The sequence below is a fragment of the Brassica napus genome, chromosome A9 (assembly GCF_020379485.1).
Source record: "Brassica napus cultivar Da-Ae chromosome A9, Da-Ae, whole genome shotgun sequence".
Lineage (NCBI taxonomy): Eukaryota > Viridiplantae > Streptophyta > Magnoliopsida > Brassicales > Brassicaceae > Brassica > Brassica napus.
In genome coordinates this window covers 11,261,642-11,382,132 of record NC_063442.1, presented here as the reverse complement: position 1 = coordinate 11,382,132, position 120,491 = coordinate 11,261,642, and the positions used below count along the sequence as shown (strand labels likewise).

The following is a 120,491-nucleotide window of genomic DNA, read 5'->3' as shown; positions in this document are numbered from 1 at the left end:
AATATCTTTTTAGCGTATCTCTCTTGCTTCAAAGTGATTCCTTCATCGTGTTGTTCGACCTCAATACCTAGGTAATATGTGAGCTTTCCTAAGTCACTCATCTCAAACCGTGCTGACATTCCCCTTTTAAACTCGATGACCAATTCCATGCTTGTTCCTGTTACAAGAAGATCATCAACATACACGGCTACGAGAAGTAAATGTTCTTTGTCTTGTCGTCGATACAGAGCTGGCTCCTTAGCAAACTTAACAAACTTCAGTTCTCCAAGCACTTTATTTAACTTTTCATTCCAAGCTCTTGGAGCCTGACGCAATCCATAGAGAGCTTTGTTTAGCTTATATACTCTGTTCTCTTGTCCTTTGACTTCAAAGCCTTCCGGTTGAGCAACATAAACCTCTTCCTTTAGATCGCCGTGAAGAAATGCAGTCTTAACGTCTAGATGATGCACTTCCCAACCCTTAGAAGCAGCGAGTGATAGTATAAAGCGGACGGTCTCAATGCGTGCGACAGGGGCAAATACTTCATCAAAATCGATGCCGTGACGCTGAATGTAACCTTTTGCTACCAATCTTGCTTTATACTTGTTGATGCTTCCATCAGAGTTACGTTTCACTTTGATGATCCACTTCAGACCAATTGCTTTAGCTCCAGCAGGAAGATCAGTTAGATCCCACGTCTTGTTTTTCTCTATTGATGATATCTCATCGTCACACGCATCACGCCAAACTTTCTCGAGTTTTGCTTCTTCAAAACTCCATGGTTCACCGTTAACACTTAGTAGCAAGCGTTCTCCTTCGACTTCTGCCAATAGAACGTAATCATCTAGGTAGCTTGGCTTCCTAGTTTCTCTTTGGGATCGTCTCAACCCCGTTTCAGCACTCTCTTCATCGTCATCTTCGATCTCAACTTGATCTTCGGTCTCATGATCCTCTGTTTCCTCTGTTTTTATTACTTCACCTCCGTCCACCTTATCAATCTTGCTCTCACGATTCATCTCATCACCTTCATTGATTCCATGGTTTCCATATTCTCCGAACTCAACGTTGAGTGGCTCTACACTTTCTTCTCTCTCACAATTCTTCCAATCCCAACTTTTGTTTTCATCGAAACATACATATCTGCTTACCACCACCTTTCTGTTTATTGGATCAAGTAATCGATACGCTTTCGATCCTGGTTCCGTACCGAGATGTATCAGCAGTCGAGATCGATCATCTAACTTCTTTAGGTGACCCTTTTCAACCTTAGCATAAGAGACGCATCCAAAAACCCGAACATGATCAAGTCTTGGCTTGCTTCCTTTGTACGCTTCGTATGGTGTTGTGTTCACGAGCACCCGTGTTGCTACTCTATTAATGATGTATGTAGCGTGCCTTACTGCTTCACCCCAGAGATAATTAGGCAGGCTCATATGTTTCAAGATGCTTCTAGTCATGCCTAAAAGGGTTCGGTTCCGGCGTTCTACAACCCCGTATTGCTGCGGGGTGTATGGGGCTGTGAGCTGTCTCGCAATTCCATTGTTTTCACAGTAAGATTGAAACTCGCTTGAAACAAATTCTCCTCCTCTATCGGTTCTAAAAGTAGCAATGGTAGTTCCTGTCTCTTTCTCAACGATCGCTTTGAACTTTCTGAACTTATCAAACGTCTCTCCTTTCTCCCCAAGAAGTATAGACCACATGTATCGAGAATAATCATCAATGAGAACGAATATATACTTTTTCTTTGATGGTGTAATGGGTGTTATTGGGCCACAGAGGTCTCCATGTATATGCTCAAGTGTTCTCTCAGCTCTGAAAGATGTTGCTTGCGGAAAGGGTTGTCTTGCTTGTTTTCCAAGTAAGCAGCTTGAACAAGTCCCTTTTTCGATTACAATCTTAGGTATACCCAAGACGAGTTCCTTGCTGATCATTGACCTCATTGACTCTCTGCCTATGTGTCCCAATCTTTCATGCCATCGTTCAGATTCGCTTGATACTGAAAGCTGTAAACATCTCTCAGTAACGATGTCGATGATGACTTTATATAAGCGGTTTTGTGATCTCTTTGCTTTTGTTATTAGCTTGCCATCTTTATCTCTTAGCGTAAGATACTCGTCTCTCATTCTCACGTCACAACCGGCTTCCGTAGCTTGTCCAAGACTAATTATATTACTCCTAAGGTCTGGTATGTAGTAGACATCAGACAAGAGTTTCTTTCCTCCATCTTTACTGTAGAATAGGATCGAGCCCTTGCCTTTAATGTCAATGCGCGAATCGTCTCCAAACCTTACTTTTCCTGTGATAGTTTCATCAATCCGTTTAAAATACTTGCGGTTGCCGGTCATGTGGTTGCTTGCTCCATTATCTAAGTACCATACGTTGTCTTTGCTTGCCTCAAACTCTTTAGGATTAACATTCTTCTCATTAAGGTACACAACCTCTTGCATCATTAACTCTTCTGCCTCAAGTGTGCTTTCATCTTTAGTCTCGGTGACTTCTTGTAGTTTCAGAAGTCGATCAGGACAAGTTGATGCGTAATGTCCATGCTTGTCACAGCGGAAACATTGGATCTTTGACATGTCAAAATTCTCTTGGTAGCGATCGTTGTAGCGATCGTTATACCTACCTCGTCCTCTTCCGCGGTTATAGTAACGTCCACCACGTCCACGACCTCTATAGTTGTTATAACCCTGATTATATGAGTTCGAGGTAGGTTGAGATTCGTTGTTTGCGTACATGAGTTTGTTTTGTGTTTCCTCTGTTTCTTCTTCTTCTTTCACTCTATCTTCATAAGCCTTTAATCTCACGATGATATCTTCGAAGGTTGTGGTCTTGAGGTCAAGAACTTGCTCTAATGACGCAACAATGTGTATGAACTTCTTTCTAGGAAGACTAGATAGAAATTTTTTCACGAGTTTGTGTTCTTCGATGGTACTCCCAGAGCGATTGACTTTGATGAGGTTTCTGCTAGCTTTCCAACAAAATCATCAATGGTGTCATTATCTTTCATCTTCAGTTTCTCGAATTCTGCCATTAACGTCTGTAGTCTTGCTTCACGAACTCGTTCTGCGCCCATGTACCTTGATTTTATTGCGTCCCAAACTTTCTTTGCTGTATCGAGATCACCTACTTGTAGCACAAGTACTTCAGGTATGGATTGAAAAATTAGGGCTGTGGCCATGTCATTCTTCTCTCCGACATTTGACTCGCTTTCCACCGCATCCCAAACTTTGTGTACCTTTAATAACAGCTTGATCCTTATTGCTCAGACCGTGTAGTTAGTTGTCGTGAGCATAGGACACTTTATTGTGGAGGAGGAGCCTCCTCCTTCCTTCGGTTTCGAAACAACGATGTCTCCCATGATGATTTCTTCACAGTTCCTGGAAGCTCTGATACCAAATATAGTTTAAGTTTCTTGATTGTAGTTGCAAGATCTCAAATAATAAGAATTTGCTCTCTTATTAATCTTAAGGAAAATCCTCTCAAAACCTTAAGCTCACACTCACAATCCTAAAACTCTCACGGTTGCAACAACTCTGCAACTCTCTTTATATAAGAAAAGATATCTCCTAATCTTATTAGTAAAACTTATTATAGATAACTCCAAATCCTCTTAGTAAACAATATCTCGGTGGGATTAGGATAACTTGATTCCCAAGCTAATTCAAGCTTACTCCAACAACAATTTCAAACTGTTTCATCTATAATTTATTTATTCACTATCTTCTATCCCTCTCTCTTATTCTATGTCGTTTGTTTCTTCGTAATTTATTTGGGTTTTGAGTGTTGCAACAATAACTATATAGCTTATGACTTCCTTATGTCCAAGATCGGTGTTTCTTCTTAAAGCAATACTCTCATATTCTTTTTGTTCAGCTTCAAGTTGTTTTAATAGATTATTCATAGGAAGACTAAGGGACAACGAGGCTGGGCATATAGATTTTAAAAATCTGAAATGGAAATACAAAGTTAATATTTTATCACTTTTCTTTTAGTTAACTATGCAAAGTTTCAGCGTTATTGAGTTTTTTTGGGTAAATTGTTTCGTATATTATGGATATAGTACAAAAACGTGAAGATGGAGAGAAAAAAACGTGAAGATGGCATATCGGTGGTGCTGTGTAGACTGAGATTAAGGTAATATTTTATAGAGTAGCTTATTTTGTAAATTGTTATAATTTTCTAGATATGTTATATATCCACAATTTATGACTTTATGTATATATATGAACACTCTTCAACATCTCTTGACACGCGGTAATATGAGGAGATAATCTGTGTGGGGTTGGTATTTTTGACTCTAAGATGTAATAGCAATACATGTTAAATTTATATGATAATTTGATATAAAAATAAGTATTTTTCCCCGTACGCAGTACGGGACTGACACTAGCTAAATATAGAAACTGTAACCATAATTATACTAATTATAAGAATAGATTTGATTCCAACCAATTGATCTATTACTTTGGTAATTAATTTGCTTGCAGAAGAAAAAATAATAAATTTAAAATTTGTAAGAATATAAAGATATAGAGATTCCAACCAATTGCCTATATTTGCGTATGATTTCCGCATAATAAGCTTCAAATTGAACATTGAAAAAGATAGAGATTTTTTTAATCTCTTACCGACACAGAACTTAAACAAAACGAAGAGTTAAAGGTAATTTTTTTTTTGTTACACTTCCCAAAAAAAACGGTTACAACATGGGCTTTCATAATACGGCTTTTTAATATATTAATGTTATGGACATTTAATAATTATCTTGACGAAAAACAAAGACTATAAATAATTTATTATTAATAAAATTATGAAATTATTTACAATTTGATGACTAATTCATCGCCCTTTTTATATGTTAAATTTTTCATACAAGTTTAAAAATCATTGTATTTCTTTTAAATATGTATAACTGATTTATAATCTTTTATGCCATACTAAGTCATAATATAATATTTCTTCATATTTTACATTAATAACCATTGTTTTTATATATCGTCTACAATTCTCTAATTACGTCTATTTGTTCAATTTTTTATATGATATTGAATATTCGCCGTAAATAAATGGTTTAAGATGCCAAAAAAATATTTAGTTGGTGAATATAATATATCAAATATTACAAATACATCATTTAGTTAAATAAATAACCAAAAACCAAAAATTCATATCCGCGCTGGTCTAATTTAGCTTTATATTACACACGTTTATATACTACTATGATTACTCAAACTAGGCTAGATATAAATATACGAGAATCTAATAATAAAAACATAATATATTTACATCATAATTATGATATAGTCCAATATCTTCAACATCTTTCTATACGCCCCTCAAGCTCAAGGCGGATAAAGTGTAAACGGAAGCAACGGCTTGAGATTGACTTGCAGATTCGAAGTTGTGATAGGAACATGTGAGTTATGGTGGCTAGATTGCTCGACACTGAGAGAGATGGACCTGTAGATGGAGGATGGTGTGAAGCAAGGTGGTGTAGATGAATATGCAGATTGTAGACTCGTCCGGAGTGTAAGGCTTGAGACCCACGCTTGCGCAAAGAGATCTCGGAAAGCTCATGCGAAGATCGGCTGATCTTGTGACGGTGATTGAGATCCAAGGTTAGTATTAGGGATAAATGTTCCACATCGGATATTGGAAGGGATCCTTAGCAATATATAAGATGGATGGACCACTCCACTTAGCACCAATTGGTTTTAGGTTGAAAGCCCATCTAGCTTAACATGGTATCAGAACCCGATCCACGCAGTCCAACCCGATCCACATCGATCTGGCCCAAAGTTGGCCCATCGATCCTTGCCCAAACATTCCGAGATTGACGCTCAAAAGCCATCATCTCGAGGGAGCGTATTAGAGATAAATGTCCCACATCGGATATTGGAAGGGATCCTTAGCAATATATAAGATGTTTGGACCATTCCACTTAGCACCAATTGGTTTTAGGTTGGAAGCCCATCTAGCTTAACAGTTAGTAGATCCAGTGTACCAACGGCAGTGGTGATGGTGGGAGGTGATCATTTGTGGTGATGGTGGTGATTATTGATTTAAAATGAAGCGATATGATGCTTGTTGAGTAAGGAGAAGAGATCAAAGATCTCGTTGTTAGGCATCCTTAAGTGACTTGAGTTGCCGCAAACGTTAAAAAGCCTAGAGTTGCCATGGAAATTGTTGTCTGGACGAAGAAGATTTTTTTTTAAAAGAAAATTTAAATAACAAAAATCTAAATAAATAGCTAATAAGTTTTCAGAAAATATAAAAATTTATTTTTATTTTCTTTTATAGGAGAAAACTGTTTTTTTTTTTTTTGCAAAAGAAACAAAAATTTAAATGACCAAAATGGTTTTAGAATCCAGAGGCATGTGATATGCTTGAATTGTAGAAGCACTAGGCCTGGATTCAGAAGTCTATAATAGACTTGGACAATAAGAAGCTCATTGGCTTAGATTCAAAGGTTCATGATGAACTTGAATAGTGAAAACATTTAGTTTGATAAAAATAACATAAAAAGAGGCTCAATGGCTTGAAAACGAAAAATAAAGAAAATCTGTGGCTTGAAGAGCAAAAAAAAAACAGGAACGGAACCAATCGTTAGATCATTGTGGCTCTGATAGAATGTTAAGTTAGATGGATTTCCAACCTAAAACCAATTGGTGATAAGTGAATTGTCTCATCTATCATATATATTGATTAGGATCCCTTCCAACTAGCGATGTCGGACTTTGTGTCTAATAATTATCACCCATGTTTATAGTTTTGTCTTTGGGTCAGAATCTCTGTTTATAGTTTAAGCATGACATTTTGTGGTTTAACTTTTTCCTCCATCATTTTCCTGCATATATGTGATGCAGTCTTTTTTGTTCGAACGATGATTCTCTTTATAGAGAATCCTCTATTACAAATGATCTTGGTATATGTTGTTCTAGCTGCGACACTAGCTAATTAACGCGCTTCATACGTAAATGTCTTTAAAGATGAAATTCACATTTATTTGCAAATAATAGCACCAATCAAACTACCAGAAATTTCTAAGGACAATGTTTTACTGTGAAGACTTGAGAGAAATAAATAAACAAAAGAAAATAGAGATCTTATTCACAGCAAACAAAGAAATTTGCTAAGGAAAAAAAAAAGGAAAGAAACCAGATCGATAACATTAAAAGAAAAATGACTAACCTCTTGATGCCGCCTGGGAAGAATAGAGAGATTCTAGCTCTTTCGTTCCTCCAAACAAAAAGATTTAGGTTTATGTTTTCAAAGTTAAAATATCCCGTTCTTCTGGTATTTTTCTTAGATTTCTAGCAACTTGTGGTGTATCTTCTTATCCATTAACCTCACATTCTATGGCTCAGACTTTACAACTCTCCACAGACAACAAGGAAACTACGTAACTGTGTGGTACTCGTCTTCCATATTTGTACTCGCAGCAACTTGTTGTGTGTCTTCTTGCCCATCAATATCATAATCGATGGTTCAGACTTTTCAACTCACCACAGACAACGCTGTACTCGTCTTCCTCTTAACTCTCCACAGAAAAACTCCATATGTTGTGGACCTTCTTGACGCGGACTACGTAGTTTTTTTCTACCTTTCTTTTCTTATCTTCATTGCAGAAATTATTTTCACTCCCTCTTATCAGCCTCTTAGAAACAGTTTTAGGTTTAGGCTGTTATATCTTCTTTTTTTTTGTTAGACTGTTATATCTATATACATATTATTATTATTTCCTAAGATGATACAATATATAATTGATCAATAATTAAAAAAAAATCCCTTTCGATTTGAAGTTATATATATGTTTGTAAGACTCCTCTGCTAAAAGTTCAATACATTTATTTTGACATTGACAAAATGTATTACAAAATAAAAACAAATGCAGAGTATTCCGTATGAATTATGGTAAGAAACATCATCATCCCATATAGCTGAAAAAATTGATGGAGATATTATTTCATACCATATCGAGTTCAGAAGGATCTTGATCATTGACATCAAAGATAATAGCAGCTGTTTCTACCTCATGTGATCTTGCAATGTTTATATTAGCATCAGCAGTGGCAACCGTGTTTGTGTACATATCGTTTGTATCTGCAACCTTCTTTTTAGCATCATCCATTGTATCAGCTTGTTGGCTACAACCTGCTGAATCCTTTCTCAAAGTTTTTTTGGTCTTTTCTCTATGATCACATTTGGCATCTAGCATAACATGCCTTTTCCTGCTGACAAACAACAAATCAAACATTCTTTAGAACGAATGTGCTTAAAGATAGTGCGGTGCGAGCATCCAAAGGTGCCCTTAAATGTAGAAGGTGGATTACATCACTCCACAAGGCCCACCAGATAGCAGGTCCAGTCCATCATAATTAGATATCAGCTCGGCTCCACGAACTGAGCGACGAAACACCAATTCAAACTTTTAGCCGGCTCAAGCAGGCAACTAAAAGCAGATCGTCTCAGCGGCTTAACTCAAACGGCCTAACTGTTCGTCCCGATGGGCTGAAACCAATCAAACAAGGCGACCTAGGGTAGGGTAAGGAGAAGTAACGACCGGCTATATAAGGAGACAAAGAGACATCAAAAAAGGGATCTGAAATCAACTACACACACCTTGCGGCTAGAATTAAAGTTTTACTTCTTATTCTTGCCGACTTGTACTTTTATGGTGTCACCAGCTTGTTTCACCGCTTGTTTCCTTATTTGTAAACCGACAAAACTTCTTCTGATCTAATAAAACATCTTTGTTACTAACCCACCGACGAGTTTCGTCTCTCTCACTTGTTTCTGACCAAACTCGGTACAAACATTAGCGACTAAAAATTATATACCGCCACGTAATTATAATTCATTAACTAGTTCATATAGTAAAAACAAATGAAAAGTTCAACTACTAAAAAATAAAAATAATAAATAATAAATATTTTAAATGATGAGCTTAAAAATAATAAAATAGCCAACCAAATATATTTTTTTTTACATGACACAACCAGATTTTATTTATTGTATTGCTTTTTACCAATTAAAAATGAGTATATACCAGTTTGGTTGCTTATAATATACTTTTTTTCCAAGTATCATAAAGCCTTAATTTTTTTTTAACATTTTTCTATATTTTTATTAATTGAGTTTAACTAGATGAATATTAAAAATTTGCGATTTATTATTTTTAGAAAACTGGATGCTCTAAGCCAATGCTTCAATTTTGAACTTTGAGGCACGGCTCTGCTTAAAGAGAAACTATAACCTCGATGAAACATTAAAGACAACTAATACCAACACTTGCATACTACTTAAGCTTTGGGTCTGCCGTTTGAATAGAGCTCTGTATTTTTAAAGCAATACACTTTGTATTACCTTTCCATCAATAATCGTTTCTATAGTGGAACCTAAAGGCACTTTTCATTAACCCTGGCTTGAAACCCGTTTTTCCTTGATCAATCTAGCCAATGTTCAAAAGGATATTCTCTCTTACCTGCAATAAAAACCATAAACAACAACTGAGTGATTTTTTTTTTTTTTTGAATGAATGAATGATCGCAAAAAACATCTGTTACAATCAATGCATCGTTTGTGTGGAAATAAATAGAGAGCTATATAAACTTTTACAAAATAATCTACTCGCAAACCAGAGGCTCATGGCAGCCTCGGGTCTCTTGGCGAGTTGGCTCATCTTCCTTTAATCGAGGTGATTAGATCCCTGACCAATTTATCAAGCAGTGCCGCAAGAACTGGTGGAGCCTTTGAAAGCTCTCCCACTCGTCTCCTATTTCTTTCATGCCACAGAGTATAAACTGTCGCCTGGAAGCAGTACCGAAGAATAAAGGTAAGAGTTTTATCTTGTAATCTAGCTACCAGGACTAGTAGTAGCTGATTCCACTCGTTTGAGTATCCACTCCCAAGGATGTTTCGAATAACTTTGCGCCACACTTCTTCTGAATACGAGCATGTGAAGAACAGGTGATCCCTGGTCTCCATTGGATCATTACACAACCAGCATTTTGTTACCGCATGTGAATTCCATTTAAGCATGCGATCACCCGTACAGAGGCTGTTATTATGGACAGCTATCCATACAAGCGTCGCGTTCTTTGGAGTGCTTCTTGAAACCATACACCTACCCACCATGGAACCTTGGGAACTACCATTCTCGTTAGGTTCCAGGTTTCTGTTGTGCTGAATCCCGCTTGTACTTCCAGCACCATTTATATTAAGGGATATGTATATCCCACATTGGAAAATCAATGGGACATTAAGTAATATATAAAGGGTTAGGGCCAATCCACTAATTGCCAATTGGTTTTGAGTTGGAAGCCCATAATAAACCCGAATCTAACAATTTATCTTCTGATTGCGTTAGACCTCTTGTTCTCATATCAAAAATTATCTCATCTATTTGAACCAGAGAACTTACTCTGTGCCTTTGACCTCTACGACTGAATTGCCATCTCCACAGTTGAATTAATCGGAATACCAAGATCAATACATCCTCTCTCAGCTAGTTTCCGCTCTTGACATTTTAGCTTCATTTGTTTTGTTAAAGACAAGTTCCCTGGAGTTTGATCAAACTGTGCATCATATCCACCATCTGTTAGCTACAACTAAAGAAGATTATTAGCAACGTTGCACAAAAGCAAATCTTCTAAAATCAACCGAAAGGTTGACACAAACTTGTGTGTAGTAGTAATTAATGTCATCCAACGGGTCAAGATTCTTATTGCAGTCACCAACAAAGAAAGAAGAACCAGCCTTTGAGGATCTAGCAGACAGCCTTCTGCCATGGCAACTACCTTGGACCATACACCCTCTACTATAGAAATAAAACGACAATCATATATATATATATATATATATATATATATATAATTTTTTTTTGGATAAAGCAATTGAAGCTTTGAGGTTGCCTTACATATATACTAACATCAAACACAAATAGATCATTTTAAAGATTCTGAGAAATCAGTAAGCCCTCCAAATACAAAGTAGTTCCTCTCAAGTGCAACAATGACGTGACCGGCTCGAGGTGCTTCCCTGAAGTTTCTAGCTGCTTCCATACAAACATATCTGAATTTCGTACTTGACTAGAACTATCTGGAGACATACACACGTACACATTAAAAAAGGTGTGACTCAAGAATGCTTTTCGAACATGTATCAAGGATGTGAACACCGGAGAGCTAAAATTAATCCAATATGAACATTGGAGAGATAATATCCAAATCTTTACTGCCGACTTCAATGATTTTGTTCTTTCTCGTTGAGTAAGCTTGGCTATCTCGTGGAGAGAGAGGCTTCTCATGAGATTAGGGTTTGACAAGACTATGACAGTATGACTCATTTTTTATGCTAAATAGGAGAAGAAACCGAACCATTTTGTGTGTGTGATAAATGTGTACGTTCGGAGGATGAAATTGAAGGAAATAAGAACGTGAATTGATGTGATAGTGTGATTTGTTGTTATGGAGAGTTGACATGGTACAAATCCATATTTTTGATTGGATGATTATTTTTTCTAACATGCATATCATTGCCCTTAAAATTTTCCTTTTCTAGTGTAAATTTTCCTTTTCTAACTATTCAATTTTTAGTGTTACAAAAAAAAAAACTATTCAATTTTTATATTGCAAAGTTTATGACTTTAAATATAACAAATTATTGTTTAACAGTCCAATTTAAAAATTTAATTTGGACGTTTTTATTTTTCCCCTACCCCGGATCAGATATATCACAAGTTACGTATATAAAATGGCAGAGAAATAACAATTACGCGCTCTTGGCAGCGTGACTAATAACTAACTAGACTTTGACCCGCGCGCCTGCGCGGGTGTATATTTTGAAAAATATGTTGATATTTGTTTTTCATGTAATTATTAGGATTTGAAAAAATGAATCCGAGGAACATAACCGATACCGATCCAAAAATATAGTACCAAACCCAAACATAAATTGATTAAATATTCTAATTATTCAAAATTTTGTTATTTAGAGAACCGAATCTGATCCGATCCGAACCGAAGTATTCGGGTACCCGAATTTATCTAAAATAGATTTATAAACTTATATATATTAATTATTTTTTGATTTAACGTATATAAAACATCAAGAATAATACTTTTAAATTGGTTTAAATACTTGAATATATATATATATATATATAGTCAAAAGTAAATATCTGAAATAGTTAAAGTATACTCAAATCACCAATAATACTTAAAATAATTATTGATTTTGTATCCAAAATTTTAAATCAAGCCAATTGATATGTTAAGCTTAGGTATTCTGACATATGTTATTCAAATTTATACGTAATATATTATTTTATTTATACATTTTGAGAAATTTAAAATATATAATGATTTAAAACTTTAAAAATAATTTAAATTAGTTATCCAAATCCGAACCAAGTCCGCAAAGATCCGAATCGAACTCAAACCAAAATGTAGAAACATTCTAATAAGGCTGAAATCTTTGACCCCGAAAATCCGAAATGAAAACCGATCAGAACCAAACCCGTATGGGTACCCAAAAGCCCATTCCTAGTCATTATTATATATCGTATTTTGTCATCATATAATTTATCGTATTTTATATGTACCATCATATAAGTAATCATATAATTAATAGTATTTTATACATACCATCATATAAATAATTACATATATTATATTTTTAAAACTTAATATGAAATATAAAAACTATAATTTGAGTTGGTATTTCAAATTGGGCTTTGTATTGTATTTTTCTTATATATATTGATAATATTTTTTATAATGGTTATTGAAAAATAGTTTAGTAAAAATCCATTTTTGAATATATGTATATTTTTGAATTAATTTTTGATATAAATCAACTTTGAATTATTATTTTGATTTGAAATATGTATATAAAGTTTAAATTTTGTTTATGGTTAGTTTAGAAAAAAAAATTTTAGGCAATTAGATTAACTCATTTTGGTATATTTTAAAACTGACCTAGATAGATAGTTTCTTATCAATTTTTTTTTAGAAACATAAGCCCATTACTTTTATTCTAAATATTACTATTTTTATTTTCAGATAAAATTTCTTTTTTTTTAAAAGACTACAATCCATGTTTCCAAACACACCAAATTTTTTAATAATCCTATTCAAGTCTCCAAACACTCCAACTTTGTACTTGAGTTTTAATAAGATAGATAAGGTATCCTTTTTCGTTAAAGAAAAGAATACTAACGTAGACTTTGTCCTAAATTTCACAACATAACTCCGTACCACCAAGTCAACAAAACCATGGTCCATTTATTTCTTCAACACGCTATTTTTCCTTTCTCAAAATTGACTTTAAACAATCTACCTACCTATACATAAAACCATTTCATGCTCCAAAACCCAAAACACAGAGAATATGAGAAAGAGAGGAGAAAACAAGAACAGATTCTTTAGAATCATCACCATGCCTCTAAAAGTTTTAGGCAAGGCTCGTGACCTCTACATGCGAAGCATCACAGGCTGCGCAGCTCGCACTCACTACTCCTCAGCTGGTGCCGTCTCCGTTCCCTTTCCGAGAAGCCGGAGCACCTCCTCAGCCTTCTCCTCCACCACCTCTTCGCGGAGGATGTCTTCCGATTTCACCTTCGACGATGACTACAGCGAGCTGGTCAGAGCTGCTTCCGTTAGGAGTTTAGGTCATAAGAACGAGATTGACATGATCAGACATCAGCAACTACAGCAGCGGCAAGAAAATCTCATGAAGAGATTCACGGTCTGCTAGCTGCTTACCCTTTACACAGAAAGGTTGAATCTTTGTGTATTTTCCTCAAGATTTTCACTTACCCATTTGATAACTTGATCTGGGTCTGATTCTGTTATGTTAGAAGCTAAGAAACAGTATGGAGAATTCAAGAAACAACAATGGAGAGGTTAGGGTTTCAATGGTTTGATTGTCTTTTCGATATGTTTCTTTCTTAATAGACAAGTCTTGTTCACTTCTTGATATCTAAGCTAAACGTTTGATTCGACCTTTCTCGGTTCTGATCGTACCAATGTTATTGTGAATCATGACTTCTCTTTGGGGATCATGGCATCCAAATTGGCTTGAGGCCTTTGTTGTCACTGCAGATTCTGGTATCTGTCAAAGTACGTAGTTGTCAAGAACAGGAAAGAAACTTGACAAGGTCTAGAGCACGACATAGCAAACAGAGTGAAACCTAGTTGCCTTTATAAAGTTTCTGAAACTGTTGCCGTCTCTGGTCCTGTAACTCCTGCTCAAGGTTTGGAAGAGGTTATGGGCACTCTGAAGGTCGAAAACCAACAATCGCCAACAAACTATCAGTTTCATCGCAAAGTAAATGACTTTTTTAGGATTAAAATTTTGTGTAATGTTCACAAAAGAACAACATTGTTTTATTTTTGAATATTAACTTGTGTCTTCAAGGAGAAGTGGGTGAGACTAGAAGGAATGTTCTCGTTACCAAGCTTACCGGAGAGAGTTGTTTTCTATGTGGAAGGTCCTTCACCAGGGATCAATCTCCTCATACAGTCTGTTACCATTCACCTTGAAAGCGAGCCTGAGGTATATAACTAATCATATCAATGATTATTTGTTTGCCTTAACTCTTACCTATTTGATTTTATTTGAAGCTGGTACGACGAGAGGGTGTTACAGTGGAAGATGAGTGATAGGATACAAGATGGAGGAGTACAAGTCGATGCTGAGGTGGCACCAAGAAGGACTTCAAGGCCACATAAGCTCAACCGAAAATATCTGCACAATTAGATTTTTTAGTAAGTATTTGAATTTCAATAAGAGAACAAGTCAAAGCACTATGTTCTCCACCTTTCCCATTTTCCTGCAATGTAGGAGTCAATGACTCCACTTTCCTTTCACGTTGTTTGCTTCTGTTATTTGCTTCTTGTAATCTCTATTTAAAGAAATGAAAAAGACAAAAAGAGGTAGACTTATCTACCCAAAACAACTTGTGTTCTTATTATTATTGATCAACATTGAGATCTCTTGGCAAGGGACCTATCAGTGGTATCAGAGCTCGTTATTTTTTTCTCGTTGACGGGTATTCTTTAGAATCAACGCTCAACAGAAACCTCAACTTCCTTTCTTTTGTCTATCACCCTTACTCCACAATTCCGCCCCGCACCACCAAAAACTCTACAAAAAACAGGGCCGTGGCTCAAAATCTTCGGAACGAGACCATGGCCAACAACCGAGAACGCCTTGAGGATCTCGAATCCAGCATGGGAATGGTCCAAGACGAACTCATGAAACTGACGACTGGTATCAACGACAAGTTTCGGGGATTCGAAGACTCCATTCACCGAACCATTGCTGATTCACTCAAGGAAATGAGGGAGCTTGTCCTTGGCAACCGTGAAACAGGCTCCAGCACACCTCAAGGAAACCCACGTCGCGACGAGGACTCACACCCACGACGAGACGATGTTAACCCTTTCGCTCTAACGCCCAATCCTCGCCGCAACTTGAAACTTGAACTTCAGCGGTTCAGTGATGGTGACCCAACGGAGTGGATCACAAAAGCCATACAGTACTTCGCGTATCATGATATCACCGGTAATCAACGTGTGAACTTTGCCGCTTACCACCTCACGGAGGAAGCCAATGAATGGTGGCAGGCCACAGTCAAAGCTCTAGGAGTCGACCTGCATCTCATCACGTGGGAGACATTCGAGAGCGAAATATTGACTCGCTTTGGTCCTACCCGAAGTGCAAACTTCCATGAGGAGTTATCTAAGATCCGTCAAACAGGTACATTCCGCGAGTACCAGCGAGCTTTCGAGAGGTTACGCAACAAAGTCTCGAATTGGTCAGAAGAGGCACTCGTTGGGACTTTCCTCGGGGGTTTACACTCCAGTATTGCCGATGATGTCCGAATGTTCCAGCCAAAGACATTACAGGAGGTCATCAATCTGGCCAGAATGAAAGATGACCAACTACAAAAACAAAAACGGAGCTTCATACCTCGCAACTACTCGAGCAACTCCAATTCCCAGTCTAAGACCATGACCCCCATGCCACAACAACAGCGCCCTCCGCAGACTCCAAAAAAGCTCACTTGGGAGGAGATGAAGAGAAAGCGCAGTCTTGGTCTTTGCTTCAGTTGCGACGACAAATACACTCCCGGACACAAATGCGTCAACCCACAAATCTTCATCATGGAGAGCATCAACGATGATGACAAGGACGACGAGATTGATGAGGAGGATGATACACCAGAAATCACCCTCAATGCCCTTACCGGTTGGGATTCGCCCACAACGATGCGTCTTCACGCCGTCATCAACCGCCAGAGCCTCCACGCCCTCGTCGATAGTGGCTCAACCCACAACTTCATCAGCGAGAAGGTGGCTCGTGCACTCCGGTTAGTCGAAACACCAACAAAAGCTTTTTCTGTTCGTGTGGCCAACGGAGAACCATTACAGTGCCGTCGACAGTTCAATGACGTCAATATTCAGATCGGCGAAGCTCAGTTTCAAATCACCCTGTACGCCCTTCCTCTTGTGGGCCTTGATTTGGTATTGGGCATTCAATGGTTACAAAACCTCGGCCCAATACTAACCGATTGGAAGGCCCAAACTCTGCAGTTCTATTGGGGAGGCCGAACACATGTTCTTACTGGGCTTACCAAATCAAAGATTCAGCCCACCACGAAAGAGGATGTCGCAAAGGAGTTACGACAAGGAAATTTCCTTCTTGCGATTTGCTCACCGGAGACGACGCCGGACTTGAAGGAGCTGAACGACGACATCCGTCTCCTCCTCACTGAATTCGATGGGATCTTTTCAACACCAGACGGTCTTCCTCCGCACCGCGAAATTGAACACCAAATCACGCTTAAGGAAGGTACAAACCCGATCAATGTCCGTCCCTACCGTTATGCTTACTTTCAGAAGGATGAGATCGAGAAACAGGTCACAGAAATGCTCAACGCCGGAATCATACAGACAAGCTCTAGCCCTTTCTCTTCTCCGGTACTCCTCGTGAAAAAGAAAGATGGTTCGTGGCGATTTTGCACTGACTACAGGGCACTCAACTCAGCCACAATCAAAGACCGTTTCCCGATACCCACCGTCGAGGATATGCTCGACGAACTACACGGCTCCGCCTTCTTCACCAAACTCGACCTTACCGCGGGGTTTCATCAGGTCAGGATGCACCCTTCCGATATTCACAAAACCGCTTTCAGGACACATCACGGACACTTCGAGTATCTCGTCATGCCATTTGGTCTTTGCAACGCACCCTCAACGTTCCAGGCCCTCATGAATGATATCTTCAGACCGTTTATGCGAAAGTTTGTGCTCGTGTTCTTTGACGACATACTCATCTACAGCCCAACTTGGGAGCTCCATCTACAACATGTCCGCGAAGTCTTCACCATCATACAGCAGCATCGGCTGTCCGTGAAGTTCAAAAAATGTGAATTTGGAAAACGAGAGCTTGAGTACTTGGGCCACATCATCTCCAACACCGGGGTTACTGTCGATCAATCCAAAGTCAGTGCAATGACAGCATGGCCAGTCCCCACTACAGTCACCGAGCTACGAGGTTTCCTCGGCCTCACGGGCTACTATCGCAAGTTCGTCCGCAACTATGGTTTGATCGCTAGACCTTTGACTAACCTATTACGCAAAGGGAAATTTGTTTGGGATTGTGCTGCAGATCAGGCCTTCAACAACCTCAAAACCGCCATGACATCAACACCAACGCTCGCACTGCCTGACTTCTCCAAACCCTTTGTCATTGAAACCGACGCTTCCGGTGATGGCATTGGAGCAGTCCTATCACAGCAGGGCCAACCTATTGCTTTCATGAGCCGATCTCTCGGAGTACAGAAAAAGGCTTGGTCGACATATGCACGTGAGATGCTTGCAATAATAGTGGCTATTCGCACATGGCGTCCTTATATACTGGGGCGCAAGTTCACCATTCAAACCGACCAACGCAGCTTACGATATATGTTGGAGCAAAGAATTCTCACCCCCGAGCAACAAAAATGGATGGCAAAACTTGTTGGATATGATTACGATATCGTTTACAAACCAGGTAAAACCAACTCCGCAGCTGATGCTCTTTCACGGGTCCCTGAGAGTCCTCTTCTCGCAACAATCTCAGTTCCCCATTCCTCCTTGTGGACTGACCTCCGCGACTTGGCTTCAAAGGACCCCTACCTCCAACGCATAGGAGTCGCAGCAACAGAGAACCCTGGCCGACCCTACTCCTGGCGTGATGGGCTCGTATGTTACAACAACCGCGTTGTGATTCCACCAACATCACCCCTTGTCCAGCAACTGCTTCACGAGCATCACGACACCACGTTGGGAGGCCACTCAGGCGTTCTTCGAACCTTCAAACGCCTATCTCACCACTTCTATTGGCCCTCGATGCACAGATCAGTCGCCGACTATATCTCGCGTTGTGACACTTGCCAACGCGCCAAGTCCCAGACCATGTCCCCGGCCGGTCTACTTCAACCCTTGCCTATTCCCGAGCAGGTTTGGGAAGATATCTCCATGGACTTTGTCGATGGGTTACCTCGGTCCGGTGCTTTCACGTCAATCTTAGTCATTGTTGATCGTCTCAGTAAATTTTCTCACCTTGTCGCCTTGTCTCATCCATACACAGCCTCCACCGTTGCAGCAAAGTTCATCGAGACAGTGGTCAAACTCCACGGTCTGCCTCGTTCCATCCTTAGTGATCGCGACCCGATCTTCCTCAGCCACTTCTGGAAGGAATTGTGGCGTCTTTCAGGAACCACCTTGCGTATGTCCACCGCCTACCATCCACAAACAGACGGCCAGACAGAGGTCGTCAACAGATGCATTGAACAGTTCCTCCGTTGCTTTGTACAGCAACGACCGAAGCAATGGAGTTCCTTCCTTCCATGGGCTCAATATTGGTACAACACCACATTCCATTCCAGCACAAACACAACCCCATTTCAGGTTCTATACGGCCGCACTCCGCCTGCCATTCCAAGGTATGAAATTGGCTCTACACTAGTTGGTGAGCTTGATGAGCAGTTACACAACAGGGACGAGCTACTCAACGAACTCAAACAGCACCTGGAGACATCAAACAATCGCATGAAGCAACAGGCAGATACGAGTCGCCGGGATGTGGAATACAATGTTGGTGATTGGGTCTACCTACGACTCCAACCCTACCGCCAGATGACAGTTCTCAGACGCTCTTCCCAGAAACTGGCCAATCGTTACTACGGCCCCTTTCAGATCGAGTCACGGGTGGGTAAGGTAGCCTACAAGCTTACGTTACCATCAACTGCAAGAATTCACCCAGTCTTCCACGTTTCCTTGTTGAAGAAGAGAGTTGGAAACGATGATCCTGTCTCTGTTCAGCTACCACCTTTGAAGGAGTCTGGTACACTACGCCTTGTTCCATTCAAGATACTAAAAACGCGTGAGGTACGCAAAGACGCAACCACTATAATCGAGCTACTTGTTCATTGGACCGACTTGCCTGTTGAGGAAGCAACTTGGGAGGAGCAAGAACAGTTCATCACAAGCTTTCCAATGTTTCAGCTGAACCTTGAGGACAAGGTTCTTTCCGAGGAAGAGAGTGATGATAGGATACAAGATGGAGGAGTACAAGTCGATGCTGAGGTGGCACCAAGAAGGACTTCAAGGCCACATAAGCTCAACCGAAAATATCTGCACAATTAGATTTTTTAGTAAGTATTTGAATTTCAATAAGAGAACAAGTCAAAGCACTATGTTCTCCACCTTTCCCATTTTCCTGCAATGTAGGAGTCAATGACTCCACTTTCCTTTCACGTTGTTTGCTTCTGTTATTTGCTTCTTGTAATCTCTATTTAAAGAAATGAAAAAGACAAAAAGAGGTAGACTTATCTACCCAAAACAACTTGTGTTCTTATTATTATTGATCAACATTGAGATCTCTTGGCAAGGGACCTATCAATGAGAATCTTAGTGAACCCAAACTTTGAAGATGGACTAAATAACTGGTCTGGGAGAAGCTGCAAAATTGTGTGTAGATAGTTCCACAATCTGGAAAAGCTTTCGCTGCAGCTACAGAACGCACACAGAACTGGAACGGTATTCAACAAGAGATTACTGGAAAAATTGAGAGGAAACGTGTGCATTGCAAAGTTAGTCTTCTTCTAATAGTTCAGATCAAGAATCACTGTAAAATGCTAAAGTAGATATTTATTTTTTTGTTGTACAAAAGTGTGCAAGCAACAGACAAGGAGTGGATACAGTGTAAAAAGGAAGTTCCTCCTCAATAGTTCTGCATCACGAGTTGTCATTTACATCCAAGGTCCACCTCGAGGAACCGATATTCTCCTCAACAGCTTAACTGTAAAGCACGCTGAGAAAATCCCTCTTTCACCGCGCCCACCCCTTGAGGTTAGTCCAGAGATCCACATCACATTTTAACCACAGTTTATATGTGAAGATGATGTAGGTGAAGCTACAATAATGCAAAATCCAGTTTAGTTTATTAGTCAATCAAAACTGAAATACAATTTTAGACATTAACAGTTATTTATAAGAAACCCTAAAACCCTAAAAACAGTAAAATAATAATTAATATAATATGTTTAATAAAATAATTAATAAAGTAAACAATAAAATATTTTGTATATCTGTCAGACACAAGTTCTACATTCCTAAAGAACAAACAATTCTGTATTTGAGACTACGGTTTTATTTGTTGTATTTTGTTATAGAATCCTGCATTTGGGGTGAACATACTCACCAACAGCCAGTTAACCGACGGTACAACCAACGGCTGGTTCCCATTAGGGAACTGCACTCTAAGCGTAGCAGAAGGCTCCCCTCGCATCCTTCCTCCAATGGCAAGGGACTCGCTTGGACCACACGAGCCTCTAAGTGGTCGCTACATGCTCGTGACTAACCGAACACAAACATGGATGGGTCCAGCTCAAATGATCACTGATAAACTTAAACTATTCTTGACATACCAAATATCAGAATGTTAATGTAGCACTTGGTATTGATAGCCAATGGGTAAACGGTGGACAAGTTGAGATCAAGGACGATAAATGGCATGAGATTGGTGGTTCTTTCCGAGTTGAGAAGCAGCCATCTAAGGCTTTGGTTTATATTCAAGGCCCTTCTTCTGGCGTTGATCTCATGGTCGCTGGCTTGCAGATTTTCCCTGTTGACCGGCTTGCGAGAATCAAACACTTGAGAAGACAAACTGACAAGGTATATACAAAAACACTATGCTTCAATAATCTTTTATATCAAATGAGACTTTATAGTAATTTTCTTGATATACAGATCCGTAGAAGTGATGTTATCCTCAAATTCTCCGGTGCTGATGCTAGCAAACTCTCTGGAGCTACGGTTAAAGTTCGACAGACGAGGAACAGCTTCCCTGTGGGAACTTGCATCAGCAGATCAAGTATAGATAACGAAGATTTCGTCGATTTTTTCTTGAAAAACTTTAACTGGGCGGTGTTCGGTAACGAGCTGAAATGGTACTGGACGGAGCCGGAACAAGGGAAGCTTAATTACCAAGACGCGGACGATATGCTCAACTTGTGTAGTAGCAACAACATAGAAACCAGAGGACACTGTATCTTTTGGGAAGTCCAAGCAACTGTTCAGCAGTGGATACAAAAGATGAACCAAAACGACTTAAACACCGCAGTCCAAAACCGCTTAACCGGTCTTTTAAACCGGTACAAGGGAAAATTCAAACATTATGATGTGAACAACGAGATGTTACACGGATCATTCTACCAAGACAAGCTAGGCAAAGACATAAGAGTCAACATGTTCAAGACCGCACACCAACTAGACCCATCCGCGACATTATTTGTGAATGATTACCACATAGAAGACGGGTGTGATCCAAAATCATGCCCCGAGAAGTACATTGAGCATATTCTTGACTTGCAAGAAAAGGGTGCGCCTGTAGGAGGAATCGGGATTCAAGGCCATATCGATAGTCCGATAGGTCCAATTGTTTGTTCTGCTCTAGACAGACTAGGAATCCTCGGTTTACCGATATGGTTCACGGAGTTAGATGTCTCGTCCATTAATGACCACATCAGGGGAGATGATTTGGAGGTAATGATGTGGGAAGCTTTTGGACATCCTGCGGTTGAAGGTATCATGTTATGGGGATTTTGGGAGCTGTTCATGAGCAGAGACAATTCTCATTTGGTTAATGCAGAAGGTGATGTTAATGAAGCTGGTAAAAGGCTTTTGGCTGTGAAGAAAGATTGGCTCTCTCATGCTAATGGACATATTGATCAAAACGGTGCGTTTGCGTTTAGAGGATACCATGGAAATTATGCTGTTGAAGTGATTACTAGTTCATCTCAAAAGGTTCTTAAAACGTTTGTTGTTGAAAAAGGAGATTCGGCTCAGGTTATTACTGTGGATCTTCAAGGTTTGTAATTATTTTGTGTGATGCATGTGTGTTTATTAGTGTGACTATCTAATTTCAAGTATTCTCAAGCTTTTGTGTTTGTATATCGTGTGAATAAAAACTTTATATCAAAAGTATTTTTTTATATGGTGGTTTGCTTCTTTTTTGGAATTTGAAAACATACAAGTGAAATGACACTGGAAAAATAGAAAAATACTTGTTTTTAAGCTAAACATAATTAAACCTTAATTTTTAAAGTTAAAATTAGTTTATAATATTTATATTTTAATAAAATAATCACTAATATATATATATATATATACACACATATATACACATATAGACATGATTCATGGATCTCTTTATCTCAAGATATAAAGCCTTTCTGCCTCATCAGAGAGGATGCTTTAGACCTCAGAGTCTCCGATCTTCTCACCTCAGACTTCCTATGGAATATAAGGCGAATAGAAGAATTACTTCCTGAGATGGCCTTGCAAATAAAATGTATCCGTCCAAGACAATACAGCATGGAAGACATGTACATCTGGCAGCCACTCCAATCAGGTGTCTATTATTAGGTAAAGTCCAACAAGTGTGGCTGATAGACACATAGACTTTAGCCACTCAAATTTTTAACGTGAGAGCTCCGTTGCGAAAATTTTAAAATATGATATTGCAAAAAATCAATTCTCTTAATTTTTGTACTTTTATAATAGTAAAATATTATTTTAAGATAACAACACAATATATAAGAATCATCATATTATTTTTTTTTAAATATATAAGATTTTTAATATAAAATGTGTTTTATTATATAATATAATATATATAAAAATTCATTAAGGATAACATAAACTTTAGCCACTCTAGTTTTTAACGTGAGAGCTCCGTTGCGAAAAATTACTTTGCATATAATAGTATAGATTGAGATTAGCGTTGACTTCTAAAGACTAGACATACATTTCAAATTTTTGATTAGTTAAGGTATGTTTTGACATGCAATAAGAGTTGGAGTATATATTTTTTTATCGATTCCTAGTTCAGACATGAATTTCAAATTTTTGATTAGTGAAGGTATGATTTGACATGCAGTAAAAGTTGATGTATGTATTTTCTCAGCGACCTCTAGTTCGGGCATGAATAAACCGTTTTCCCGTTTCTTTGACTTTATATCTTTTGCTTTCTTTTCTAGGTCTGAAAACTCTGAAGCCCATTTTCTAGTAAAAGACACTCTCTGCTTTTGGGCCCTCTAATAGGCTAAGCCTATTCTTAAGTTATAAATTTGGATTGCACAAAAAAAGATAAGTTATTATTGTTAACATCATACATCATCAATTGTTTCTACTAAGTTGACACCTAAACATACAAACTATAGTTATAATGAGATGATAAAGTTAATCAAAATAAAATACATACTATTTTTTTAAATGTAGATGATACAAAGAAATTAAAAATATGAAATGTCATTTTAATATTAAATATATAATTATTACCAACATAAATATTAAAAAAAATAGAATGGTCATACTCGTACTTATATATGTGTATGCTTTAATATTTTAAGATTAAATTCTTATTCTTACAAAGATATAAATCCTGTGAATAGAAAATTCATTTTTACAGATTAAAAAAATTTCAGCCTGAAATTTGAAGTGATTTGGAGTTGATTTGATTTTTATTTGGCGTTAGATGATTTTAGGTAAATTTTCAGAATTTAGTCTTATTTTTGTTAAGCAACTCTTGAATCTTATCTAGAACTATGAGATTTAGATTTTATTTTTATAATTAAGAAAGTCCACTCAAACACTTGAAAAACACTTGAAACATTATAAAATTTAACAGTAAATTTCATAGTACTTTATGAAATGAACAATTCAATAGTACTGAATTTTAGACCAGGTTTAAAATTTATGTTTGACTAAAGATGAATTTATCATTTTAATACAAATCATTTTAAACTTGTAGTTGAAAACATCTCCCTTAACTGTAGAGAAATCATTATCATCTATAAGTACATCGTATATCAGATAAAAGTAAACATGTTTTTGATAATAAAAATTAATAGTAAACTTCACTCAGTATATAATAAATTATTTATATGTAAGAAAGTCAATGTAAAAAATTCTATTTGAAAATTAATAGTAACATTTATTTTAAAGATTCTACGCAGTTATTTGGATTACATGAGTTATTTGATTTTCAAATATAATATATAAAACTAGATTTTGACCCGCGCTTAAAAAGCGCGGGTTTTTCTTTGGATTGTAAACAAAATTTGTGAATTAGTATTTTAAAATTGTTTTCTAATCTACTCTATTAAAACAGAGTCCTATTTTTATCTACTATAAAAAAAAGTTGTTAGACCAATTCACTAGAAACTTAATATATATTACTTAATATTTAAAGAAAAATGGAAAGGATATTATTCTCCTACACCGTAGATATTGTGAACGTGATCTTAACAATAGTTTGTTAAATATTATATATTTAAATAATAAATACAGTTATTTGAAAGAAAATATATTTGGTTTACATAATCTTAGGTGTGTGTATATATATATATATATATTATATTTATTGTATACATATCTACAGAAGTTTTTGCATCTAAATATATACATAATATTTTGGGATCCCAAATTTTATTTGAAACAGAAAATGTTATAAGAATATAAGAATAATAGAGCATATGAAAATTTTAAATAGGCTATGAAAACTATATAGTGATGAAAGTTTAAATTATTGTTACAAAAAGTAAAAATTCACCTATATTTTAGTTATATTATATATAATATTTTTTAATAAATTCAGTTACATTACTATTTGTTTAAATGTTTTAATAAAAATGAAAACAATATATGCGCATCCGCGCGGGTTAGAATCTAGTATCATGTTAAAAAGTCATATTATATTGAAGAGAAATTTGCTTAAAATTATATAATTTACCAATTAGTTTATTTAAGATTTTGTATACATGATCTTATATAACTCTCTCTTAGGCCTAGACATTTACCAGACCCGGAAAACAAAACCGAAATATAGGTGCTACTTGGGTTTCGATCCATGGTAAAGTACATATTTTCTGGACCCGCGGATCTCTGTTCGAATCCGGATCCTACCCGAGGGTTGATTAGTACCCGAAGTACTTGAAATGTTTTGCGTAAATTAGGTATATTTGGATATTTTGAGGTATTACATATTACTTTTTAGTTTTGGGTTCTTATTTCCGATTACAGGTTTCGGGAAAAATTCCTTATTTAAAAAAAATATTTTGGATATTGAAAAAATTTCGGTATTTTTAGGTTCCTCTGGTCAGATTTTAGGTAAATTTATGGGTCTTTTAGGTAGTTAAATATTTTTTTGTACTTATTTGAGTTTTCAGGTTTTTTCGTGTTTTGGTATTTTTTAGGTTTTCGGGTACTTCGAATTTTTCGGGTCTTAAATACCCAAACCAATCCATTCCCATTTTTTAAACATATCCAGTCCCATTACATATCCAAAAATTATAGGTGTTTTATAGGTATTTGAGTTATGAACCTGAACATATCTGAACCCGAAAGAACCAACCTGGACACATACAAGAAATCTTCAAATATCTAGTTATGTCCAGATTTTTAGGATCAGGAGAACTCAGACCCGAAAGAAACCAATCCATATACCCGACACGAATGTCCTAACCTACTCTCTGATTATTTTTGTGTGCATTTTATAAGACCTTAAGATTTATTTAGCAGATTTTTTGGCTAATTTAATAGTATAGATTTGTAAGGTTTTTAATAATTTTTAAATTTATCTTAAATAACATTTTTATTATAAATTTTTTATAGAGAATAATTTAGTGTAAAATATATAATTTTGTTTTTAACAGGTGGTTACTTAAGTTTTTTTTATTAAATTTGATTTTGTAATATATTTGGAACTATATAATGTAAGATGACACAGTATAATATAACGTATGATATATGTTAACTTTTAAATAAGTTTCAAAATATATTAATTGGTTTAGAAGTCGATAGTATAGGAATGATAATGTTCATGGGTTAGTCAACCAAAATAGTTGTATTGTCAACAAATTGGCCAAGTAAGATTACCGTAATATTTGATAAATAATATGGCTAACTCACTAAAGGAAAGGAGTAAAAGTCGGTATATACGGTGTAATGTTATAGACTAACATTTTGTTACAAAAATATAAGGTAAGACCAAAAAAATAGGTAAGTCTAGTGAAAGAGTCCAAACAACTTTTCATAGGTAGATTTTTTAGGCCTTCTTTCCTTTTAATAGTATCGACTAGATCTCGACCCGCACAACCGTGCGAGTTTCTTATTTCTATACTAAAATATCTTAGTTTATATAACAACATTTACCAATAACTTAATGTAATTTAGTGTTATATATTATGTAATTCTATAATAGCTATGTTTACGTGGCTTATATATTATTACTATAAATTTTGTTTTTTTGTAACAAAAATTATTTTGGAAACTTTATTATGTAACAATATTACTTTACATACTTTTTATTTAAAATTTAAAATTTATATGAAAGCAAATTAATTTGGATCAATATAGTAGAGAAGAAATTTTTGAGATACTGTAAAGAATTTCTTTTAAAGAAATACTATAATACATTGTACTTCAAAATAAGTTTGTCGTAAACATCATATTTGAGAAATACACTAAGTTGGATAAAATATCTTCTTTTAATTTGATATAAAAATGAATCTTTCTAACAAAATCTTTGTAATTTTTATTTTTGAAAATTAATCAGCTGGAATTGTTATTATCATTGAATATAAAATTATAATACTCTGTATAATTTTAAATTTTCATATATAAATCAAAACTAAAATAAACTTTAATTTCTAATTATAGTTTATGATAAATAATTTAAAATTTATTACTTTTGTATATACAATTTAAAATAATTCTGAAAATGTTTTTAAAAGATTTTGTTTAGAACTTTCTTTAAAAAAATCATTTGTATTCAATTACAAAGATAAATACTATAATATTATAATTACTTCATGTAAAATTTAATAAAATTTTAAGGAATGGTCCAAACTAAAACCAGTATATGGTTGAATCCATAGAAATGTATTTTAAAATATTATATATTTATCAGTACATTTTTGTTAACACAATATCTTAATAAATATTGATACGTGTATAATGTATAACATAAATAATAATAATAACATGATTTTTGATTCGATTTTATTATTTGCATGGTGTAATTCTAACATGATTTTATTTGCATAATAAATATTAATTATTATTATTATTACTAATTAGATCATATGTAGGTATTAACTCTAGAATAATTAAATGTTATTATTATTTAGTATATTATAAATGGTTATATGCAACTATAATTATATATTGATGGAATAAATATATTTTCGAAATTATCCATATCTAATAACATTTTGATGAAATAAAAAGAGAATTAAATATCTTGTTAGGATATTGTTATGAAAATACAAAAAATAAATAATGTAAGCAATTTTCTAGGAATGGTCCATTTAAAATATCACACATTAAAGAAGTCATGACTTCTCTTTTAATAGTATATAGATATAAACAGCATATTTCATTTTTTTTGTAATTGCCAACTTGCCAAGCTAATTTTTAGTCCTTACTTTTAACACAAAACTAGATCTGGATCCGCACAACCGTGCGGGTTTTTTATTTTTATACTTAAATATTTTAGTTTATACTCACTCTTGATACAAATATATGATGTTTAAGGTTGTTCACACATATTAAGAGAAATTAAAGATTTATTTTTATGTATTACTTTTTGGTATCTTTTTAGTTAGAAAATATTAAAAAAAATACTTATTTGTATTCAATAAAAAGATAAAGTATTATAATTAATTTATGTAAAAGTTGATAAAATTTTAAAGAATGGTCCAAATTAAAAAATCATGCATGAAAATTTCATCACTACAGTATATATATTAACTTAAGCGATTTATTATAAGAACAGTATATGGTTGAATCTATAGTATTGTATTTTAAAATATTATATAATTATCAATACATGTTTGTTAGCACAATACCTATATAAAAATCGATACATGTATAATATAATTAATAATAATAACATTTATTACGCAAATAAAATAGTGTTAGGATTTTTAATATTTGATTCAATTTTATTATTTGCAAGGTAAAATTCTAACATTATTGTATTTGCATAATAAATGTTATTATTATTATTATTAATTAGATCATATACAAGTATAAACTCTAGAATAATTAAATGTTATTATTATTAATTAGATTATAAATGGTTATATGCAAATATAATTATATATTGATGGAATATTAAATTTTCGAAATTATGCATCTCCAATAATATTTTGATGGAACAAAAAAAGAATTAAATAGGTTGTTAGGATTTTATCATGAAAATACAAAAAAATAATATAAGCAATTTTCTAGGGATGATCCATTTAAAATATCATACATGAAAGAAGTCATGACTTCTATTTTAATAGTATAGATTTTCCGGATCAGTCAAACAAAAAATACACAATATCGCATACGCTTCACATGTGCGGTTGAAGTTATTTTCAGTAGAAAAACAGTTTAAAAAAAAAAAGAAGTTATTTTCAGTAGCTTCCTTTATCTGAAGAGAAGTAATGATGGGTATCATCAATAAACAATGGGTTAATTTGATGAATATATTGGAAAAAATATCAGATTTATAGTAAAAGGGTAGAGAAAGATAGGAAAAAAAAAGAGGAGAGAAAAAATAATATTGTTAATTGGTGAAATATATATATATATATATATATATATATATATATATTATTTTTTTTTGGTACAGGATCAAATTTCCCATCAATAACTACAAATACTGATTCGAGCATAGGGTACACAAACTAGATCAGACTGGCATTTATCAAAGTGGTACACTTAAACTATTCTGCAACAAATAAATCTTAGTAGCTGGAATAGCTGCTGAATTTGGGATTAAAAAAACCCTCACGCACAAGAGTTGTGAGCTGAAAAATTGGATAAATTTATACCAATCTCAAAAATTTTTTATCCCTTCGTTGTTAATGATTCCCAGATTGAGTCATTGTGATATGAGGTCAAAAGTTAGTTTTCTGAAGGCAGACATGATGGTGAGAGAGCTTCCATCTGCACTTTCCATTTGCCCTTGTTAGGATTCCTTAGCTTGAATTTACTTGGATTTGAGATCGATTTAAGAACAAGAAGGAACAAGCATAAACTAAAGACACAAAGATTGTTTACCCGGTGCTCACCGCACTTCTCCAATGTGGAGAAGCCGCTATACATCACCGAGGCTGGGCACAGCCAGCAATCCACTAGAGTAACTCAAACTTGAGCTCTCATCGGTCTACAATGGTGGTCTCCTCTCTCTCTCAGTCGTCTACATGATCTGTTACAATCTCAGATCAGTTTCTCTCTACTCTAAAGAAAACGACGAAGAAGATAAGGCTTTATATCACAGCCTTTTACATATAGTTCTCACGTGCCTCACGTGACTCGGGTTACACTTAACATAAGTCTAAACCCTCTCCTTCAATCAGTATATTCTCCTCACCAAAGAGACCGTAATATGATATAGGGACACTTCCTACAATCTCCACCTTGTCCCTTTATCCCACACCTTGTTCTAGTGGATATCCTCAGATTCAACCTCTGACTGTATGAGCAAACCCGCTCAACTTTCTGCAACTCCTTGCATACTTCTGCATTCTTGCAGTTCCATGAGATACTACCATGAAGGCTTTATATCTCCTTGAATAAAGCTCATCCAGCTTCATATCTTTGAGCTCCACCACTCAACTCCAACGCTTCTTGAAACTTGTCCAAGCAACTTGTTCTGTCCAACTTGAGACAACCTGTAGACTTCTTTTCTGCTCCCTTTAGACTCCTCTAAACCGCAGCTCTGACCTCAACAACCTCAGTCTTCTAACACTTAATCAATCGTCAATGAACCAGACTTGAAAGAACCAACTGAACTCCAGCTGTGATATGTAAACACCACCATTCCCGAGCTATTAACCTTCTCAAGTCATATTTAGTTGACTTCCTTGCACTTCACAGCCTCTTGTAGTGCTCAACTTCTCCATTGATCATTCTTTTTGGCACTTTTGTAACCTGTTATTGCAAATTAAGGTTACCAAACCTCACGCCAGAACTTGATTTCAATGCTATACACCTGTTGCTTTGACTTGAAGATCACCAACTATTCTGCCCAGAAAACTGATTGTGAAATTAACTTGAAACACCCGAGGAAACTGAAACACCATTGCCTCAAACCAGAAGCTCTTAGAATCAGAATCAATCCTCAATAACCAGTAGACACCCACTGCTTAACCTGAGACGTTCATTTACAATGAACACTCTCAACATGAACATCACTCTGCACCGCCGTTGTGACCAACAGAACACGCCGCCTAACTCACCCAGTTAAGAAGACTTTCGATACATAGAATCTCTGCTCAATCTCTGCTCAAACTAATCCCCACTACCAGAACTTCATCCAACAGATATAGCCTCCTGCTGACCTCTTTTATCCCTGTCTCAGACTTACAAATTCTGCAATTTCCCTGAGACGCTTTGCTGCTGCAGTGTCCTGCAATCTATTTTACATGTCTGCAAACTTGGTCCCTTTGTCGAATCATTTGATCCACCTTATCTGCCCTGAACCTGGAATCAATTAACACTGAATCCCTGCAGAATACAAGAACCATACATGTTTCCATACTGAACAAAACCCTCTTCTAGCCAACTCTGCCTTGAAACTAACTTGTACCACACCTCACAACTCCACCTTGCTGTGAATACCTTTAATACAAGTTCCTTGTTCAATTCTCTGAGTAAAGAGATATGTACCAGTAGCTTCCACTAAAACTGAACCAAAACCTCTTCTAGGCTTGACATCTCTTCCTCAGAATGATATATGCTGAGCTTCCACACTTGATTAGAACCTACAAGCGTTTTATCTTTGTCTCATACTCACACCTCCTGTGAAAATCCTTGAGACAATTCTCTTATAGCAAAAGCTTATACTTCGCTGACCTGCGAACCCCACCAATCTTTGGTGCATGTACCTTTCACTTTCTCAGACAAAACCAGAAAACTCTCTGCCCATCAGCTCCAAAAAAAATACCATGCCTCTGATATTTTTAACCTTCGCTTGACTGTCCCTGCATTAAGCACCTCAGTCGCTGACATTACTTGAAGCATTACCCTTGAGACAGTTTCACAATTCTTTGCTCTTTGTCTCCTTCAGTTTCTGCCTTTGAGAATTCCACATAACACTTCTTTAGTTCCTTGTCTTCTTAGCTGTAGCTTTTTCTTGATCATCTGAACCTTGTACAACTCGATCATCTGCAGACAGCTCCACCTTGAACTAAGTATTCTCTTTTCTCTGTAAAACCTGCCTTAACGTCTCCCTGTAGTGACGCCTCTGAAATGTAATCCCTTTTTGATGATAACTGCCTTGACGTCTCTGTAGTGACGTCTCTGTAGTGACGTATAATTGGCTGATTACACACTCCTCATCATGTAATAACCACTGAACCCTTATAATCCATCTGTATATACCCTTGGTCAAGCTTTAATCTGATGATGACAATAATCTTCACTTGACTTTCTGTTCATCTACCACACTGAACCAACCAGAATCCTGATAACTCTTGCAAGCTGATTATCATGACCTCAATACCAATATAAAACTGAATCTACTTACGAGACCTTCTGAAATAAGCCTAGCTCCCATTGAAGCCAAAAAACACCTGTTGATGTGCCCTACAAACCATGTAGAAACAAGACTCCACCTGTAGCAAAACCCATTCAGACCTCACTTTGATTCTTCACACTTAGCTTCAAATCTCAGAACTTAAACCATCCTGCTTTGAAACTCATGAATATGCTTGTATATCAGATTGTTATGCCGCTGATTATGCCTCAGATCTTGTAATACACACGTCCTACTAACTGCAGCCACTTCAAAATATATGTTTATAACAGTAGACCTTACAGAAACCTCGTCTTGCTTCACTGCTCCACTCAATCGTACCAGTTTTGAATGTTCTGAGCATTCTCCCTTTGATAGTCATTTACACCTTGACTCTCCTAGCTGTACCTTCTGATGAAACCACTCAGAACCTGTAGCCTCTGAAGCTACTTTCAGAATTCCTCATCTCCTTTTCCAGAAACAATTAATCTCCATTGTAGATAAAACTGCACATTATCCGAGATGAATACCTTGTGGCTTCTCCGAACTGTTTTGAGATCCTGTCACCCTGAGAGCAGTCAAGCTTCCTTTTATCTTATTTTGTGCCAGTACACCCTCTACGCTTGACACATCAAAAGTAATGTCTTATGCAGTGATCCCAATGCTCCACCATCCTCATTAGTGAAACCTCAAATCACTAGAAACACTGATGATCCTTTTTCCTTCTATATCACTGATCTTCCATCAGTTTAATCCAGAAAACATCACCTCTTGTTCTCTGCCTAAATTCCTTGAGTGAGCCACGAGCCTGCGTCTTCCACTTAGAGAACTTCTCTAATGTACCGTATGCCACTACCACAAACAACATCTGTTCACACAGCCACGAAGTGAATGATCACACTGAATTTGTCTCTGCTCCAGATGCTTTCAACTTGCGGAATAACTCTCTCAGCATCTGCTACTGACTTGATGACTTATTGTGCTCCCGTAAAACCTTTCTTGACTCAATTCTTTAGCACCCTCCTGTTGTTCTTTAAGTGACCATCTGATTTAATCCATCATATGTCACTTATACAACCAACAACAATTCATCAAACTTAGTCCATATCAAATGAACTTAACTGTCTGCCACAGTTAACGAAATAGCTTCTTTGAACCTTGATCCCTGTAATCTGATCTTTACCTTCGTGACTGAACCAACACAGAGCCACTTCTCAAAAAAAAACGTATACCTTGAATCCTCCAAAGCCATTAACCTGCGCTTTATTAACCTGTTCCGCTGATCTTGTTTCATACTCTTCCTGCAGTTCTCGTTGCAGAATCCTTCAGCTTAAATGATTTTTCCAAAAACAGCCATTAACACACATAAGATTCTGAAACCTAAGGCGTCCCCTAGACCGAAGAATCCCATTCCAACAGCTAGCTCTGTGAGTACGTGTGAACACTGATTGTGTATGATTCACACAGCTCAATCCACCACAAATACTTTGCAGCCAGACAAACAACACATCAACCTCTGATATTACCTTGTAGAATCATTATACGCAACCATGTGTTCCATTAAGCTTGATCCCTGAGTACACTTATCCATTTATACCTTGAAGCATTTGATATGAAACCCTCACAATACCACCTTGTGACTTTGCAGCAGGAACTGAGAATCTCTGTACAACTTTGAGCCCCTTGAATGATGCTTCGAATCCATAACTGATCCCTCATATGTTGAGCCTTGCCTTCCTTTAATCAACATACGACCTTGCCGGTGCAATACCTCCACCAAACACCATTCTTCTATCCTTTTGTTCTGAAAAACTCTATCCTCTATTCTTTGAACCTCATCTTTTGATTCTTGCTTCATCTCAAAGAACCTGCGAGATCCTTTCTTTCTCGCAATAACATAGATTTTCATCACCGAGAGAGTAGAGTGATTAACTTAGCAATCCATGATTTCACAATCCTGAAATCATCTTCATCGATGAAGTTCTTCATCACGAGTTTGACGTCTTTCAACATCTGTAACTTCGACGAGAGCAGACAAGATCATCTCCATCTTTCCGTTCTCTTGGACCGTCGCATTTCTCGGAACGAACATCTTCGATATTACTCTTCAAGTCGCGACGATTGCAGAATCCAAGATCCTTCGACTCTTCTTCTCTCCTAGTCCGACGTCGTCGTCTACCACCAACACACAAACGCCATCTTCAGAAATAACACATCCGATACTTCTTTTGGACTTGTGATGATTAGAGAAGCCAATATCCTTCGATTGATGTTCTCATTCCTCCGTGTCGATCTTGCTCTTTACACCGACGAGATTCTTTTCCCGTGAATCATCTTCCCTTATACGCCGATTCAGCTCCGCCCGAGCTCGCGTCGTCACCAAATCCAAGAATAGCCGAAAACCACGGCTCTGATACCACTTGTTAGGATTCCTTAGCTTGAATTTACTTGGATTTGAGATCGATTTAAGAACAAGAAGGAACAAGCATAAACTAAAGACACAAAGATTGTTTACCCGGTGCTCACCGCACTTCTCCAATGTGGAGAAGCCGCTATACATCACCGGGGCTGGGCACAGCCAGCAATCCACTAGAGTAACTCAAACTTGAGCTCTCATCGGTCTACAATGGTGGTCTCCTCTCTCTCTCAGTCGTCTACATGATCTGTTACAATCTCAGATCAGTTTCTCTCTACTCTAAAGAAAACGACGAAGAAGATAAGGCTTTATATCACAGCCTTTTACATATAGTTCTCACGTGCCTCACGTGACTCGGGTTACACTTAACATAAGTCTAAACCCTCTCCTTCAATCAGTATATTCTCCTCACCAAAGAGACCGTAATATGATATAGGGACACTTCCTACAGCCCTTTGAAGCTGAAATCCAGCTGAAGTGTTAACGGCCGGGGATTAAGAGGTGGGTAAGTTGGTAGGCTCTTTCCGAGGGAGGGAAAGGCAAGTAGTCAGTTTCAGGAGCTGCATAAAGGGATGCTTTAGCTGTTGAGGTGAAGAACGGAATTGAGGTAAGGCTGGGGACTGAAGTTATATAATATAGTTATTTTCTTATGTATTTTTCTGATATTTTTCTTAAACCCTTAACCACCAGAGCATTGTAAATATTAAGTATCTTGCACGTCTCTTGGAGGGCTAAGAGTTTTAGTCGACGTCGATTGATCAGTTTTATATTTGTAACGTCTCTAATTCAAAACCGAACATGAAACTTTGGTTTCATTCGGCAACAAAAGAACATAATATGATTGTTTTGTTGTGAGCAAAGTAAATCGAAAAATTAAAGAAAAGATTTTGATAAAACAAACAAAAAGTTGTTTCAAGAAACAAAGATGTCCCATATGGAAAAGGAAAGCAAAAGCATCTACCGTTCTGATACAGTATTGAAGAGTCAAATAAAACTAGTATCTTCACTCAAACAATTGAACATATAAGAAACCAGTTTTGCTACAAACCACAAAGTATTTTTATTCTTCGTCATAATACCGTAAAAGAAAAACATAAGTCTGATTAATTATACAATAAAACACACAAGATTGCATAGAGATTATTATTCAGTTGATTCGCCAATACCCAAGTTGGTAAGAGATTTGCTTCAGATCAGATCATCTACAAAACATAAGAACCAAACGCCAATCAAATTCAGCAGAATTTTACTTCTTAAAAAAAAAAAAATGTCACATTAAACACTGTAAATTCGGTTTCTATCCTTTCTAAAGGTAGGCAGAGAACTTGAGAGAAAGGTGTTTGATTTATCTGAATTTTACTGAAGTTTATTCATCTGAAAACTTGATTACAACTCTAGCCTTAGCTTAGGTTTTATACAAATGAAAAGAACAATCTGGATACGTCACAGCTGTCTTGACAGCTCACTCACTTTCACCTTGAAGAGCATCAAATCGGTTGCGCAAAGAAAGGTGAGTAGCTGGCTGTACCGTACGTTTGTTTTGACTGATAGCTTTGTCTTGTCTTGTAGTTTTGGTGACCGTTGATGAAGCCAGATGTGTAATGGGCTTGTTGTGAGGAGAGCCCAATGTATTCTTTCTATCTGGCCCGTTGGGTCTAATACCCCCGCTCAAACTCGAGGTGGGTGGAAACTCAACACCGAGTTTGTATCGCAAGTTGTAGAAGCTCTGTTGAGGAAGAGACTTGGTGAACACGTCTGCAAGTTGTTGAACTGCTGGAATGTGTTTAACAATTAGAGAACCGTCTGCAACCTTTTCACGAGCAAAGTGGTAGTGAGTAGCGAAGTGTTTGGACTTGCGATGAAGTACGGGGTTCGCTGTTAACTGAACTGCTGACAGATTGTCACAGTAGACCTCTGCGGCTGTGTATTGCTTCACGCCTATGCTGTTCAACATACCCACTATCCATTCAAGCTCAGCTGCTGTGTCTGAGAGAGTTCTGTATTCAGCTTCCGTCGACGACCTAGCCACGGAGTCTTGTTTCTTCGCTGACCATGATATTAAGTTGGAACCGAGGAAGGTGCAGAAGCCTCCCGTAGAGCGTCTTGTGTCCTGACAACCGGCCCAATCACTGTCACAGTAAGCCCTCAGCTGTGAGTTCGTGTCAGACTCGAAGGAAACTCCCATGTTGATCGTCCCTTTGAGATACCTGAGGATTCGTTTCAGTAGATTGAAGTCCGAGACTGTTGGTTCATGCATCTTCTGACATACCAGGTTTACTGAGAACTGAATGTCTGGTCTAGTCAACGTGAGATACTGTAACTTTCCTGCTAGACTTCTGAAGTAAGTGGGGTTATCGAACACTTTATCTTGATTTGGGATTCTGTCAAGTTGGAGAGGAAGAGGTGTGGGCATTGGGGCACAATCCAACATCCCTGCAGCTTGTAACAGATCTGAAGCATATTTCTCTTGATTTAGAAACAGTCCCGTAGGTGTGAAGTGAGCTTGAATGCCAAGGAAGTAACTTAGCGGACCCATGTCTTTCATACGGAACTGCTTCTTAAGAGCCTGAAGAAGTTGTTGAATCAGGTCATTGTTGTTTCCTGTCAAGACCATGTCGTCAACGTAGAGGAGAAGGAAGATGACGTCTTTTTCCTTCTGATAGACGAACAGTGATGGGTCTTTGACATTGCATTTGAAGCCAAACTCAAGAAGAAAGGAGCTGAACTTGTCAAACCAAGCTCTCGGTGCTTGTTTGAGTCCATAAATAGCTTTGTGAAGAAGACAAACATAATCAGGATGAGCTTTGTCTTCAAAACCTGGAGGCTGTTTCATGTAAACTGTTTCAGTCAAGTCTCCATGTAAGAATGCGTTCTTGACGTCTAGCTGTCTCATATCCCATCTGTTGACAACAGCAAAGTGAAGAACAATTCTTACTGTTGCTGTGCGCACTACTGGACTGTAAGTCTCCAGAAAGTCCACACCTTCTTGCTGTTCATTTCCTCTTGCTACTAACCGAGAGCGAAGCTTTAGTAGTGTACCATCCGCGTTGAGTTTTACTTTGTGAACCCATCCTGATCCTATCGGCTTTGCGCCTGAAGGTAGTGGAACAAGACTCCATGTTCCAGTTTCATGACAAGTGTCGATTTCTTCTCCCATAGAGCCATTCCACCCTTGATGATTCAATGCTTCAGAGGTCGTTCTTGGAGGTTGAGGAAGACCTTTGACCGTGAACATAGCATAGCGTGGGTTTGGTTTCATTACACCAGCTTTGCCTCTAGTCGTCATCCTGTGAGAGTTTTCTGGTTGCGGAGCAGGGACTATAGCTTCCGCAGCATCATGTTGATCATCTTCTGAGTCTGAGTTACTTTCAGAAGATGACGAAGTTTGTTGACCAGTAGCACCCACTGTCTGTGTAACTGTAGGTTGTGGTACTGACACTGGAACTGTGATCGTCTGTCCAACCTCTTCGTGCTGTGTTGTTTCATCATCACCTGACTGTGCCGGGTTAAGAGATGATGGAAACTGCAGGCGCCAAGCACAGCTAAGACGTGAGGTTGTAGGAGGTAAGAGATGCTTGTAGACATCAGTATAAGGAAGTCTTGTTTCATCAAATAGAACGTGTCTATTGATGTAAACACGACCAGTGGGTGGATGGTAGCAGCGGTATCCTTTATACTTTTCATTGTAGCCAACAAAGACGCATAGGAGAGACTTTGGATCAAACTTGTTCTCGGCATAAGGTCGAAGGTACGGAAAGCAAGCAGAGCCAAAAACTCGAAGTGCAGTGTATACAGGAGGTTTTCCATTCAGCAGCTCAAACGGACTCACCATCTTGCCATTGACTGAAGATGGTAACAGGTTACTGAGAAAGGAAGCTGTATAGAAGGCTTCTACCCACAACTCATAAGGCAAGTGTGCTTGATACAACATCGATAGTCCCAGCTCTGTGATGTGTCTGTGCCGCCGTTCAGCTATTCCGTTTTGTTCAGGTGTGTGTGGACATGACACAATGTGTTTTATCCCCGTTGTAGCAAAATGGTTAGTGAGAGAGTTGTTTATGAATTCCCCACCACCATCAGACTGAAAAATCGCAATCTTCTTGTTGTATTGGTTTTCGACTTGTAGTTGAAACGCTTTGAAGATTGAAAACACTTCAGACTTGTATTTAAGGGGATAAAACCAACAAAACCTTGAGTAATTGTCAATGAACACAACGTAATATCGAAATCCCTGAACTGAAACAACAGGTGCAGGACCCCAAACATCACAATGTATTCTCTCAAGGACTCTACTTGACCGGAAAACTGAACTAGAAAACGGAAGTTTGCACGTCTTGCCGACTTGACATGCTTCACACAGATGCTGAGACAGCTTATTGAAGGAGATAGCTTTTGTTGTAGATAGATGCTTCAGAACTTGATCGTTGGGATGTCCTAGTCTCATATGCCACACTCTGTCACTTGCTGCTTGCTGTCGAGACGAGTAGAAGACTTGAAACTGAGAGTCATCCAACCGATACAAGCCCTTAGTTTTGCTTCCCTGACTGAGCACTTTGTTGGTTCGCTTGTCCTTAACACACACAGTTGTAGCATCAAAAGTGAACTCACAGGGGTAATCATCAGTAAGTTTGGACACAGACAACAGTGATTTGGTTATATCAGGACAGACCAGAACATCAAGGAGAGGGAGAGTACCTGATCCTGAAGAGATCGAAGCAGAACCAACGTGCGTAATAGGCAAGAAATCACCATTACCCACCATAACTTGATCACCACCATTGTAGTTATGAGCCTCTTCAAGATGTTGAGCTGAGCTTGTCACATGGTGAGACGATCCGCTGTCAGGGTACCACTCTGCGCCGCTACTTCTCTGATTTGATGCAGTGGTGAGAACATTGGCTTGTGGAGGAGGGTCGTTGATCGCAAAGTTATCATCAAACCTCCAGTGACATTTGTATGCCGCATGACCATACTTGCCACAGATTTGGCATGTGGGGCGTTGATTGTTGTAGCCGCTGGAGTTTCTGTTAGCAGTTTGACCGAACTGCTGTGGGAACCCTCTTCCTTGCGTAGAGTATGAACCGCGTCCTCTGTAACCTCCACGGTTCTGTCCTCGACCACGTCCAGAGTAGCCTCCTCGATTCATATAGTAGGCTTGATGTGGTGTTACTTCAGGAGGTTGTTCATAAGACTGCAGCTTGTCGTCAAAACCAGTGAGCTTGTGAACTACATCTTCAAAACAAGGCCCTGGTGGCGTGTCCATGGAGTGTTCTATCACCGTACAAACAGCTTCATATTCTTTGCCTAAGCCGTTAAGAACTCCATAGATTTTCTCATTCTCGGTGAGAGGGGATCCTATAGAATCTAACTGATCACAGAGAGATTTGATCTCAGATAGATAGGTAGCCATTGTTTTATTACCTTTCTTCATAGTCTGAACACGTCGGTGAAGGTCCATCTTTCGTGACGCCGAGACACGATTGTACTTCTTTGCCAACGCCATCCAGACATCATGAGAGGTGTGAAGGCCATAGACTGTCTTCAAAGCATCTTCTGACAGAGTACCATACAGCCACGCAAGTATGAGCTGATCTTTCTGGATCCACTTGTTGAAGTCCGGGTTCACCGCTTTGGTTTCTTCTTCTCCATTACGAACGGTGATTGTCGGGGCAGGACGTGGGTGAGATCCATTGACGTAGCCCAAAAGCGCTTGACTTGAAAGAAACTGCTCGAACTGAAGCTTCCAAAGTAGGTAGTTTCCTTCTTTGAGCTTCAAAGTAACAACGTGAGTGAGAGTGAGAGCTGTAACAGCGACGGTGTCTTGATTCCCATCCATCGTCTGTGCTCTGATACCATAAAGGTAGGCAGAGAACTTGAGAGAAAGGTGTTTGATTTATCTGAATTTTACTGAAGTTTATTCATCTGAAAACTTGATTACAACTCTAGCCTTAGCTTAGGTTTTATACAAATGAAAAGAACAATCTGGATACGTCACAGCTGTCTTGACAGCTCACTCACTTTCACCTTGAAGAGCATCAAATCGGTTGCGCAAAGAAAGGTGAGTAGCTGGCTGTACCGTACGTTTGTTTGGACTGATAGCTTTGTCTTGTCTTGTAGTTTTGGTGACCGTTGATGAAGCCAGATGTGTAATGGGCTTGTTGTGAGGAGAGCCCAATGTATTCTTTCTATCTGGCCCGTTGGGTCTAATACTTTCTGAAAACATACAGAGAATTGATATTAGAAGAAAAGATGTTTTACCTGGTGCGTAGTTTGTCTGTTAAAATATTATATGCATGATTTCAACAGAAGGGATGTGTTGGACTTTGTAGTAATCTTCTCCTCCTTCGGACAATCTTTTCTTCCATTCCTCTCCCATGTTTTCAACTCTCAAATACTTTAAGGAAGTGATGAATGGCAGCCCAACAGGAAACTCCTTTAGTTTTTTGCAATTATCTATAGAGAGAGTATAAAGAAGGGGCATGGAGCCTTCTTCTACTATCCACTCTTTCAACTTCTCTAGCTCCCCTAAATATAGCTTCTGCAACTGAGGAAACCCACCCCTCGAGCAAACCATTCTCCTCCCACTGAAAGATCCACTCCCTAATTTAACCTCTTTCAGATGCACCAGCTTCTCTAGAATCCACATTGGGTCCTCCTTCAAACCACTCCCGAATAGATACAGGCTTGTTAGGCGAGAAGGGAACTGTAGTTCATCAGAGAGCAAAGGAATATTTGTACTCAACTTCAGCTTGTTGAGTTTATCAAATTCCAATAGAGTGCTCCATTTGTTAGTCCCCATAGGCACTCGTCCTTCTTTCGTCCCCTTAGCCCCTTCGTATACTATATCAAGATTTTCCAGGTGTCTCAATCCATGTATCGATGCAGAAAGAGTTTCTAAGCTGGTCTCATCAGTTATCTTGATTCCAAGAGTCCTCAATCTGGCCATACCACGAAGATCCTCTAAATCGCAGTACTCCGTTGAGAAATTAACCAAGGTCTCCAAGTTTACTAGATGATTTAATTCCAACTTTCTCTTCTTTCGCCTACACCTTGGTAATGCAAGGTATCTCAATTCTTCCATTCCCAACAAGTAGGTGTGCGTGAGTAAATGAGAACGCCCAGTTACATTTAAATTTAGATAGATCAGCAGCTTTAGATTTTGTAGAGAAGAGGGAAGATGAGATACCCACGCACCTTCTAAGTTCAGATATCTTAAGTGTATGAGCTCTCCAATGCTATCAGATAACTTCCTTTCTTCAAATTTGGCTCCAGGAAGATGTAGTACTCTCAAAAGTTCCAACCTTGTTAAGCCTAAATCCGAAAGGCTCCAAAGTGCTCCATCCTTTTTATCAAATGTATCAATGGACGTATCTTCTGGAACAACCCGAAATAAATTATCTTCAGCCAATAATGAATACAAATCCGACTTCCAGAAAACCACTAGAGATCGAACCTTTGGATTACTAATATCTTTCTCAACATTCAATGTAGTCGGATCATGTGAGACAAACCTCCGTGACTGATAGTGTGAAGTCGGAGAGCTGACACCAACAGTATGTAGGAAATTCTCTTCTTTGGCTTTATACAAACAAATTTCTCTCATCAAGTCATGCAAACGGCATGTCTCAAATCTCCCAGTGGTTTTGTCTATTTCGGATATAACCATATTTCTTCTCACCAACTCCCATATGTAATTATCTCCAACAACTCCAATGCTGTTATCTCGATTGCTGTCTCCAGTTCCATACTTAAGTATTCCTTCTGCAGCCCAGTAATAAGACAGATCTTCAACATTTATTTCATAATCTTCTGGAAAATGGGCTAGGTAGAGGAAGCATAACTTCAGATAAACAGGCAACTCTTCAAAGCTTAGAGACAATATATGGTTAAGCGAATTATTGTTGTCGTCACTGGTTCCACCAACGAGATGAGATCTAATATTCTCAGATAACCGTTCCCAGTTGTGAATTGTGTATTTCTCAGCCAGCAATCCCCCTAACACTCTGATAGCCAAAGGCAATCCCCGACAATGTTCCATCATTTTCTTTCCCATCTTTTCCATCTCCTTATCATCTGGAGTCATTTCTGCACAAATTATAAAACAAATAAATAATATTTCATTAAAATGTGATAATAAGTTATCTGATGTCTTGCGATCATTCCAAAACATATCTCATTTGAATTCTTACCAGATGCATCTTTTCTGGGCATCGCTATACTTTTGAAAAGTGTCCAACTGTCTTGATCAGATAGGCATTCTGGTTTAAAGTCTTTATATGTTTCTCCAGGTCCTGCGACTCGTTCATTTCGAGAAGTAAGTAGCACCTTCGAACCTGTATAACATTTAACGTTTGACTATTATATATTTATATAACACGAAAAAACATAATGAGTTATATTTGTACCATAACATATGAGGTTATCACCTGCTTTGTGTGGAAATATTCGCTTGATCAAGTCCCAATCTTTTTTATTCCATATGTCATCTAATACGATTAACGAGTTTGATGTTTCTAATAGTTCAAAGAGTTCGCCTTGGAGGGCAGCTCTTGTCATCTTCTGGATTTCCTTTTGCTGTTCTTTGGATCTGAAATTCTGCAAGATTGCTTGCCACACTTTGATATGATCACAAACATGGGAAACACAGACCCATGCGAGTCTATCAAACTTCTTTTTAACAAGGTTGTCATGAAAAACTTGTCTAGCAAGGGTGGTTTTCCCAACACCACCCATCCCGGTTATGGAAACAACTTGAATATCATCTTGCTCCACCAAATATCCTAGTAATGTCTTAACATTTGCTTCCATCCCCACAAGATTGCCTTCGTGAATTTTTGGATATTCTTGTCTTTGTGGAGAAGGTTGTGGATCCTTTACATCGTCAATTCTCTGGTGTACCTTAAAATCTTTCATATCACGAACTGCTTTCTTGATCTCCTCACTTAAGCTTCTAATTTCTAATGCAATATTCCTGCGTTCCGGAACAAAGCGCGCAATACCACGTTTTCCGAGTACATCTTTTAGACGAGTGCGTTCAATTGTATCTTCAGCGTCAAGAACAATCTCATTGATCCTTTCCACACAGCTTCTCACCACTTCATCTGTATGCTTTTTTGCGTTTGCATCTTTCAAAAATGACTTTAACGTGTTTAGATCAGTTTTTAGCTCATTAACTTGATCTTCAACTCCCTTAAATTGTTCGTATTCATGGCTCAGTAGGTCCCATAGCTTTTCTATTGCAAATGACACAAGTTCCCCAGACATAATGGATCCTGCTTTAAGTAGTAAGAAAATAAGAATCAAGTTACGTAGTGTTGAACGAATACTTATAATCACATCCCTAAGAGGTCAACCAAAGCAATATTGGATTTACATATTGCTTCTTTTTTTTTTAAATAGTTGATGTTGGAGACGGGCTTGCAGACTCTCTTAAAACCCTGCCTGAATTTATATCGGCCAATCTAAAGTGAGGGATGAGCGTTTTTTAGTGAGGAAGAATGCAGCAGAAGCTACTGTCAGATCTTTAATTATCGAGTCTCTAAAATGTGCCACTCTAATTCGTGCCTTAAGGCCAATTCCATTGATTACTTTAAGGACCTTTTGACAGCTTTTCTAAATCATTAGGGCATCTCCAACCCATACCTATTTTTTCCTCTATAATTCTCACAAAAATAGAGTAACTCTATTATAGAGTAAGTTTTACTCCAATGGTTTACTCTATTATTGGAGATGGTCTTAGTAATGCTGCATTACTCAATATTCATTGTGGACGGAGCATTGATGAGCTGTACAAATTGTGATCGAGATTGATTGGTTTTTGATGCAGAGAAATATTTGGATATATTTCAAATATCTTAATTATCTAAATTATTATTTATTCTGGTATTTATCTTAATTAGTTATAATTATTTTAAGGATTTTTAATAGTTTTAAGTTTATTTGGTTTTTATATAAATAGTCGTTTATGCCTAGAGTTGTATTCAGTTGATTGATTATTAATAAAAGTTAAGAGATTTCTCTTTGTTGTTCCTTGCTTTCGGTAGATCATTAGTGATCTCAACGAATTTAAGAAGACATTGATCTTAGGTATTTTTAGACTAAATAAGATTTTTTTGTTATTATTCTAGTTTTCCGGATATTCTCAGAATCAACGGATTTCTAGTTCTATCCTATAAAGCTTCCGCTACATCAGTTTTACTATGTGAATCAGTCTTTTTTGTGGTCTTTTGGTGTGTTTTAGTGATTTTACAGATTACGGGTTTGTTTGTTAGGAAATGACGCGAATAGATGAGAACTTGGATCTTAAAGAGAGCATTGAAATTAAATGAAGTTGAAATGTGGGAAGGATCATATGATCTAGGATTTTCAAGGTTAACTTAAAACCCATCAACTAAGTTTGTTCTTGGTAAAAAACCTCAAACTAAGTATTTAACGAAAAAATTCTCAAACTAATTTTATTTTGATGAATTAAACCCTAACATGTCGAATTACCATTACTACCGGTAAATCTTAGTTTAAGGGTTTCTACATTAAGTTAACATAGTTGAGGGGTTTTACTATTAAAAATAAAAAAAACTCAAAATCTTATAATATTCTCTAAGAATTAATAACTTAAATTTTCAAAATTAACATTTTTAAATTTTTTTTTGAATACATGAGTTTGATGTGTTTTTAACATCAAAATTATATTTGTATAAATTAAAAATTTAAAACCCCAGAAAATATAATAAACATTATCTAAAGATTTATTATTACATTTTTATTAGAAAATATATAATTTTATTATATTTTCTTGTTTTTACATTTTTAATCTTTTAGTAATTTTATTACATGTAAATCTTTAGATAATTTTTTCTTATATTATCTGGATTTTTACATTTTTAACTTATACATATATGCTGTTGATGTTAAAAAGACATCAAACTCATATATTTACAAAAAAAATGCTAATTTTGAAAATTTAAGTTACTAATTTTAAGATAATACTATAAAATTTTGATTTTTTATTCTTTTTATTGGTAAACCCTTCAACTATGTTTACTTAATGTAGAGACCCCCTTAAACTAAAGATATACCGGTAGTAATGGTAATTATGACCTGGTAGGGTTTAATCCATTAAATAAAGTTAGTTTGGGGTTTTTTTGGTTAAGTATTAAGACCATCTCCAATGGTTCACTCTATTTTTTACTCTAAAATAGAGTGACTCTATAATAGAATTGTGATATATTCCAATGGTACTCTATTTTAGAGTGAAAAATAGAGTGATGAACAAACAAAAAACAACTTACTCTATATATAGAGTAAACCCATTTTTTACTCTATTATAGAGTGGAAAATAGAGTACCATTGGAGCATTTTTACTCTAAACTCTATTTTAGAGTGAAAAATAGAGTGGGGTTGGAGATGCCCTAAGTTTGAGGTTTTTTACCTAACTAAACTTAGTTGAGGAGTTTTAACGTTAAAAATACTATGATTTATTACATATGGATCGATGAAAGAGCAAGATGGTGGTTTTAGTTGTTCCTGCGCCAAAGAAGAATGAGAAGAAGCCCAAAAAAAAGCAAAAAAAAAAAAAAGAAAGAACATAACCTCCGATCCAATGCTCAATATCAAAAATCTGCCAGAAGCATTAGATCAGTCTATTTAGAATTTTGATTATCGTCAGTTTAACACACGATCACCACATCTCTGATCTATGTATCGGTCAATCTCGTGCAAGAAACATAATAGCACCATGGTAAAGATCAATCTAGTGCTTAATATCAAGAATTTGTTGAAGGCACTAGATCGGTCGATCCAAAAATTTATAGCAGTCATTTTGACACTAGATCAACTATCCCAGGACTACAGATCGATCTATCCGACGCAAGGAATCAAAGGAAAATGATCCATGGAAGATATATAGACTGTGAGGTTTCATCAAAGCCCATTAGATTTGTTCAACGTTAGGCCGGCTTACACAAGTTGCACGTAGACAATTTATGGGCTTAGTCGATGAAGGCCATTAGATTAAATGCAACATAACAGGTGTGTTAGGTCAAGTACAATAAACGGTTCTTCTTTTTCAGCCACAAGAGATCAAGCTTCAGAGAGAAACAAGTTGCACAAGAGAGACAGAGACATTAGTATAACTATACGCATATAAAGAACATTGTTGAGCTCATATTGTTCTAGCTTAAAGGCCTTGAGACTAATCGTGTCTTCTTGGTGTTTCTAAACCATCACGATTCTATACGTGATTGGTTCTTGTAAACTCTTATTGAGAGAAAAGTTGCACAAGAGAGACACAGACATTAGTATAAGCATAGAGAACATTGTTGAGCTCATATTGTTCTAGCTTAAAGGCCTTGAGACTAATAGTGTCTTCTTGGTGTTTCGAAACCATCACGGTTCTATAAGTGATTGGTTCTTGTAAACTCTTATTGATCTAGTAAAGTTTGGAGCAAGAGTTCTCCCACAAGACGTACCGGTTAGAGGTCGGGAACTCGTTAAAGTTGCTTGTGTTCATTAAGCTTAACTTACAAGTAACAAGTTGATTGCTTAGGTTTGAGATTCACACAAGGCTGAAATCCTAACATAGACTGGTCCATGTTTTGTAGATTTACTGATCTCGTGTGTTGCAAATCCACTTAACATAAACCAACCCGAATCCGACAAAAGAGTACCATTTATACCTGAATACATAATAAATCAAGAGACTCGTATTTTTATGTATTATATTCACTTTTCTTTTCTTTTCTGAGTTCTGGAGAAGCCACTGAGATTTTGTAAACATATGGAGAAGATCTCCTCTTCTTCTCAATATGGAGAAGTTTTCAGAACCCTCTGGCTTATTATGTTCAATCTCTTGATGTTTATATGAATTGACCGTATAAATCAATGTTATTAACAAAATCGCACTTATATAAATTGACTGTCAGAGTGTTAGTCATCTATTAATTTATCAATACGATATTGTTTTGGATAAATTTTGTAAAATTAAAAATTAATTTTCTTGGAGGTTTGAACTATTTCACAAGTGGACAAGTAAGAGCATATTAACTGCTAGACAAAGTAACATTCTTGTATAAATTATGTAAACATTAACTTATATATAAGTTTTAGTTTAATCAAATAAATGTTATCAAATTTTTATTTTTTTAGTTTTATCAAATAAATAAATAGTTATTTATATTTTTAAATTTAACTTTAAAAATCATTGTTTTACATATTTAAATTATTTATTATTAATTTAAATATTTATTTTATAGGATTGCTAAAAAAATTGAAATATATTGTAAAATTTTAAATTTTGTGTTCTTTATTTATCTAAAGTTACATTTTAAAATACCATTAAAGAAATAGTTTAAATTAATAACATTTTAAAAAAAAACTTTATTTTAAAATTTGACAATCAATATATATATAAGCACGATTTTGAAAGTTTATGTAGTAGTTATCAAGAATGGTGTCTTTTTGATAAATTAACTGATGACTAGCACCTTGACGGTCAGTGTATATATAAGCACAATTTTGAAAGTTCATGAAATATTTTTAAATTATTGTTTAGTTAAATATGTAATATGCACTACTATAAAGTTTGGAAAGAAAAGAGCACGACGCATAAAGTTCAAGTAGTATTTTTGAATTTTTGTTAGTTCACTATGGAATATACACTGCTATAAAGTTTGAGAAAGAAAATGCAGAACGAGTAAAATTCACGTTGAAACAAAAAATATTGATATCTTCGTAGGAATCACCCAGGTACTCGTAATACCTAAAAGAAGAAGAAAAAAAGTTAAGGAATGGTTTCGCAATGTTGAACAAATTATTTTTAACTGGTAAAAAACTCTCGAAGAATCAAAAGTAGGAATTGCTTCCATCCAATTTTATGGGATACCAGAAACATGGCATCAATCATTATTACAAGAAGAAGATTACAAAAAAAGTTGTTGTTAGGAATTGGATAACGTATAAGAATCCGCTCATAGAAGGATTTGAGGAGGTGTATTAGATGATCCTATAGCAAAGTTGAAAGAACTGAATGAAACAGATTGCTGATAGATATCACAGTGATAGAAGTTTTGGAATAGGTGAAGCAGTCTATGTGAAGCTTCAGCCATATATGCAGGGCCGGCCTATGGCTGAAGCAGGAGAAGAATGTGCTTAGGGCCCACTTAAATTTTTATTTTGTTTCTTATGAAATTTGTGAAGCTTCAGCCATATATGCAGGGCCGGCCTATAGCGGAAGCAAGAGAAGCATGTGCTTAGGACCCACTTAAATTTTTGTTTTGTTTCTTATGAAATTATCATATATTTTCATAATTATTATTGAGAATAATGAGAGTAGAAGATGGGAAGAATATTGTATCTCTATTATTAAAAGAGAAGTACACATTAGAAAATACCCCTTAGTTTTTAAAGTTAATTACTCTTCCATGCCACTAAGAATTAAATTGAATTTCTTATTTTAATGTTTATCTTTTTCAGTTGGATTAATGTGTTTTCCTTATTCAAATATAAACTTAATGTCATTAAATGAACCTACCTATTTTAATGCTTGTTTTTTCCAGTTAAATTAATGAGTTTTCCTTAATCAAATTTAAACTTAATGTCATTAAATGAACCTAAAAATACATCATATTTAACGTAGCTTATTACGGACGAGTACAGCCTAATAATGAACTTGAATTTTATTTTTACGAAAACGTGAATCACTTGACATATGTAATATTTAAAATATATTAACTACAATATAACAAATGCATATAACCTAACTATATTTTAGTTTGAAATGATCATGCTCAAGTTTTATATAGTCAAGTTACATCATGCATCTATCGATGTACAATATTCAAACCACCTATAGTTTTCGTTTTCTTTATAGGATGTATCAACCAACCAATCATCCTATTGATTTTCTAAGCTTTATAAAAAACAAATCAATAAATACAAACTCAAAATTCAATATCTTTTATTAATCAAAACAGAATATCTTCAATGTGGTATCTTTAATGTACCTATCCTTTATATACTAAAACACAAGTCACTTGAGCAATAAAATTTTGCCACATGTCATTATTTTACGAATAAAAAACTAATTGATTATCAACATAAGGATTAAAAAAACATCGCAAATAAACCAACTGAAAAAAGAAATGTCTCCAATCAAAAAAGAGCTCCACGAACCACGATCTCTAATTTCTTAAAACTGTAAAATCTTAAATCCCTAAATTTTCTCTAATAAACACCTTATTTCATGGCACAATTATAGTTTAAGTTTCTTGATTGTAGTTGCAAGATCTCAAATAATAAGAATTTGCTCTCTTATTATTAATCTTAAGGAAAATCCTCTCAAAACCTTAAGCTCACACTCACAATCCTAAAACTCTCACGGTTGCAACAACTCTGCAACTCTCTTTATATAAGAAAAGATATCTCCTAATCTTATTAGTAAAACCTATTATAGATAACTCCAAATCCTCTTAGTAAACCATATCTCGGTGGGATTAGGATAACTTGATTCCCAAGCTAATTCAAGCTTACTCCAACATTCTCCCCCTTAAGCTTGAAACCATTTCTTGCCAAGTCTTCAACGCCAACTAACCTTCTCATCTCTTTGTATCGAATCCTTGCGAGTGCTTTCGTTAAGATATCTGCTCGTTGCTCGCTTCCTGCAATGTGATGAACCTCTATCAAGTTGTTGTCCACGCATTCTCTTATGAAGTGGTATCGTCTATGGATGTGTTTGCTTCGACCGTAAAACACCGGATTCTTAGTGAGAGCTATAGCTGATTTATTGTCAATGTAGATCACCACTTTCTCACACGGCTTTCCAATTATCTCACTAAGAAGATCTTGAAGCCAAATAGATTTTTTTGCTGCCTCAGTTGCTGCCATGAACTCTGCTTCACAAGACGATAGAGCCACCGTTTCCTGCTTCTGAGAACACCAGGTGATAGGCGAGTCAAGGAAGTAGAAAACGTGGCCAGTAGTGCTCCTTCCATCGTCATCATCAACATTGTGGCTTGCGTCGCTGTATCCACTAAGCTTCGGGTTGTCTCCTTTCTTGAAAGTAAGTCCATGAGACCGGGTTCCCTGTAAGTAACGAAGAATCTGTTTGATAGCTGCTGCGTGTGAGGTCCTTGGCTCTGCCATGTACCTACTCATTACCCCCACAGAGTAGGAGAGATCGGGTCTGGTGTGCAAAAGATATCTGAGACAACCGATATTTCTTCTGTACTCCTTCTCATCTACTCGTCCTTCATCACATGCCTTAGAAAGCTTCAGACTTGGGTCCATAGGAACATGAACCATGTTACAGTCTTGCATTCTCGTTTCCTCCAATATCTTTTTAGCGTATCTCTCTTGCTTCAAAGTGATTCCTTCATCGTGTTGTTCGACCTCAATACCTAGGTAATATGTGAGCTTTCCTAAGTCACTCATCTCAAACCGTGCTGACATTCCCCTTTTAAACTCGATGACCAATTCCATGCTTGTTCCTGTTACAAGAAGATCATCAACATACACGGCTACGAGAAGTAAATGTTCTTTGTCTTGTCGTCGATACAGAGCTGGCTCCTTAGCAAACTTAACAAACTTCAGTTCTCCAAGCACTTTATTTAACTTTTCATTCCAAGCTCTTGGAGCCTGACGCAATCCATAGAGAGCTTTGTTTAGCTTATATACTCTGTTCTCTTGTCCTTTGACTTCAAAGCCTTCCGGTTGAGCAACATAAACCTCGTCCTTTAGATCGCCGTGAAGAAATGCAGTCTTAACGTCTAGATGACACTAGTAAAAAAAACGTAAATAGCAACGGTCAAAAATCGTAGCTATGAGTGATTTTTCGTAGCTATATGGAGAGCTTGCTACGAAATGCTACGATTTCAAAATCGTAGCTATACGATCGTAGCAAATTCGGTTCGTAGCAAAAATCGTTTCAACATGCTACGAAGATGCTACGGACGTGTACGTGGCAAGTTGCTACGATTTAGACACGAAGATTTTCGTCTCTTTTAATTTTTTGCTACGTTTTAGAGATGAATGATTTCGTCTCTTTTATCTTTTTTGCTACGTTTTAGAGATGAATGTTTTCGTCTCTTTGTTTTTGTTTTGCTACGACAGTTTTCGTGAGTAGGTATTTCAACAATTTCAAAAAAAAAACTAATTTTTGTTTTGAAACAGAAACAGAAACAGAAAATTATATTACATATTGAGCCAAAAGCTCAAAAGGTTCAAAAGACAAACATCCAAAAGATTCAACATTCAGAAGGTTCAAAAGATTAAAACATAATACATAAACTTGATTTAGGGCACGCCACATCTAAGACCTACAAACCGAGTGTGTTGCACCACCTATCTAACTCAGAATTGTTACCGGTGAAGTGTTGAGGTTGTGATTCACCTTGAGCTGGAGACATATCACGAGCTGGAGATGGTGCTTGACCTTGAGGAGGAGCTTGAGACTGAGTTGGTTGTGGAGTAGATGCAGCATGATTGGAAGCTTGAGGCTGAAGAAACTGCAGAATCATGTCGAGACTTGATTGAGTTTTAGCCATCCCTTGGTTGAAGTCAGTCTTGATAGCCTGAACATCAGACTTCAAAGTCTGGAAATCAGACCTGATTTCCTGAGTGACGGTCTCCAAACCACAAACCCTCGTCTCCAAGCCGATGTTTCGGTTGAGTGAAGCAGGAACTGACTCCGAAGGATGTTTGTTGTTGAATTGAACACTGCCAAGCCCATAAATGGTGCCCTTGCGTGTCTTTCCACGCTGAAAAGGACACAAAAACAAGATAACATTATCACAGAGAAAATTCAGTCACAGAAAATGCAGTCTGATCTTGTTACAATTTCAATACAAGAGTAAGAAACAAATATAATGATCAAGAGAGATTATTACCTTGATGTATTCTTGGTTTAGGAGAAGGCGCTTAGAATTTTCTGTGGCAGCAGTTGAGCAAGTTTGGCTATCTCCATCTGGAGAACCATCTTCTAACATCTCTTCAACTGCTTGCTCAACCTCTAGAACCAGTTGCTCAGTTCGTTCGTCCATGAAGGTCCCGTCTTTGCGAGTATGTGTCTTCCTTGCAAGGTCTGTATATGAAGGTAGTGTATCCAAACCTTGGTCGATCATCTACAACAAAGGAACAACAGAAAGTTAGACTTTTAGCAGTTAAATAAATAAAAAAAATGCAAGTAAGACAAGTTGGAAAGCTGACCATACGATACCCAATATTTACAAAGCAGCGTGGTCCTGCACCATGGACGTGCATCTTCAACCCCACCGGAGCCGAAGTGCGAGAATCAGCTGCTGATTGGCTCTTGGCTTTTGCTCCATCTGTTGACCAATTCGCAAGGACTATTTTCCAGTCATTCTCACTGATGTATTTAGGTTGCTTGTTCTTTTTCCTTTTTTGGCTTATGCGTCCGCAGATAGTCACTTGAGTCTGAAGCTTCCACTTAAAGTGGATTTCCTCATGAAGACTGTCTTCCCAGTAGTATTGTTGCTGGAAAAGAAGAGAAGTGATTAGTATTGTTGCTACAAAAATATACTTAGGAATAGAAATGGAGATGGTTCAGGATCACTTACAATGAATGAGTGCCACCATCCTATTCTCTTCGGCTCTGGAACCTTTATCCAGCTTTGCCACGGCCCCCAGTAATCTCCCTGCCATGTTGCTCGGATAAAAGCATGAACTTCAGGATCAACCCCAAACCTGCAAAGACAATGTTAAGCATAAAACAAAATCAGATAAGAAGACTTAGCTAACGTCATTGAGCACACGGATAAGAAGAATTAGCTAAGGACAATATTAACACTTAACTAAGGTAACTAAAAAAGGCAACAAATTTATAATAAACACTAGCTAAAGGTCATTAACTAATGGTAAGTAAATGATATCACTTACCACAATGCTCCATTGGGCTTATCAGGATGAAGGTGTGGCTGGTTTATTCTGGATGGAGCACGTAGCAGAGCATCTTCTGTTCTCCTCACATAGGTTGGAGGAGCCGCTGGAGGAGCCGCAGATCCTGAACTTGAAGGTCCTATTGGTTGCGCAGGAGCAGGAGCAGGAGCCGTAACAGCAGGCATTGACGCGGTTCGCAATTGGGGTCTCACGTATCTGAAATCTGTAGACAGAGATAAACATAAGAAGCTGTTAAGATTGTAGAAAAATTAAAACACAAATCCGAAACCGAAAGCAAACCCTAACTATAACGTGAAAGTAAAATCGAAACAGAAAGTTCATACCCTAATCCAAACCGAAAGCAAACCCTAATCCCAAATCGAAAACCGAAAGCAAACCGTAATCTCAAATCGAAACCGAAAGCAAACCATAATCCCAAATCAAAACCCTAACCATAACTTGAAACCCAAATCGAAATCGAAACCCTAGAACATGAAAATCTAGGTGTGGCGATTGAAAAACGAAACCCTAACTGGAAGAGAGAAACACAAAATGAAAAGAGAGAAGCAAAGAGATAAGAGAGAGAGAGAGAGAGAGAAATCGAAACATCACCTGGAAGAGTCAAGCCGGGAGGGCGAGGACGACGACGGTCGTTAGCTGTGTTTCCGGTAGAAGCAGCCATGGAAGAGAGAGCTAGAAGAGAGATCGAAAGAGACGAGAGGTGAGAGACTATTAGAGGTGAGAAAGGTTACGGCTTTGAGAAAGGTTACGGCTTCTTAAGGAAACAAAAGATGAAAAAAAATTCTAAGTGTGGGAAAATGGGTTTTGGGGTCCAAAATGTTGGAGGGAATTGGGTATTGGGCTCTAAAATGTTGGAGGGAATAATAGATTTTGGAGATTTTAGAGAATTTCTAGAATTTAGGGGTTAATTAGGGTTTAGATAGGGTTTAAAGATAGTATAATTAGGATTATTCATATCTTTTTTAAAAAAAAATTATACACTAATATTTTTTATATGAGACAGTTTTGTAAATTACAAATTATATAATAAAATGTTGAAGATTTTGTAGAATTTGAAGAATTTAGTGGTTAGTTAGGGTATAAATAGAGTTTAAAGATAGTATAGTTAGGATTATTCATATCTTTTAAAAAAATAAATTATACACTAATATTTTTTATATGAGACAGTTTTGTAAATTACAAATTATATAATAAAATGTCGAAGATTTTGTAGAATTTGAAGAATTTAGGGGTTACTTAGGGTATAGATGGGGTTTAAAGATAGTATAAGTAGGATTATTCATATCTTCTTAAAATTTAGGGGTTATTTTTTTTTTAAAATTATACACTCATATTTTTTATATGAAACATTTTTATATACTACAAATTTACTACATAGAAACTTATATTATACATTAAACATTCGTATCTTACAAACACTAAGAATTTATATTATACATTCATATATCTTACAAACACTGATAACTTATATTATACATTCATATATCTTACAAACACTAAAAACTTATATTATACATTCATATATCTTACAAACACTAAGAACTTGAATCTGATTCGGAATCAGAATCAGTACATGATTCTTCTAACTCATCTTCAGAAATGTATTCGTCATTGGGAGGAACAACCGGCGTTGAATCATAATCTGAATCATCTTCCACAACATAAGATTCAATGCGTAACATTTCACTTTGGACAACAACTTGGTTGTGTGTATCATCTTGTAACGCAGTAAGAACAACTTCAGAAGTTTCTCGAACCCCTCTAGGCACAACTTTCGTACATGCCCACCAATCGCTTGCTGATGTACGACGAACTTGCGGATAAGGAATGAAGCAAACTTGATCACAATTACCAGATAAGATAAAGGGGTCATATTTCTCGTACTGCCAGCGCGGTGACACATCGACGATTCCTGATTTATGTTTTCGAAGCCCCCGACCTACAACTGTATCAAACCACTTACACTTAAAAACCATGGCCTTAAGCCCAATAGAACCAGAATACTCAACCATCATTATCTCTTCGATCAACCCGTAATAATCAGTGTCCGTCGTACCCCGGACTTGGACACCGTAATGTTGGGTTCTCTTATCTTGGCCATGGCTATGTGTGTGGAAGCAGTATCCTCGTGAGAAATAAATCGGCCAAGCTTTATAATTGCGTTTCGGTCCTTCTACGAAATCCAACATCCACAACGGAAACTCATATAACTGACTCGCATTGACAACCTGTTAATTAAAATCATGTTTATAAATGATAAATTCACATTGATAGTCATATTATATCAAAAACTTACATAGTTTTTCACCCATTCTGCAAAGTGGTTGTCTTTCGCTATTTGTAGATCATTACCACATATAGATGGATTTCTATCTATCATAAACTCCTCAAACATCCTGTTCGGTAGTTGTTATAAAATGATTAAAATTTCCAGTTAACGTTGTTAGAAATGTAGAATATATAAAAATTGGTTGAAATACCTTTCGTAGGGCTCAAATGTAGGACAATTGAGCATCAGAAATGTATGCAGCACAGTGTAGTCATCATCGGTTAGATACTTCTGTTCTACTTTTCCACTCACTCGACCTTCATGGTAAAACATATTTGGCACATCTGGATCTTGATATGTGAATCGAATATCTCCAGGTTGCAAGACTTGAGCGGGCACTTCTGGATTCCCAAAGAAGTGTGCAGAAGATGTAGAAATCTCTTCATTACGACATTGGGCAATAATAGAACCTGCAATATGTGCCTTATTTTTAACTTTCTTCTTTAGATGGTACATGTATCGCTCGAAAGGATACATCCATCTATATTGCACCGGACCACCTAGAGCAGCTTCGTCTGGCAAATGCACTACAAGATGTTCCATAACATCAAAAAATGAAGGAGGAAAAATCTTTTCCAAATTACAAAGCTTCACCGCAATGCTTTCTTTTAAAATTGCAACATCTTCACTCTTCAGTACCTTTGTAGAGATATCCCGAAAGAAGAGTGCTATCTCTATACAAAACATTTTTGAGTTAGTAGGTAGTAAGTAACATTTATACAAAAAAAAGTAAAAATAATTTACCAGAAATTGCGATGTGGACATTTTTGGGAAGCAATTCCTTAAACGCAAATGGAAGAAGTCGTTGCATGATGACGTGGCAATCATGACTTTTCAGGCCTGAAAGCTTCGAATTTGTCTCGTCGATACATCTACTAAACTTTGAAGCGTACCCATCTGGAAATTTTATATCATCCTTCAACCATCGCAAGAATTCTTTTTTTTCTTCTTTAGACAACCGAAATATCGGCACCGGCATCGTTCCATCATCTTTGATATGTAACTCTTGCCTTCTGCACAAATCAGGTAGATCCATCCTTGACTTTGCATTATCTTTTGTCTTCCCGGGAACATTAAGCACCGTGTTGATAATATTATCAAAGAAATTTTTCTCAACGTGCATAAAGTCCACATTGTGGCGAAGAAGAAGATTTTCCCAATACGGCAAATCCCAAAAAATACTCTTCTTCACCCAATTGTGATATTTCCCATATCCGTCTATGTTGCTCGCGGGTTTCTCGTGTCCATTGCCTCCACATTCAACAGTTTTCTTCAATCCTTCGATGTTGTTGATTCTTTCACGGAGAATTTCTTCTCCATTCAACCATGGTGGAGGATCATCGCTTATCGTCTTTCCCTTTCGAAACGCTTGGACATTTCTCCTGTAAGGATGGTCTTTAGGCAGAAACATTCGATGACAGTCAAACCAGCTATGCTTCCTTCCATGTTGCAACCAAAATGACTTTGTATCATCTAGACAATATGGACAAGCTAAACGACCATGAGTCATCCAACCTGACATCATGCCATACGCCGGAAAGTCATTAATGGTCCACATTAACGCGGCCCGCATTGTGAAATTTTCCTTTCTAGAGATATCGTATGCTTTTGCCCCGTGACTCCACAAACCTTGTAATTCTTCAATTAACGGTTGCAGATAGATATCAATGCTCTTCTTTGGATGTCTTGGTCCGGGCACTAAGACTGATAAAAAGAAATATTCTCTTTTCATACACATACCAGGAGGTAAGTTATATGGAGTTATGATTACGGGCCAGACCGAGTGGGCTTCACCACTCATACCAACTGGATTAAATCCATCTGTTGCTAATCCAAGATATATATTCCGACTTTCTGCAGCGAAATTAGGATATACCTTGTTAAAATGCTTCCAAGCTCCTCCATCAGAAGGGTGATGCATTTCTCCTTCGGGAGACTCATGTTCCGCGTGCCATCGCATTTGTGATGCTGTCGCCTCAACTTGGTACAACCGCTTCAACCTCTCCGTAATAGGCATGTAAAACATTCTTTGTTTTGGCCGATTTTTTCCCTTTCCACGGTTCTGGTGATATCTATCTTTTCCACAAAACCGACACACCAACAAGTCTTGATCTTCCTTCCAAAATAACATGCAGTTATCCTCGCAAATATCAATCTTCACAACAGGGAGACCAAGCACCTTTGTCAACTTCTTCGTCTCATAATATGATGCAGGAGCTTGATTTGGTCGTGGCAAAACATCTCTGAAAGTTTGTGATATCTCATCCAAACATGACTCTGATAAATTATGATCGGTTTTTACTTTCATTAAACGTGACGCCAAGTATAACTGAGAAATACCTTCAGAACATCCTTCATATAATGGTTGATTAGATGCTTCAAATGCTTGAAACACGCTATCTTCATATTGCTCCTCACCGGGTGCTTCCATCACATTCTCCAGTCCATGAGTTGATCCAGTGCCTCCACCCATAATATCAGGAAAGTTCTCTTCATATGTCTCTTCTTCTGTATGTAATGTCTCTTCTCCCATAAATGGACCTCCTGCTGATGATCCGCCAACGTCATAGTAACTTTCTCCATGGCTTGACCATAAGTAGTAATTACTCTTGAATCCGACTCGGTAAAGATGGCGAGACACGGTTCTCGCGTCACGTTGTTTTCGGTTTTGACATTTTGAACAAGGACATAACATGGTTTTCCCCTCTAAAAAAGAATTTTGATTGGAAGCAAATGCGATAAAAACATCAACCCCTTCTTTAAACTCTCGAGAAACACAATTATTGATCGGATCAATGTGTCGATCCATCCAATCTCTTGAATAAAAATAAATCGACATTGAACGCTCAAATTTTTTCCAACAATATGGAACTCTCGAACTCTCTTTGATACAAAACTTGTTTTAACGAGAGTGAAGCGCTCGATTACTTTTATAGAAAAAAGTATGCCACGATTTTGCTACGACATTGCTACGTTTCTTGCTACGTTTTTTGCTACGGTTTGCTACGAAATTAGCTACGAAATTTGCTATGATCAATAATCGTGGCAAGATCCAAAATATCTAGCATTATTTACCCTGCACATTGTCGGATTGAGGGGACATTACTTTAGAGTTAGCGACGAAAATTCACGTTGCTTATTGTTTTTTTGTTTTTATCGCTGCCACTTGCTCAGGATTTGATTGGTGGGACGTATTTTTCGGTGGGTTGCTACGAATTTGATACGGTATTGAATCGTAGCTAGTTGCTACGTCCATTTACGTAGCACTTTCGTAGCAAAACCTTGCCACGTTTTGTTTTCGTAGCAAGAACGTAGCAACGTTTGCTACGATTGTACTACGTTTTGCCACGTTTCATGTTTTCGTAGCAAATACATTGCAATTTCGTATCTTTTTTTGATTTGCTACGAACTTATCGTGGCAGTTTCGTTGCTATGGGGATTTTTTTTACTAGTGTGATGCACTTCCCAACCCTTAGAAGCAGCGAGTGATAGTATAAAGCGGACGGTCTCAATGCGTGCGACAGGGGCAAATACTTCATCAAAATCGATGCCGTGACGCTGAATGTAACCTTTTGCTACCAATCTTGCTTTATACTTGTTGATGCTTCCATCAGAGTTACGTTTCACTTTGATGATCCACTTCAGACCAATTGCTTTAGCTCCAGCAGGAAGATCAGTTAGATCCCACGTCTTGTTTTTCTCTATTGATGATATCTCATCGTCACACGCATCACGCCAAACTTTCTCGAGTTTTGCTTCTTCAAAACTCCATGGTTCACCGTTAACACTTAGTAGCAAGCGTTCTCCTTCGACTTCTGCCAATAGAACGTAATCATCTAGGTAGCTTGGCTTCCTAGTTTCTCTTTGGGATCGTCTCAACCCCGTTTCAGCACTCTCTTCATCGTCATCTTCGATCTCAACTTGATCTTCGGTCTCATGATCCTCTGTTTCCTCTGTTTTTATTACTTCACCTCTGTCCACCTTATCAATCTTGCTCTCACGATTCATCTCATCACCTTCATTGATTCCATGGTTTCCATATTCTCCGAACTCAACGTTGAGTGGCTCTACACTTTCTTCTCTCTCACAATTCTTCCAATCCCAACTTTTGTTTTCATCGAAACATACATATCTGCTTACCACCACCTTTCTGTTTATTGGATCAAGTAATCGATACGCTTTCGATCCTGGTTCCGTACCGAGATGTATCAGCAGTCGAGATCGATCATCTAACTTCTTTAGGTGACCCTTTTCAACCTTAGCATAAGAGACGCATCCAAAAACCCGAACATGATCAAGTCTTGGCTTGCTTCCTTTGTACGCTTCGTATGGTGTTGTGTTCACGAGCACCCGTGTTGCTACTCTATTAATGATGTATGTAGCGTGCCTTACTGCTTCACCCCAGAGATAATTAGGCAGGCTCATATGTTTCAAGATGCTTCTAGTCATGCCTAAAAGGGTTCGGTTCCGGCGTTCTACAACCCCGTTTTGCTGCGGGGTGTATGGGGCTGTGAGCTGTCTCGCAATTCCATTGTTTTCACAGTAAGATTGAAACTCGCTTGAAACAAATTCTCCTCCTCTATCGGTTCTAAAAGTAGCAATGGTAGTTCCTGTCTCTTTCTCAACGATCGCTTTGAACTTTCTGAACTTATCAAACGTCTCTCCTTTCTCCCCAAGAAGTATAGACCACATGTATCGAGAATAATCATCAATGGGTGTTATTGGGCCACAGAGGTCTCCATGTATAAGCTCAAGTGTTCTCTCAGCTCTGAAAGATGTTGCTTGCGGAAAGGGTTGTCTTGCTTGTTTTCCAAGTAAGCAGCTTGAACAAGTCCCTTTTTCGATTACAATCTTAGGTATACCCAAGACGAGTTCCTTGCTGATCATTGACCTCATTGACTCTCTGCCTATGTGTCCCAATCTTTCATGCCATCGTTCAGATTCGCTTGATACTGAAAGCTGTAAACATCTCTCAGTAACGATGTCGATGATGACTTTATATAAGCGGTTTTGTGATCTCTTTGCTTTTGTTATCAGCTTGCCATCTTTATCTCTTAGCGTAAGATACTCGTCTCTCATTCTCACGTCACAACCGGCTTCCGTAGCTTGTCCAAGACTAATTATATTACTCCTAAGGTCTGGTATGTAGTAGACATCAGACAAGAGTTTCTTTCCTCCATCTTTACTGTAGAATAGGATCGAGCCCTTGCCTTTAATGTCAATGCGCGAATCGTCTCCAAACCTTACTTTTCCTGTGATAGTTTCATCAATCCGTTTAAAATACTTGCGGTTGCCGGTCATGTGGTTGCTTGCTCCATTATCTAAGTACCATACGTTGTCTTTGCTTGCCTCAAACTCTTTAGGATTAACATTCTTCTCATTAAGGTACACAACCTCTTGCATCATTAACTCTTCTGCCTCAAGTGTGCTTTCATCTTTAGTCTCGGTGACTTCTTGTAGTTTCAGAAGTCGATCAGGACAAGTTGATGCGTAATGTCCATGCTTGTCACAGCGGAAACATTGGATCTTTGACATGTCAAAATTCTCTTGGTAGCGATCGTTGTAGCGATCGTTATACCTACCTCGTCCTCTTCCGCGGTTATAGTAACGTCCACCACGTCCACGACCTCTATAGTTGTTATAACCCTGATTATATGAGTTCGAGGTAGGTTGAGATTCGTTGTTTGCGTACATGAGTTTGTTTTGTGTTTCCTCTGTTTCTTCTTCTTCTTTCACTCTATCTTCATAAGCCTTTAATCTCCCGATGATATCTTCGAAGGTTGTGGTCTTGAGGTCAAGAACTTGCTCTAATGACGCAACAATGTGTATGAACTTCTTTCTAGGAAGACTAGATAGAAATTTTTTCACGAGTTTGTGTTCTTCGATGGTTTCTCCCAGAGCGATTGACTTTGATGAGATTTCTGCTAGCTTTCCAACAAAATCATCAATGGTGTCATTATCTTTCATCTTCAGTCTCTCGAATTCTGCCATTAACGTCTGTAGTCTTGCTTCACGAACTCGTTCTGCGCCCATGTACCTTGATTTTATTGCGTCCCAAACTTTCTTTGCTGTATCGAGATCACCTACTTGTAGCACAAGTACTTCAGGTATGGATTGAAAAATTAGGGCTGTGGCCATGTCATTCTTCTCTCCGACATCTGACTCGCTTTCCACCGCATCCCAAACTTTGTGTACCTTTAATAACAGCTTGATCCTTATTGCCCAGACCGTGTAGTTAGTTGTCGTGAGCATAGGACACTTTATTGTGGAGGAGGAGCCTCCTCCTTCCTTCGGTTTCGAAACAACGATGTCTCCCATGATGATTTCTTCACAGTTCCTGGAAGCTCTGATACCAAATATAGTTTAAGTTTCTTGATTGTAGTTGCAAGATCTCAAATAATAAGAATTTGCTCTCTTATTAATCTTAAGGAAAATCCTCTCAAAACCTTAAGCTCACACTCACAATCCTAAAACTCTCACGGTTGCAACAACTCTGCAACTCTCTTTATATAAGAAAAGATATCTCCTAATCTTATTAGTAAAACTTATTATAGATAACTCCAAATCCTCTTAGTAAACCATATCTCGGTGGGATTAGGATAACTTGATTCCCAAGCTAATTCAAGCTTACTCCAACAACAATTTCAAACTGTTTCATCTATAATTTATTTATTCACTATCTTCTATCCCTCTCTCTTATTCTATGTCGTTTGTTTCTTCGTAATTTATTTGGGTTTTGAGTGTTGCAACAATAACTATATAGCTTATGACTTCCTTATGTCCAAGATCGGTGTTTCTTCTTAAAGCAATACTCTCATATTCTTTTTGTTCAGCTTCAAGTTGTTTTAATAGATTATTCATAGGAAGACTAAGGGACAACGAGGCTGGGCATATAGATTTTAAAAATCTGAAATGGAAATACAAAGTTAATATTTTATCACTTTTCTTTTAGTTAACTATGCAAAGTTTCAGCGTTATTGAGTTTTTTTGGGTAAATTGTTTCGTATATTATGGATATAGTACAAAAACGTGAAGATGGAGAGAAAAAAACGTGAAGATGGCATATCGGTGGTGCTGTGTAGACTGAGATTAAGGTAATATTTTATAGAGTAGCTTATTTTGTAAATTGTTATAATTTTCTAGATATGTTATATATCCACAATTTATGACTTTATGTATATATATGAACACTCTTCAACATCTCTTGACACGCGGTAATATGAGGAGATAATCTGTGTGGGGTTGGTATTTTTGACTCTAAGATGTAATAGCAATACATGTTAAATTTATATGATAATTTGATATAAAAATAAGTATTTTTCCCCGTACGCAGTACGGGACTGACACTAGCTAAATATAGAAACTGTAACCATAATTATACTAATTATAAGAATAGATTTGATTCCAACCAATTGATCTATTACTTTGGTAATTGATTTGCTTGCAGAAGAAAAAATAATAAATTTAAAATTTGTAAGAATATAAAGATATAGAGATTCCAACCAATTGCCTATATTTGCGTATGATTTTCGCATAATAAGCTTCAAATTGAACATTGAAAAAGATAGAGAGATTTTTTTAATCTTTACCGACACAGAACTTAAACAAAACGAAGAGTTAAAGGTAATTTTTTTTTTGTTACACTTCCCAAAAAAAACGGTTACAACATGGGCTTTCATAATACGGCTTTTTAATATATTAATGTTATGAACATTTAATAATTATCTTGACGAAAAACAAAGACTATAAATAATTTATTATTAATAAAATTATGAAATTATTTACAATTTGATGACTAATTCATCGCCCTTTTTATATGTTAAATTTTTCATACAAGTTTAAAAATCATTGTATTTCCTTTAAATATGTATAACTGATTTATAATCTTTTATGCCATACTAAGTCATAATATAATATTTCTTCATATTTTACATTAATAACCATTGTTTTTATATATTGTCTACAATTCTCTAATTACGTCTATTTGTTCAATTTTTTATATGATATTGAATATTCGCCGTAAATAAATGGTTTAAGATGCCAAAAAAATATTTAGTTGGTGAATATAATACATCAAATATTACAAATACATCATTTAGTTAAATAAATAACCAAAAACCGAAAATTCATATCCGGTCTAATTTAGCTTTATATTACACACGTTTTATATACTACTATGATTACTCAAACTAGGCTAGATATAAATATACGAGAATCTAATAATAAAAACATAATATATTTACATCATAATTATGATATAGTCCAATATCTTCAACATCTTTCTATACGCCCCTCAAGCTCAAGGCGGATAAAGTGTAAACGGAAGCAACGGCTTGAGATTGACTTGCAGATTCGAAGTTGTGATAGGAACATGTGAGTTATGGTGGCTAGATTGCTCGACACTGAGAGAGATGGACCTGTAGATGGAGGATGGTGTGAAGCAAGGTGGTGTAGATGAATATGCAGATTGTAGACTCGTCCGGAGTGTAAGGCTTGAGACCCACGCTTGCGCAAAGAGATCTCGGAAAGCTCATGCGAAGATCGGCTGATCTTGTGACGGTGATTGAGATCCAAGGTTAGTATTAGGGATAAATGTTCCACATCGGATATTGGAAGGGATCCTTAGCAATATATAAGATGGATGGACCACTCCACTTAGCACCAATTGGTTTTAGGTTGAAAGCCCATCTAGCTTAACATGGTATCAGAACCCGATCCACATCGATCTGGCCCAAAGTTGGCCCATCGATCCTTGCCCGAACATTCCGAGATTGACGCTCAAAAACCATCATCTCGAGGGAGCGTATTAGAGATAAATGTCCCACATCGGATATTGGAAGGGATCCTTAGCAATATATAAGATGGTTGGACCATTCCACTTAACACCAATTGGTTTTAGGTTGGAAGCCCATCTAGCTTAACAGTTAGTAGATCCAGTGTACCAACGGCAGTGGTGATGGTGGGAGGTGATCATTTGTGGTGATGGTGGTGATTATTGATTTAAAATGAAGCGATATGATGCTTGTTGAGTAAGGAGCAGAGATCAAAGATCTCGTTGTTAGGCATCCTTAAGTGACTTGAGTTGCCGCAAACGTTAAAAAGCCTAGAGTTGCCATGGAAATTGTTGTCTGGACGAAGAAGATTTTTTTTTAAAAGAAAATTTAAATAACAAAAATCTAAATAAATAGCTAATAAGTTTTCAGAAAATATAAAAATTTTATTTTTATTTTCTTTTATAGGAGAAAACTGTTTTTTTTTTTTTTGCAAAAGAAACAAAAATTTAAATGACCAAAATGGTTTTAGAATCCAGAGGCATGTGATATGCTTGAATTGTAGAAGCACTAGGCCTGGATTCAGAAGTCTATAATAGACTTGGACAATAAGAAGCTCATTGGCTTAGATTCAAAGGTTCATGATGAACTTGAATAGTGAAAACATTTAGTTTGATAAAAATAACATAAAAAGAGGCTCAATGGCTTGAAAACGAAAAATAAAGAAGATCTGTGGCTTGAAGAGCAAAAAAAAAACAGGAACGGAACCAATCGTTAGATCATTGTGGCTCTGATAGAATGTTAAGTTAGATGGATTTCCAACCTAAAACCAATTGGTGATAAGTGAATTGTCTCATCTATCATATATATTGATTAGGATCCCTTCCAACTAGCGATGTCGGACTTTGTGTCTAATAATTATCACCCATGTTTATAGTTTTGTCTTTGGGTCAGAATCTCTGTTTATAGTTTAAGCATGACATTTTGTGGTTTAACTTTTTCCTCCATCATTTTCCTGCATATATGTGATGCAGTCTTTTTTGTTCGAACGATGATTCTCTTTATAGAGAATCCTCTATTACAAATGATCTTGGTATATGTTGTTCTAGCTGCGACACTAGCTAATTAACGCGCTTCATACGTAAATGTCTTTAAAGATGAAATTCACATTTATTTGCAAATAATAGCACCAATCAAACTACCAGAAATTTCTAAGGACAATGTTTTACTGTGAAGACTTGAGAGAAATAAATAAACAAAAGAAAATAGAGATCTTATTCACAGCAAACAAAGAAATTTGCTAAGGAAAAAAAAAAGGAAAGAAACCAGATCGATAACATTAAAAGAAAAATGACTAACCTCTTGATGCCGCCTGGGAAGAATAGAGAGATTCTAGCTCTTTCGTTCCTCCAAACAAAAAGATTTAGGTTTATGTTTTCAAAGTTAAAATATCCCGTTCTTCTGGTATTTTTCTTAGATTTCTAGCAACTTGTGGTGTATCTTCTTATCCATTAACCTCACATTCTATGGCTCAGACTTTACAACTCTCCACAGACAACAAGGAAACTACGTAACTGTGTGGTACTCGTCTTCCATATTTGTACTCGCAGCAACTTGTTGTGTGTCTTCTTGCCCATCAATATCATAATCGATGGTTCAGACTTTTCAACTCACCACAGACAACGCTGTACTCGTCTTCCTCTTAACTCTCCACAGAAAAACTCCATATGTTGTGGACCTTCTTGACGCGGACTACGTAGTTTTTTTCTACCTTTCTTTTCTTATCTTCATTGCAGAAATTATTTTCACTCCCTCTTATCAGCCTCTTAGAAACAGTTTTAGGTTTAGGCTGTTATATCTTCTTTTTTTTTGTTAGGCTGTTATATCTATATACATATTATTATTATTTCCTAAGATGATACAATATATAATTGATCAATAATTAAAAAAAAAATTCCCTTTCGATTTGAAGTTATATATATGTTTGTAAGACTCCTCTGCTAAAAGTTCAATACATTTATTTTGACATTGACAAAATGTATTACAAAATAAAAACAAATGCAGAGTATTCCGTATGAATTATGGTAAGAAACATCATCATCCCATATAGCTGAAAAAATTGATGGAGATATTATTTCATACCATATCGAGTTCAGAAGGATCTTGATCATTGACATCAAAGATAATAGCAGCTGTTTCTACCTCATGTGATCTTGCAATGTTTATATTAGCATCAGCAGTGGCAACCGTGTTTGTGTACATATCGTTTGTATCTGCAACCTTCTTTTTAGCATCATCCATTGTATCAGCTTGTTGGCTACAACCTGCTGAATCCTTTCTCAAAGTTTTTTTGGTCTTTTCTCTATGATCACATTTGGCATCTAGCATAACATGCCTTTTCCTGCTGACAAACAACAAATCAAACATTCTTTAGAACGAATGTGCTTAAAGATAGTGCGGTGCGAGCATCCAAAGGTGCCCTTAAATGTAGAAGGTGGATTACATCACTCCACAAGGCCCACCAGATAGCAGGTCCAGTCCATCATAATTAGATATCAGCTCGGCTCCACGAACTGAGCGACGAAACACCAATTCAAACTTTTAGCCGGCTCAAGCAGGCAACTAAAAGCAGATCGTCTCAGCGGCTTAACTCAAACGGCCTAACTGTTCGTCCCGATGGGCTGAAACCAATCAAACAAGGCGACCTAGGGTAGGGTAAGGAGAAGTAACGACCGACTATATAAGGAGACAAAGAGACATCAAAAAAGGGATCTGAAATCAACTACACACACCTTGCGGCTAGAATTAAAGTTTTACTTCTTATTCTTGCCGACTTGTACTTTTATGGTGTCACCAGCTTGTTTCACCGCTTGTTTCCTTATTTGTAAACCGACAAAACTTCTTCTGATCTAATAAAACATCTTTGTTACTAACCCACCGACGAGTTTCGTCTCTCTCACTTGTTTCTGACCAAACTCGGTACAAACATTAGCGACTAAAAATTATATACCGCCACGTAATTATAATTCATTAACTAGTTCATATAGTAAAAACAAATGAAAAGTTCAACTACTAAAAAATAAAAATAAAAATAATAAATATTTTAAATGATGAGCTTAAAAATAATAAAATAGCCAACCAAATATATTTTTTTTTACATGACACAACCAGATTTTATTTATTGTATTGCTTTTTACCAATTAAAAATGAGTATATACCAGTTTGGTTGCTTATAATATACTTTTTTTCCAATTATCATAAAGCCTTAATTTTTTTTTAACATTTTTCTATATTTTTATTAATTGAGTTTAACTAGATGAATATTAAAAATTTGCGATTTATTATTTTTAGAAAACTGGATGCTCTAAGCCAATGCTTCAATTTTGAACTTTGAGGCACGGCTCTGCTTAAAGAGAAACTATAACCTCGATGAAACATTAAAGACAACTAATACCAACACTTGCATACTACTTAAGCTTTGGGTCTGCCGTTTGAATAGAGCTCTGTATTTTTAAAGCAATACACTTTGTATTACCTTTCCATCAATAATCGTTTCTATAGTGGAACCTAAAGGCACTTTTCATTAACCCTGGCTTGAAACCCGTTTTTCCTTGATCAATCTAGCCAATGTTCAAAAGGATATTCTCTCTTACCTGCAATAAAAACCATAAACAACAACTGAGTGATTTTTTTTTTTTTTTGAATGAATGAATGATCGCAAAAAACATCTGTTACAATCAATGCATCGTTTGTGTGGAAATAAATAGAGAGCTATATAAACTTTTACAAAATAATCTACTCGCAAACCAGAGGCTCATGGCAGCCTCGGGTCTCTTGGCGAGTTGGCTCATCTTCCTTTAATCGAGGTGATTAGATCCCTGACCAATTTATCAAGCAGTGCCGCAAGAACTGGTGGAGCCTTTGAAAGCTCTCCCACTCGTCTCCTATTTCTTTCATGCCACAGAGTATAAACTGTTGCCTGGAAGCAGTACCGAAGAATAATGGTAAGAGTTTTATCTTGTAATCCAGCTACCAGGACTAGTAGTAGCTGATTCCACTCGTTTGAGTAATCCACTCCCAAGGATGTTTCGAATAACTTTGCGCCACACTTCTTCTGAATACGAGCATGTGAAGAACAGGTGATCCCTGGTCTCCATAGGATCATTACACAACCAGCATTTTGTTACCGCATGTGAATTCCATTTAAGCATGCGATCACCCGTAGAGAGGCTGTTATTATGGACAGCTATCCATACAAGCATCGCGTTCTTTGGAGTGATTCTTGAAACCATACACCTACCCACCATGGAACCTTGGGAAATACCATTCTCGTTAGGTTCCAGGTTTCTGTTGTGCTGAATCCCGCTTGTATCTTCCAGCACCATTTATCTTCTGATTGCGTTAGACCTCTTGTTCTCATATCAAGAATTATCTTATCTATTTGAACCAGAGAACTTACTCTGTGCCTTTGACCTCTACGACTGAATTGCCATCTCCACAGTTGAATTAATCGGAATACCAAGATCAATACATCCTCTCTCAGCTAGTTTCCGCTCTTGACATTTTAGCTTCATTTGTTTTGTTAAAGACAAGTTCCCTGGAGTTTGATCAAACTCTGCATCATATCAACCATCTGTTAGCTATAACTAAAGAAGATTATTAGCAACGTTGCACAAAAGCAAATCTTCTAAAATCAACCGAAAGGTTGACACAAACTTGTGTGTAGTAGTAAATGTCATCCAACGGGTCAAGATTCTTATTGCAGTCACCAACAAAGAAAGAAGAACCAGCCTTTGAGGATCTAGCAGACAGCCTTCTGCCATAGCAACTACCTTGGACCATACACCCTCTACTATAAAAATAAAACGACAATCATATATATATATAATTTTTTTTGGATAAAGCAATTGAAGCTTTAAGATTGCCTTACATATATACTAACATCAAACACAAATAAATCATTTTAAAGATTCTGAGAATCAGTAAGCCCTCCAAATACAAAGTAGTTCCTCTCAAGTGCAACAATGACGTGACCGGCTCGAGGTGCTTCCCTGAAGTTTCTAGCTGCTTCCATACAAACATATCTGAATTTCGTACTTGACTAGAACTATCTGGAGACATACACACGTACACATTAAAAAAGGTGTGACTCAAGAATGCTTTTCGAACATGTATCAAGGATGTGAACACCGGAGAGCTAAAATTAATCCAATATGAACATTGGAGAGATAATATCCAAATCTTTACTGCCGACTTCAATGATTTTGTTCTTTCTCGTTGAGTAAGCTTGGCTATCTCGTGGAGAGAGAGGCTTCTCATGAGATTAGGGTTTGACAAGACTATGACAGTATGACTCATTTTTTTATGCTAAATAGGAGAAGAAACCGAACCATTTTGTGTGTGTGATAAATGTGTACGTTCGGAGGAGGAAATTGAAGGAAATAAGAACGTGAATTGATGTGATAGTGTGATTTGTTGTTATGGAGAGTTGATATGGTACAAATCCATATTTTTGATTGGATGATTATTTTTTCTAACATGCATATCATTGCCCTTAAAATTTTCCTTTTCTAGTGTAAATTTTCCTTTTCTAACTATTCAATTTTTAGTGTTACAAAAAAAAAAACTATTCAATTTTTATATTGCAAAGTTTATGACTTTAAATATAACAAATTATTGTTTAACAGTCCAATTTAAAAATTCAATTTGGACGTTTTTATTTTTCCCCTACCCCGGATCAGATATATCACAAGTTACGTATATAAAATGGCAGAGAAATAACAATTACGCGTTCTTGGCAGCGTGACTAATAACTAATAAGGTATCCTTTTTCGTTAAAGAAAAGAATACTAACGTAGACTTTGTCCTAAATTATGCAGACTACAGAGGAAAGACTTGCAATGGATCTTCAACATGGTGCAAGTAAATCTGGTCAGTCGTGGATCTTCATAGGGCGGCTCAGGTGATGCAGTTAGGCGTAGGTCTTCATAAGGCAGGTAGTATTGTCGGTTGTCGAATCGTCTATGTAATCTTTCCTATATCATAATTGTAAGATCATAATAAATCAGCGTTAAAAAAAAGACTTTGTCCTAAATTTCACAACATAACTCCGTACCACCAAGTCAACAAAACCATGGTCCATTTATTTCTTCAACACGCTATTTTTCCTTCCTCAAAATTGACCTTAAACAATCTACTTACCTATACATAAAACCATTTCATGCTCCAAAACCAAACCCGTCATCACTACTTCAAAACCAAAACAGAAACACAAAAACAGAGAATATGAGAAAGAGAGGAGAAAACAAGAACAGATTCTTTAGAATCATTACCATGCCTCTAAGAGTTTTAGGCAAGGCTCGTGACCTCTACATGCGAAGCATCACAGGCTGCGCAGCTCGCACTCACTACTCCTCAGCCGATGCCGTCTCCGTTCCCTTTCCGAGAAGCCGGAGCACTTCGTCAGCCTTCTCCTCCACCACCTCTTCGCGGAGGATGTCTTCCGATTTCACCTTCGACGATGACTACAGCGAGCTGGTCAGAGCTGCTTCCGTTAGGAGTTTATGTCATAAGAACGAGATTGACATGATCAGACACCAGCAACTTCAGCAGCGGCAAGAAAATCGCGTTGCGGTGGGAGCGGTTGTGGCTGCAAAAGGCGGTTTGCCAAAGAGCTCGAGTGTAGGGATGCCAATGGCGAGGATTGATGAAGAAAATGAAGAAGAAGGATCATTGAAGAATCAAAAGAAAGGATCTGATTTCTTATACCCTCGTAGCAGATCACACGCGGTTACTATTAGAGGATCCAAGTTTTAATTAACTAATTGCATAACTGTCATTTTAATTTTTAAAGAAGTATGATTTCTCGAAATTTTACGTTGGGGGGGGATTAAGGAGAAGAAAAGAAAATGATTGTGAGGTATACTAGTTACTAGTGTTATAGATTTGTACTAAAAGAAGCTATTGTTAAATATTTTTATACAATAAATCGTATTTTTGGTAAAGAACCTGATATTTTCTTTTGAAGAACAATCATCATGATCCCTGTTGCCGAATTTGATACCTACAATAGAGTTTATATATATATATATATATATACTCTCTCTGTTTCATAATAGATGATGTTTTGAAGAGTTATTGATGTTTCAAAATACATGATGTTTGATATTTTTAATTAGTTTAAAGTTCATTGAAAACTGTGTGACCAATAATGTTTTATAGTATTTTTGATGATTGGGTGGATTAGATTTATTTAATATTTTTAGTGTTACTTTTTAGGAAAATGTGTATGTCTTAATTTTTGTGTCTTCATCCAAAACATCAACTATTTTGAAACAGATGGAGTATATATCAATAAAGAAAGACAAAAATTGCAGCTGAAATAAAACATAGAACAAACTTATTTTTGTTTTATGTAATTGACTTTTCTAAACCAAGAAAATCAAATGACTCGAAGTCTCGAACAGAACTAATTAACGTTATTTTTGGTTTTAAGATGTATTTTCTTGGAGAAGGTGGACCAGAATCTGATTTCAGGTGGTAGAAATTAGTTTTTAAAGTATGAAACATATGCAATTTAAATATATAAACTACATATTTTACTATGAATATGGGGTGATTGGTAGTTGCTGTAGGTGCTGTCCACAGCCCTATTTATTTCTACAGCACCAAATTCAGAGCAATCAAGCTTTAAATTATTTTTTAAAACCACAGCTCTTAAAATAACCTACAGCTGTACAAGTGCTCTGCAGAGCCAAATATCCAAAGCAATTTTTTAGTGCTTTCAATAAAATTCTACAGCAATAAATTCTAAAGCCACAGCAAAAAATCTACAGATTTTTTTCTACAACAAAAATTTTAAAGCTACAGCCATTACCAATCGGACCCATAACTAGTCTTTTCTTAAAGAATAAAGCAAGTTTTTATATTAGGAAATAAGTTAGAAAAGCGTTGTTGTAACGCCTAAATCAAGGGAAATCAATGAAGTACTGAATTCTTGTTTACAAATATATAAACTTTTGACAAAGATTTTAAAATATACCATTTTTCGTGTTTCAGGTTGCACTTTTATATATTTCAATATTGAGTTGTTGTTTACACACACTCGTGTCTTCATGTTCTGGTAGCAAACTTAAATAAAATCATTTATTTTGTTCTGCCATTTAATATAGCAGACCAACAGGGCAACAGGGTGTGGTTGTGTCACTGTTGATAGTTCTTCTGAAACATTAAATTCGCTTTGTCTTCACTTTGGCTTAAGTCATATATATGTTCACCAGACTTTTTTGTCGCATTAATAAAATGAAACTACCAACCACTGATTTTCATAACTTCATTTACTGACTACCTGCATATACGTAATAGACTTGCTGCCGACTTTTTTTTTTTTTTTGAACTTAATTTCATATTGCTGCCGACTTTGTGAGACTTGTTATAGCTTATATATTTATGGGTTCATCTGAATTTAAGCCTTCTGAATTCTATACAAGTACCTAGTAGGTTAATAACTACAATTTCGACAGAAAAAAAAAAGAACACTAATGTAATGTATTCTTCTTCACATTATTCTTCAATGTTATCTTTGTAATTTCAAAACAAAAATTCTAATAATTTTACAAGATAATATAACCTTTTAATGACGATAAGTATATTTATACTGTTGGGTGTACCAACAACATATACACTGAGACAATGTACTCCGATTCTGCATATAAGCAACCAAATAAAATAAAGCTTGCCTTAGGAAAGAAGTGCTTCAACTTTAGTTGCCACTTTAGTTTCCAATATGTTAAATTCAGTAACATGATATAATATTTACCTGCTTTGGTGTAATTTCACGGGTGGCAAAATTTTCTACAACTAATTATTGCATAAAAAATAGTAAAAACGCATTGAACAATTTTTAAAAGTAAGACACTTGGGAGCTACGAAAAAGAATGATATTCCATTAGTAAGATACAACCGTCACAACCTATAAAAGAGAAATAATCAATCATTCATACGTTTAAAAAACACAGACACAACAAAACTCGCCACAAGGTTCATCTCTTTAGTGTCTTTTTCATTTTCTTTTGGACGTCATTTCTTGTGATAGAGAATCAAACTGGAACTATGAACATTTGGTTTCTCCTTTAACCGGAGGAGCTCTGTAGTATGCAGGCACAGTCGCTGGGAAAAACATCTGCCTCACTCCTTCCGCCTTTATTATCGGAAATATTATCCCCGATGCTCCCTGCCATTTTCGTGTTAAGATCATGCAACTTTAAAACAAGAAATGATTAAATAGAACAATGTAATTCGTACCGAGATCAATTTGGCTCCAAGCCACATGCGTTTTGGGGAAGGGAACGGGATCAACAACCGTATGACTCCATAAACCGCAACCGCAAAGAAATGGCAGACAAGAGTCAACGGTCGAGGGTTCAAACCCGAAAGCAAAGACACTGGTCCGCTCGTGCACATACCGCCAAGGCTCAGATAATCAAAACAAGCTTCCCTCATCTCGTTTCTTGCTTCATCTTTTGACGAGCAGAACACTTTGTAAAGCGCATTCGCAAGGGTGTTGATCGTTGACGCCACTGGCTGCAAAGTTATATAACTTTCAGACAATGTTTCACAGTTACACAACAACAAGAAAACTTAATATCTCACCTTCCGTAGAGTGTAAAAAGACTCGAGATATTTGCAGAGACTGGACCCGTCACTAAGGTCACGGAGCGGTCTAAGGAGATTACGCAGGACAACAATGTCGGATAACGCAACCGTCATGCCTCCACCTGTTAACGGATGACGCATGTTGAATGCGTCTCCCATTAACAAAGCTCCTGGAGTAGGGTAAGGAGAAGCCGGCATGCTTCTGTTGGGCATGGACTTGATGTTTCCTTTGTTAACCGCGGCGATGAAAGAGTCATAGACCTCATGAGGCATCTACAACACACCAAGTGTGTTACCAAACAGAGAGATTAAAGTGCACAGAATGATAAAAGTAGTCATTTACCTGAGGAGCCACAACGGTTTTCAAATAGTTTTCCATTTCACCGTTTGCTATAGAAGGCACTTTCTGACCAGGGACGTCGACCAGACACCGGACCTCTGTGCTGCTGATTGGATACATCAAGATTGGTGATGGATCTGCTAGGACGACGTGTCCGTGGTTTGCGTATGGGAGGTTGCAGTTCTCTAGGACCAAACCCACAAAACAAGAAGGTACATCGACCTGCGTGAAGGTAACACATACATATACTAACTTGTCAAGCTAACTTGTAGAATAACAAAGACAGAGAACAATACTAAAGAGCATGTTAACCTGAGGATTGCATAGAGAGCGACGAAGATTTGAGAAGCAACCGTCACAGACTATAGTCAAAGCTGCGAATGCTGTTGATTCCTCTCCTGCTTTGTTCTTATATCTCACACCTTTGATTGTTCCATTCTCTTCTAGAAGAGAAACAACTGTTCCTTGCTCTAACTGAACACTGTTGAGTAAATCAGTTAAAAACAGCCATTAGCATTACTCGTAAGAGTGGCTACCAAATATATTGCCTCATAACAAAAAATAGAGCAGTGATTCAAATAATGTTCTATGCATCTTCGTTTAGTTATAACGTAAACTAATACTATTTGTAAAACGTACTTGGGAAGTGAAGCAGCTTTCTCACGCATTCTTTGAATAAAGCGTCCATTGTGAAAGCTCCTTCCAGATACATCTGTGTGAAACTTCTCCAAGGGGTAAGCTAAGCGAATGCGTTTCCCATTCTTGAAAAGTGCATAACCATACACTCGCTGAGCATCTATCTCCTCCACGCAATCTGTAGATTAGCACCCATGATGTCATATTGTAATGGATGCGAGAAGATAGTGCATAAACAGATAGATAAACAAAAAAAAAAGAAAACACCAAGATTCGGCATTTTGTACTATGTTAGAGCTATAAGAACTAAAGGTATTTTGAACTATGTTAGAGCTATAAGAACTAGGCATGGGCGCTCGGGTACCCGTTATTACACAAGTGAAACCGCGGTCTAGATATATAACATGCCATTTACTACAAAACATCTACATAGTTCTCAAATAAATAAGTATGTCCTTACCTTCAATACCCAACTCAAGTAACTTGAGATAGCCACCAGGTTGTAAAAGCTCCCCAACAATACGATCCGGCTCCGATAAATCTCTTTCAATCACATGAACTCGACGATTATCCTACAACATATAAACACTTGTCTCTTTCAATCACATGTCTTTAATCAATTAACTTCTCAAAATTCAAAACATAGAGAAAACGTGATAATGACCTTTCCAAGAGTGTAGGCCAGAGCCGAACCAGCGACTCCGGCACCAACAACGATAACATCAGAGACTGTATCTCCGACGCTAACGTTCAGGGATCCGACGGTTGAGGTGACGGTCCGATCGTGATGGATCTTCGAAGTTGTAGAGTCTAGTTTATTACTGTTCCGCCTCGGCTTCACGAAAAGTGCGTAGAAAGCGAAGACGGAGGTGACTAGAACGAAGGAGATCACGAGAGGCGAGAGCCAACCGAGTAATTGAGGCTCCATCATCGTCGTTACCATTAACAGAAAAGTTTCGATTTCTCAGCGGAGAGAACGAGAAAGGAGATGTGTCACGAGACTTTTGCTTTGGTTTTTCTATTTTCTAATTTTTATTTGACTTTTTTGATTTGTTTTGTTTTAACTTTTACGCAAACGCCAAGTTAATTTACGCTGGCAATTTGTATTAGGACAGGACATCCCGTTCAAATACTTATGCTGGCCAATGGTATTCTCTGATTCGCAGACTACAAAATAAGATAAACTACACCAACTAACCATAAAACAAAACTAAAGATAGCATAAATAGATTATTTTTTTTAAGAAAGTTTTAACGCAAATAAAAAGTTTGCAAAATTTTGGACCAGTTTTCCTTTCTGGAATTGTTGGAAAACTATAACTAGTTTTGAAAATATAATAGTTTGTTTATAAACGATTTTATGGTGATATGTCACTGATTTTTCATTTCTTCATTCTTTTCCCCCAAAACAATAATCTTCTTTTTCAAGTCACTTTTCAATTATTCTCATACGTATTGTAATTATTAAGATTTTAGATTCTAAAATGTGTATATATATAACTGTATTTGGTTACAAAATAAATTATAAATAATTTTATTTGTATTTTAATATTTGTAGGAATATGTTAGGGATATATAATCGATGAAGCAATTTTTTTGTTTAAGAAAGAACGCCTATTTTATTTTTTTGCTACAATTTCTGGTTTGTTTACAGAGACAAGTAATCAAGATGAAGTTCGCACGAGAAAATAATTTAAACAACAATGCTGTTGAAGGTGACCCTAGAATTATTTTCAGAAGGCTGGACGTTAAGAGAAATGATGGAAATATACTCTAAACAGTTGGAACAAAGTGTACAAAAGTTATCACCATTCAAATTTGAGAACCCGGTTCTCTAGGGAGAATACTCAACCCTTGGCGAGACAAGAAGAACACGCCACAGATTTCAAACTAATGTTTGACCAATGCAACCCCTGGACACTCGAGCTGGAAGAGAGAGCATGACCCGTGAACTCCTGCAACAAGTGGATAGCCAACTGAAGGAGTGACCATCTAAACACGGACCGTAGGTAGATGATGATAACTCAGATACAGACACGAACACCTAAATGCAAGAGACATATGTGGCCAAGAAATCAGCAAAAACTACCTACAAGGAAGAGGTTTTATCCAAGAAATTTAAAGTAGTATGTGCATTAATCGAAAGACTCCTTGGTGTTGCTCTCCCAATCAGGAGGAGTGCTCAGAATTCCTACGTGGATACTCCATTCTTGGACAAGATCGCCTTGATCGAGATGCCAAAGATTTTTTTTCAAAGCATGAGAATGTATAACAGGACCAATGATCCTGATAATCATGTATCACAGTACGAACAAATGATACTCATTATAGCTATCCACAAGATTTGTATCCAGAGTCTGGATCACTTCTCAACAACAGAAACCTGGGAATGCATTCTGATTAAGCGACATGAGATTTATTGGCATCAGATTGGTTGGTATGCTCAGGGAATTCCTAGAGATTCATTCATGGTTTGGTTGGCTCTAAAGAAAAAATTATCTACATGAGTTCGTATGAGACAGGGGATATCATCCAAGAGTGTGTATTTTGTGGAGATTGAGATGAGAGTAGAGATCACCTCTATTTCGCTTGTCTTTACACTTACACAATATGGACGACCCTTGTGGCAAAGCTTCTTGGCTCCAGGGCTACTCCAGATTGGCCAGACACAGTTTCACTTCACTGCTGCTGCGCCCAATCGTAGTTCGTACCATTGAGAAGACGATCCCTAACAAAATTATTTATCTGAATTATCATGGCACACATAGGCTGTAGGGGCAATAAGTGAACATTCAAATTAGACGTCTATCTCACTCTTCAACTCATAGCTATAAAAACCAGAGTTAACGAGATCACATTCAACCACATTAAACTGCTAAGAGATAGCAACTGCGAACACCCTTGGGCCTTTTTAACCCTAGGATGTGATGAGTCGATATCGAGGTGCCAAGCGACTCTATCGATAAAAGCTCTTTAGTGTCATCAGCTTGTTATCCCTGGCGTACTTTTGATCCGTTGAGCGAGAGCCTTTCCACACAGGATTCCCGGATCACTATGATTGACTTTCTTCTCTGTTCTACAAGTCGGTCTCACAGTCAGACATACTTATACCATTACACTTACGAGCAGAATCTTTGCTTGAGCCTACCTTCGCACACTTCAGTTACTCTTTAGGAGGCATCGGCAAGCGTAGATGGCTGCTTGAAGGACCTGCATCTTTTCTTTTTGTTTTCATACGAGTTCTATAGTGATTTAAAGTTATAAACTTATATTGCTTACAATTTGTAAATGCTCGTCATTCATTTGATTAATCAATATAAAATTTAATCTAAAAATCCAATTTTGTTGTTGTTTATGTCTCATATGCCATTTTGGTAATTAACTAATTACACATCATTTCAATGTTTACTAAATATTATATACTTTACATATATTTTTACATAACTGCCGAATATATTTTAATATTTACAGAAATAGTCATGTTTTATATTTAAATAAAAACTAATAATATTTAATATTTACAAAACTATCACTTCTTTCCAGTTATATAAGTTCGTTTATATTTTAATATTTTCAAACATACATTTTATCTTTTTCTGTTTACAAAATTGTTATATATCTTTAGGTATTTGCAAATATACTCCATATCTATAATATTCATGACTCCTTGTGTTTTGTATTTATAAAAGTATCACATATATTTCAACATTTACAAAAAAAAACGTATATGTTTTATTAGTTTTGTAACTACCCCGACTTTTTAAAACTTACAAAAATAAATACATTATTTCTTTGGTATTTATTAAAAGTACCTTGTTTTTTAATTAAGTCTAAGTTGATTTATGTACATCATAATATTTAAATTTTTTTATCTACAATACTAATATATCTGTTTTAAGTGGTTTTACCCAAAACCAAAGTATCAAACTAAACTGAACCAAGAAGAAACAAATCCGAACCAAATTTCATAAGTTGCCAAAATGAATTAGTTTTCTGAAATTATGAACTAAAGACAAACTAAGAAATGAATGGTTATCCGAATACCTAAAATACAATTTGTACCAAAATATTAGTTATATTTTATTTTGAAACAATAAATATCTACAAATAAAATTTACAAATTGAACGTTTATATGTGTAAATAGCTAAAATTAACTAAAACTTTGAAATTCCCATTAATTCAATATTGTTATCTAAAATAATTGAAATTATCTAATTTATCTGATATTTTAATGTGAACTAGATCTTAACCCGTGCCTTCGCACGGGTATTTGTTTTTAATTTTTATAAACATTTAAAAGTTAAATACATATATTATTGTACTAATTAAATTAGAAGATGCTAAATAATTAAATATAACTGAGTTAATTTTATTATTCTGAAAATTTTAAACGATTTTGATTAATTTAATTTTTAATAAACCAATAAATTAATCTGATCATTGAATCTATTTTATAGTTTTTTTATAGATTGCAAAATTGTTTTATTGATTTTTTGAATAAATGAATGATTGCATATCTTTTAAATTTATTAGGTAGCTAAATATTAGGCAGCTAAATATTAGGTAATTTTATAACAATTTTTACTTAAATTGCTATTTATAAGGTCAGTGGCATTGGATGGTAATTATTGAGGAAAACTTAGGGTTAAGATTTATTTGTACTTCAGTTTTAATAGTTTAGATAACCCTAACAACATGATTCTTTAGTCCAAATGTTCTGATATTTTATTCAAACAACCAAATTTTCAAATATATTATCCAAATTATATGAAACAACCCAAAAAAAAACGGAACCAAACGTGACATGATTTTTTGGGTATTAGCCTTTTAATTTTATTTCTCGAACCAAACCAAAAATGCTAGAAAACTTACATAAACTGAATAACCACAAACCGGAAAAGATACAAACTAAAACAAAATTTTACATATGCCATACAGTAAAAGGTTTTCGAATGTTGAACCCAAATTAAGAGCACCGGCAACGGCCAAGAGACCATATGGATTTTTTTTTACCAAATATAACTATTATTTTTATGTGACTTAATTATTCAATTAAGTTTAAATTAAAATAAAATTTAGAATGACCATTTGTGTATATAGTCTCTTATGAACTTTTCATGATTTTCTCAGTTAAGAACATATTCTGAACTTTCTTTTTTATTGTTCTTTTTCTTATTTTTAACTATTTTTTTTAATTTTTAATAGCTAAAGTATTGTCTCACATATCAGAAATGTTGGTGCTCTATAAAGTTCCAATATCTGAATCTGAGCCCAAGTGCTATCACAAACTTTATCTGGTCACTGTAAAATAATTTTTTTTTCCTCAAATTGAAATTATATTGATCAAATGGGCCTAGCCGGCCGAAGCCCAAATTCACCGGATTACAAACCAGAAAACCCAAATAACAGGTGGGCAACAAAAAGAAACGGCCGAAGCCCAAATAAGAAACATGGCCCAAGGCCCACAACCAGCGACGCCGGGCTTGCTCTGGACGCGCGGGAAGGAGGCAGAGCCGAACACGCGTAAGAATCTGGCTCATCCGCCTGCCACGTGTCGCCTGCCTCAACTTAGACCCTCCATCCTCGCACAGCCACCGACGCTTTCCACCGTCACACCTTTTCCGCCGGAGCTCCGCGCCTACAGAGCCTCCGCGCCATCGGACTTCTTCGACGCCTTGTCTTCCCGTCGGAGAGTTCAATCGTTTGAAACGAGATCTCTTCCGCCTATGAATCACCGGAAACCCTAGACAAGCACGCCGAGAACCACCGCTAACCTCCTCTTCAAACAAACACAACCGTCGCCGGAGATCTTCTTCTTCTTAAGATCTCAACCGCTGCGACCCAAGACACACCTCAACCTTCAAGAACTCGAAACCCTAAACTCAACCCAAAAGACCTGGGATTCCACAACGACAGCGCGGAGCTTTGTTAGCCTCCACCCTCCGTGACCAAAAGCCGGCGAAGAAGGAGCTGATTGAGCCTCCTCTTCCCGGAAGCTAGAGCGGCGTCGGTAGAACTGAGAAAGCCTCCACCCTACCCCGCGACAAGACCGGCGATGATGGATCTAGGTTAGCCTCCATCTCCCGGGTAGAACGACTGCAACATGCACGCCGCTCCATCTCCACCGCGAACCTTCAAAACGGCCGCGTCGTTACTCCAAAAACCGACTCTCCTCTAATGGAAAACCTCGGCTTTAGAGCTCCGACAAGGCAACCGTTGACGGATCTGTGAAGAGGAAGCGATAAGGACCACAAACCAAGAAGGAAAACAAGGCTCCGGTGACGGCACGGACGCTCACGCACCGGCCGTACGCCGGAGTAGATCTCGCTTCTCTCTCTTCTCTCGCTTCTCTCTCTTTGACGATCGCTGTAAAATAATTTATTTTCATAATTCTAATAATATTCATTTCCATATTTTAAATGATACTCCCTCTGTTTCACAATATATGATGTTTTACTTTGATGCACAAATATTAAAAAATTTAGTTTCCTCTAAAAAAGCAACTTTAAAAATATGTTTTAAAAATAATTCAACCGATTATAAAAATGACTGAAAAATCTGATTGGCTACACAGTTTTCCGTATAGCTAAAAATAATATAAAAATATCAAAACATTATCTATTTTGAAACAAAAAATATCTTCTAAAACATAAAGGGGGGGAGTATAGAGTTTGATAAAATAAGAAAAATACAAAGGTAGCCTAAATATCAAAATTCTATTAAAAAAATATAAATTTAATTTTTAAAATATCAAAATTATATATTTTTTTTAAAAAAATTCTTCATATTCAACAAAAAAAAAATCCAAAGGTAACCTAAATACTCATTTGATACCTAAAAATAACTTAAAAAAATACTATCCAATTGCATGATTCAGATTGCGTCAATACCAGAAACGATTCAAAATACGTAATAAGGTTATTATGGGATAAACAATTAAATACCTACTCATGTTTTCGTAACAAGTAATACAATTATTTAAGCAAAAGAAAACAAGTAATACAATTGCTTCTTTTTTTTTTTTTTTTGTAACACAATACAATTGCTTCTATTATCCATTTTAAAGTATAAATTTCTGAGGTAGTCACCTATAAAGGATGGTGCCGGGCGTAGGTGTAAAGTATTTTGTAAGATGGGATGTAAATGAATAGTACGTGACATCTATTACTACTACCACTAAACTATGGCCGTTTCTTGGCCCAACGTTTATAATCAGTTAGCCAACTGTCAATTATCTACTGAATGCAAGCTAGAGTGTCCAAAACGAGCTCTGCGCTATGAGACAAAACATTTCTTAAATTATATTGCCTTTCTTGTCTTTTTGAGTTTTGTATTCGATCTCAAGTTTAGACTTAAAACGACAAGAATAAAATAATTTTGTTTGTTCTCATACAAAATGTCAAAAATTATCACATCATTTCAATCTCCAATGATATGTTGGATTAATTTACTATAGGTGGAAGAACAAACAAAAGAAAGAATGATCTCACTTTAAACAAACTTAAGACAAAATTAAACGCTTTTTAATATCATAATGTATTGATTCTAGATTAGTAGGTGACTGAAAAGTGAAAACCCCAACTTGAAAAAAATAAAATATCTTTTTCGGTCAAAATAAAATATCTTTGATACCAAAATTTTTTTACTACCGAGTTTAATACTTGCTTACAAACTATTCTTCCAAAAAAAAATATTGATAATGTTTTATGAAAATTAAAAATCTCCAAAATTCAAAAAATAAATCTGCAAAATTTACTAATTTTATTTTAAGTTTCAAAATAAAAATATAATTATCATGGATACTTTAAAATTAAAATATAAAATATAAAATTTTAGTTTTATTTATAATATCAAATTTAATATATTGTCTGAAACTTAATACTAATTTATTTATTTTCATTCAAAATTAAGTTTTTCTACAATTTAAAATATCATCCAAAGTTTAGTTAGTTTTTTATTCATAAAATTTTAAAATTAAATTAGATATTTTCAAATATTTTTTATGAGTTTAGAATTTTTTTCAGTTGAAATCTATTACACCCTCTGTTTTTAAAAAAAAATGCATATTCTAGACTTTTCACATATATTAAGAAAACTCATTACATATACATTGTTTTTTGTGAATAACAATTTTTCATAACTTTTGACCAATAGAAATTCAATAAACACCATTAATTTTTTTGAAACTTATAATTTTTCATAAAATCATACATTGAAAAAGTAAAAAATATATCTTTTTGAAACAAATTTTTTTTCCAAAACATACATCTTTAAAGAACGGAGGGAGTAATATTTATGATTATAATTAACATAGTTTGATAATCAAAATGAACATTATTTTAAAGTTAGTGTATTAAAATGAAAAAAATTATTAGTTGAAGTATTAAACTGAATACTAAAAAGTTTAGATATTAATAAGCTTAACAAAATTTGGTTGACATATTTTTTTGGATATTTCTCCCCAAACTAGCTTGTATTTTTCGACAACCATATGTTTTATTTTAGAGTTTCAAAAGTGAAATAAATTTCAAGAGATATGTTACATATATATACATATATTTATTTATTTATTTTTCCAAACAATGCCCTTATAACTTCTGCAATGGCTGCATCAAAAGAGTGTATCTTCTTCTTAAAGGCCTTGAAGCCTAGAGAGAAAGCAAACAAATAACAAAAATAATTAGTATTTTCGGGACGAATCAAAAGAGAATGGATTTGTCGGATTTAGAATACAGCGATGCGGGAGAATCAGGTTGGACAATGTACTTAGACCATTCTTCTTCTGTTACATTGCATCATTTTGATGATGACAATGGAGTAACAAAACAAGAACATGATGATGATTCTTCCATGGTGTCGGATGCATCATCCGGGCCTCCTTATTACTCTGAAGAGGCAGTCCCTGAGGATCCCCTCCAACAAAACACACAATATTGGTGCAAGAGCAAAATCAAGAACAAGAAGAAAGTTCATGAAGAACAAGGATATATTGAGCGATTCAATTCTTGCCTTGATGACACAGCTTCTTCATTGGTATTGTTTTACAAACTTGTCATGTCAATATACTTAGAATCTTTTCTTAATTCTCAGGGCACATTGTTCCTTGCTATTTGTTAACATTATCATTAAAAAAAAAAAAGAGTTCTTACATATTTCGTTTCAACTAAATTCATTTGTCTCAGTTATATCATTATAGTCTCAACTTTTGTAAACTTATGTATATAGGCAACTGGAAAAGAAGTATCAGCATATAAGAAACATCGAGATCAATACCAACAATTAGATTATTTCTCCCAAAGCTACTCCACAAGAAGAATAATCAAGGTTATTAGTTATTACGACTTTGGCTTCTAAAAATTAGTGTATGCCAAATATTTTTTTTAATTTTTGTGTTTTTTTAACTAAAAGAAAAGTTGTGTTTAATTACATCACCGCATCTGAGAAAAAAATCTTAATTTTTAGTATGATAATTTCCTTGAATCAGTTTTCTAATATTATGTTTCTTTGCAGGGAAAATATGAATCGGGTTTCCTACAACAAGCTTTCCCGGTTGAGAAATTTGCATCGGATCATCAAGGTTATGGTATGTTCATTGCTTACTGGCCATTAATTAATATAACTATTAGACATAATGATGCATAAAAATCGCATACATTAGTCAATTTACTTAATTAGTTATTGTAGATATGTTGTAATGTAAACATCCTTTGGAAAGTATATTGTGGATCCAGTTAGTCACATTCCTATATTAAAATAATGCATTTTAAAAATTTATGATGTTTCATGCATGTATGAGTATAAATGTATGCATGTATAAGTGATTTCTTTTCTTTTGTCCACGTATAAGTGAATTCTTTGCTTGGCTATATGTGTGTTTTTGCAGGTGGCAGTAACCAGATAAAGAGAACAAGATAAAAAATGGTGGATATTTATTATTTTATTTCATCTCTTGAACAGAGAACACCTTCTTCCTTTGAGTATGTTGGCTATATATGTCTTTAAGAAAACCATGTGGGTTTCTCCATTTTTTTCTTGATAATGCCCATACTATGTTGTTATTTTTTTCACTTTTTCTCGATTTTGCAACTATCAAGTTATTTTCCTTAACAAATAAAAAATGTAAGTAACGTTTGAAACCAAAAATCGTTGAATGCAAAAAAAAAAATTGGATGATAAAAAACAAAGAACAGAAAACTTGGATTAATCTTTTGGGTTATTGACTTATTTCATAGCACGATAAATAAGTTTGAGAAAAGATAAATAAGTTTGTAATAGGATATTGATAGTACGTATTGTATAGTTCAGCTTACCATCGGTTTAGTGTGGTATAGTTTCCTTTCTGTTAAACCACTTATGTATAAATACAGACCGTACCGTTGAACATATTTCAGAGTAACTGGAGATATTCTGTTACAAACTCATATTCGTCAATAGTTTGCATTGCATCTAAGTATCTAACCAACTTGGAACATTAAGAGAGGTTTTATGTCAATAATTTGCCATGTCAGGCTACGGTAGAGGTATAGATTGTCCTAATTAGTACAAGTAGATTTCGTAATTCGTAAAACTCCAACAAAAATACGTCTTGACTCTCGAAATCAGATGAATATTGATTGATGATAAGGGCAATTAATCAAAGAAGAAGTAACAGTACATTGATTGAACATGTAAACATAGCTACCATTTCTACTTATTTACTACTTTAAGTTTCGTACTCTCATTACTTGTACATTCCTACACAGCTGGTCATGGACCCTTCTCATTATTGTACACCTTTCTGTGTACTAGTGGTTACATTTAATTGTTTTTATATAAAGCATGTTATGCAAAGTCAGATTTATATTATTCTTTACTTGTAACATCTTTTTTTTTTTGAAAAATCTTTGATTGTAACATCACAAAGAACTTCGAAGCTGTTTCTTTTTTTTTTGGAAAATATTTTAGAAAAAAGAAAATATGTTTCTTGACTGTTCGAACTTGTGAAATAATTTAAACAAGATTTTGATTTGCGCGTCTACGCTGGTGTATTTTTAACAAAATATGATGCTATTTTTTATGTCACTATTTAGGGTTGGATAAGAAAACTCGAATTCGAAGAATCGAACCGATCTCAATTCGAATAAGTAGTACCAAATCCGAACCGAAATTGATTAAATATTTGAATTATTCGAAATTTTGGTATTTGAAGAACTGAAACCTAATCCGATCCTAACCGAAATATTTTGGGTATCCAAAATAGATTTATATACTTATATATTAATTATTTTTAGATTTAATATATATATATATATATATATAAACATCCAGAATATATATGATACTTTTAAGTTTGTTTAAATACTTGAAAATATATAAAAATAATCAAATATAAATATCTAAAATAGTTAAAAATACTCAAAACTCCAATAATGCTTAAATAATTATCAATTATCTATCTAAATATTTAAACCAAACCAATTTATATGTCAAGTTAGGTACTCGGACATATGTTATTCAAATTTATATGTAATATATTCTATTATTTATAAATTTTTAAGAAATTAAAGCGTATAATAAATTTATTTATTTTTAAATAATTTAACTTGGTTATCCAAATCCGAACCGAATCCTCAAAGATCTGAACCGAACACGAAATCCCAAATAGACCCGAAACAAACCGAATGCCCACCCCTAATCACTATTATATATCCTATATGTGTCACCATATGTTACAAAAATATGTATTATCATATAATTAATGGTATTTTATACGTACCATCAAATAAATTTTCTTATAATTAATAATATTTTATATGTACAATCATATAAATAAGTCTCTATAAATAATCACATATATATTATATTTTTAAATTTCAGTGTGAAATATGAAAACCAGAATTTAAGTTGGTATTTGAAATTGAGCTTTGTATTGTATTTTTTTTATATATATTGAAAACATTTTTATAATGGTTATTGGAAAATATGTTAGTAAAAGTTAAATTTTGAATATATGTATATTTTTGAATACATTTTTGATATAACTCAATTTTAAATTATTATTTTGATTTAAATATATATATCAAGTAACATAAACTCATTACTTTTTAATATAATGTAATGGACTTCAAGTTTTTCTAATAGCATAAACCCATTTTTTTTTCTAACTTACTGTTATCTATGTTTCCAAACAACACTATTTTTTTTAACTGCTATTTATGTTGACAAACAAAAACTTAAAGTACTTCTACTTTGATAAGATAGATACAAACGGTAAAAATTTAAAGAAATAAAACTTCAGAATAGAAAGACAGTAAATACGAAACTTTTTTGTAAAAAAAGTTAAACTCGGGTCTATTAAAAACACGGACCTAACCTCTGGATTGGAGGGTCCAGTTCACGATAAATTTAGTCTCTCAGGTTTTTATACGGACGTATCTACAGTTATGGTGAACAGAATAATATGACTTAGTTTCCGCAGTAAAATAATCGAACTCAGAATGTGTTTGCATCCAAAGCCACTTCGTATACAACTTTATAGAAAGAGAATTCACGCTAGAGTCGGTGCATTAAATCTTGACCACCTTAATTTGGGATGACCACAATATCTTTCTCAAATCAGTTTTGACATTTTACCAAAAAAAAATCAGTTTTGACATGAAATATATGAGCATCACATGATGACAAGATATGGAAAATTGTTTAAGCAAAAAAAAAAAATATGGAAAATTGTTTGTTTATCAATACTACGTACTTTCAAATAAAATATAGTTGTTTTCAAGGCGGAAATCTTAAAATCTTATTTGCTGCAGATTTTGGTTACGTAAATGTAAAAAAAAAAGAACATTTATTCCAAAATAGACAAATTTAATTTCTAAATCGTAAATTTTGATCATGATTCATGAAACAAAGATAATCATGAACGAGTTGGTGAAAGGAACAGTTTTAACTTTTTTTTATATAAAACAATTACGTTCTTGCTATTGGAAAAACATTAAAATGATACACTAGATAGTAGATAGATATGTTATTGCCTGACGATATATAATTTTTGTTTGTTCATATCTTATTTTTCTTATCAGTACGTAACTCAACTGTGAACATTTCTTAAAAGTATTTATTCATCCATACAACAGAGATTACAATATTCCAGTTGTTATCATTCATCATTGTCTCTTTTTTTTTTGCTAAATAGTTGTTATCATTGTCGACCAAAATATTATAAGGTTTGTTAATATTTATTTCCTTGGATTCGTATAATGAATATGTACATTTGAAAGATATTTATTTCCTTGGATGTGTATACGCATGTAAGTGAATTCATGTGAGACTATAAATGTATTTATGTATATGTTTGTAGATGATGAATTTATAAAATGGTAATAATGAAAATGGACCAAATGGTCCCTTAGGAAGTGATATTTCATGTTCACATGGCAAATTTGTTAGTGGCTACTGGTCCTTTTGCCAGACTATGGTCCGTAATCTGCGTTTGTAGGTACACCCCCATCGCTTCTGTCATTTTATTTCATGTATGTCACAAAATTTAAATATGTAGATAAGAGTAGATATTTATAGTGGTTTCAGGTACAGATTCAGTTGGGATCTTTCGGGTTTTTGGATTCTTAGGTTTAGGAGATAACTCAGCTGAATAAGAACATAATCTATGTCTGTTTGGTGATAACTCAGTTTTGAGTATAAGACAATAAATTGAAGCTACTTGTTATGTAAATCTTAACAAACTTGAAAATTTTACTTAATACTTTTTTTTTGACAACTTTTACTTAATACTTATTTTGATTATTTTTAACTACATATTTTCAATTGGGAGTTTGAATGATTTAGGTTAAATTGACAAATCTAATCTTATTCAAATATGAATCTTAAAAATTATTTTAACATCAACTGTTATTAGATTTGTTATTTGATAAACTATTTAAAATCTACTACTATTGAAATTTTTTAAGTTCTGAATTTTAAGATTCTTTTAGTCATTTTAGAGAATTTTGGTATTGTTTTAAAAATAACAATTCAAATCTCATAATTTTAGATGAGATTCTGAATTTGTTTAACTAAAATCATATTAAATTCTCAATTCACCTTAAACCATCTAAAACCTTAGTAAAAATCAAATCAGTTTCAATTCTAGATTGAATACACTCCCTAAGTTTTCAAAATATATTTGTAAAGTGTACAAAATATCTAATAATCCAATATATAGTAGATGATATCCACATTTGGAGATGTGAAGCCATCACTAGTGGTGGGGGAGGAGCTGCCAAGGAGGAAGCGTGGTCGGCCAAAAAAGATACCTATGGTAGAAGAGGGTACTCTAAAATGGAGGAAGTTTTGGACAGTACTAGAGTGGTTGGTTCATCTTCCAAAACTGAAATATGCAACCAACATAACTTACGAACAATTAAAAACATGATTAATTATAAAACTTATAATGAATGCATTAAAACTTATAAAACTTATAATGAATGCAAACTCTAGTAAATTCTTATTTTTGAGAAAAATGTTTATATTACATAGTAAATATATTTTTGTAAAAATAATAATATACTTACCAGAAAAAAAACTCAAATCAATAAAATTAAATTGCATAGTTTTTATATACTTTTATAAAACCAATCAAATTTCATATGATTTTATATATTTATTTTTTATAAAACTAATCTATATAAGATTAAATTTCAGGAAGATCCATGGATCCAAACAATCTGTGGGAGACCCTACCAAAACTATTGTACATCTAACTTTAATATCATATCAGTGCTAAATAAAAACTATTACACATCAAAACCATGGAATACAAAATTATTAAGCATGTGAAAGCGGAATGCCAAACATGATTTGAAGCTAATAATAGAAAGGTGGAGAAACCAGAAGAACGATTGAATCCATCATTTATCCGAGGTGTAAGCTCACATGAGATTTGTATGGTTGATGGACCATGCACTCATGACTCACTCTTTAGTGGATGTGGATGGATGGGTTTGAATATATTCAACATGTAAAATTCAACTCTTGAGAGCTAAAAATTAGAGGAGGATAATGTCATCGATACATACATACGGAGGTTGATACCCTATATTTGGATATAGAATGCATTCTATAAATGTCAATGTGTCAACACTTTGGTACTAATTGCAACGATTTGATTTCGATGATACAAGATTTATAAGTATGGTCAAACTTTTTAAGGGAGTTAAAGAAATTATCAAAACTGAGTAATAGATTTGTAGATTTTTATGTTGTGTATCATTTTCGTTCTGAAAACAAAACAAAAAAGATTTATTATCTAAGATTACGGAAACATATCATAGGAATAAGTATTACACTGATTGTTTTATCCCAGTCTAATTTTTTAGATCATTTCAAGCTTGTTTTTTTTTTGAACACCAGATCATTTCAAGCTTAAATAAGAAATTAACCGTATGATGTGAAAAAAAAAAGAAGAAAAGAAGATAACTACTACAAAATCGAAAAGACTAATTTTTAAAAAAGGGAAAAATATCGGAAAGCTTAGGTCAGCCTCAAATTCGAAACGCTCTACCGACCCGTAACACCAATTGGGCCTAAAACCTAATAAATAAAGGCTCAAGCCTGTTAGTTCCATTATAGAATATCCAATAATTATCCCATGTATATTTAAATAAACAAAAAAAAAAGTTTAACCAAAGCTGAAGAGTTTTTAACTTTTAACTCTCTTCGACTTCTCCTGCCGTGTCAAATCAACCTACTGTTCTCTCTCTCTCTCTGTCCTATCTGGTAAACTTTCCTCTTCGCCATGAAACTTTGATGTTTTTATTTTCTAGGGCTTTTTTCTACAGTTTTCCCGGAAAATTAGGGCTTCCCTTCTCAATCTCTAGTTTTCTCTCCGTGATTCATCACTGTTTCAAGAATTTTACGAATTAGGGTTTCCGTACACATCACTGTTCAAAATTTAGGGGTTTTTGATTTTGATCTCAAATCTCTGATCATTTGACTTGGAATTGAAGATTAGGGTTTTTGGGTGAAATGGATTGCGACCGAAACAAGCTATTCGTTGGAGGCATACCGAGAGAGACTAGTGAAGAGTCTCTGAAGCAGCATTTCAGTAGGTATGGAGCTGTGCTGGGAGCTCTTGTTGCTAAGGAGAGAGCCACTGGTCAACCCAGAGGGTTTGGCTTTGTTCGCTTTGCTAATGCTCTTGATGTTGATAAGGCTCTCGCTGATTCTCATTTCATCCTCGGTCGTGCCGTAAGTTCCACACTTCGTCTCCTTTGTTCTCTACTTGTGTGTCCTGATCAGCTTTTGGTCTCAAATGGTTTTTTTTTTTTGGTTTGGTCGGAAAGTTGAACTCTTTAGTGATTAATATCTTTATGTCAGGTTGATGTGAAAAAGGCGATTCCGATACATGATATGAGATATCAGCAACAGAACATGCAACCATATGTGAGTCAAGTCCAACAGAACAACGGTGGTGGTGTTCACGACATCTTAAGTAATGGTAATAACAACAACAACCACAGGACCAAGAAGCTGTTCGTTGGGGGGTTATCATCCGAGACGACAGAAGAGGAGTTCAAGACTTACTTTGAGAAATTCGGCAAGACGACCGATGTGGTTGTGATGCATGACAGCGTGACGAACAGGCCGAGGGGGTTCGGGTTCGTCACGTATGATTCAGAGAACTCTGTTGAGATCGTAATGCAGAGTCATTTCCATGAGTTGAGTAATAAGCGCGTGGAGGTGAAACGCGCAATACCTAAAGAAGGGATCCAGAGCAATAACGGCGGTGGTAATCATCATAACCTACCTCCTACCTACAGCAGCTTTAAAGCAACACCGTATGTGCCTGAGAGTAACGGATATGGGATGTTTCTTCAGTATCCTCCTCCTGTCTTTGGTTATCATCAAGGTCTCCCAGGCTTTAACTATCCTTATGCTTATCCAGTCACAGCTCAAGGGCCTAACCTTCCATGGAATAACCAGATTATGCCACCCACCACCGGATTTTACGGCCATCCTCCTCCTCCTCCCACCAACACTCCTTGGTATCTCCCTTCCATGAACGGGTTTGATCCTGCAGGTATGAGCGTTACTGTGTTCAATGCTATGCCATGGCCTGTAGCTGGTGATGGAGTTGGTGTGATAATACCTCGGTTAGAAGATATGAAGCTCGAGGTCCCTAGTCAAGCCCATGAGAGAATGAATGGAGGTATCATGGGGAAGCCATTGCCCAATGGTACATATAGATGACAGTTGCAGAATAAAAATGCTGTTAGGATCTCACAAGGCTACTGAAATTCTTTTAAACTCTTTTAATCGTTTTAGGTCTCTCATCTTTTCTTTCTTAACGTACATGTGTTGGTGGCTTTGGTTTGCTTGTATATTATTTAGCTATTTTATTTAACCCCGAAAACATCTGTAATATATAACATCATTTGTAATATGCCACACTTATTTCGTTCAACCTCTTTTGCTTTATGTGGTGTTGTTATCCTTGTTGTGTTTATGCTTGCCAAACAACATTGCCAATGACGTTTTAATTTCAAAGGCGAATACAGAGAAATATAGCAGTTATACAAATTCATAGAAAAATTAATATACTCCTTTGAAGGATCAATATATCAACGTTAAGAATATATTAAAATAATTAATGTTAAATTATAAATATATGATTTTTAACTAAACAAAATTTTTGATCTAAAATGATAGCAATTAAAATTATAACTTTTTAAAAACTTTTTTTTTTAAACACAATTAAAATTATAACTATTGATAGATATATTTTGATACCTGAAATTTGTTACCATTAACCAATAATTTATTAAAAAAATAATGTCTTTCAAAAACATTAAAAGTTGGAAAAGCATTAATGAAATATGTGTAGAAACTAAACATAGTACATTCAAGTTGTGAAAAGAATTGATTCCGTTGTCGTTGTGACGAACCATCATCCAAGTAAGTTTTAATAACTAACTAGAGATAAGACATCTGGTAACAAACTATTGTTCATAGGATATATTTTTAGAAGTCCAACAATCTGAAACAATCTATAAATGCATGCATGTCTTCAACATTGTAAAACACACAAGCAAATTTCGAGCACAACAGCAAATAACTCAGACCAAACAATGAAGCTTCAAATGTTATGGCTCGCTTTGGTACTAATAGCCGTTAAAACTAATGCAGCAAAGCAAGAAAGCAATGCAACAATCCCAGCACTAATAGTTTTTGGAGATTCCATAATGGATACTGGTAATAACAATGGACTTCACACTATTCTAAAGTGCAACTTTCCTCCCTACGGCAAGGACTTTCCGGGCGGTTATGCCACTGGAAGATTTTCTGATGGAAGAGTTCCCTCTGATCTAATTGGTAACGATTCAAATTATTTTTGTTTACATTTGCTAATAGAAATCTTCTAGCTATTTTAATGATACATTTTGTTTTTAACCAATTGTCTTTCAGCGGAGAAGTTGGGATTGACTAAAACATTGCCAGCATATATGAGCCCAAATTTGAAGCCAGAAGATCTTCTTCAAGGTGTGACATTTGCATCTGGAGGAACTGGTTACGATCCATTAACGGCTAAGATGATGGTACGTTATAATATATTTTCATCGTCAACGTTAGCTTCATATTATAAACTAATACATTTTTTATTTTTTTTTTGTTATTTTGTAGTCTGTAATATCAGTGTGGGATCAACTAACATATTTCAAACAATACATAGCAACCATCAAGCAACATTTTGGAGAAGAAAAAGCCCAAAATATCTTGGACCATAGTTTTTTTCTTGTGGTTTCTAGTAGCAATGATCTTGCTCACACGTTTCTAGCTCAATCTTATAAATATGATCGTACTTCTTATGCTAACTTCTTGGCTGATTCAGCAGCTAAGTTCGTACGAGTAAGTATCTTAAACTGATATATAAATCAAATAATTATAGTTATATTTAAAACTAAATAGTTATCTTATATGTAATATATAGGAATTACATAAGCTTGGAGCTCGAAAAATTGGAGTATTTAGCGCAGTGCCTGTTGGATGTGTACCACTTCAAAGAACAATGTTCGGAGGCTTATTTACAAGAAGATGTAATAAGCCTTTAAACAATATGGCAAAACAATTCAACGCTAGACTTTCTCCAGCACTGGATTCTCTAGATAAAGAATTAGATGGTGTTATCTTCTACATTAATGTTTATGATACTCTTTTAGACATTATCCAAAACCCTGAAAAATATGGTAAGTTCATCTTACAAATACAACTATATAATTTTTCTATTTTATAACATTAACTAATTTATAAGTCTCATTCTCTTTCAGGTTTTGAAGTAGCTGATAGAGGATGTTGCGGTAAAGGCACTGTTGCGATATCTTATTTGTGTAACTCACTGAACCCATTCACATGTTCTAATTCTTCGGCGTATGTATTCTGGGATAGCTACCATCCGACTGAAAGAGCTTATCAAGTTATTGTTGACAAGTTACTCGACAAATACTTGAGCAAGATCTATTGATGTTGATCATCTAAATTAAACCTATTTTTATCATTGTGTCTTGTTGGCTTTTTTATCTATGTATTATTTTATTTCTCTATTTTTATTTTCTTTTCTATATGTATTCACTCTTTATATTTTCAAGGTATTATGCCACTTTTACTCATTATATTTTTCTTTAACTTCAAGACTCCTTTATAAATGACTCATTAAAATATGAAAGAAGCACTACTAAATCACGAATTAAAAGCTTTTGGGGTAATTTCTTAAGTAATTAAACTTAATAGATCATTATGTTAGATGTTGTTGTTGTTTTGATATTACGACATTGGTTCCTCGTTCTCTCAACATGTGGAATCAAAATGTAAGTGGTTATGTTTTCTCATAGAGGTGAAGAGTATCAGCAGGAAACTCATCTCCCCGACCTCTTCGGCAAGAATCCAAGGGAGGTGTGCAACACTATGAAACCTAAATCCGCCATTTTTAAATCTAGAACTGAGGATTGTATTAGAATATATGGATGTAAATTTGGTAGGTAGGTAGTCATCAATCATAGGATCAAAATTGCGCAAGATGTTTTTAGGAATCAAGAATATTCAGCGAAAAAAAGAAACCTAAAGAGTACAGGAGAGCAGTGTAAAGAACCGAAAGACTGACAAAAAGAAATGTTGTGTGTTTACAAAGGTGACATTCATGTTCCAAGCTGAATTTAATTTCTTACTATATAATCATTTATGGGGCCTAGGTGTTGCTAGAGATTCTAGGTTATAAAAAAATATTGGTAAGGAACCGCTTACGTTGCCAGATGATGGAGTGTCTCTCCCTTCAATAGAAAGTCAATATCAATTTTATGCAAAGATGATAATGGAATCTAAAGGGAGAAAATGGCCAAGCCACGTGACAAACATGTCTACGTTATGTTTATGTTGCATGTAGAGTATTGCATTATGTGCCTTTAGTTGTATAGGTCAACATGTTGAATAGATTTTCCACTTACAATTTACTTTATTTTCCACACGACAAGTCTTGTTTAACATGTTGAATGCACAAAAGTTTCACTTCTTCAAGTATTCCATTATCTGTCTTTAGTTGTATAGGTCAACATGTTGAAGGTATATCATAGAGTTTTGTAGCTCAATATGAAAAGTTATGTGTGTGTATAAGTCAAGTTCTATTCTCAGTCACATCATTCTATCAAATTCTATTCAATCACACTAAGAAAATCATTCAAATTTTATTTAGACAAAAATTTGCATATGATATTAGAGTTTGTGGCCTTACATCAAACATAACAAGTCTTAACTTAAAGTAAGACAATGCAGTGAATCTTCTACACTACTGATATGAAATAAGTTTAATCTTAAGTAGTTGTAGTAACGGTAAATCCAATCTCTAGATAATTTCAATTACTAAGAATGCAAGCCATACAACTCAATCTTAGTGCAATTAGTGAATTCAAGTTGATAAGTAACAAGATTTAATCTAAGCAATACAATATCTAAAGCTTTCAATAAATTCTTTAAAGGAGAATCCATGGGCTAAGACAATTGATCCAAGACATTTAATTTCCAAATCAAGGTGTTAACTTTAGCAATCACAAGTTTCTATAGGCCTAGACACTAATAAAGATCAATCCTTTCCGAAGATAGTGATTATGCAATCATGAGTTAAACATCAATTCCTCATGAGTTAAACATCAATTCCCATTGGTTCAAATCATTCAAGCATGAATTATGTTAAAGACTATTAACCATCTAGCAATCCTAACATCAAATCCCTTTGGTTATTCAAGCTAGAGCAATATTAAGTTCAGTCAAGCATTTTAATAAACACTTTTGGTGCAAAACATAGCTTTATATCAAGATGAGAGTGATCAAGTCAAATCAAGCATTAAGATCACTTAATAAGCATAGAAACAAGTGGATATAACATTAAACACCTTAACTCTTCACTAATCACCCTAGATCTACCTAACTCATGGATTCAAAAGGAGTCTACGCATTAATCACTTTGTTTAACCTTAAACCCATCATAGATTCAAGACTAATCATGCTAAGAAGATGATATAAACTCAAATCACTCAAAGAAAGATATATTAAAATACTAAAAATTCAAGCTTTCACCAAAGTAGAAGAATATTTTGGGAGAAAACAAGATAATCCCAAACTTATGTCTAAAAAGTATTTATAAAAGACTAAAACTCGAGCTGGATCAACCCAATAAACATGGGCTAACCCATGAAAATATAGGTATTTTTCTCAATAGTGACTAGATGAGGTCGCTACAGTGGGTCGCTATGCTCATAGCGACTTGTCTTGGCCGCTACAGTGGTGGCTGCTACGACACTTGGGAGATTCAGAAGTCTTGATTCCATAGCAACCTTGTGAAGTTGCTATGGTGCAACGATGTGAAAGGCGCTCCGAAATTAGCGGCTTCTCTGAACCGATATAACACTACCACTACGGTACTTAGGACGTGTCTCATGTTTCCGGCTCTATCTTCTGTAGCGACCTGGCCGCTAGGATCCTTCAACGACTCTTCTACACTCTTAAGACACCAAACACTCTTTTGGCCACAAAATTCATCATGAATCTCTCTCGAACACCTCATGACTAATGCATGACAAGGCAACCTAAATATGTATAAATGCTATTATAAAGGATCAACATGTACAAGAATGGATGATTAAAACAATGTAAATATGCAAAATATCAACTATGCTAATATTTTTTTTTGAAACACAAATTAGTTTCATTATGACTTAACTTTTTTGGTTACAAGAAAAGGGAATACACTACAATACAAAAAGGCAGTGTGTGTGATTGAATACACTACAATACAAAAGGCAGTGTATGTGATTGAGTTAACCGGGCTTTTACTCATTTTAAATAATGTGGCCTTAATTACATCAAATTGACCAAGTAAAACAATCTTATACACAGTTTGAAGACGACTTAATAAAACGCCAAGTTATTGAAAATGCTACTCGTTAAAATTGAACTGGAGAAAAAAAAGTATTAAAGAAAATATATCTTTCAACAAAATCTCCGATGTAAAAAAATCATAAGCTTAATAAAACTACTTCTTAACTGACAATTCTCAACCTCATACAAGGCAAGTACAATCTTAAGCTTGGTCTTCAACCTCCGTAATAGCCTTGGCCGCAGAATCAAGCTTGGCAGCCAAGAGATCCGTGTACTCTTGGTATGGCGATTTCTGTCTCTTTCCAAAACTCAAGTGTAAGAAACCCATATGTCTTCTGAAGACAATCAAATGTAGCCTGTGTAGTCACAAAAACATCAAATCGCAAGATCAATCAATAATCCATCGACCAATTAAACATAGTCAAGAATGTATGTGCTTAAATCTTCTACAGATTACAATTGACATGTAAAACCACACTGCATACATACAAAGGTTAATCAAGAATCATTAAAATTACTTAACATTGCATTCAAATATAAAACAACTAAGCAAGCATGCACTTAATACATATTGGCCGTAGAAACAACACAGCTTCAAACCCAATATAAATCAATCAAAGATAACTAAGCAGCAGTCAATTTGAACATAATCAAAAAGGTATGTGCTTAAGTCTTCTACAGATTACAATTGACAAAAAAAACTAAACTAAGGTTAATTAAGAATCATTAGGATAAAAAATTTATCATTACATTCTCACATAAAACAACTAAACATGTGTGCACTTTATACATATTCATCGTAACAACACAGAACCAAACCCATTATCAAACAATCAAATATAACAAAGCAGTCATATCAAACCCAATGGTAACTTCTGCTACAAGAAAGGACAGAAACAGACCTTAACGAAGTTTCCAAGGGTTTTAGTTAGTAGAACCTCTAGAGCAAGTGAAGACATCATCAATCCCAGCAAACTGAAGTACCTTCTTAGGAACCCTAGCCGCTACAATACCAGCACCTCTCGGAGCAGGAACCATCCTCACAGTAACAGAACCGCACTTCCCCGTAACCTTACAAGGAACAGTATGTGGCTTCCCAATCTTGTTACCCCAATAGCCTCTCCTCAGAGGAACCACAGAAAGCTTAGCGAGAATGATACCACCTCTAATGGCGGTCGCAACTTCCTTAGAGTATTTCACACCCAACCCCACGTGTCCGTTACCGTCTTCGACAATGACAAAGACCTTGAACCTTGTCCTCTGACCAGCCCTGGTCTGTTTCTGGACAGGCATGATCTTCATGACCTCGTCTTTCAACGAAGGTCCGACGAGGTCTATGATTTGGTACTCCTTGACGGGGAGAGAGTGGAGGTAGATATGCTCTAGCTGCGTGATTTTACCGCTCTGAACGAGACGGTCGAGCTTGGTGACGGGTGTCCATTTCTAGTCTTCTGTGGGACGGCCTCCACGACCGCCTCTCCCGCCGCGACGTTCGCTGAAGCCACGTCCGAAACCATCACCGTCACCGCCACGCTCAGCGCCGCGTTCTCCGCCTCTTTCAGCCATTGTCGATGCAGTGAGCTTGCATAGGGGTATGAAGGTATATAGGTAGGCGTAAGATTAGGTTATCCAGTCACAGCTCAAGGGCCTAACCTTCCATGGAATAACCAGATTATGCCACCCACCGCGGGATTTTACTGCCATCCTCCTCCTCTTCCCACCAACACTCCTTGGTGTCTCCCTTCCATGAACGGGTTTGATCCTGCGGGTATGAGCGTTACTGTGTTCAATGCTATGCCATGGCCTGTAGCTGGTGATGGAGTTGGTGTGATAATACCTCGGTTAGAAGATTTGAAGCTTGAGGTCCCTAGTCAAGCCCATGAGAGAATGAACGGAGGTATCATGGTGAAGCCATTGCCCAATGGTACATATAGATGACAGTTGCAGAATAAAAATGCAGTTAGGATCTCACAAGGCTAGTGAAATTCTTTTAAACTCTTTTAATGGTTTTAGGTCTCTCATCTTTCTTTAGCAAAAAAAAAAAAGAAGGTCTCTCATCTTTCGTTTTAACGTACACTAGATTTTAACCCGCGCTTTGAAAGCGCGGGATAACTTTTGATTCAATTATTTCAATTTAAAAGCAAAGAATGGGTATTCGGGTTTGATTTTGACTTATTCGGTTTTGATTTTCGGGTTAAAAATGTCAGTCCCGTTTGGGAATTTATAAATTTCGGTTCGATTCAGTTCGAATCTTTACTGATTCGGTTTGAGTTCGGAAAACCAGTCTACATTTTTTTTAACATAAAATTCATATATACTTTAATATTTTTTCAAAATCAGAAATGAAAATAATTTATCACATATAAATTTAAATAATGTGTCAAAATATTTAAGCTTGACATATAAATTTGTTTGGATTGAATATTTGGATAGAGAATCAATATATATTTTAGTATTTTAATGTTTTGAGTATTGTTTATTTATTTAGACATTTACTTTTGATTTTTTAATATAACATATTATGAGTTCAAGTTATTATATTTTTGTGACTTAATTGAAAAACTATGGCCCTTCAGTATATTAAACAACCTCTTCCCTTTTGTTCTATATTAATTATGGTGGTGATTTTAATTAATTTCATATGAATATTGTTTGAAGATTAATGAATTAATTAAAAAAATTTAGAATATTACAATATTTATCATTTTAGTAGATAAATAATTTATAAAATGAGAATATCCATAAATTATATTTATGCATATTTATGTAGGAAGAGGTTGTCTAAAATTTGGTTATTATCGTGTTTCTTTAATATTTGATAGGAAGACATAATAAAATTAATAGTTCATATAACCTCTGGTCCCGTGTTGCTTATGTTTGTTATTATCATATTTCATTTCTTTCATATAATAAAATGTTGGTTTAATTGAACATATTTGAGTTGTACTTTATCTTATATTAATATACAAAATGTTAAACATTGTCAAAAGATATATGATGTTTGATTATCGTTTGAAATGTGTCATGATATAAAATATATTTTAAAATATTACAGAAAATGTATTTTCAGATGATATACAACATCTTTTAATGTCCGAACATGTAATATTTCATAAAGTGTATATTTATTAAATAATAATAAATGTTTATTTTGTATAAAACATATTATATTTCTTACTATGATATAATATATTTTGGTATATATAATAGCATAATATAAAATCAGATTATATTTTGGTTTATTTGAATTTTTGCTATAATTCGTACCAATATATAGTATATTTCAGATTGGAGTGTGGAAATTATGACATCATGATTACATGTATGAATAAGCTTGTTTGAATTTTTTTTTTTTTGAATTTAAGAAATTTTTTTGTTGCAAACTAAATTTAAGAATATTTTCTCAAAGGTTGTTGATATCCTTGCTATTTTAAAAAATATTAATTATATTCAAAATACCATACATCTTGTCCTTAACATAATGGAAACTGCATACAAAGCAACGGAAGCTAAATAGGAGATACCCTTATAGATACATACTTTCTCTATCCAATTATAAGTCAGTGTCTAAACCTCAAAATTCCCTAAACATATGAAGCCCAGTAGTCCAGCTAAAGCATCTTGAAACACTCGAAGGATGTATACCAGAATACACCAGTTTGGATCCCGTATTTAAAAGCCAATGATGTATTTTTAAATCCAACAAAAATCACAAACAATCCCTCATGGGACCTATTTTTATTTTTAAGTCGTCTTGTGTCATGACTATTTTCCAAATCACCAGCCACTTCCAGTAACCAAATTGTATCAGTTGGAATAGATTCAAACTCCTGCATATAAAACTAAAAATTATCATGTACATGAGTTTTGTTGGTAAGAATTTTTTTCCAGGTTCACTAACTTAGAAGTTTTCAATAGTCTTTCCATTCGCCAACAATACGTTGATCCCCCAAAGATTTCAAATAGTTCTTCAGACAAGTAGTATGAATTTTTTATCCCCTGGAACAAATTAATTACATTAAAATAACAAATAAATCATGATATCAGTAGAAAAAAGCTTAAACCGAAAACTTAAAAATGTGGCAATACTTATTTACCTTTTTGTCTGCAAATATGATCTCTAAAGCCTCACCAAAACCTACATTTGGTGGTTTTCAGGTGTGTATGACTTTGGATTCAATAAACCAAGTTGTTTTAGAAGACATTATATTAGAAAAGAAGCTTTGAGTTAGATGGCATGTCTGGTTTGAGTGTAGATCGTCAATATATATAAGAAAATAAAAGCATCAGGTTTAGAATATTCTCATTCAGTTGATTTATTAAAATAGAGGCCGTGAGTTTAGGAAAACTATTATCTTGACAATCAAGTTTATTCAAGTTAGGTAACTTTAGATTTTCTGGTATATTATTATTGATATTTCAGTTACCAAATTCACGCTTCTTTGTTTTGATTTTATGTTTTTGTTACGTTGAAGATATGGAATACATATGATTGGCTGGGTATTTATGATTTAGATTATTCGTTATTGTTAAGTATAAAATTGCAAAATTTTCGTTTCTTATACTAAATGTACGTGACTTTAGAAATTATAGAATAGTTTCCTAAATATTAGCCTTTTATTTTATAGTAATTTTTCGGTTTGTGATTTGCAAAAGATCTGCAAATTGAATACGTTGGCCGAGTATATTGCACAGTTTGCCGATATTTTTTGTTTAGTGATTATCCATATAGTTAGGCTGCTGTGTTGATTTAAAAAAAAATGAATAAATTAAACATATTTGTATTTGGTTCGTCTCCACACATCTTAAACTTAATAGCTTCGGTATATATAAAATGACTGAACATTTTTTTGTGATCACATTATGTATAATTTTGAATAGAGCAGCATGTGTGTTGATAAGCTTGCAATCGATTTTAACTAAATGATACTTTAATAAAAATGAACTGAATGTATAGTTTCACATTTAAGAATGTATACTTCAAATGTCGAAGCTTGACGAATGAAAAACGCAACATCGATTGTACCTAAAAACTTAAATGTTTAAACATGAGTGTTGATGGAACATGATGATATAAGTTTCATAAAAAAATGGTAAATTCAAGAAATTGTCCCGATGGTTTAAGATGCATACACAATGTTCCATCAATGTTCTAGATTGCATACACGTGTTTAGTTACAGCAAAAAGGAAAAGACATTTTAAAAAAATAAAAATTAATAAGTGTTGCATTAAAAGAATAGTGTTGAATATAAAATAAATAAAAACATTGTTTTAAAATAAAACCAGTGGCACATCTCTGTAAATATTGTTAAAACAAATGGGCACCTCGAAAAAAGACCTTCTGTTTTAATAGTATTGATGTGTTGGTGGCTTTGGTTTCCTTGTATATTATTTAGCTTTTTTATTTGGGACATTTGCTAAAACCAACCCAAATATTCAAGTCAAATGTAAAAGTGTACCCCACTTTCAGTCAAATGCAAAACCAACCTAAAGGAGTAGTGAAAGTACTATTTCACCCTTATGACCAAACAAAAAACATAAATGTATTTTACGTTTCTATCCTTTGGAAGTCTACACGTAATAAAAGAAGTCTACATATATATAGACTTCCTACGAAGTTTACTTTATAGACTTGTTTTGTAGTCTACACTCTAATTTGGTCTACTAATTTAATTTTAAAAATGTATAAAAATAATTATTGTGATATTTTTAATTAATCATCAATATAATGGATAATATGAAGTAAATAAATTAAAATTTCATATAATCGAACAATTTTGAAGAATATATACTAATTTGGTTATCATGTGCTAGACTATGTTCATAGTTTAGAAACAAAAGGTTCTAACATGTTATGTCTTTTAATAGTTGATTTCATAGGGTTAGATTTTAGATTTTGTTTTTTTTTTTGTTTTATTAACTTAAATCTGCATATTAATGTTTAGTAGTTTATATTTTGTATAAATGAGACTTTTTGATTATCAAGCAAAACATTTAGGGTTTGATATTTGTGGTTTAGGGTTTCGTAGACCTACAATAAAGTCTATTTATCTGAAGACGTCTTTTTCAGTCTATATTTTTCAATTTGTTTTACAGAAAATCATTATATTTAAACTAAGTTAAGTTCCTTAAGAATAAAAAAGTGAAATCATATACTATAACTATTAAAAAATAAAGAAATAAATTTAATAAATCATATATTAAAATTATTAAAATAATAAAGAATTAACAACAATAATTAAATTATTATAGTAGACTTCCAAAAAGGTCTACTATGTTATAGTAAGATCTACTCCAAAATTTTAATTTTAGTAGACTTCAAACGAAGTCTACAGTATCGTAAATTTTAACATAGTTACATTTTTGTCTCCCTATATAAACAAAATTTATTCAATCTCTCTCTAAAGTGGCTGCACAAGTTCTTAAAACTCTCTCTCTTCTCTCTAAAACTTTCTCTCTTCTCTCTAAAATTCTCTCAATTGTTTCTAAATCTCTCTCATTCACTACAAGAAAACGTATCTTTACCGAGGAAGTTTAACGAGGAAAAATAATCCTCGTAAAAAAACGTTGATTTTGCGAGGAAAATACGTTGAGAAAGAAAAGCATCGTTATTTCGTCGTAAGGTAACGACAAAAAATATTCGTCGTAAAGACGATGTAAATTGACGTGGCTTTTACGAGGAAATAGTTTTTCCTCGTAAAAGCCACGTAAATTTCGCGAGTGCTTTACGACGAAATATTTTACGTGTACTTAACGAGGAAATTTTGAATCCACCAACTTGGTAGGTGGCTCACGTTTTTTTTTGGCCATACAATTAATTTTCGTCGTAATTTCATAGTAAAATTACAACTACCAGATTCGAAATTTTCTATAAATATGGATGTTGGAACATCATTTTAAACACACCAACAACAAAAAACGTGAAAGAAAAAAAAATGGCTGGCTCTGGGACTATTTACGAGTTGCGGAATTGGATGTATATGCATAGAGATGCTAACGGGAGAGTGACGAAAGAATACCTTGCGGGGCTGGAGACATTTATGCACCAAGCAGATTCAACACCGCTCGCCCAAGAAAGTGGTAAGATGTTCTGTCCTTGTCGGAAATGCAACAATTCGAAATTGGCAAACCGTGAAAATGTTTGGAAGCATTTAATAAATAGAGGTTTCACGCCAAATTACTATATCTGGTTTCAACATGGGGAAGGTTATAATTATGATCAGAATGAAGCTAGTAGTAGTAATAGCAATTTTCAGGAAGAACCGGTTAATCATCATTTGCATAATGAACATAGTTACCATCAGGAGGAGATGGTAGATTATGATAGGGTTCATGATATGGTAGCTGATGCATTCGTAGCTCATGATGAAGATGAAGAACCTAATATAGATGCAAAAAAGTTTTACGGAATGTTAAACGCGGCGAATCAACCACTTTACAGTGGTTGTAGAGAAGGTCTCTCTAAATTGTCGTTGGCTGCTAGAATGATGAATATTAAAACTGATCACAATCTACCTGAAAGTTGCATGAACGAATGGGCGGACTTGTTTAAAGAGTATTTGCCGGAAGACAATGTGTCTGCTGATTCTTATTATGAGATTCAGAAATTAGTTTATAGTCTTGGGTTGCCTTCGGAGATGATAGATGTCTGCATCGACAACTGCATGATCTATTGGGGAGATGATGAGAAGCTAGAAGTATGTCGATTCTGCAAGAAGCCACGATTCAAGCCGCAAGGACGGGGACGTAATAGGGTACCGTACCAAAGGATGTGGTACCTACCAATTACAGACAGATTGAAAAGATTGTATCAATCAGAGCAGACTGCTGCAAAGATGAGATGGCATGCCGAGCATACTCAGACGGATGGTGAGATGACTCATCCATCAGATGCAAGAGCCTGGAAACATTTCAACAAAGTACATCCGGATTTTGCTAGCAATAGCCGGAATGTGTATCTCGGATTATGCACAGATGGATTTAGTCCGTTCGGAATGTCAGGGAGACAATATTCATTGTGGCCAGTCTTTCTTACGCCATACAACCTGCCACCGGAGATGTGCATGCAACGGGAGTTGCTATTCTTGACGATATTGATACCTGGTCCGAACCATCCAAAAAGGTCCCTGGATGTTTTCCTACAACCACTGATAAAAGAGTTGAAGGATTTGTGGTCAACAGGGGTGAGGACGTATGACTGTTCAACGAAGACGAATTTTACGATGCGAGCTATGCTTTTGTGGACCATAAGTGACTTTCCTGCATATGGGATGTTGTCTGGATGGACTACACATGGGAGATTAGCTTGTCCATATTGTAATGGAACGACAGATGCGTTTCAACTGAAGAATGGTAGGAAGACAAGTTGGTTTGATTGTCATCGTCGATTTCTTCCCATTGGCCATCCTTACCGAAGAAACAAGAATTTGTTTAGGCACAAAAGGGTTGTAAGAGACACTTCTCCACCATATCTAACTGGAGAACAAATTGAAGCACAAATCGACTACTACGGAGCTAACGAAACAGTTCGTTGGGGTGGTAATTGGCATGTCCCTCGTAATATGCCTGATTCTCGTAAGGTAAATTGACGTAAATACCACGTAAAGTAAATGACGAAGAAGGCACTCTTTAATTCCACGTAGGATGATTTCGTCGTAAACACCTCGTAAGGCCACGAGGACTTTACGACGAAATTAAAAAAGCGGGGCACGGTAATTCCACGTAAGCCAAAATCGTCGTAAAAGAGTCGTAAACTAACGACGATATTACGACGAAAATATTAAAAATACTAAAAAAAAAAAGAGAAGAAAGATGCTTGAATCACATTTGGCGAGACTTACGTAAGTCTCGGCCACATGAGTTCCAAATATCTTCTTCTCTTCTTTTTTTTTTCCAAATTTTCTAAATTGGTGAAAAGCGGGACTTGCTACTTCCTCATAGTATAAAAACTAGAAAAAAAGAAAAAAAGAAAGATACTGGAATTATATGTGGCGAGACTTAAGTCTCACCCTCATAAATTCTAATATCTTCTTTTCTTCTTTTTTTTTTCAAATATTTCTAATTTGAAAAGTATTTTGGTGAGGAGTGTGATTTGAGATAGGGTGTGTTTTGTGAGTTTGTGTGTGTGGTTTGAGAAGAAAAGTTGTGGGTATTTATAGAAAATAAAGGCTCGCTAATTCCTCGTAACTGGTTAACTCGTTAATTCCACGTAACCCTTTTCGTCGTAAAAACGTCGTTAACGAAAACGCGGGCCTTTGTATTTCGTCGCTATTTCGTCGTAACTGAAAACGCGGGCCTCTGTAATTCCTCGTAAGTTTACGAGGAATTTACGAGGACAAGTAATCTTATATATATCCCGAGCGAGCTCGCTCCGTCTTTCCTCTCTACTTCCTCTCCACTTCCTCCCTAATTCGTAGCAATGGTAAGTCTCTCTAATTCCTCTCTAGTTTGATTAGTTTAGGATAGATTAGGTGGTTAGTATAGGGAATTTAGATAGGTTTACGGATCTTATGTTATTTAGTGTTGATTAGGTGGATAATGTTGGGAAGTATATGTTCACGAAAATTTAAAAAATTAAATTTTTTTCTCAGGTTCGAAAAGGTAGACTTACTGCCCATTACAGAGAGATGTTCGGTGAGCCGGGTAGTCGTTTAGACCCGTCGTCTTCTTCAGCTCCCGGTTCTTCGGGTCAGGAGACTGTCCCCGAGACTCAGTACACTCAGAGAGTCATTGGATCTCCTTCTTCTAGTGCACCATCGGTTCTTCACGTGCCTCCCCAGATGCCTCCTCCTCCTCCTGTGCCTCCTACGATGCCGGCACCTCCGATGCCCGCGGGCGAGATTCATCCCGATTTGATGGTGCCTCCGAGTGCTCCTTACTCGCAGTACACCGTAGAGGACATTCTCCGTCTGCCAGGCAGAGAAGGTTTACCAGTCATCGACCCCGACCGACCGGACGGAACTTTATGGTATGTTTCATTATTTTTTTATTCTTTTTAAATTCTTTTATAACTTTAAAAAATAATTTATATTTTAAATTTGTATTTTTCAGGTGGGGGATTGACGGATGTCTTGCATCGGACGTAACCGATACGATAAAAGGTTACTTCTCCATGGCACATCCGAACTGGAAAATGACGCCCCACTACGTCAGAAAGACGTGGTTCAAAATTTACGCTGTAAGTTCTATTAATTAAATATATATCTTTAAAATTTTTTTATTATTTATATATATATTTTTTTCTGAAAAACTAATTATAAATTATTTTTTCCAACAGCAAAAATATAATTGGGCCTTGGGGATCACTGAGAGGGTGAGAAAGAAGTTTGAAGCGAAGGCGAAAGTTCGCTTGTTGGACACGGTCTCCAACTGGAAGGGTGACTGGATCGTGAAGGGGTATGAGCGTGGCAAACCCGCTGAGCTCACCACGGATGTCTGGGATGGCCTCATCCGATATTGGCGTCTTCCTGATTCCATTAGAATCGCCCAGTCTTGCTCTAACTCCCGTAACACAGTCGATGAGCACGGGAACGGGCCGATGCTTCACACTACGGGCCAAAAACCCCACGCCGGTGTCCGTTTGGAAATGGTAATTAAAAATTTAATTATATTAAATTTTTAGTATATTTTTATATATATTCTAATTAACAACTTTCTTAAATGTTTTTTTAGGCCAAAGAGACGGGAGAATTCCCGTCTCTTATGCAACTTTACGAGAGGACCCACAAGAACAAGGCGGGCCGATTTATAGATGGCAAGTCCGAGCAAATCTACAACGATTTGGCTGCTCGGGTTGAAGAACGCCAGACCCAGCTGACCCAACAGTCCACCGATGGATTACCCGTCACCTTATCCACACCTGAAGTGGATAAGCTTTACGAGGAGGTAAATTTTCTAAAATTTTAATTTTTTTAAATATTCATTTAATTTAACTTTAAATTTTTACTAACAAAATTTATTTTTTGTTTTTAAGGTTGTCCCTAAAAAAAAGGGACGGACGTTGGGGATTGGTTCCGTCAACGATGTTCCGAGAGCGACATCGTCTTATGTTCAGCGACGGGATGAGGAAGTCTCTCAGCTGCGTAGGGAGTCCGAAGAGCTGCGTAGAGAGTCTACTCAGCTGCGTATAGAGTCTACTCAGCTCCGATCTCGTATGGGTGGACTCGAGGGCTTCTTGGACGTTGTAGCGGCCACAAATCCGGAATGGGCGACTTTGTTGAGGACCATGCGACAACAAAATCCTATCCCGGGCCAGTCACCGACCGACGACTCACATGCCGAGGCGGATGTTCAGGCGAGGAGTGATGAATTCTACGAGGCGATTAATTAACGACCACCCTTAGTTCTTTTTAATTTCGGTTATTGTATTATGAATTCAAAACTTATTTATATATAAAATATTTTGGTTTTGATTTTTTTAGAATTTTAATTTTATTAATAATTTAAATAATTTAAATTATATTTATAATTATAATTTTTTATATTTCTATAAAATAATGAAACGAAGTAAATTCGTAGCTAATTTTGCGGCTTCTTTACGTGGAAGCTTAACGTGGTTTTTACGAGGAAACATTTACATGGAAATAACGTGGAAATCTATCAAGGTTTTTACGCTTTCTTTACGTGGAAAGCTCTCAACGTATTTACGTTAATTTTACGAGTATTTATTTACGTGGAATTTACGAGGAAAGCTTTTCGTGGTATTTACGAGGAAACTTAGCGACGTCCTTACGTGGAATCTTTACGTGGTCTTTACGACGAAATATCCTCCTTCGCTTTTACGACGAAATTATTTCCTCGCTAACTTACGACGAATTAGCGAGGATATATGCGTTACGACAAACGTATAACGACGAAACGGGTTTCCTCGCTAATTCGTCGTAACACTGCTTTTACGACGAAGTAACGAGGAAAACTGCCCTCGTAAAACTTGTGTTTTCTTGTAGTGATTATCTTCTTTCTCTCTAAAATTTTCTCAAGTCTTTCTCACAATATTATCTTGTCATTTTAGATATTATGATTCATGGTTTTCATCTTCTCCTTTAAAAAATGTAAGTTTTAGATCTATAGATTTTAAATATGTATTTTTATGTTTATTTCTCACAATATTATCTTTTTTTGGTAGGTATTATCACTCATGGATTTCATCATCTCCTCTAAAAATGTAAGTTTTAGATTAATAGATTTTAAATATGTATTTACATGTTTATATTCAAATAAATTTATAGATCAAGCTCTCTACATTAATTTGCTACTAGTTTACCTTATAAATTCTATGATGTAAAGTATTTTCAGATTTAAAATTATTTTCACATTTCAAAATATATAGATTTTTTCAGATCTGAAAATTATCAGACAGTGTAGACTTCTAAAGAATTTTACTAAAGCTTGCAGACTTCATATGAAGTTTACTAAACCATAAAGTTTAAGCAGACTTCATTGGAAGTCTACAAAAATATGACTTTAATTTTTTTTCTATGTTTTTTAATAATTTTATCTTATTTTGCAGGTATTTTCTTCCATAGTTGTTCTCTTCTCCTCCTAGAAATGTAAGGTTTACATCTATAGATTTAAAATATGTGTTCTAGTATTTATATTCAAATAAAGTTACATATTAAAATTCATATTAATATGTCTTTAATTTATAACTATTTTGTCTATTAAATCATATTTTTAAAAGTTTTTTAGATTTAAACTTATTTCATATTTTTAATGTATTATTTTTCAGATCTATTTTTTTGATAGAGTAGACTTCATTTGAAATCTACTTAAAACTTACGGCTGGTAGACTTCAAATGAAGTCTACTAGCCTTGAATTTTAAGCAAATTTCATTAGAAGTTTACCCAAATATGATTTTAATTTTTATCTTATTTTTTAAAATTTTATTATATTTTGCAGGTATTCTCTTCCAATATTTTCAAATCATCTTCCCAAAAATGTAAGCTTTCCATATATTCATTATAAGATATTTTGTGTTTATAATGAACTAAATTTATAGATTCATACATTATCTTTTTGCTTTGTTACAAGGATGACAAAAAACCATTTTTGAAATATTTTTCAGAACAAAGTATTTTCAAATTTTCTAAATGCACACTTTTAAATATGAAAATTTTCCATTAGTGTAGACTTCAACTAAAGTCTACTAAACAATAACTTTACGTAGACTTAATAAAAAGTCTACTAAAATATGATTTTATTTTTTATCTTATGTTTTTCTCATAACTCTATCTTATTTGGCAGGTACTTTTTCCAAGACTTTATTTGAAGCATCAAGATTATGAAAAATCAAACATACTCAATAATACTTTTTAATATATTGCTCTGTAATAACTTTCATAATAAAATATTAATTTTTAAATAATTTTTTAATGCATAATCTATAAACATTGTATTCATTTTTAGTTGTTTTCACTTGTATGATATTATTAATTTTTTGTTAGATATCAATTTTTTCACAAAATCTAACCAACCAAACAAGTAAAACCACCATAAGCTAAAATAATAACTAACACACATGTGAGAAGAAGAATATCTATACAAAATTTTCCCAAAAATTTTCAAGAATAACACTAATCAAAACAATTTGCAATAAGTATCAAGTGTATAATTATAGCACATTAAATTGTGAAATTCATTCAAGACCATTAAAATTTTACTAACATACACTGTAAAATAATTAAATCATGAAAAAATATGATGAATAATACACAAATACACTTTTAATAGAATTTACGACGTAGACTTCAACTGCAGTCTACATTTGTAGATTTACAAAAACGTCTACACTTATTATTTAACATATAGTCAATCCAAATTTTTTTAGTGTATTGGCGCAGGCTTGATACACAAAGGCGTACAAAGTGTGTCTTAGATAACTCGATCAAGTTCCGTACTTGTCGATTATTCGTGACAGGCATAAGAGGAGTATATTCCTATTCGGAGTCATTTGTTTTAAATGATGTTTGGTAAGGAATAGGTTAGCACCATCTTCTCAATTTTGTTGTCCAGATCATAATCTTCTTGTGTCATTTCAAGAAGTTTACCATGTGTACAGCCATCATGCACAAGGAACATTCTTCAACCTTTCCGATTCTTCATCCTTTTCGAATATTTTGTCACCCAAAATGTCTTTGGCCCATACTTCACACTCGCTCTAAGTTTCCAACCACATCCTTGAACACGACACTTAGCCACATACAGAGTTTTTGTTGTCTTATATGCTGAAAATGTAAAATTATATTCCACAGTCACCGACTTCAGCTTTGAAACAAGCTCAGCCTTACTAGCAAAACTATAAACGAAGACTTAGAAATACGTCTACAATTATTAGCTAACAACATTGTCAAATCAAATGAATTATACCTTCATAATTATAAAAAAAAATTATTTTCAAAATCACTCAAACCCATTAGGATTAACTAACACACACTGTCAAACAAAAAAACTAGAAAAAATTTAATGAATAATACACAAATTCACATTTTTATAGATTTTTCTATGAAGACTTAATATTTAGTCTCTGAAGATGTTGACGTTCTTTTCAGTTTACAGACGTAGACTGTCAAATAGGTCTACTCTTTGGGTTGGTTTTTGCAATTGACCATTTTACGGGATGCTTTCTATAGTTGTATAAAAGTTGTAATTTTGTACATGTAGACTTTCATTTCAGTCTACAATTTAAAAAGGTTACTTTTTGCAATTGACCAGAATTCATCCAAGATTTGACTTTCAGAACTAGACTTCATAGGCAGTCTACATGTTTGAATTTTTTTGAAAGAGGTTAGTTTTGCAATTGACCAAGTTTGACTTCAAATCAGTAGATTAAAATGAACGTCTACGGGTGTGTAGACTTCTTGTGAAGTCTACTCTCAAATCTGACGGGTTGGTTTTGCATTTGACCAAAATTAAAAAGTAGACTTTATACGCAGTCTACATTTTTTTTTTAAGATAAGAAGACTGCATATGAAGTCTACAATTTAATAAATTTTTGATTGCTTTTTAAACTTTTTGGTCAAACACAAAACTAACCTATTCCACGAAGTCAAAGTTTTGGTCAAATGCAAAACTGACATTTTATAGACTTCGTTGGCAGTCTACATTTTGTAGACTTCCGTTGAAGTCTATTTTGAAAAGTCAAAAGTTCGGTCAAATGAAAAACTAACCTCTTTTAGGTAGACGTCTTAGTAAGTCTATCGAAAGTTTTATTTTTGTTGTCAAAGGTAAAGACGGAGACTACTGGGGAAGTCTGCGTTAGAAAAAAAAATTGTCTGGTCAATTGCAAAACTAACCCGTGCGTTGACAAATAGACTGCATCGTAAGTCTCCACGGAGGCGTAGACATACAAAACAGTCTACCGTCGCGACACAGATCTGAAAAAGAACGAAAACCATGTAAATAGTTACATTTTTCATGTGTAAAGCTCGTTTCCAACCTTTTCAACCGTCCAAACTCCAAATATGAGCAAAAAGAAGCATCTTTAACGATTCACTAATGAAGAAACTCGAAAATATGAAGTTTGTGATTATGAAAATGATAGTTATGAGAGTTTTTTAGATGGAAATATAGAGGAGATGAGAGGAAATGAAGTTTTTTGGGTTATAGTGAGAAAAAAAGTGGTTGAAAATTGAATTCTAAAGCTTTAGAGCTCAAAAATGGTGGTTCATGGTGGTTGAAAAAATTGATGATGATGGCATTTTTGTAAATAAGAAGAAATGGTTAGGGTGTATTTGATTTTTTGTTAATTTCGAAATTAATAAAAAAATAAATAAAATTGGCAATTTTGTGAATAATTCAAAAACATAAGGATAGTATGGAAATTTTATTGATGAATAGTATGGACAAAAAAAAGGGATTGGTTTTGGGTTTGACTTGAAAATATGGGTTGGTTTTGAAAAACATCCATTTTATTTAACCCCGAAAACATCTGTAATATATCACATCATTTGTAATATGCCACACTTATTTCGTTCAACCTTTTTTGCTTTATGTGTTGTTATCTTGTTGTGTATGCATACCAAACAACATTGGCACTGAAAGAAAAACTAATATACTCCCTTGAAAGATCAATATATCAACGTTAAGAATATATTAAAATAATTAATGTTAAATTATAAATATATGATTTTTATCTAAACAATTTTTTTGATCTAAATTGATAGCAATTAAAATTTTAACTTTTTGACATTCTTTTTGAAACACAATTAAAATTATAACTACTGATAAATATTTTCTGATACCTGAAATTTGTTACTATTAACTAATATTTTATTTTAAAGTAAATTGTATTTCAAAAACATTAAAAACTGGAAAAACATTATGAAATATGTGTAGAAACTAAACATAGTACATTCAAGCAGAGCCGGTCTTGAGGACAAACGCATGAAACATTTGCATGGGGCCTATGATTTTTCTAAAAAAATTAAGGCTTAATTTTTGCCGCTGTTTTGTTAATGTAATGTATAAATGTTGCCAATAAGTTAAAAAGCGGTGAAACCACTTATAAAATGCAAACACAATTAAATCATATATATTCTTTTATTCTTTTATATTATTTAATACTAGACTTTTTAACCGCGCCATGCGCGGATAAAATATTATAAGTATTTCTCAATTCTAAAAAATAATGTATAATATTGTATTACATTATTTAAAGAATATAAAATAAGATTACATAACATAAATATTTTTTTTTTAATTTTCTTTATGGAAATCATTATGTTGTTTAATTGCTGTACTTGATTCACATATTTGCATAGTTGTTTGTGATAAATGAATAACTATATTTTTATTATCAGTAAATAATATATATTTATTATATAATATAAGAAAAATAAAATTATTTACTTTTAAAACAAACTTGTCTCATGTTGGGGACTCGGTTATAGACATATCATATTGGAATGATACATTTTTACAGTTATCAATCTTCTTAACAGTCAAGAAACAAATCTGAATATCAAAACAATATCTCATACGATCTCTTTGTGGAATAACTGCTCTGGAGAAATTGAATTTAGACATCAAAAAGGACTGGAAATGGATGTGCAAATGTGTTATCTAGATCAGCTTTACAAAATACTATTCATAGTTCATATATCATTTATATCCATCCTATTTTTTTGTCCATCCTTTCTTAAACATCTTGAAATAACTGATGTTAATTAATAATAAACTTTTGGCTGGCAAAAAAAATCAAATTTATCTAATTATCGCTTAATTTGTCTAACTGATATATATGTATTTCTCAATTCTAAAAAATAATGTATAATATTGTATTACATTATTTAAATAATATAAAATAAGACTACCTAACATAAATATATTTTTAAAATTTTCTTTGTGGAAATCAATATGTTGTTTGATTGTTGTACTTGATTCACATATTTGCATAGATATTTGTGATAGATGAATAACTATATTTTTATTATTAGTAAATAATATATATTTATTATATAATATAAGAAAAATGAAATTATTTACTTTTTAAACAAAGTTGTCTCATGTTGGGAATCCGGTTATAGACATATAATATTCGAATGAGACATTTGTACAGTTATCAATCTTCTTGAAAGTCAAGAAACAAATCTGAATATTAAAACTGAATCAAAAAGGACTGGAAATGATGTGCAGATGTGTTATCTAAGTCAGCTTTACAAAGTACTAATATTCATAGTTCATATATTATTTAAGTCCATCCTTTCTTAAACATCTTGAAATAACTGATGCTAATTAATAATAAATTTTTGGCTGGCAAAAAAAATAAAATTTGTCTAGTTACCGCTTAAATATTTTATTAATATTGTCTAAGAAGCTTTCAATTGCTATCATAGTTTAATTTTTATTACTTTTTTGTTAATTTTAGAGTTTTTTTCATGTTATGCTTATATTTCTTTCACATAATATATATATATATATATATATATATATATATATAAATTACCATCAAATCAGTTTTACTTATTTATTATTTTGTTTTTAATGAAAATACACTTTTTAAATAATGTAATTTAAAATAAAATTATGTATTAATTTGTTGTATTCTAACAATTTGATTGATTTAATTAATTTGCTTTTGTGGATAACTTAAAAAGTTTTCATATGAATCGGGGAAAACAAGCTTATGTTGTTATATTATATTTATTTGTGTATATGGAATCTATATATAATGCTAGTGTAATAAAGAAATAACATTATTTTTTTGTAACTTCAAAAAGATACATTATTACAATTTGAAATTAATCAAAATTGAATAAAATGGTAATTAAATAAATCTAATTGTTTTTTTATCTTGTTTAGTTGGATTCTCATGAAAAGAAATCGATAGGTTAAACAAATGTTTCAAAATTTGTTGTGTTCATGTTTTGTCTATAAATTACAAAATTTATTGAATTGATATATTTAATTATTGCACCCTTAAATAATATTTTATTAAGACATTAGAGAACTATGTTTTGAGTTGTTTGACAAAATTTTACAAAAATCTATGCTTTTTCATATTTATCACGAAAATTTATATTTTAAACTTATTTTTACAAAATTCTTAACTTTCTTACGAAAACAAAAATCTATGCTTTTTCATATTTGTCAATGTTCTCACACTTTCAAAGAATATATTAGCTTAGTCACTTACTTATTTTTTTTACAAAACAAAGTATCGGAGTCTTGAAAGTTGAATCCATATTATTGTAAATGTACATAAGAGTTTGTGATTACATATTTAGTGATTCTTGTATATGTGTCCAAGAAAGTTTCAATGGTTTAGTGGTATATGTCCTATATTTAAGTCATACTAACCTGGGTTCGATCCTTTCATTTGCATTGTTTTTTCATTTTTTACGAAAAAATAAATGAGATGACATGGCAACTTCGAACTCTCTGATTGGACGATTTTTTGTGTCTATGTGGACACCTATGTTACATGGAAACGGAAGCGGGTACGTGGAAGCGGAAGCGTAAGGAAGCGCAGAAGCGAGATTTTTTAAAATATTAGGAAGCGGGTACGTGTTGGAAGCGTATATCCATATATATATATATATATATATACAAAACTTTTAAAAAATTAGGAATAAAAATTATATAATTTAAATTTGAAATAAAACATTTATTCATTTATAATAATTTTGAAATGATTTTATATTAAAACTGTAAAAGTACACATAAATTATGTTTACAAAAAAATATTAAATTAATTATTTTTAATACTTCATAAATAATTGACACAATATGTTTCAATATGTGCTATATCTTTAATAAAAAATCTCAATGCATAAAGATAATTTATAGTATTATTTTTGATATTTGTATATTTATAACTCAATATTCGTTACTATTAATTTTTTATTTTATATAGATTAAAACTATGGTTTTATATTTTATTGATATACATTGTATTTTTTTTTAAAGCGGAAGCGAGATTCCAAAACGGAATCATAAGCTTCCAACAGGTTTTTAAAGAGAATATTTTAGAAACGTTTTGGAAGCGAGATTCCGCAAGCTTCCACAAGGTTCCGATTCCGATTCCGGTTCCAAAGCGGGAAGAGGACGTCCGATGAAGCTTCCGTGCAACGTAGGTGGACACACTAAGAGGAGCTTATATCCCCCTTTTAGTATAGTATTACAAAATTTATTGAATTGATATATTTAATTATTGCACCTTTAAATAATATTTTATTAAGACATTAGAGAACTATGTTTTGAGTTGTTTGTCAAAATTTTACAAAAATCTATGCTTTTTCATATTTGTCACGAAAATTTATATTTTAAACTTATTTTTACAAAATTCTTAACTTTCTTACGAAAACAAAAATCTATGCTTTTTCATATTTGTCAATGTTCTCACACTTTCAAAGAATATATTAGCTTAGTCACTTACTTATTTTTTTTACAAAACAAAGTATCGGAGTCTTGAAAGTTGAATCCATATTATTGTAAATGTACATAAGAGTTTGTGATTACATATTTAGTGATTCTTGTATATATGTCCAAGAAAGTTTCAATGGTTTAGTGGTATATGCCCTATATTTAAGTCATACTAACCTGGGTTCGATCCTTTCATTTGCAGTGTTTTTTTATTTTTTACGAAAAAATAAATGAGATGACATGGCAACTTCGAACTCTCTGATTGGACGATTTTTTGTGTCTATGTGGACACACTAAGAGGAGCTTATATCCCCTTTTAGTATAGTACTAGATCCTTTTTCCGCGCTACGCACGGATAATATATTTAAATTTGTTACATTTATCATTTTTATTTATATGTGAATTTTTATATATTAAATTATATATAACTAATTTTTTAATTTGATTTTTTTTTATATTTTTAGTTTGAATTAAATATGTCTATTATATGTAACACAATTAACTAATAAAATATGAAGAATCAAGTCCGAGATTTTAAAGTTATGTAAAAAAAATATAATTATGTATAGAACACAAATTATCTTAGTTTAAAAGATCCGAATCTCATCTCGAATAAATTTACGAAAAGAAAAAATACTCCAATAACCTACTTAAAATATAAAACCTCATTTTCAAAAAAAAAAAGCGTACTTAATAATATTTTTTTAAGTGTAATAGTTGAAAACTGACAATTCAATATCTAATACAAATATTAATTGTAATAAACAAATTTTGAATTTTGTAATATTACATGAATTAGAAGTCTTTAAAATTTAAAATCTGTTTTATTAGCATACTATATTTTTTATTCATTTATTATTTTGACGTTACAAAATATTGCTTTAGTTTTATTTGTATATTATTTTTTAATAATTTAGTTTTTTTAAAGTAATTTTAAAATTATGTAGAATATAATATATTTAAAATTATTTATTTAAATATATTCAAATATGATGTCTCACTTTTATGTGTGTTTGCGTTGAGCATATTTAATTTGTAATTCGTATATTTAATAACACCTTATTGCGTGTCGTTCTATGGTTTTAATAAATGTGTTGTCATTTCATTTTTGTTACTACTAACATGATTTTATAGTGATTATTGATAATATATTTTTAACGTTATGTATTATATTTTATAGTATATTTTTTTAACTCTTCGTGCTGGCACTTTTTTTAGAATCATTTTAATTAGATAATAGGTTTCAAGATGTAAATAAAACTGTGTATGTTGTAAATTTAGACTTTTTAATGTAGCTGAGCACTATCAATTATGAAAATTATATAATGATTTTATTTTACTAAATCTTTCTTTCTGTGTATTTTTTTTATTTTGTATTTTTACAATTTTATTGCATTACTATTTAATTGCAGATAATTGATATTTTCAATTTTTGTTTCATATACCTTAAAAGTCTTCGGTTGATTTTTATTTGTTTTCTTTCTCCAATTATAATGTACAGTTCAGTCGTTTTTTTTAGATCAAACTACTAATATCATCAGATAGAAAAGCTTAAACTCTAAGAATAGAGTGAGTATTTGTGCTAGAGAAAACTGGTTTAACCAATAATATAATGAGATATTATAATATTAGAAGGTATGAAAACTCTTCTATGTTGTCCTACGCTGGACATAATTAAATTGTTGTCAATTGATTCTATATTTGTGATAACTGGAAATACATCTTTATGCCTTTCTTATATCATTTTAATTGGTTCACGGTTCGACTATTTCTAATATACTAAGAGTAACATAAAATTAGATGTTGATTATCTCCTCCCAATTAGGAATGCACAAAATGAGAGAAATTCAAGATGAGACCACTTTACAATTTTGTCCTCATATCTTTATAGAGTTAGTTTATAGATTACTCTATCTGTTTCAAAATGTAATCAATTTTAATTAAAATATGTAATATTTAAAAGTTATTACTTTAGAAAACTGTCATTTAATATATAAATTTAATCAATTACACAGTAATTTACATAATTTAATTGGTCACATAATATCCAATAAATATAAAGTTACATTGAAATATAAAAACAATTTATATAGTGAAACAAAAAATACTTTTAAACCATTATATTATAAAACAAAGAGAATATTCAAATTATATTGAAACATTAGAATAGTAAAAATCAGAAAAAGTTGAAATCTCAACGTCGATCATTTACGTTGGCCATGTTATTAACTTTGAAGATAACGTGAATGATCAAGAACAAAAAGATTAATTTTAGCTTCATTCTTTTTTTTTATCATTTTACCAAAAAGAAAAAAAGAACAGGAAGATGACTAATAAAAAAAAGATACAAACAGAGTACTGTAAAAAGGTGTTTATCACAATAGCAAACATTATAGTCTCAAAAATAATCAACTTTATATTAAATTTTAGTCAAAAATAATAAAATATATAATACTAATAAATTTCATTTTAAATATAATTTAACTTTAAAAAAACTTATCATTGCACATGGTACAGAAAAACACCTAGTATTATTTGAATTTTAAAAACTATCTGATGCACTGACTTTTTGTGACAAATCAAATTTAAGGAACTGGGCAAGAGATTGAGAGGAGGGATGTGGAGAGGTACAAAGAGTCTTCACTTGATGAGTTATAATGGAGCATTGAAGTGCCATTGTTGTAGTCGTAGGAGTTACACCGGTGAAGTTGGGTAGACGAACAGATTTGGAGTCACTGGAGACGTCTGAGGCGAGTAAACTAAAGAAAAGGAAGCTATAAGTTATACAATGGACTGACTATTTTGATAGGTTTGGATAGTTCGAGAACCATCATCTAAACATTTGCGATGACGTGGCAGTTTGATTGATGGAGAATATTTTGTCCTATGTGACACTCCTAAGAAACCTCAAAATTAGTAGCTTTTATATAGTAGGATAGATGTTAATGAATGAAAAGGGAAAATAACTGATTAAGAAATAATTACTTTCTACGTTAAATTACATTTTCTTCAAAATTCAACTGTATTTGCCTTTCCTACTAACGCTTCATACAAATTTCAAGAGCAA

At 34.7% G+C, this 120,491-nt stretch overlaps 8 protein-coding genes, 2 long non-coding RNA genes and 2 pseudogenes across 18 annotated transcripts; 6 read left to right on the top strand and 6 right to left on the bottom strand.

Annotated features, from left to right (window-relative positions):
- The first annotated feature begins 13,374 nt into the window (after positions 1-13,374).
- On the top strand, positions 13,375-13,989 carry LOC125577862. Its single transcript, XM_048739907.1, has one exon. The coding sequence runs from the start codon at positions 13,375-13,377 to the stop codon at positions 13,738-13,740; it is 366 nt and encodes a 121-aa protein (XP_048595864.1). The 3' UTR covers positions 13,741-13,989.
- A 5,933-nt stretch (positions 13,990-19,922) lies between these two features.
- On the top strand, positions 19,923-22,559 carry LOC125577863 (annotated as a pseudogene).
- Positions 22,560-35,510: 12,951 nt separating this feature from the next.
- LOC106433696 (probable disease resistance protein RXW24L) lies at positions 35,511-66,448 on the bottom strand. 5 transcript variants are annotated; one of them, XM_048739901.1, is made up of 7 exons: positions 65,897-66,448; positions 54,029-54,109; positions 53,417-53,639; positions 53,098-53,224; positions 52,727-53,014; positions 52,408-52,641; positions 51,697-52,278 (listed from the first exon to the last, which is right to left on the bottom strand). In XM_048739901.1, the coding sequence occupies exons 2-7, from the start codon at positions 54,096-54,098 to the stop codon at positions 51,838-51,840; spliced, it is 1,383 nt and encodes a 460-aa protein (XP_048595858.1). In that variant the 5' UTR covers positions 54,099-54,109; positions 65,897-66,448; the 3' UTR covers positions 51,697-51,837. The 5 variants fall into 5 exon arrangements, with proteins under 5 accessions (XP_048595857.1, XP_048595856.1, XP_048595855.1 ...); XM_048739902.1 differs by lacking the exon at positions 54,029-54,109 and having other exon boundaries at positions 65,897-66,446; XM_048739900.1 differs by lacking the exons at positions 51,697-52,278; positions 52,408-52,641; positions 52,727-53,014; ... (1 more) ...; positions 53,417-53,639; positions 54,029-54,109 and adding exons at positions 35,511-35,730; positions 40,787-42,601; positions 42,718-42,861; positions 42,955-43,800 and having other exon boundaries at positions 65,897-66,306.
- LOC106433722 lies at positions 54,804-58,605 on the bottom strand. Of its 2 annotated transcripts, XM_013874549.3 has the most exons (5): positions 56,511-58,605; positions 56,406-56,438; positions 55,918-56,293; positions 55,734-55,833; positions 54,804-55,665 (listed from the first exon to the last, which is right to left on the bottom strand). In XM_013874549.3, exons 1-5 carry the CDS (start codon positions 58,603-58,605, stop codon positions 54,973-54,975), a joined length of 3,297 nt encoding a protein of 1,098 aa, XP_013730003.2. In that variant the 3' UTR covers positions 54,804-54,972. The 2 variants fall into 2 exon arrangements, with proteins under 2 accessions (XP_013730003.2, XP_013730002.2); XM_013874548.3 differs by having other exon boundaries at positions 55,918-56,440.
- Positions 66,449-70,243: 3,795 nt separating the features above from the next.
- Positions 70,244-71,541, top strand: LOC125577861. The gene has a single exon (XM_048739903.1). It carries the CDS (start codon positions 70,823-70,825, stop codon positions 71,351-71,353), a length of 531 nt encoding a protein of 176 aa, XP_048595860.1. The 5' UTR covers positions 70,244-70,822; the 3' UTR covers positions 71,354-71,541.
- Positions 71,542-73,462: 1,921 nt separating this feature from the next.
- LOC106366599 (squalene epoxidase 1) lies at positions 73,463-76,188 on the bottom strand. The gene is made up of 8 exons (XM_013806249.3): positions 75,832-76,188; positions 75,628-75,739; positions 75,171-75,345; positions 74,844-75,012; positions 74,535-74,753; positions 74,189-74,464; positions 73,841-74,119; positions 73,463-73,769 (listed from the first exon to the last, which is right to left on the bottom strand). The coding sequence occupies exons 1-8, from the start codon at positions 76,108-76,110 to the stop codon at positions 73,647-73,649; spliced, it is 1,632 nt and encodes a 543-aa protein (XP_013661703.2). The 5' UTR covers positions 76,111-76,188; the 3' UTR covers positions 73,463-73,646.
- A 4,160-nt stretch (positions 76,189-80,348) lies between these two features.
- LOC125577860 lies at positions 80,349-84,034 on the bottom strand. Its single transcript, XR_007316269.1, has 2 exons — positions 83,901-84,034; positions 80,349-83,815 (listed from the first exon to the last, which is right to left on the bottom strand). It is a non-coding gene; the product is annotated as an uncharacterized LOC125577860 (long non-coding RNA).
- Positions 83,667-85,310, top strand: BNAA09G14630D (protein SOB FIVE-LIKE 6). Its single transcript, XM_013803911.3, has 4 exons — positions 83,667-84,200; positions 84,393-84,491; positions 84,678-84,750; positions 85,051-85,310. The coding sequence occupies exons 1-4, from the start codon at positions 83,877-83,879 to the stop codon at positions 85,080-85,082; spliced, it is 528 nt and encodes a 175-aa protein (XP_013659365.1). The 5' UTR covers positions 83,667-83,876; the 3' UTR covers positions 85,083-85,310.
- A 5,490-nt stretch (positions 85,311-90,800) lies between these two features.
- LOC106366596 (RNA-binding protein 1) lies at positions 90,801-92,618 on the top strand. 3 transcript variants are annotated; one of them, XM_013806245.3, is made up of 3 exons: positions 90,801-90,917; positions 91,148-91,388; positions 91,518-92,618. In XM_013806245.3, exons 2-3 carry the CDS (start codon positions 91,167-91,169, stop codon positions 92,388-92,390), a joined length of 1,095 nt encoding a protein of 364 aa, XP_013661699.2. In that variant the 5' UTR covers positions 90,801-90,917; positions 91,148-91,166; the 3' UTR covers positions 92,391-92,618. The 3 variants fall into 3 exon arrangements, with proteins under 3 accessions (XP_013661699.2, XP_022548291.2, XP_048595854.1); XM_022692570.2 differs by having other exon boundaries at positions 90,832-90,917; positions 91,153-91,388; XM_048739897.1 differs by having other exon boundaries at positions 90,878-91,388.
- Positions 92,619-93,268: 650 nt separating this feature from the next.
- On the top strand, positions 93,269-97,175 carry LOC106366597 (GDSL esterase/lipase At3g43550). The gene is made up of 4 exons (XM_048740319.1): positions 93,269-93,512; positions 93,606-93,736; positions 93,822-94,046; positions 94,129-97,175. Exons 1-4 carry the CDS (start codon positions 93,269-93,271, stop codon positions 94,429-94,431), a joined length of 903 nt encoding a protein of 300 aa, XP_048596276.1. The 3' UTR covers positions 94,432-97,175.
- A 484-nt stretch (positions 97,176-97,659) lies between these two features.
- On the bottom strand, positions 97,660-100,620 carry LOC106366598 (annotated as a pseudogene).
- Positions 100,621-100,995: 375 nt separating this feature from the next.
- Positions 100,996-103,060, bottom strand: LOC125577859. Of its 2 annotated transcripts, XR_007316268.1 has the most exons (3): positions 101,660-103,006; positions 101,464-101,561; positions 100,996-101,392 (listed from the first exon to the last, which is right to left on the bottom strand). It is a non-coding gene; the product is annotated as an uncharacterized LOC125577859 (long non-coding RNA). The 2 variants fall into 2 exon arrangements; XR_007316267.1 differs by having other exon boundaries at positions 100,996-101,561; positions 101,660-103,060.
- Between the last annotated feature and the right edge of the window lie 17,431 nt (positions 103,061-120,491).

Bases quoted from the DNA above. Each gene is read 5' to 3' on its own strand.
- LOC125577862 (XM_048739907.1), top strand. From the start codon at position 13,375: ATGAGAAAGAGAGGAGAAAACAAGAACAGATTCTTTAGAATCATCACC.
- LOC106433696 (XM_048739899.1), bottom strand. From the start codon at position 43,792: ATGTCTGGGGAACTTGTGTCATTTGCAATAGAAAAGCTATGGGACCTA. The intron at 42,862-42,954 runs GTGATAACCTCA...AATGTTATACAG, and splicing joins AATATTTCCACACAAAGCAG to GTTCGAAGGTGCTACTTACT. The intron at 42,614-42,717 runs GTAAGAATTCAA...TAATTTGTGCAG, and splicing joins GCCCAGAAAAGATGCATCTG to AAATGACTCCAGATGATAAG.
- LOC106433722 (XM_013874548.3), bottom strand. From the start codon at position 58,605: ATGTCGATTTATTTTTATTCAAGAGATTGGATGGATCGACACATTGAT. The intron at 56,441-56,510 runs GTAAATTATTTT...TGTTTTGTATAG, and splicing joins TGTCCACATCGCAATTTCTG to AGATAGCACTCTTCTTTCGG. The intron at 55,834-55,917 runs GTATTTCAACCA...ACTACCGAACAG, and splicing joins ACATTTGAGCCCTACGAAAG to GATGTTTGAGGAGTTTATGA.
- LOC125577861 (XM_048739903.1), top strand. From the start codon at position 70,823: ATGAGAAAGAGAGGAGAAAACAAGAACAGATTCTTTAGAATCATTACC.
- LOC106366599 (XM_013806249.3), bottom strand. From the start codon at position 76,110: ATGGTAACGACGATGATGGAGCCTCAATTACTCGGTTGGCTCTCGCCT. The intron at 74,754-74,843 runs GTTAACATGCTC...ACCTTCACGCAG, and splicing joins GCTCTCTATGCAATCCTCAG to GTCGATGTACCTTCTTGTTT. The intron at 73,770-73,840 runs GTACGAATTACA...CGAAAATGGCAG, and splicing joins TTGGAGCCAAATTGATCTCG to GGAGCATCGGGGATAATATT.
- BNAA09G14630D (XM_013803911.3), top strand. From the start codon at position 83,877: ATGGATTTGTCGGATTTAGAATACAGCGATGCGGGAGAATCAGGTTGG. The intron at 84,492-84,677 runs GTTATTAGTTAT...GTTTCTTTGCAG, and splicing joins CCACAAGAAGAATAATCAAG to GGAAAATATGAATCGGGTTT. The intron at 84,751-85,050 runs GTATGTTCATTG...GTGTTTTTGCAG, and splicing joins ATCGGATCATCAAGGTTATG to GTGGCAGTAACCAGATAAAG.
- LOC106366596 (XM_013806245.3), top strand. From the start codon at position 91,167: ATGGATTGCGACCGAAACAAGCTATTCGTTGGAGGCATACCGAGAGAG. The intron at 91,389-91,517 runs GTAAGTTCCACA...TCTTTATGTCAG, and splicing joins ATTTCATCCTCGGTCGTGCC to GTTGATGTGAAAAAGGCGAT.
- LOC106366597 (XM_048740319.1), top strand. From the start codon at position 93,269: ATGAAGCTTCAAATGTTATGGCTCGCTTTGGTACTAATAGCCGTTAAA. The intron at 93,513-93,605 runs GTAACGATTCAA...ATTGTCTTTCAG, and splicing joins AGTTCCCTCTGATCTAATTG to CGGAGAAGTTGGGATTGACT. The intron at 94,047-94,128 runs GTAAGTATCTTA...TGTAATATATAG, and splicing joins CAGCAGCTAAGTTCGTACGA to GAATTACATAAGCTTGGAGC.